The sequence below is a fragment of the Neovison vison genome, chromosome X, assembly GCF_020171115.1.
Source record: "Neovison vison isolate M4711 chromosome X, ASM_NN_V1, whole genome shotgun sequence".
Lineage (NCBI taxonomy): Eukaryota > Metazoa > Chordata > Mammalia > Carnivora > Mustelidae > Neogale > Neogale vison.
Genome location: NC_058105.1, coordinates 127,300,607 through 127,444,785, shown reverse-complemented (window position 1 = coordinate 127,444,785; position 144,179 = coordinate 127,300,607). Strand labels below are relative to the sequence as shown.

The 144,179-nt window shown below is 51.9% G+C and overlaps 1 protein-coding gene across 1 annotated transcript; it reads right to left on the bottom strand.

Moving 5' to 3' along the window:
* Positions 1-53,113: 53,113 nt before the first annotated feature.
* LOC122897573 (pseudouridine 5'-phosphatase) lies at positions 53,114-133,914 on the bottom strand. Its single transcript, XM_044235841.1, has 4 exons — positions 133,820-133,914; positions 99,417-99,635; positions 75,841-76,070; positions 53,114-55,381 (listed from the first exon to the last, which is right to left on the bottom strand). Exons 1-4 carry the CDS (start codon positions 133,887-133,889, stop codon positions 55,205-55,207), a joined length of 696 nt encoding a protein of 231 aa, XP_044091776.1. The 5' UTR covers positions 133,890-133,914; the 3' UTR covers positions 53,114-55,204.
* Between the last annotated feature and the right edge of the window lie 10,265 nt (positions 133,915-144,179).

The following is a 144,179-nucleotide window of genomic DNA, read 5'->3' as shown; positions in this document are numbered from 1 at the left end:
ATTTCAATAATTTTTTAAATTTCCTTTCAGCTTAACAGTATTCATTGTTTTTGCACCACACCCAGTGCTCCATGCAATAAGTGCCCTCCCTAATACCACATAATTTTAACTAATCTTAATTGTATCATTCCCCCACTCCTCAAAGCTATGGTTAAAAAACTGTCAAAATTTTCCTCACATGAAGATACTATCCTTCAGGTCTACTACATCTCTCGTATTTATCCGTCCAGTGAAATGATTTTAGTCAGGCATGATTTGTTCATAATGAGTCCACCCTGACTCATAGTGACCTCCACTTTCTAATTAAGTGTTCACCAACCAGCCTTTAAAATAATCCATTTCTAAATTACCCTCAGGAATAACATTAAGCTCCTGTTCTCTCAGAGCTAAACTGCTTTCTTGGTGATCTCGAGTGAGTTCTAATCACCAAACCCAGGGTCCTCTTCTCAGCTTGATCTCTTCATGGCATTTGACATTGTCAAACAACCCATCTTTCTTGCTCACACACATGTGCAATTCATCCTCTTGGTCTTTAAAAAATCAGAACATTTGCTCACTTTCGGTTCTCTGGACAGAAATCTCTGCTGTCTTATAAATGACTTCACAACATTGCCAATGATCATTAGTCTAGACAACTCCTAAGCTCTTTCACGGATTTGAAAAGGAGCTTATCAAGCTAGAAAATCTTTCTTCCACGACTGGTTTCCCCTTCTAACCTCTTCATGGTCTTGGGATTTTAATGTTCTTCTAAACAATTACCCATTCACAAGTTATTCCTTGCATGACAGAGCAGAGGAAGGAAAATAAAAGTCCAAGAGAATTCTGTCTTGCCATGAAAGAACTAGTCAATGGTTTTTATAATTACTCTGGTGATGGAACACCTAGAATTTAAAGTTCTTTCTGTGGAACCCCTTCGTATTGTGAGAGACCATAATTACTGGTAGTTCTTTTCATCTTCTGGCCAATTTCACCAGCCAGAATCATCCCATTTCGGGGTTTTCTGCTAATAAGTGCTTGCTTGATTTTGTTTGTTTTGAGGAGACTAGTAGCCAAAAATCAGAGAACAGAGAGGATGTGAAGCGATTATGAAAAAGAATTACAGAAACTAGGATAAAAGAAAAATGAAAAAGAATTACGGGAGGAAACCTTTAAAGTTAAGAGTATTTTGTTATTGTAGTTAATTGTGGTGAGTTGTGGAAAGAGCACAGCCATTACATAATTTTAGAAGCAAGGATCCAAGGAAAATTGGGTATTGCACAGGTGAGTACCAAGCTTGTCGTCAGGAAGCTGTGAGGGTTCCCCCCAAATGTCCATTACTTGAGTCCAAGCAGTTACCTGAGCAGAGATCAATGTCACCTATATTGTTCTCCTTTTGGGAATGAGTGGCCTTGCTGAGGGAAGAAATCAGTGAGAAACTGATATTTGTTTCTCCTTACCAATGATTAGTAAAACCCTTAAACAACAAAAAAATATGTATCCTTCTCTCCAGGACTATCATAAATCGGCAAACAGAACTGACTGTTTAAACTGCAGTGTGGCTTTAGGGAAAAGACAGTGAGAGGAACATCAGCAGATGGAAAGCGCAGTGGCAGCCATCAAGAATTAATGAGAGGGGCACCTGGGTGGCTGAGGTCAGACTCTTGATCTCAGCTCAGGTCTTGATCTTGGGGTCATGAGTTTGAGCCCTGCACTGGGCTCCACGCTGCGTGTGTAGCCTACTTTAAAAAAAAAAGAGAGATAAAATTTTAACTACCTGAGCCCTGTGAGAGAAAGATTTAGAGGATAATTTTCAGTCAATCCAGAGAAGCACCTGTGAAGGCTGTGCATGTTTTGTGTCACTAACTGACCCTACAGAACACAAAGAGAGATCTTCTCTCTATGTTCTAGTTATAGTGTGAACTCAAAAGCTCCTGTGATATTTCAGTTTTAGATGCCTTACCTCATTCTGTACAAGACTTCTTCTTCTTCTTCTTCTTCTTCTTTTTTTGAAAGTAAACTCTATACCCAACATGGGGCTGGAAATCATGACCCCAAGATCAAGAGTCCCATGCTTTACAAAGCCAGCCAGGTGTCCCTGGGCTTAAGACTTTTTAATATTTTTCTTACAAATTTCTGCAAAGACTTTATAGTGCTTCATTGGTTCTGTGCCCAACCTCTCATATTTGGCCCATGTTCTTGTAATTTCTGAGTTCACGTAGAGGGCTTCCTTGGGACCATCACAATTTCTGTTAAAACGTCAGCCTTCTTGTACCCATTAGGATTATTTGCCATTGCACTGTCCTGCTTTTCTTTTTGAGAATTGCCTGTCCATCCTCTGTTCTTGCGCCACATGTAAATGGAAGACTTCTTTTTGATGATCATCTTAAACATTTTTTTTTAAGAAAGCCACACCTCTCTCTGAGAACTTTCCATGATACTCTTACAAGCCCAAGGAAGGGTTTTAGATTCCTTCCTGGTTATGGGACCCTCCTTGCCATTTCTTGTCACATCTTCCCTTCCATATTTCAATTTTTTCCTGTTGCCTTTTCTCCTTCTGTCTATGAGGGTAGCAATTACATGAGCCTTTGACACTCTATGCCTGTTTTTGTTGTCCCCAAGCGTGGTTCTTCACATCATCAAAGATGAAATTTAACGTTTTCCTTCTCTTTGTTGTTTTCCATTGCTGTGGTCAGCAAAACAGAGAGATCTATGACTAACATTGTCAGTGAGAAAATTTGTTATTTCTAAAATTGGGAACTATGAAACCGATATAATGCGCTAATTATCTCCACTGTAATTGCCACACAATTACATATGGGTCCTTTATACATTTTTAATATTTTACGTTTTGGTCTCTATTTCATGCAAGACTGCCAATTCCAGGAGTATCGACTCATCTAGCACATGTTGGTTGGTTGTTGAGTCAAACTGGCCCAATTAGAGAAATGATCTTCTGTTCTGCTCATTTCATACAAAGATATAATTATTGTCCTTGAGGGCAGAGGGAGCAATACAAATTTGATCACTTTTATTTGCATGTATAAGACTGAGAATTTTCCAATGGTTGACATCAGGCAATGTGGCTGTTAAATCCATGTATCCAATCTACTTCAAACTAACTATGAATGTAAAAAAAAAAGGGGGGGTACATATGTCATAATCAAGTAGCTTTCCCACGTTCTTGGAAGGACTCTGGATTTCCTTTGTTTCAATTCTTCTAGAACAATTTCTTCGCTGTCCTCTTCCGTATGTTCACAAACTTGGAGATAGCTATTTGGCAAAGAACAGACTTAAGCCTGGTTATATCTTGGTGCTGATTGGCACCTTGGCATTCTTTTATGTCTTCTTGTGGACCAATAATTCCAGGGAATGTTAGAATGGGAAGTACTCTTAGAATCTAACTGTAACACCCTTACTCTCTAGATTGAGGAACTGAGGCCAGGATGCTGAGAGATATGCACGAGTTCTCAGAGGTAGGTGTAATTTTCCCAAGAGCAAGTCTCATGTTCTTTCCACTGCTTTCATTTTCAACTTGAACACCAGGCGAGCACACAAGTACACACGACATGATAAACCAATTATGTCCTGAGAAACATATAGCATCGTGTTCAAGCTCAACAACTTGGCAGCTACTCAAACTTCCATTTTTACCTCCCAGGAAGAAGAAAATATAATGTATGTCATTAGCATAGATGAGACATTTAGGTTAAATCCAATGCATGGAGAGTTCCTCAGTGATGTTCCTCGGTGAGGAACATCTTTTTGTTTTCACATCGATGTCCTTCCATTATGTTTATTTACTACAGTCTCAAATTCCTCTCTTCCCAGAAGATGGTATCAACAGAATATTTTTGTCACACGCTTTTTCCATTTCAAATGATTTTTTTTTTAAACGTATCAAATACGTGGTGAAAATAATGGGTCATGGCAACTCATCTAAGTAATGGATACGATACTTGCCTGCAACACAGGCAAGAAGAAATTCTTAAAGACAGACCAAAACTTGAGTTTAAGTGTTGGGTTTTGTGTGGTCAATTAGATAGTTAAAGGCCAAAATGTAACCGGCACCATGTGTGGGAGTCAGAGAGAAGAAGACTTTCCTCGGGGAGAAGAGTATACTGCCAAGCTGTGAGCTAAAGAAACATCATCTCAAAAAAGTGAAGAACGTGAAATTTTAGGCAATGCCACAAATGCGAGGCTGACAGCTATGGCCACAAAGCAGAATAGGGAAAAGCCAAATGCGGGAAATGGAGGCTTGATCCGACATGGATAAGGAACCATCAGCACAGCCATGGGAAGTCAAGGCTTTCCCTCTGATGTCTCCCTAAACCAGAATTTACTAACGAGCAAAGATTTCTACTTTTGTGTCTACTCTTATATTCTATATCGTTGGCGCTCAAGAACCTGAGACACGCTATTTCTCCCACGTGACTGTCCGTCCTTTTCTGGAGGGATACCAATTCTGATTTTTCCAACCTCACGACTTCAGTAGGATGGGCTTTCCTTGCAATCCCTTGCCCCAGAGGCTGTGGCATTTCCAACAAGGTGGCTCTCCCTTGGCCTCCTCCTTGCTATCCCCTTAGCCACTGAGAAGAGGACCCCCCGCCCCCAGCACCCCTCTGGAACTTGGAAAGCTGACCTCTTGTTCTGATGCAGATGTGAGAGACGGTTAACAGAAGATTGGGGTGGGGGCAGAGTCAAACAAAAAAGAGTGCACTTCGCATAGGCCAGATACATTGGCAATTGTAACTTAACCTTCTACTGATGCCTCTTTTCTGTTCTTTGGTGGGACACTTGCAGAGGTTGGTCCCAATAAGTAATTTTTTGCTTAACCAGAGACTGAGCTGGGCACCACATGCTCAGAAAAGACATGGTCCTCATTCTCAAAGTGCCCCCAGAGCACTGGGATAGATGGGCCAATAGAAAGATGTGTTCAACATAGGGAAACCAGAGAGAATGCACCGAGAGCCTGGAGGAGAGTGTTGGGTTCAGTCTGGGGCTGGACAGTGGCTCCTGAAGAAGTGACTCCTTGAAGGGTTCAGGACGTAGATCTCTGCCTATGCCTTTCTCAGGAGGAGGAAAGCACACACCACGTGTGTCTATGTGTGAGTTTAGGGTGTACGTTGGGAGGAGAGCTCCCTTTCATTGCGACTTAGCAAATTTTAAGGTGCAGGGTTGGATAAGGCAGGACGTGTCGTTGAAAAGATGACCAGAGACGAACACATCAAAGCCCTCCTTTGCCGGCCTGCCCTGAATCCCGGAGGAAACTGGAGACTTGACAGGGATTTCTGCGACTCTGCGTGAAACCACCACCGAAGGCTGTATGCTTGTCTTCATTGCCTGAACAATCTCTATTTAATTGATGACTTTTATTTTTCTCCCCCTGCATTGTATCTTTATTTATTTAATTATTTATTTTATATAAAAATGCCACTGGGGTGCCTGGGTAGCTCAGTCAGTTAAGCATCCAACTCTTGATGTCAGCTCAGGTTGTGATCTCGGGTCGTGGGATTGAGCCCCGTGTCAGGCTCTGCGCTGAGCATGGAGCCTGCTTAAGATGTTCTCTCTCCCCTCTCCCTTTCTTCCCCCCCCCAACCTGCTTGCACACGCTCTCTCGCTAAGGAAAAAAGAATGAAATAAAATAAAAATGCCACTGAGAAACGACATACACTTGGCTCAGAGACCAGAACTTTGGCTCTGCTGGTTTTCATTAGGTGACGTTGGGGAAATGACACCCAAGGGCGTTGCTTTTCCAATCCGTGGAGTGGAGACAAGAACAGCTAGCCTTATCACGTATTTCTATTCCCAAGTGAATGATCAACTGATGTTCCAGACCAGGGCTCAGCAGGCTTTTGCTGTAAGGGGTCAGATACCAAATATATTCAGGTTGGGGGGGCCACACGGTCACCATTTCAGCTAATCAATTCTGTAGCTATAGCAGGAACACACCAGCGCATATGGAATGGACACAACAGTGCACCAGTGGAACTTTCTTTACAGATACACACGGCACACGACATTTGGCCGGCAAGGGGCACAGTGTGCTGCGCCCCATCTAGGACATTTCCCGTGGGTCGTGATACCCGATTTATGTCATTAAGTGCTTTCTCTTCCTTTCTGTCACATACATAACTTGTCAACCCGACAGCAACCCCGAAGCAGGTGTTAACCGTCCTCCTTTTGTCAAGGAGAGCGCAGGGATGTTGAGAAATGCACTTGATCAACACTAGTTAGAAAATGAGACCCGGCATCTTTTATTTCCATCACCTGTAGCTAGTCTCCTTATGGCGGTCTCCTTCCTAATTTGATGGTTAATACTCCTTGATGATGCCAATGTTCTTTAGGAAGGCAGGCGTCCCTTCTTCTTGTGGCTGTGATATTTCCAGTCTACTCTCCTTCCTCTGCTGCCTCTAAGCATGCCGGATTTTGCATTTTTCTTTGCAGACTCTCTCAATGCATTGCCTCCTGGGCCTTCTCTCTTCTGTTCTGTCTGAATCCATCACATTTTACCCGTAAGACAGTCACACGCTTTAAGCTCTTTGTTGGTAATTTCCAGTTTTCTCAGTTTCCCACATACATCCTGACTGCCCCAGAGCAGGCTTCCCAGCCTTTCATATCATTCTGGTTGGAGATGAGATGGGGGGGGGCGGCTTTGCATTGGAGGAGAAGGCTGTGTGCAAACTTTTCTGATTCACAGGGGCTCAACAAGCCATCGCTGCCTCGGGTCTGAGACGGGAAATGAAATTCTGCTTTCGGGACATTCAGATTCAGAAGAAAGTATGATGTGAAACCAATTTATTTTCTTCTGACACCTCTAAATCTATATTTCGTATTTGCTAGTCTTTATCACCCGCTAGGGCTGGCGGCTGTCCAGGATGCACGTTTCCTTGGAAGCCCAAGAGGGAACTCTAAATTCAGAGCCAAGTGTAACCGCAGAAATAGCAAAAAAGTGCAAGGAAAGGTCAGACCAGAGCCCTTGGCAACTCCCTGACTTTTAGACTTCGTGGTCAAGTTATGCCTTTAAAATGCTTTCAAGGGCGTCCCTTCTTTGGGGCACAATTTATTAGATCTTACAGAGGTACAGGGCCAAGGCTGTCTATCCTGTAGGGACTCAAGCGGCCATTGGGAACCCCTAAGGGTTTTTGATGTCATGGATCTGGGGTTGGTGGGAGTGGGTACGGGGCATCTGGGCTTCCCAAGGCGGAAAGCAGCAGGTGCACTCTGGAGTCAAGACCCCAGTGCAAATGGGCAGAAAGGCCGAGGCCAGCTTGTCGAGGGGGGCTGCCTCGTGGCTTTAGGAAGGTGGGAACTCCGAGTGTCTTTATGGGGCAAGAGGCTGCCTCCGGACCGGCCATCCTAGGGAAAACTTGCTGAAGGCTTTTGAACAACCTAACGGCACTCTGTAGTAATAGAACTTGGAAAATACCGAGTGCAGTCATTTTTAAGAACTCTGGCCCTTTTATGGCCAGAAGTGATGGTACAGAGATGACAGAATGGCCAGAAAGGCACTGATTTCTTGAGTCGGTGGATTCAGCGGGCTTGTTGTTATTAAAGCACCCAACTTTTGTTCAAGATTACGCCTGCAAAGCAGAGCCCCTGGGTGAGCACATTCTGTGAAACCCAATTAGTGTTCAGAGAGAATTCTTATCCCCGAGGCGGGATCCTCCTGTGGGTTTAGAGCACCGTTCTCTTGGTCCAACCCTGAGTTTCCCGGGGCCAGAAATCATTTGGATGTGTTTTAAGCCCATGGTGATACAATTTAATTAATGTAGCAGGAGGGCAGTGGGTACCTCTGGGCATGTCATTAGTTGACTGTGATTCAAAAAATCTTTTAAGATTTACTTATTTATAGGAATTCAGAGAATGTTCGGTAGGCCCTGTACTAAAATTTAACCCCACTCGTACTCCTTCAACACCCTTCCCATTAGATTTCCTGCGTGGCACGCTCACGGCCCGTATATTTTTTTCCTTTCCTTTTTTTTTTTTTTTTAAATGAACAGCTTTGTTGAGATGTAATTCACACAGCACACAATTTAATGGCTTTTCGTGTATTCACCGAGTTGTACAAGCATCACCACAATTTCAGAACGTTTCCATCATCGCCCAAAGGAAGCGTGCATCCGGTGGCCATCACCCCCCAAGCCCCAGTCCGTCCACACCTGCAGCCCTAGAAAGCCATGGATGTAATTTTTCTCTCTGTGCACCTGTCCCCTATGGACATTTGAAATAAATACAGGTATGCGGTCTGGGTTCCTCGGTGACTGGCTTCGTGTCCTCAGTAGGTCGTTTTCAAAGTTCATCCACGTTATAGCAAGTGTCCGTATTTCCTTTCTTTTTAGGGCTGAATAACGTTCCGTTCTATGGACAGACCGTGGTCGGCTTATCCCTTCATGGACTGACAGACAGCCAGATGGTTTCTTTGGGGTTAGTTTCTTTTGGGTACGTGGCTCATTTCTCTTCGGCGTACAGTTGGGAGTGGGGACTGCTGATGCGTGTGGTGGGCCACCATGCCGCCCCTTGTCTGTGTCCCCCCAGGGCAGTGGACAGTGCCCCAGGATGGCCCGGACTTCAGTCTGCATCAGGTACTCCTCCTGGCACACTCCACAAATCCTTGGGGGACGAATAAATGAATGGAAAAATGTAGCCTGAAGACTTGGGTCTTACTCTTGGCTTTTTTCCCCCTTTCATTAACTCTATGATTGACAAAAAGGCCAAAATGTTTCTCTACCACGGTCTTCGCGTCTATAAAATGTTGGGCTGGCACAGATGCTTCCTAAGACTCAAGGAAATAAAATACGTGAAGGGATGGGTTTTTCAGGTCGTTTTTCCTTAGAATACAGGGAACAATGAACTGTCTACAGAGTAGAGGTTGGTATTCACGAGTTAATGGAGAGGCTGTATAATGATTTCTCACTCTCTGAACAGGAGGTATTTTCAGGGAAGTGTGTCTATTTTTCTATAGGAACAATTGCACTCAAAATGCTCTTTCTGCTGGTCATGTAGGCATATGGGAATAACCACAGTAACGAGCAGATACGAGCAGGTCAGCCATGATAATAAGTGCATAAAGTTTCATTACACACATGCCCATTTTGTTATTTTATTTTGTTAATTTTGAAAGAGAGAGAGAGAGAGAGAGAGAATCTCAAGCAGGCTCCATGCCCAGGGCTGAGCCTGAACGGAGCTCGGTCTCACAACCCTGAGATCATGACCTGAGCTGACAGCAAGACTTGGGACACGTAAGTACCTCACATGCCAGTTTTAAAAACGAGGTTGTTGTTGTTGTTGTTTTCTTAAATAGAGTGTAGGGAAATAATAGCAATGATGACCATGTACTAGCGATCCCTGAGCTCAACCGTTCTCAATGGCTGGCCTATTTCGCTTCACCCGCACCTCTCTGCATCCTTCCCTCCCTCACTTGGGTGATGCTGAAGCAATTCCCACCCATCTTTCACTCTATCCACCAATATCTGAGCAACACGTGGGATTCGGGTGAAGGTTAGAATTGAGTTTAGGTGCAACCTCAACTTTAATCCCATTCAACCAAAGCCGTGGGAGGTTATTTCATTTTTTGAGTATGATGAGTGTCTCCCGAGTGTTTAAAGAGGGTATGTGGAGACCCAACTGTAGGTAGGATACGTGTTCAACATTTTGGCACTAGATCCTGCCCATAGCTGGTAAAATTGTTAAGAAAGGCCAGGGAATGGATTAAAAAACAAAATTTGGGCAGACTGTTAATAGTAGGTAGTAGAGAGAGCAGGGTGGAATTCAGGAGTGGTTACATCAAGGCGATGGAGCTGCTGGCAACCTTTTGTAGTCTGAGGTGGTGAGTGAAGCTGGCTGATATGCTGTTTTTCCTCATTCCCTAATCATCTGTTATATGACCTTTTGCAAGCATTCGATATTTAATATAAAAAAAATGTAAAGGGAGGGGCATCTGGGTGGCTCCATGGGTTAAAGCCTCTGCCTTCGGCTCAAGTCGTGATCTCAGGGTCCTGGGATCGAGCCCCGCATCGGGCTCTCTGCTCAGCGGGGAGCCTGCTTCCCTCTCTTTCTCTGCCTGCCTCTACCTACTTGTGATCTCTGTCTGTCAAATAAATAAATAAAATCTTTTTAAAAAAATTTAAAAAAAAACCTAGAAGGCAACATTAAGTGGCTCTTTATTTAACCAAGAAATTCTCTTATTTTTATTTTTCCTATTTTCACGTCCCCTGATCTGAAATCGTTTTTATGCTTTTAGCAGTCCAGGTCCCCCGATGGTTTCAGGATTCTGAAAAGCAAAGGAAGGATTTTTTTTTTTTCCTCTACATGCTATTCTTTTGTATTCCTCTGCCCCAGGCAACAGGTACGGGTCTGTAGGGTTTTTTGAAAGGGGGAGAAGGGAGGTAGGCAGGGATGAGAGGATTTACCGGGAGGCTGAGACTTCGGGAAGATTTCAGACCTATCCACACTGTTAACAGTGATTATGTGCAGATGGTCCAGGTTTGGGTGGTTTTCTGTCTTGCATGAGGTCCTTGCTCTTCTAATGAGTGAGTGACTGGAGTAATGGAAAATAAATCAATAGACATTATTTTCTTTGCATGTGTTTGAGATTCTGCAGACTACAGGAAACTCAGGTCCCCATCTGTGTCTCAGGCCGGTGCGCCGTGCCCTGAAGACGCCCTCAAAACAGTGGTTGGGGTCTACGGGACGAGCCCATGTTCTGTCCTGCACTTTCACCCATTCAAGAGTGGAAAACCAGACTGAGGGTCCGTAATCCTGCTCTGCGCCTGTGCTGTGGGGCACGGCCTCTTAACGACCATTCCAAGAGCAAAGAAGACCGAACGATCGTTTCTTGTGTTTTCCCTGCGTACGTGGTTATCGTCTTTGTTCAGTGTTAAGTCATAAGGAACCAGGCCTTGTTTGTGGATGCGTATGTGCCCCACAAAGCTTGGGATGCAGACATAATGGGGGGGGGTTGTCCCCGTTTCCTGATGAAGAAAATGTGAAGAGACCGCAAAATACGTGATGGGGTTTATTACTAGATGGTCTGCTATTTTAACTCTATCTGAATATGTACATATTATATATGTATGCATGGGTGTGTATATAGAGATCTCAGATTTCTAGAGGCTCCTTGAAAGCATAGTTCCTCACAATTATTTATGCACCCTGGGGGAGTTCGCCCACAGGGAAGCCGTTGTGTTGCTGCAAATGGTTTTTTGAATCCTGTGCTGTCTCTCCTTGTCGCTTAGGAAAGGCTCCATGGCAGGCTGCAGGTTTCTGACTCTGCTTGTCTGAGGGCCACCTGCTTGCGTGGCCGCTACAGTCTCTGTGTTCTCCACTCTGTTTGGGAAGACGCACCTGCTGGGTCCTCCTGGAGCTCCTGCCTGTTTTTATCTGTGTTCCGCAAAGCACAGGTCTCCTGGGAAGCTTCTGCCAACCCTGTATCAGCATCCTATGCTGCTGCGACAAATTCCCACAGACACGGGCACAGAGCAAGGTGCAGCCCCCTGGGCGTACCCCCACCATGAATCCCGTCACAGCATGCGGTGACTGTTGGCTGATCTTGCCGGCCGTCTGGGCTGGGAACTCGTAGAAGGTAAGGATGGGGTGCCATGTTTGCACAAGGAGGAATGAATGAGTGGATGCATGGTGTTCGTATTCTTGGGCTGATTCTTGCATTTTTCTGCGGGTTGCAATGGGACTCGACTAACTTTTTAGGATGGGGACAGCGAATCAAAAATTGTATTTGCAAGCAGACGTTTGGCGTCGTTACAGTCAAGATTCCTGGCTTCCTTTCTCCATATAACGTGTTATGACTTTTTGCGCTCCTTCAGTCAGACTAGCTAGAAATTGGTTCCCAGGGAGCTGAGTGAGGGCATTCACAGCTAAGGAGAGTCTCTGGACGGATTTGCCACAAGCATCCTGGCTGACCCCTGCTGTCCTGCTAATTATGAAGGACGCCTTTCACTCTTGTCCTGATTCTGATGATCAAGTAGAGTCACTCTATACATAGTAATATTTCAACATCGAGAACATCCACTTTCGGCAGCGGGGCAAAGGCAAGGCATCTCATCCAATTGCGTATCTGAAATGACCTTCACACACGTGTAATACCTTGAGCTGAGAACAAGCACTGTGATTCCAGAGAAATAGATGAAGAAGAAGAAAATTGCCTCCAATTTTAAGAGACAGGTGTACAAGTCGGCCTGGAATACCGGTATTTCCACTGAGGTCTTTTGTGTTGAAGGACAGAGTTTCTCATACGACCCCCCACTCTTGTTGGGTAAAGACGGTCATGAAGGAACTCTGTTTCACGGACATTGGTAGCAGGACTCTTTCATGTCCCCGAGAAGTCTAGAGGATGTTCGCCTTGGACAGGGTCTAATTGCACCAGCAACCAAGGTGCAGAAGGGCTGAGCTAAAGGCAAAGTCACCACGGGCTCCAAGAGAGAGGCCAGCCTGGAGGACAGAGAGGCGTGGCGTTCCCAAAGAGACCGTGTCTGCACACGAGCCGGATCAGCAACTCACACCTGGCCTGGAAGCCAGGACGACACAACACAAAGCTAGGGAATGAACGGAAAGAAACGGAATGGAACGACGGCGTTTGGAGAGGAGCCTGGGTATGGCGGGCGTGTGCGCACGGATCCTCCTTCGACCCACTGGAAGACGAGGAAGTAAGGCTTAAAGCGTCAGGAGACAGCAGGAGGGCAATGCGGGAGATTCATGGTCCTCTCCTGGAAGAAAGGAGCCAATCTGCTTTAAAAAAAAATCATAGCGCGGTGGGGAAAAAAAGTAGGAGAAAAGGAGATTGTTCGATCATCCTGAAAACCACTTCTTCCAATAGCAGAACAGTACCACAGTAAATATTTACTCTGAGCCGACGGATCGAGTTCGACCCGGGGAAGCATGACGGAGAACACTGCTTTTGACGTCAGGACAATTGATAAACCATTATTAATTGTTTATTAGTAATAACCAATATGAAATTCTTTGCCCATCCCTAACATTTCACTCGTTGTTCACCACTGCCTATAAACCTTGGACGACGTAGCATCACAGAAAGACCCCAAGTAAACATTTATCGTTTATTTCCTTTAATAGACCATAGATTCGTACCTGTCCTCCTGACAGAGCCATTACTGCACATTCAACAGAGACCTAATACTGTTGGAAAGGCGGTGATTTTATATTTGGGTGATATGCAGATCGGAATTATTGCTAGAAATGGTATTTAAAGATTAGGGCACGGAAGGAGTATTAAGAGGTCATTAAGTTCCTTCTGCAGAAAGGAACTTATCTCGATTCATTCAAAGAGCTCCATGCCACTCTGAGGTCCTTCTGCAAAATTTAAATTGCCCCACGGAACACCGAACGCGTGGCCAAACGCTGAAGGAATGCAAAATCGCTTAAGCGCTGCAGACAATTCCAGTATCTTCCCTGAAGTTCTGGTAAAAAAGAGAAAAAAAAACAAAAAAGGCAGAAGAGCTGTCGGCAGAGGAACTGTCAAAGGACTCAGCGTGCTTATTCTGGATGTCCCTGTGCGAGCTGCAAAGTGGGGAACGTCGAGACGGTCATCCCCGTGAACTTGTACAGTCTTGCTGGGGCGGCAGGGGGGAGTCGGGGATGACCCGCCCGGAAACCAGCGCTCCGTCATCCTACCCAAGGTCTCGCATCGCGTGATCAAAAGCTGAGGATCGTGTGGGGGCCACTGAGAGGAAGCAATGTTCAATTCCACGGTTTGCAAAAAAAAAAAAAAAAAAAAAAAAAAAAGGGAGTTTTCACAGGGACGGCAAACATCTGAACGAGACCTTTCGGCGTTGGTAGGATTTTTCAAGGAAAAGCACCAAAGGAAGCAAGTGGGTCAGAACGGGTAGAGGCACAGAAGGGAGGCCATCTTCTTTTCTTTTTTAATTGTAGTAAAAGAGCAGACGTATTAACGGCGTTCACAGGGTGCTGCAACCCTCTCCACCGTCCATTTCCAGAACTCTTATCATCCTACAAAACTAAAACCCGTACCCATGAAACAACAGCTCCCTGTTCCCCTGTGCCAACTGCTGAAACCTCCCTTCTGCTGAGACTGAAAGGCTTCTACGGTGTGTGTACGTCTCCTTTTCCCGATCCGTTCAGCCACTGACGGGACCCTTGGGTTGCATCTCTCTTTGGGTTCTCGGGAAATAACTCTGCTATGAACAGGACCATGGGACGTTCTCTCTGAAGCTGTGCTTTCAATTCTTTGGGGGGCAAAGCCAGAACTAGAATTGCTGTATCATATGGTAGTTCTGTCTCCACCATTTGAGGAATGCCCGGATTATTTTCCATGGCCGATGCAGCACTGGACATTCCCTCCAACAGTGCACAAGGGTTCGTTTCTCCCCATCCTCTTGAAAACTCATTACTTTCTGGTTGTGTTGGTTTGTTGTTTCATCTGATTTTCGTAACAGCTGGTGTGACACGGTATGGCCCTGGTGGTTCTGATTTGCGTTTCCGTAAAAGACACGGAGCCCGTTTTCATGGGCTTCCTACCCATCTGTACATTTTCTGCACATAGACATCTATTCAAGGACTTTGCCTGTTTGTTTGTTTGTTTGTTTTTCTTAATTGAATCATTCCCTTTTTTTGTTGTCAAGTTAAGCAATCTTGGAATACTAGTGATGCTTCTGGAAGGCTGGGTCATTGACCTCACAAAGCCATATCAGGCATTAGATCTGAGAATGGGAGTCGAATTCTGACCATGGGTCGGGGGGTGGGGTCTGGATGCCTTGTCCCAGAGGCAGGGTGGGTTTCATCCGAAGCCAGGGAGGGTCTGAAGGTAACGGTATGTCCTAAGGGCTCGCTGACTCGGGAACTTGTGTCTCATATGCCCGTGAGAAGGCGCTACAGGTGTGGGACACGGGAGCAGGCTGTGAGGAGAGGGGAAGCCTTCAACTGCGGCAAAGTGTTGGTGACCATGCCACAGGTCACCGTGAAGGAACAGGTCGGCAGAAAAGTAGAGAAAGCATCAAGACAGAAGACTCCAGAACCCAAGACTCAGATCCTAGCTCTGTTCCGTAACAGCGTGCCGCAGTTTCCCCACAGTCTCCCTCGGTTTCTGGGTTAAATGAGCCAGTGCCTAGAAAATGCAACAGGGCAGACGCACACGACTCAGCTGGCTCAGCATTTATGACTCAAGCCAGGCGCTGGGGTCAACACCCAGGGCTGGGAAGGGCCACACCGACTCGGTCACCTTTTCCGTCCTTCCTTATCTTTGCCATAATGAGGCATCTCTGGAGATCCTGGATTGCTGCCCCCACCTCCAGGACAGGCAGCAGATGCAGCCACGGGAGTCGGCAAGCGGTGGCTGTAACGACATTGTGCCCCCCGCTTCCCTCGCAGGCAAATCTCTTGGCACGGAAGCAGACACGGAGGTCCCACGTCGGATGCCAGCTCTGCGGCTGACTTTGACACAGGCTTCAGGATTAGTCCGTTAATCTCCCTCCTGGATCCGGTGAAGGTCATTACGGAGCTATGCCACGTAAAAGGATTTGGGGAGATTTTTCACATTAATTAATGATGATCTTTGAAGCCCTGAGAAGACCATCCAAATGCCAAAGCGTAATACGGACCAAGAGCTGTATGGCATACGACGGAGTTTCGATGCTAACCCAGGAGAGAAGGAAGAATACAATCACGCTGTTTTGAATATAACGCAGAGGGAGTTAGCACGTCTAGACCAGGTACATCCTGTCTTATCTGATGCCGGATGAGATATTATTTAGTGCAGGTACCACTCACACACTCCACCATTCTTGTAAGACTGGAAACCCTCGGGATTCGGCGGTCCCTCGCCTCTGATCATTACCAGGAGGCTACCTGAGAGGCACAGAACATCCGTTGTCTACACCTCAGGCTGCTGGCATGCAAAGCAACTGTCAGGCTCCGATTTTTCACTGGAGGTAGAAAAATGCTTAGTTCACTGCTTTATGTCTTAGGCCATTCTTGAAAATTCTGTGCTCAAGGTAAGTAAAGGGGACATAAACATAAGCATCATTGAGGTGTGGTCCTGTCTTCACCATAAGGCATGCTTTGAAATGACAAAATAAACCCATGCCTCGAAATGAATTTTAAAAATGAGGTCTGAGGCAAAGCCTCGCCTTCAAAGCTTTTTGGCCCAAAAATGCGGCCTTGCGGTCAGGAAACCGTGAGGGTAATGCGTAGGGCTGTAAGTATGAACCATTAAGAAGGAATACAAGTATTTGAAATTTGTTGGGGGGTTTGCAAGGTAGATCAACACCAGTCAGGTCAAGAAAAAAAAAATCATGATTTAGGTATTTACAATTTTTAAAAAAATTTTGGGACCATGAAGTTGTTGAGAGGTAGAAGAAGAAATAGGTTTTGAAAACAAGGATACAGATTTTTATAAAACCTTATCTGCTCTAATAAAGAAAACTAGGAGCCTGTATCACCTGTGAAATAAATTCAGAAATACTCAAAGCCAAGGATAACATTTAGACTATTCCACCCATACCTGACACCGGCGGAAATGAAAATATTATATTTTGGAAACATGGGGCGTCCAGTGTCTGCGGAGTTGGCAGGGGAAGGGCTTTTGTTAGTGGGAGGGCATCTGACATTCTTGCTACGACTCAGAAGGATACAGAGTCATGATCCTAAGTCACGTGGGACGAGAGATGATTCTGAGAATTTGAGGAAAGCAGGGAGGGAGCGTAATCCAGGATGGGAAGGTACTTAGGAGGCGGAAGGAATGTTTTTTATCGTCTCTGTAAACCACCAAAGCAAAGTGAGTTTGAAGAAAACGTGCCAGGTAAAGGGAAGTCCAGTATGGACAGTATTATTTTCAGTGTGTAGAACGGACCCGTTAATTCTGTGGCCATACAGACAGATGGAAGGACTGTCCCCGGGAGACAAAAAAAAAAAAAAAAAAAAAAAAAGATGAATTATTCTAGCAAGTGACTGTGTGATAAAGAACTAACGTGAGCATACCCTTGTGGTTGGGAATGTTGGTGGTCTGGTGACATTACCCACTTTGGAGGGGATTTACACAAGAGCAAGACCCGTCGGTTTTCACGTTGATTTGGGGTGGGTAAGTATCCAAGGTTGTTTTCCTTTTAAGAAAAGAAGACATTCTAGATGTGTAGAACTCAAGCGAGAAGAAATTTGACCCCTGCATGTCCCAAGGTCCAATTTTAACATGGCTTCATAGGGAGGCTCAAGTATTTGGGATAACAAAAACAGTCGTATTGACTTTTGTCCTTCCTGTCCCCACCCAACCCTTGAGTCCACAAGCACAGGGGAGGTAAAAGGGAATTAGGAATTGTTTCCAGCCACCTGTCCCCTGGGACCATCACTGAAGGCAATTTGGTGAGGAACCATTGGCATTTTCAGAACAGTCAAGACGCCCATACAGGTATGTACGAATCATACATACAAGACTGGGAGAAGACGTGTCCACCTCTGGTTCAGGTGGCAGCCTTCCCATGTCCAGGACAATCATCCCACCCAAATCTCCCATCCCCAAAGACCCAACATTCCCCATATCTTCAACCACTCTTCCCAGGAGTTGATCGCCAAGACTCTCCACCATCTTGTGTGCATGCCACACCGTGGATGCTGCTACCAAGCCACCGACCTCCAGGGTACCCCAAGGTTTGAGTTCAAGGGCCCCGTCATTATGTCCACTCAAATGAAACCTCTTCAATGTGACCCGCTGCTCTATCAACAATGTGTAGAGCCTCATACCCTCTGAGGAAAAAAATTGCTGTTATCTCATGCAATTTGACGTGGACGGCCGTGCGTCTTCATCCGTAAGCTGATAGAAACTAAAAGCAGAGAGTTTGTAGGAGTATCTCAAACCTAGAAACCCTACACTGAAAACCACCTTCCTTCCTTAATGCTATGGAGGCTGGATCCCATAAATCAAGACTCTGACCTAATGCTCTGTGGTGGGACCTGGCCATGAAGGGTGTTCTGAGTTTCTGCATGGTGGAGGGGTATACAGGCCAACAGGAAGCCTGCCATTGTCCAACCATGTGACCACACTCTTCTCTGACACCCTTTCATGGTCACAGGATGACGGACTGCCAGCCAACCGTCTGTTCCATTCAATAAAGCAAGCTCCAGTCCAAGAGGGTGAGTGCCTTTGTGACCGAGGATCCAGAATCCACAAAGGCAGAGCCAAACATTAGCAACTGAACCATTATCCGTGCTTCCAAGCCTGTCTTGGAAGACATCATTAGAAACGTCTCACTAGGTTGATAAAGCCCTTTGGGTTTGGTCGTTAACATGGTTATTAATGAACAAGGATGTACGGGCACCGAGAGCATTTCTCCGTCTTGTTTGCAAGAAGCCCACTGGAGACCACGCCAAGTGTACGTAGACGGTGGGGAGAGCCTCACAGTAGTGGGACATACTGCCTGGTTTTCTTCCCAAATCTAGACTTCCCTCCAGTTTCACTGTGTGTGGAATGACAGAATCTTCTCTTGATGAAAGGATCAGTGAGGGAGTCAACGGGCTGGTTTTGGGAGTTTGTTTTGGGGATTCACAGTGTTGATGGTGGGAGGTCCCTTCTGAGAAAGAGCTTTTTGACCGTTGCGTCTAGCACGGGGAATACTCAAAAGGTATTATATTGTGACTCTGTGATTACCTTTGGGTGGAAAGTGCCTAGCAACTTTGTTGTCTGGCTCCCTCCCTCTCCCCGCTACCCACCCCCGGGCTCTGTCTGTTCCTTCTGTCCTTCCCCTGTCCCTTCCTCTCTTCTTCCTTCCTTCCTTCCTTTAACTGTCACAACGGAGAGCTCAGTATCTCACCATTCTGTCCTCCTGGAAAGAATGCTCTCACTCACGGACATCTTTGCCCTCCCTCCGTCAGCACGGGACTTTCTGTCATATCAAGACTTGGGAATGCGTGCAGGAGGAGATCTGTGGGGAGCACAGGGCCAGTCCCCCTAACTGTCCTGCTGTATTTGCTCACTGACTTTCCCCCTCATTGTCTGGGGCTTCCTTCCTCAGAGCAGGCTCTCTCTAATCCTGTCTCAAGTGGTGTTTGGGATCCTCCAAGGGCTCAGAAACCCAAGGCTTGAAAGGAAAGGGCGTAGGGACCTACCTTCTGGGAATGATACCTCCAGGAGAGACCCGACGGCTATGGTCGGCCACGCGAATCCGCGGCTTATCGGGACGCGAACGCTGGGACTAGAATACAGGCGTTTTCATTCCGGTAATTTGGGGTTTGCAAAGGAAGATTGAAATAATCAAGCGTGCTCTCTACCAACTGGAGAAGAGAAGTGTATGTGTGTGATTTACGCAATAAAGTCCCCTATCAAAGCATTTATTTATTTCACAACGTTGTACGGCACGACACAGTCTGGAGTCTAAATTGAGCGATTCTCCTCTAATTCTTCTCTGTCCCTCTGGGCAAAACCACTTAAACCTTTTATCTTGGTTTCCTTTGTGGGAAAACTGGATAATAGACACCCCTTGGCCGTTTCAGAGTAATGTTTTGATGCCAGCCGTTATGTGATTATATGAGAAAAAAGCTTTGCGCTCCCGGCAGTTCGGGGCTCCATAAATATTATTAGCGAGCTCTGGAGATTTTATCTTTGGAAACTGACAAGCATTTCTCTTCTAAAACCTCGTATCTGTAGCCTCCGGACACGTGTTCCTGATAGCTCTGTCGGTACAGAGACCCACTCTGCGCCACGAGAACCGCCTGGGCTGTTGGCGCAGACGGGTTTCCGCGCGCCACGGGACAGATATGCCTCCTTGTGGAAAGGGAGCCAGACGGGCTGCTGAGCCCCGCGGGAGGCCCTCGGCGGTGGGAAGGAGTTGGAAAGCAAGGAGAGCCTCCTTGGGAGGTGACCATCCACCTGGAGAGGCAGACCGAGGGCTGAGCATGTGTGCAAAGTTGTTGCAGCAAAGGGTCCTTGTGGAAGGAGACAGATGGCAGCCGCTCAGCCCTGAGCACACGAGGGAGCTTTCTTGCGATTTCTTGCACGTGGCCGTCCAGCAACACGGGGAAAGGTCATGTGTGCAGACAGAAATGCCTCCTAGAGTAGGAAATGACAAGAAAGCCGACAGAGGAGGAGAGAGAGAGAGAGAGGCATCCTTGCTGCCGTGTGAACAGCGTCCACTCTTAATTTCTCTCCTCATTTTTGTAAATCGGGACTGAATTCTCAAGAAGGCATCAATTAGATGATTCAGGCCAGGAGGTCCTTAAAGATGAAAAGAAAAGCCGAATTCATAAGACACATTCTTGATTCGTTTTCAAGGTGTTTGCGGGCACGGGGAAGGAAAAGTGCGGCAAGAAAGGATCGGAGGCCGTGATCTCCAACCCTTGCTCCGCCTGAGAACTGGCTTAGTGAGGTACACGGGTGCGCCCTCAGAAGTCCCGCAGAGTGATGGCAGAGATTAGGGGTGATTCTCCAATCTGTAGAATGGACTGATTATTATTATTATTATTATTTTAAATCTACTTCTGGGGCGCCTGGGTGGCTCCGTCGTTAAGCCTCTGCCTTCGGCTCAGGTCATGATCTCAGGGTCCTGGGATCGAGCCCCACATTGGGCTCTTTGCTCAAGGGAAGCCTGCTTCTCACTCTCCCTCTCCCCCTGCTTGTGTTCCCTTTCTCACTCTCTCTCTCTCTAATGAACAAATGAATACATGAACAAAAAACTCTAAAAAAGAAAACATTCTACTCCTGGAGGGGCACCTGAGTAGCTCAGTCTGTTGGGCATCTGTGTTCCACTCAGGTCATGATCCCGGGGTCCTGGGATGGAGCCTTGCATCGGGCTCTCTGTTTGGTGCTTTTCAGTTGGGGGGTGGGTCTGCTTCTCCCTCTACCCCTCTGTTCACTCATGCACTCTCTCAAATAAACAAAAAATAAAAAAATCTTAAAATTTTTTAAAAAAGGAAAAAATTATAATTCTAGTCTCGGCCTATGGGATCTAGTCCATCCAATATAAATTTCAAGAGACTCGGACAAGAACCAGGAACAAAATCAGAGGAAAATAATTAGGGTAACAAGCCTGTGTTGGTTTTATCACAAGGTGGTAATTTGGTTATAGTGAAGTGGGGATTTTTTTTTCCCCCATGGGAATGACTCGTTTCCTGAGTTTTGTGACGCGTTGCCAGGAAGCTAAGCGGCTTAGAACGCCGGGCTGGCTGTGGTCTCTTCCAGGATATTTAAGCTCTAATCCAGACCCACAACTAGCCATTTCATGAATGTCTGGCCACAACATGAACCTTTGGAAACTGGAAAGCGGGACTGATTCCATTCAAATCTGCTGGGTGTTATGCAAACCATCTCATTTGGTAATGATGGGTTTGTATTACGATCTTTGGTGGGGAGCAGACTCCCAGAGTCTTCGAATTTAGAAGGATTTTTAAATTCATCCAATGCTACCTCTCAACCATTATAATTGCCTCTGAAAGGTGCAGCTCCTATTTAAAGTTAAGGGATTTTTTTTTCCCTAAATTTTCCGTAACTCTGGGTGTACCCAAAACTTATGTTCGATGCTAGAAATACAAAATGAAGACATCTGCCCTTAAAAATGTGACAAGCTAGTATGGAAAACAGCCCAAATACAGACATCTTACCTAGAACGCTCTAGAAATGGCACGGAGCACACAGGAGAAGCATTTAAAGCAACATGGAGGAAATCACCCCGATCTGGAGGACCAGGAGGGTGAGAAGACGTCCAGGAAAGGGCAGTCAACATTCAACAAATTGTAACATTCCAGAGATAACTCATATCAATTTTTAAATGTGTTTTCTAATTGCATTAGACTCTGCCTCCATATAGCCTTTATCACCTGCTCTCAGTTCTATCCCCTGGGTCGGCCCAGGATACATCTAACGCACGTCTTCCCTTCCTTTCCTCCCCTCAGAAGGGGAAAATTCAGTGAAGCGTTCCATATTAGGAATTAGAATCCACATCAAGCTTATGGCTCTGCCGTAATGAATGTCAAGGGACATTCTGCAACCCAGAATCTAGAACGTCCTGCCTTGAGGATACCCAACATATCTGCCCAGCCTGCCGCCAGTCGGCGTTCTCACTCGTAAGCCTGTCATAGACCTTTGGGGGGGAGGTGGGGACAGGAAAAGAGACGGGATTCCAAGGACACACAGGCGGCCAGCAGGCCACGAGAAGATGCTCCGTGTCACTGCCCATCAGGGAAACGCAAATCAAAACCATAAGGAGATATCAACTCACACCTCTTGGAACAGCCATCGTCCAAACCAAGACCTAAATGTTGGAGAGGATGTGGAGACAAAGGAACCCTCTTGCACGGTTGGTGGGAAGGCAGACTGATGCGGCCGCTCTGGGAAACCACAAGGGGATTTCTCCGAAAGTTAAAGAACTATCGTCTGACCCAGAAGTTCCACTCCTGGGTACATTCCTGCAGGAAATGAAAACAGGCTATTGGAGAGAGCGGTGGCATCTGATGTCCATTGTAGCATTATTCACAGTCGTCAACATAGGGAAATGACCTAAATGCGTACACCTGAATGGATAAAGACGTGATATCCACAAAAACATGCGTGGCTATTACTCAGCCACAAGAACGAAGGAAATCCCGCCTTTTGGGACAACGTGGGTGGACCTAAGGGCATTAGGCTAAACAAAATAAGTCAGAGAGAAGAAGACAAATCCTGTAAGAACTCAGTCCTCCGTGGAATCTAAAAAAAAGCCAAACTCGCAGAAAAAAGAGCATAGAACGGGGGTTGCCAGGGGCTGGGCGGGCGGGAGGGGGAGATGGGGAGATGTTGGGCAAAGGGTACAAACTTTCAACGATAAGAGGAACGGATCCAGGGGCGTCACGTACAGTATGGTGACTCTGGCTAACAACACTGCGGTGTTCGTGAATGTTCTAGGAGAGCAGATCTTAAATACTCGCGTCACACGCACGCACAAGGTAGTGATTGTGAGTGGATGACGGGGTCACCGTTTGGTAATACATAGCAAATCATCACCTCGTACACCTTTAATTCACCTCTTAGCGAACGATGATTGTGTCTCCATAAAAGATAAACAGAACAGCACAACTTCCAAGTTCTCCTCTCCCTTTGTCCCTCCCCCATTTCAGTAATCAGATCGATGTGGAATGGATTCTAACACAGGAGTTTCCCAAAGCCCACAGTCAGTGTGGTATGTCAGACACTGGTTCCAGAGCCTTCTCCATGCCCTGATCCCACACTGGATCCCACACCTGGTCCGCTAACCCACTGCTCCTGGTACAAGGTATCCGTGAGTGGGGATGGAATGGTTTTTGGGGGTCTTCCCAACACCTGACGCGTGCAGCTCTGGTTCCCAGTGCTCCTCTCTCTCTCAACGGACAAATCCCCTCCTTGGTAAGCTAACTTCTGAGTTGGTGGGATGGACACCCGTGTTCTTGAGTGCAAGTCACGTGGCTTTGCTTTCCTGCCCTAAAGCTTCCGTCATCTCCCACTTGGAAGACGGCAGTATCAGATGTTTTCATTTTCTACCATTTGGGATGCACTGTTGTTTTTTGATGATCCAGGAGAGCACTGTACCTGGGCTGCAGAGTAGCAGAACCCACCAAGCCCTTGAGGTGCATTACAGAGCCCTGTCCACTCAGCTTCAGGAAGGACCAAGGGACAATCAGTAACCCAAGGTGCCTGCTCTGAAGGCTATTTCAAGAACAATGTTGGTGCATTATACAACCCACTGCTCAGACTCCCTGGGATATTCTGGCCACACCCTCTTCTCAGGCCTGCACACCCCAGTGCAGTGGGGACAACGGGGCTGGTCAGACTGCCTGGCAGGTCTGTGCTGACCGCCATTAAAACGGGCGCCTGGGAGGCTCCGTCAGGTAAGGGTCTGGGCTTTGGTTCAGGTCATGATCCTGGGGTCCTGGGATTGAGCCCCACGTGGGACTCCATGCTTAGTGGAGAGCCTGCTTCTCCCTCTCCCTCTGCTTGTCCCCTCCATGCTTTCTTTTTCTTTCTCTCTTAAATACATAAATAAAATCTTTCAAAACAAAAAGGTGCCTTTGTTGATGGGACCATAGGATGTAAAAACAGGCTTCATTTTACCGACATGCAAATGCACGAAGAGCAAGGCTTTATTTTGTCTTGGCAGCTGAGAGTTCTTGCTGTTCTTCCTAAAATTTGATGCTCTGTTTTCCTAAAATTTGATGCTCTGTTTGATCCCAGCCCTGTCTTGCACACACCAAGGCCCGATGAACCGTCAGGGTATGAACCCACCCAGTTTTTCCCTCAAAGAAAAAGTCCCGGGAGTCAATGTGCAACATTCACGTCTACCTTCTGACCATCACTTTGCACATGTCGATCATGATCGACAAGAAGAACTGTATCATGGTGCTTTTGGTCATAATCCCAAATGTGTCAGGAAGAGGTCACATTTGGTGGATCCAGCCTAAAGCTCTTCTTAGGTATTATGAGTCAAAGATAATGTTGAGACAGAGAACAGATGCATTTCTGATATCTGAGGACTTCAGAGTAGACCAAACACTGCAGAATAACAGAAGAAAACGAACAAAACCGCATCATTCACAGACTAGGCTGCGTGTCTCTGTTTCCATCCTGGCGATGGGGTCGATTAACGGCAGAGAGCACAACACGAGTGTGGTCATTTCCCGCCTTGAGATGGTATTTATTGGAAAGAGACAAAGACATAGCACCTGGGTGGCCCAGTTGGTTAAGCGTCCAACTCCATTTCGGGTTACGGTCGGGATCTCGGGGCGGTGAGGCAGAGCCCTGCTTCGGGGTCCATGCTTGGCCTCAGGTCTGCCTGTCCCTCTCCCACTCATCCATTGCTCCCCAGGCAAAGAAATAAACGCTCTCCCTCTCAGAGAAATAAATAAACAAGTAAAGTGTTTTTTAAAAGAGACAAAAAAGAAGGTTAAGGCTAACGTACAAGAGAGCACCTCTCTTGTCCCTCTCGCCCTTTAGAAGAAGGATGACGGGTCCATCTGGTCAGTCTCCTGGGGGAGGGCTGTTACGCTCACCAGGATAAGGACGTAAGATGTAATATGAAAAGCTCTTTAGGGGCGCCTGGGTGGCTCAGTGGGTTAAGCCGCTGCCTTCGGCTCAGGTCATGATCTCAGGGTCCTGGGATCGAGTCCCGCATCGGGCTCTCTGCTCAGCAGGGAGCCTGCTTCCTCCTCTCTCTCTCTCTCTGCCTGCCTCTCTGCCTACTTGTGATCTCTCTCTGTCTAATAAATAAATAAAATCTTTAAAAAAAATTGGTATTTTTTTGGGTATATTTGGGTATACCCAAAAGTGGGTTGGCAAGAGGAGAGACAGACACAGAGAAAGAGAGAGAGGGACGGACAGAGGGAGAGAGACCATTATGGTTTGGGAAAGAGGTACATGGGTTTGACCTCATTTGATCATTTGATGTGCTGGAGAGATACCCAAGAGACATTTTGGAGGAACATGACCTTCACCAGTTATGATGCGTGCCCACTTGATACACTCTGGAGAGGAAGAAAACAATTTCTGAGACTTCTCTGGGCATCACAGATGGTCTCCATTGCCACGGGATGCCTAGCGGAGGTGGAAAAGAAGCTTGCCCAGCTTTACACCAGAGTGGCCTGATGGCTCGTCTGCCTTTTCACACCACGTGCCCATGAGCTGATGCCCAGAGAGTCTGCATTCAGCAAAAGGCTTTGGGTGTTCTCCCCGGAGATGCACCGACTTGTGAGTCCTAACGCTCTGACCTCCCCTTCTCCCTTGTCTCCCACTTGAGACTCTCCCCATTGTCATGGATCCTGGAAGGGGAAGAATGTCTCCTACAGCTTCAGCCTCAAGGTAGTGGCCTGCAAGGCCCGTTTAAATGTTAACAGCGACCGTCGGACGTATACACAGGTAGCACTATCTTTAGGAAGACCTACGGTGCCGTCTTTGTTCTCCCTCCCACGTCCCATCCTAGACTGGTGTATGTCACCAGGAACCGTTGCTTCACCACAGCGATGTTAAGGCCACGCTCTGAGGAAGGGTAAAGAGGAGACGTGCTGTTGCTCCTCTGGGCTCTTCCACTGATGAAAACGTGTTGTATCACCTTCGCCTGTCCCCAGATGCTAGCCAATGCAGCCACGCCAGTGGGTAACCCCAAGTGCCTAAAACCCAGCCCAGGGCTGCAGAGCTCTGGTCCCACCAGCTAGGACCCACCAGTGCAAAGTGGCCCAGGGCCATTCGGAGCAGGAGCCTGATGGGTTTTGGGAAACCACACACCATCCTACATGATGTATCTGGTGAGGTGGCCAACCCGGGCCTTCCTGGCTCCTCTCCTGACCTTCCACACATCGAGAAAATTCTCGAGTACACGGGGGTGCCCGATGAGGGTCTGAGGGCCTCCTGCTTCTGCCGCTGCCAGTAGTATGTCTCTTCTAGGTGCAAATGGTATTCTGCACCGGTAAGTGCTCTTGTGTTATCAAAGTAATACCCTGTCCTATATTTCAATGGCAGCTGTATGGAAATGTGAGTTTTGCTGTTACTGGTGCAAAGTCATGAGGCAGAACAGTGAGCGCGATGGGCCTCCTGCACTGGCATCTTACTGTTTAGAAAACTAGAAGTATAACTAGGTAGAAGGGTTTGTGTTACGGACTAGAAACCACCAAGGATGGGGCGCCTGGGTGGCCGTGTCGGTTAAACATCTGCATTCGGCTCAGGTCATGATGCTAGGGTCCAGGGAAGGAGCCCCATGTCAGGCTCCCTCCTCACTGGGGAGCCTGCTTCTCCCTCTCCCGCTGCTGTTTCCCCCATTTGTGGTCTCCAGTTCTCCGTGTGTGTGTGTCCAATAAGTAAATCTGAAAAGAGAAAAGGGAAAAAAAGAAAAGGGGGAAGGGAAGGGAAAGGAACAAAAGGGAAGGGAAGAAAAGAAAAGGAAAGGAATCCTCAAGGACCAACGACAAATTTAGTGCTTCCCCTCCATCGCCAAATATCTTTAAGCCCCTGTACTTCCTTATTTCTTATCATACTCCCATCCCACTGACTTAACAGTGCCAGGAAAGGTGTATTCTGTGTCATGAACCATTGGTGAACCCTTTGTGCCGGGAACACCTAGGGTAAACATGGGTTGCAAATTTGTTTAAGATTATACACACCCAATCTCTCATGGGTGGGGCTCTCAGCTACGTGTTTAACAATGTCTTTGTGATTTATTATTATGGACATCGGTTTTCTGCTCAGATAGCCAGAAATCTAGCTATAGAGGAAGACATGCATACCAGTGTTGAGGGCGTAAGTAGTAACAGCTGGGTAGGGTTTCAGAGACATTCACCACCATGCTACATGCACAAAAATGCCTGTAATGCTTCCTTTTTGATCCTTGCAAAGTCCTGAAAGGCAGTGAATAATAGGCTGTGCCCTCATTTTCTGGGCACTATAATGTGGCTGATCCTATGCAAACGTAATTGCAGAATTAAGGATTGCAGGATTCTCTGGGTTTTGTCATGCACCTGTAAAATCAGGTTCTCCCCTGCGTTTCCAGCATCCTTGGGTCTATCCTCATCACTCAAAATCCACGTCATCCACATCATGAACAAATTAAACTGGGGGCACAGTCTCATCAACTTTGGTATGGTATGTTCTTCTACCTTCCTTCTGTTGGTCCTGTGATAAAGAAGTTCCCCCTACTGCGTTATGAATGTTGGCTGAATTACATCTAGAAGGTAGAGACTTTAAGACATCTCAAAGTCTACAGATGTTTTATCCATACCCAGGGAAGTCCTGAGTGCAAAGGGGACACACGGTACGATTATTTTACAAGTCTCCCTGACGTTTCTGAGACACTGGAGATGTCGGCTGTCTGATTTCTCCCTCTTTTAAGCGAGGGTATCCAGTGGGCACTGTTTCTGGGGAATTAACAGGAGCAATGGAAGAACTTCCACTTCCACCTGAGAAACAATAACAAGCACTGGATGAACTGTCCCACCTAAAACCTCCAGAAAAACAAACAAAGGATATAAAACAGGGACTTTCCTGACCCTGGGTATCAGATACGGATGGATAGCGACTCCTGAGGGACAGAAACAAACGAGATGTGTGCTATGACCACTGAAGCTCACTGCCTTGATCTTGGAAGGGTTTCCAGTATGCAGAGCAGAGAGGGAAACTGAGGCAAGGGGCTTGAGCAAATCTCTGGGTGGAAGACAGGGACCTGAAAGTCCAGGGAGACCAAGGTGGTCACAGTCCATGCAGAGAGGAGGGAGCTGTATGAAAAGGGAGCACCCCAGAAATTTTCAGAGGGTCCCCTTGAGGATTCAGCAGTTCTGATCCATGCATACACGGTAGAACAGTACATGAAGCCAAGGGAAGAATCACCAGAAATGATTAAAGGAAGAGTTTGGTGCTCACTCACAGATGGGAAGACCGCCTGTTTCCACCAGCCACAAAAAGACTCACAATTCGTAAGGCATTGCATGCAGAAAGGTCCTACTTAGCCGCGGGGAATCATTAAACCGACACTGAGCCTTGGTCTGGAGCTTCCTACCAAACCTAAACGCAAGACCCTAAACTTGCAAATTGTTTCTACGGGACTTAATGGGAAATGATAGAACTCAAGAATATTTACAGGACGATAAAAATATCTAGTAGTATCTAAAAGGTTAAAATGATAATGTCTAGCATCCAATCATGAATTTCTAGGCATGTAAAGATGAAGGGAAAATGACACATGATTTAAAAAACAATAATTTGAAACTGACAATGACCAAAGTGTTTTGTTATTATGTTTTCACAAATGGGTCTTTGGTCCATTTTGAGTTAATACTAGCATGCATTTGTTCTATATGTGTTGTTTGCAGGCAAGGATCAAAGCTCATTTTTTAAAAAATTATGTCATGTTAGTCACCATACAGTACGTCATTAATTTTTGATGTAGTGCTCCATGATTCACTGTTTGTGTACAACACCCAGTGCTCCAAGCAATCCGTGCCCTCCTTAATACCCATCACCAGGTTCACCCATAACCTCTAACATTCCTTCCCTCCATTTTTTAATAGGGATATGTATTTTTTAATAGGGATATTTTTCAATAGAGATTTTTAATAGGGATATTTTAATAGGGATATCTATTTTTTAATAGGGATATTTTTTAAATAGGGTGTCATCTGTTGAAAAGGCTATTTTTTCCTCTGAATTGGTTTTGTATCTTTGCCAAAAGCAGTTGTCCATATATATATGTGAAAGCAGTTGTGCATATATATGTGGGTCTTTTCTGTTCTGTTCTACTCATCTTTCTTAACACCAGTATGACCTTCGCTTGACTATTACAACTTTTTAATACATCTTGAAGCCTGGTAGTGTCACTTTTCCAATGTTGTTTTTTTTGTTTTTCCAAGTGGTTTGGCTATTCTGGGTCTTTTCAATTTCCCTATGAGTTTAGGATCAGCTGGATAGGTTTTAGGAAAAATAAGCCAAAATTCTTTGGTTCTTAATAATTTTGACTGGGATTGTGTTGAATCTATAGAACCATTGGGGAGGATTGGCATTCTAACAATATCGAGTCTTCTAACTTAAGAACAACATAATCTCTTTATTTATTTAGTTCTTTTATTTCTCTCAAGAATGTTTTATGGTTTCAGTGTATAGCTTTTATGCATCTTTTCTCTGAGTATTTCATATTTTTGATGCTACTGTAAAATGGATTGATTTTTAATTTAAATTTTTACTTGTTCATTACTAATATATGTAGTTGATTTTTTTACATGGAGACCTCTGCTAATGTCATTTAACAGTTCTAGTAACTATTTGCATATTCCATTGGGGTTTTGCTCATGTCTCTATGCATAGAGACAGTTTTACTTCTTCCTTTATGACTAGATGCCTTTTATTTCTTTTTATTTTTTATTGCACTGGTTCAAATCTATAGCATGACACTGAATAGAAGAGGTAAAAAAGAAGACGCTCCTATTTTGTCCCAAAACTTAAGGGAGAAGTGTTCAGTTCTGCCATTTATCGTGATGTTAACTTTAGGTTTTTTCGAAGATGCCCTTTATCAGACTAAGAAAGTTCCTTTCAATTTCTAGTTTGCTGCAGGGTTTTAATCTGTACTGCATGTAGGGTTTTAAAAAAATTCAAATTCATTTCTACATCTACTAAGAAGGTCTATTTTTTTTTTTGGTCGTTTGATAATATTGTGGATTATACTGATTGCTTTCCCAATGTTTCCAAACAAGCAGGCTACAATATTATATTGTACAATATTATATTGTAGCCTGCTTCTGCGACATAAACTAGCATGCTCCGGCTGTGTGTGAATTATTAAACAATGACAACATTCTGTTCTGTTCTACTGTGACTCCTGTGATTGCATTATAGTCCCTCAGTACTGGGTAGCGCTGAAATCTAAGCCGTGCCCTCAGAAGCAGTTGACTAGAATGGAGTGAATTTGCCCACGTAAAACGGGTTCCTTCCATGCCTGTGTGATTGCAGTTGGTACGCTGGGGTGTTACTCACTAGGATGACTTCTTCAGATCCTGCTCCAAAGAGGAAGGCACTGGTCAGTGCTCGACTATTATAACTGTCCCTCTTGGTGGTTTTTTTTTCCCCCCTTATCAGCCATAAGTAGCCCATGGGAGATTGTCCTCATCTTTGGGGTGTACTCGGGATTCACTTACACACTGGTCCATGCACTCTGCTAGCTGCTAGGTTTCCCTTCATCTGCTCTATACATTAATGCCATTCACTGGAATTTCCTTTTTCCAAAATTCCATTTACAGCTGAAGTCTTTTCTAAGCAAGGCTTCTCTCTGCATTTTTCATGTACTGTTCAGTGACTGTAAAGGTATGCCAAGGTTCTGCCAGACTCTGAGTTTAATGTATGAAATTCAGAGGTATGAAAAGTGATTGTGGGAGCCAGCCAAGGGGTACCATCCCAGGAATGGAGTGACAACTCCCTGGACACATCACTTTATCCATCTGGGTCTGACTCTCCTGATCCTTAACTCCATGGTGAAAGGATGTCCTGTGGTTGGGATAAACCCTGAGCTTTTGGAGGTCTTCCAACCTTAAAATGTCCTCTTCTAAGAAAGAACTGATTCCTTAAACCCCAGGGGACACAAGCTTGTCAATGCAGCCTTCCCCTTATTTAAAAAGGTAATTTGTGCTAATTCTTCAGTGCACAGCACTTACGCCAATTCATCATAGAAAGACCATTAGGCATCAAGTGATAAATATACTATGTCAACTTCCAGAATTGATTTAGCATTTTTGACCATAAAAGCTTTAGATTTTTTAGGTAAGCCAATAGATGCTTTGGCTTAATTGTTTTACATCATCAGATATCAGTGTACATGATTGGGGGGGTGCATAGCATTTAGTCGAATGTGCAAGGCAGAGTAGACCAGGCACAACTCACTGAGCAATGTTTCTGGGACGTTCTAAACTAGTATGTGTCAGTGTCCCCCTTAAGCCTTTAGGGTCTTAGAGAACAGACTGGGTTTTTTTTTTTGTTTTTTTTTTTTTGTTTTTTTTTTTGGTACTGAATTGGGGATCTATACTACATAATCTCCCTGGACCGTAAGTCTGTATTTTTTCTGTCCAGCTAGACCTTCCAATGGCCCCAGCCTGCCCAGGCCATACTAGCCCCTGCATCGATCATGACAGCACAAGGAAAGGGAAACATCCGTAGGCTCAGTGTCTTCTATTTACAGGAAAAGGTGGTAAGTCCTATTGGAAAGTGGAGCCATGATCTGGGACTCAGAGAGTCACAGCATGCCTTCCCTGAGCTGCCAGGGTCCTGGAGTGACAAACAGAGGGCAGAAATACGACCATCTCTAACCCTTTGTTTCACTGGCACATCATTCATTGGTCATTCAGTTCTTTCCCACAAAGCCTGGCCCCAAACCCTTGTAATACAGGGTGTCAGAAACCAGCTCCATCATGACATTTTGGGACTTGGACACAGTACAGATACACGCTCCTTAGTCTCGCCCACGGTCCTGAGATTCTGTATGGAACCCATCCCTTCCATGATATCTCAGTGTTTCTTCATTGTGGATGATGGAGTCCTCCACGCTCTCTTTGGAGAATGTCTGGAGACACTTTTGGTCTCCACACCTGGGGATGAGCACAACCGGCTTGTTGGTAGTGGGTAGAGACCCAGGATATTGCCCAACATCCTGGGCATGCACAAGACATGCACAAGACAGCCCCCTACCCCCACCATGCAACAAAGAATGATCTTGTCCAAGTGTCACTAATGCCCAGGTTGGGAACTCCTCGTGTGCCTGACCTGGGAACCTGAGATTCTCTCTCCTCTAGGATTGAGCTGCGATCTAGAACTCTACTTACACAATGGAGATTTTGATACCTAAAACTTTCCAGCCTTTCCTTAGAAAACCTGATTAACTTGCCAGTGTCTACCAGCTGGATACTGACTTTGTGTTTTCATTGGTTTTCTGGAAACCCCTTCCTGCATTCCCTCAGGTATCCACATTGCCCCAACCATGCATCAGAGTGACATACTGTGTTTAGCTTGCAAAGATTCTCATGCCAGAACCGTCCCTGCAGACTCACTTCAGCTCATCCTCCCATGCCAGCCCTCCACCCGCATTCTTGGTTCCCAGCAGGTCTCCTTGCTTCAATGGGACGCAACTGCGGCCATGAGCCAACAACTAATAATGCCCATTTCAAAAGTTCTCTCAAATGCTGTGTCCCATCGATTGAGTAGACCACAGCTGTAGAAACAACCATATATGCAGGTGTCGGCGTCTAATATTGTTGCCGATTTGTCTGAGTCTACCTATCCTAAGAGAACTTTTTCACACCTCCTTTGCAAAGTGGGAGGACTATATACATCTTTCGAAGGAGGAGGATCTATAGCTCACTCTTTATCCAAGGTGAAATCCATAAACGTGTGTTACTGAGGAATGACACCTCAACAGGCACAAGAAGATTCAAATTATTGGCAATGTACTATACATGATTTTTTTTTTAAGTTGGATTTTTTACCCTCTTGTCAAATTGCTCTGACTAGTCACAACAACGAGAGGTTTCAAACTACTCAGGAGCAAGACAATGAATTCGGGACAGAGGACACCGGAATAGCTAGTCTGTGCAGAGATGCGAGGAGAAAGGTACGGGTCCGGACAGGAGGTCAGGGAGAATGGTAGTACAGAAATTCAGTTTTCTGGAGGAAACTGGCAGCAAGGGAGTTAACAGTGCTTATCTCTGTGGTCCCAGGACCGAATGGCAGTCAGCTTTTCTCATCCACCACATGGAATGGGCAAGAACAGACCCTTCAACTTACATGTTGGCCATGGATGAAACAACTCCATAAGTATCTGTAAGAGGCTGCTCAAGCTGTCGTAACAAAGTATCCCATGCTGGGGGGGGGGGTGCTTCAACAACAGAGATTTATTTGTCATAGTCCTGGAGGCTGGAAGTCCAAGATCCAGGTGTGGGCAGGGTTCACTTCTCCTGGGGCCTCTTTCCTCGGAGTGTAGATGCTGTGCTCTCCCCATGTCCTCATGGGGTCATCCCTCTGGATGTGTGCCTGAATCCTAATCTTCTCTTCTTATAGGGATTGGATTAGAGCCCACACTAATGAACTGACTTGACCACAGTCACCAGTTTAAAGACCCTGTCTCCAAATACAGTCCCATTCTGACATCTTAGGGCATAGAACTTCAACATACGAACTTTGTAGGGGAACACAATTTGGCCCATTTCAACATATTTTTAGCAGCAGTTCCATAATGTTGTTTTGTGGTAAGGGGACACCTGAATAACGATGAATGGAAAAGACACGATATAAAGTAATGGGAAGCTCCCAGGATAGTGGGTGCCTCCCAGGCACAAAATAATAGGGTGGGGAACAGAATCTATTAGTGCCTGTGAATATATGGCAGCTAGAGCTCAGATCTCAACCTTCTTCTGCCCATTACTAAGGAGAGGAGTTACCCAAAATACATGAAGCTGTCAACCACCCTTCCATCTGTCTTCTCCTCACTCTTAGAAAACTAGCAATGTGACCCCACTGAGATATTCCCTACCCCACGGCGAGCATGAAACATGGTGCTGCCCATGCAAGGCTTGTGAGTAAGGATGGGAGCCAACAAAGGTCAGGTTTGTGGGAGTGGGACGAGAAGAGGGAGATTGGATGGGAGCATGGGCTACGGGGGTGGTAGGGAGAAGCATGCGGGCATTCAGCGGAGGCTGAACACATGCAATTTTTACACAGCAGAAAGTATGTCCAGTTCTTTTTTGTTTGAAGTTTGGGTCTAGACAAACCATGTTGGAATTTCCCAGGGAAGCTTGTTCTTTTCTCTATCAATGTTAGAGAGAGAACAAAGAGCTTTTTATCAAGTTGTTACTGTTAATTGAGTATGTTTGCGTCAGGTGGGGAGTTACCAGCCTCCCAAATGGCAAGCAACAAAACGTCTTACACTACGTTAAATGAAGTAATTGTTCTTCTAAATGAGCTGGGTGGCTCAGTCAGTGAAGCATCTGCCTTCAGCTCGGGTCATGATCTCAGGGTCCTGGGATCGAGCCCTGCATCGGGCTCTCTGCTCAGCAGAGTCTCCTTCTCCCTCTCCCTGCCTCCTGCTCGTGCTCTCTCTCACTCTCTCTCCCTCAAAGAAATAAAATCTTTAAAAAAGATTTTAATAAAATGAGATGGAAAGGGCCAAAGTCTGCATGTGTTCAAGCTGGTGTGCTGCAATGGCTTCCAGATACCAGAACTGGGATGGCTGTGCACTTACATGGAACCTTTATACCTCTTGTGGGGGTGCTGAGAAGTTGGCATTATGTGAGTAAGAGATGGGGGACTAGGATAAGAAGCCATGGGTTGTGAGCTGGGAGCAGGGTGGAAACCGCACGGATTCTTTCCAACGTAGCATATGGGAAGAGAGGAGGAGCTGATCTGACTTGTGGAGGTGGAGGCTTCAGAGGAGCACGGACAAATGTTGGAACTCACGTCTCTCATTTGTCCTGTGACTCCTGAACTCTTTCCTCTGTTCCCATTAGTCTCCGTGTTGCTTCCTGGGGTCACAGTAGGGTAAGTTCCTACAGCTGAGTGTCTCCTAAATGCCCTGCAGGGAAGTACAGACCAGCTGTGGTTAGCAGCACCAGAGGAGGGGGGCATCTGGCCATCTTTGGGTTCTGATCTGTACCACTACTGCTATAACCTCACCAGCTGCACTTGGCACCATTCACGAAGGGTATGGTGGTCAAGCCAATGCAATCACGTACGTACACATCTCATGTTCCATACACCGCTCTGAACAGGCAATATGGCACTGGGCTGCCTACTGAGGACAAGGACTAGAGTGACCATGACATCAGTCTGCTGCGCATCCTTGTAGGGGAGAGCAGGCCTAGTCAATATCCACCGTCCCATCTCCCCTTCCTGCCTCTGATCAGAACCCCGGTTTGTTCAAACCGTCCTCAGTCCCACAAGTAGCCCTTGAGACTCAACAGTGACTGCACACATCTTGAACTCCTGACGAAGAATCTAGTGACTGAAGGCTAATCTGTGCATGTCCCTGGACCCACAGCTGTACACCTGACACAGAGGGCCATGTGTCTTCACGTGACTCCATCAGACTGATGAAAAGACCTGAAGTTTCCCTTTTCTCCTCCTGGAGGGAATAAGGAAACAGTGTGTTCTACGGCTGCCTCAGCCATCCTAACCTTTAGGGGAACCCAAAAATGTGAGGGCACCGGGGGAAAAGGAAAATCCTGCATCCCTTTGGACAGTACCGAGCTACTAAGCAACCAAGCAGGAAGCCAGCCCCACTTCTGATCTCTCTCTTCCGCCCATAGTACATGTGAGCAGTGTTTTACCCACGTAGAGTCAAGTACCATGTTACGTGAAATTGAACCTTCCCCACCCATAAGGAGTGGTGTTATCACGCCACTTAGCAGCATGAAAATGCTTTCCAGATTCACCTGTGTCACATTTTTTTGCATGAGAAGTTTGAATTTCTACTTGGAGATTTTTCAGTAGTACCCTAAAGAGATCATCGTCATGCAACGGTTTCTAGAAAATGTATTCGGAAGAGAAAAGAATGTCATTTCTAGCCCAGACTATGTAGACATACATTTCTTAGAGATCTGGGACCAATTACCGTTGTACAGTCAGGTGGCTATTTCCACTAGTTTCCCTTTATGCAAATAAACAAATGTAGATACACCTACACACTCCTATGCAAAACTGTAAAAATTATAGTCCTGGTCCATGATCTCCATGCCCTTATTTTTGATCTTCAAAATCAAGTTTCTGGATGCAGGGCTCCAGAACAGCTCAAACAAAAGGAAACAGCTCGTGTCCAATGGGCTGACACTCTGCAGCTTATGAAACCTGCAATGTCCAGCTGGGTTTTTCTTTCTTCCTCCCTCCCTCCCTCCCTCCCTCCCTCCCTCCCTCTCTCCCTCCCTCTCTCCCTCCCTTCCTTCCTTCTTTCCTTCCTTTCTTTCTTTCCAGCACCAGCTGTAATTCTCTTGCCATCAGAGAGGGCATTTTAATTTCATTATGAAATACTGTTTCCTGATTAGGGAGCGGTTAGATATCAAAATTTAATGATTTCTTGATGGATTTGATTAGGCAATGTCTATGGGCACAAGTATTTTCAACTCAAGGAAGGTAGTATTTTTGTTCCTTGTGCATTTGATAGTTTCAATTAAGGGATGCAAACCTCCTGAAGATCATGTAAACTCACAATTGAAAGCCATTCAGATAAATGTCCCAATTAAATACATTGAAAATAAAAGAGTGAATATTAATGCACATAAAATATAGTGTATGAAACCTTTCAATACACCACCATCATGTTTTGATTGCCATCAAAAAATCTTTGGCATATATAGTTTCCCTCTTCTTCAAATAAAAACTTATGCATACCTGACCTACTGTTTGTAATAAAAAATGAAAAAAAAAAAGTGGTAAGTTCCTTTCAGGCAAGGGGTGTATGAGCACATAACTCTTGCACAAGTGCATGAAAAATACATTTGAACATACAGACAATGCATGTTTCCATGAATGAATTGACATTCATCGATATTGCTTAAAATCAAGTGCTTTAGTGTTCAATGTCAGGAAGACTCAAGTGACCCCAATTTAAGGTAACATACAATTCCTGATTGTTATCAGTCTTTAACCCTAATGTTTATTTTGTTCTTAAAATCCTCAAAACCTTAAAAGCATACTGCTAAGTGAAAGAAGACCATCTGAAAAGGCTACAAGCTGTACATCCCAACTCTATGACATTTTGAAAAAGGCAAAACTATCAAGACAGTAAAAAACAAAACTCAACAACCAACCAACCAAGAACTACGCTTACCAGGCGTTACGTTGGAGGGCTGGATGAAGAGACAGAACACTGGACACTGGGTTTTTAGGACAGTGGAACTATTCTATCTGATACTACAATAGTAGACACATTCACTATCCATTTGTCAAAAGTCATCAAAGGTACAACACCAACAGTGAGCCCTAATAAAGGCTATGGCCTTGGTTACTAATAACATGAAAATACTGCCACATCATAGGCACCAAAGGAACACAAGATGTTAATATGAGGGGAAACTGTGAGGGCAGACATATATGAGGCTATCAGTACTTTCAGCAGTTTTTCTATAAACCTGAAACTTGTAAAAATGTTATAAAGTCTATTAGTACTACATAATCCTAAAGGAAACAATCCGACAGTAAGATATAACAATTGTAAAGATCTATGTGCCCACCATGGGAGCACCCAAACACATAAAGCAGCTATTAACAAACATAAAGGAAGAAATCGATAGTAATATAATAATAGGAGGGGACTTTACCGCCCCACTGACATCAATGAATAGATCATCCAAGCAGAAAATGAACAAGGAAAGAATGGTTTTGAATGACACACTGGATCAGATGGACATAACAGACATATTCAGAACATTCCATCCCAAAACTGTGCAAGTGTACATGGAACAGTCTCTGAAACAGATCACATAATAAGGCATAAAGCAAGTCTCAAAAAATTCAAAAAGGTCGACGTCTTATCCTGTATCTTTTTGAAACAAACCTAGGAAACCAAAAGTCAACCCCAAGAAAAATCTGTAAAGAACGCAAGTACATGGGAGATAAATAACATGTTACTAAACAATGAATCAGTCAGCCAAGTGATAAAAGAGGAAATAAAAAATACACATATATGGGCGCCTGGGTGGCTCAGTGGGTTAAGCCGCTGCCTTCGGCTCAGGTCATGATCTCAGGATCCTGGGATCGAGTCCTGCATCGGGCTCTCTGCTCAGCAGGGAGCCTGCTTCCTCCTCTCTCTCTCTGCCTGCCTCTCTGCCTACTTGTGATCTCTCTCTGTCAAATAAATAAATAAAATCTTTAAAAAAAATACACATATATAAATGAAAATGAAAAAGCAATGGTCCAAAATCTTTGGGGTGCAGCAAAAGCTATTCTAAGAGGAAAGATTATAGCAATACAGGTCGACCACAAGAAGCAAAACAAAAACAAAAAAACCCCAACTCCCCCCAAAACTCAACTAAACCATCGAACAACCTGACCTGACACTCAAAGGACCTAGAAAAAGGAGAATAAACAAAACCCCAAAACATTAGAAGGAAGGAGATAATAAAGATTAGAGCAGAAGTAAATGAAATAGAAACGAGAAAAGCAACAGAACAGAGAAATGAAACCAGGAACCAGTTCTTTGAAAAATATGCAAGACTGATAAGGCTTCCATTGGACTCACTGTAAGAGATGGAGAGAGGGAAGGAAAGTGGGAGAGACAGAGAGAGGGAGGGGGAAAGAGGGAGAACTCAAACAAAATCAGAAATGAAAGAGGAGAAAAAACAACCAAGACCACAAAAACACAAAGGATTATAAAAGCATATTATGAAAAACAATATGCCAACAAATTGGACTGCCTAGAAGAAATTCCTAAAAACATATAACTTCCTAAAGCTGAATCAAGAAGAAACAAAGTTGGAACAGACTGATTATCAGCAATAAGATTGAATCAGTCGTCAAAAAATTCCAACAAAAATAAGCCCAGGATCAATTGGCTTCACAAGTGAATTCTACCAACTATTAAAGAGGAGTTAATACTTATTCTTCTCAAACTATTCCAAAAAATAAAAGAAGATGAAAGACTTCTGTATTTAGTCTATGACGCCAACATTACTCTAATACCAAAACCAGATAAAGACACTACAGAAAAAAGAGAACTACCGGCCAGTATCTTGGACGAATGTAGATGCAAAAATCATGAACAAAATATAAACAAACCGAACCTAACAATACATTAAAAAAATCATTCACCACGATCAAGTGGGATTTATTCCCAGGATGCAAGTGTGATTCAGCACGCATGAACTAATCAATGTGATTCACCACATCAAGAAGAGAAACGATAAAAATCATCTGACCATTCCATAGATGCAGAAAAAGCATTTCACAAAATACAACCTGCATTCGTGATAAAAACCCTCAAAAAACCAAGTTTAGAGGGAATGTGCCTCAACAGAATAAATGCCATAGACGAAAAACCCACAGCTAATATCCTTGTCAATGGAGAAAAACTGAGAGCTTTTCCCCCAAGATCAGGAGTAAGACACGGAGGTCCACTCTCACTATTGTTATTTGACATAGTACTGGACGTCATGGCCACAGCAATTAGATAACAAAAAGAAATAAAAGGCATCCAAGTTGGTAAGGAAGTAGTCAAACTTTCTTGCAGATGACATGATACTAATATAGAGACTCCACCAAAAAAAAAAAAAAGACTACTAGAACTGAGAAATGAATTCAGTGAAGTCACAGGATACAAAATCAATATACAGAAATCTGCAGCACTATGGGACGCCTGGGTGGCACCATCGGTTCAGCGTCTAACTCTTGATTTCGGCTCAGGTCATGATCTCAGGGTCATGAGACCAAGCCCTGCAGTGGCCTCCACGCTCAGTAGGGACTCTGCTTGAGACTCTCTCTCTCTCTCTCTCTCCTTCTGGCCCTCCCCTCATTCTCTCTCTCTCTCAAAAAAAAAAAAATTTAAAAAGAAAGAAAAGAAATCTGTGGCATTTCCATCCACTAATAATAAAGTAGCACAAAGGGAAATAAAAACTATAAAACACTACTGAAAGAAATTGAAGACATCACAAGCAAATGGAAAGATATTCCATACTCATGATCGGAAGGACACATTGAGCTAAAATGTCCATAGTACCCAAAGTGATCTACAGAGTTAGTGCAATCTGTCTCAACATACCACCAGAATTTTTCATAGACCAGAAGAAATAATTCTAAAATTTGTATGGAACCCCAAAAAACCCTGAATAGCAACAATGGTTTGGAAAACAACAAAACTGGACGCATCACAATCCCAGATTTCAAGATCTACTGCAAAGCTATTGTGATCCAAACAGTATGGTAGTAGAACAAAAACAGACATATAGATCAATAGAACAAAATAGCCCAGAAATAAATGCATGATTATGTAGTCAGTTAATCCATGATCAAGGAGGGAAAAATACACAATGGGAAAAAGACAGTCTCTGTCTTACTTTGAGGTTATATTTATGGTATCATTGGGGAAAGTGGACAAGCTACATGCAAAGGAATGAAACTGGACCGCTTTCTGATACCATGCTCAAAAATAAACTCAAAATAAAAAGTTTCTGCACAGCAAAGGAAACAGTCGACAAAATTAAAGAAATGCTTACTGAATGGGAGAAGATATCGGCAAATGGCATATCCAACAGAGGGTTAGTATGCAACATACATAAAGAATTTATACAACTGAAAAGTAAAAAACCAACAAATGATCCAATTAGAAATGAGCAGAAAAAGAAAAAGAATGGGCAGAAATCACAAACAGATATTTATGCAAAGAAGATACACAGCTGGTCAACAGGTACATGAGAAGATGGTCAACAGCATTAATCACCCAGGAAAATGCAAATCAAAACCACAACAAGGTGTCATCTCACATCTGTCAGAATGGCTAAAATCAAACACCCGAGAGACAACAAGTGTTGGCGAGGATGTGGAGCAAAAGGAACAGTCATGCACTGGTGGTGGGGATGCAGACTGGTGCAGCCGCTGTGGAAAACAGTATGGAGGTTCCTCAAAAAATTAAAAATAGAATGACCCTATGTTCCAGCAATTCCATTATTGGGTGTTTACCCCAAGAATACAAAAACAGTAGTTTGAGAAGATATATGGACCCTGATGTTTACTGTAGCAGTATTTGCTACAGCCAAGATATGGAAGCAACCCAAGATTCCATCAATAGATGAATGAATAAAGGTGTGTGTGTGTGTGTGTGTGTGTGTGTGTGTGTATCAGGATATTACTCAGCGATAGAAAAGAATGATATCTTCCCATATACAACAAAATGGATTGCACGTTTATCATACAAAGTGAAATAAATCAGAGAAAGACTAATACCACGATTTTGCTCATATGAGGCATTTAACGAAACAAAGGGACAAGGAAAAAAAAGAGAGAAATGAGAAACACAGTCTCAACTGTAGAGAACACACTGATGGTCACCAGCGGGCAGGTGGGTGGGGGACGGGGGGAATACGTGAAGGGGATTTAGAGCACACGGGTCATGATGAGCCCTGAGGGATGTAGAGAATCACGGATTCACTATATTGTATACCTGAAACTAATAGGACACTGTATGTCTACTGTTTTTTTAATTTAAAAATACAAAGACCATTGATTTTTGAACAAATTCCTCAGCTCTTTATGATGGGTCTTCAGTGGCAACAAACTAATGCTCAGAAACGCTTCTCCCCATTTACAGATGACGTTTTGGTCACGACGCCATAGACATCCCAGGGCTTCTCCAAGAGACCTTAACGCCACTTGACCAGAACTTTTAACGTAGGTTCAGGAAGCAGGATAGCACTTGGAGTTAACATCATTGGGTTTCCAGAATCTTCTATGCAAACTAATCTTTGTAATAATTGGATTTTACCCATTAGCAGCTGAAAACCCTCCACAGGTTCTTCCTTGTCTACCAAGGAAGGTCCAAACTCTTCGGGGCAGAAGGAATACGGTGCTGTTCACTGTATTCAAATGAAACCTACTGAAGCTTTTCTACACAATGGATATTTGGTCGAGAATGGATAACATGCGTCACTATTCTTATTTTGAGGTGATTCGCATAGTCTCCAAAAACCGGTTTTACGGTGTCCTAGGTCCTTATGCAATTATTTCCAAAAAGTGAATAAGCATGGTATATATTTGGTTTGAACTACTGGATTTTCTTTTAAACAATTTTGGAAGAATAGGGGTGCCTGGGTGGCTCAGTCGATTCAGCGCGTGACCCTTGATTTTGGCTCAGGTCATGATCTCAGGGTCGGGACATGGAGTCCCCCATCAGGCTTCACACTGGGCATGGAGCCTGCTTCAGATTCTCTCTCTCTCCCTTACGACCTTCTGTCCCTCTACCTCCTCACCCATGTGCCTGAGCTAGCAACTCTCTCTTAAAAAAAAAAATTAAGATTAAAAAAATAAATCAAAAGACTGTTAGTCTCCCTTTAGTTTTGGGGGTTACCTATATCCACTGAAATATGCTTATATATATATTTTTGTTTGATGCAAGTTTTAAAACAAAGTCTGGATGGAAAAATGAGAAAAACCAGCATCTCACTTTGCGTACATCTTGTTCTCGCTTCCAAATCATACCTGCTGGTATGATTTCTTTTTTAATTATTTTAAATAAAAATATGATTATTTGATTAGTTGATGATGATTATTTGAAAGTTGGTACATGATTCTCTTCATCTAGGCATGGCTGCTGGGATCCTTTCCCTCCCCGTGACCATCATTTGCACAGGCTTTTGGTCGTTCCACACTCGAATGCAACTTTCACGTTTGCGGGGAAATGTCTCCCATGGCTGCTCTTGGCTGGGGAGGATTTGACCTCTCTCCCTGCCTGTTGTCTTCAGAAACACACCTTCCCTGAACTGGTGTGCGTTGGCGCACCGTGGGACCCTTTAAAACTTACGGACGGTTTTATGAGGTGGTTGGACCTCGTCTTCTCCCTTTGGGGATTTTTCGTACATCGTTCCACTGTCTTCTATAACCTCATGTCTGACACATGACACACTAAGAATTCCTAGATTTTCTCCCCGGATTTCCACTGAATTCTTTCCAAAACGTAAAATACCATTAATTTACAGGAATGTCTGTTCATTCATCTATATAACCAGAGACTTGCGTTTCACTGTGCAATTTTATTTTTTTATGGCAGATTCAAATTTCCATGTATTCCAGAAAATTTTACCTTGAATCCTATATTTGAATTCTTTTCCTGTTTTACTCATGCTTCATATTGGCAGGGGACCAGTTTTACTCATGTTCCATCTGTTCTATCTTTCTGTCTCTGTGTCTGTGTCTTTCTCTCTCTCTGTCTTGGTTCTACTCACTTTTCATTGTCTTTTTTTTTAAAGATTTTATTTATGTATCTGACACAGAGAGAAATCATATGTAGGCAGAGAAGCAGGCAGAGAGAGGGAAGGAAGCAAGTTCCCTACTTAGGGGACAGTCGGATGTGGGGCTCCATCCCAGGACCCTGAGATCATGACCTGAGCCAAAGGTGGACATTAAACTGACAGAGCCCTCCAGGCACTCAGCATCGTTTTAATGGCTTCTGGTTGGCTACCACATTTTAAAGAAGTTTTGTTTCTCATGTTGGAAGGAGGGAATGTCCGTATGGATGACCTCGTCCATATTGGTACCTGGGGGAATGCACAGAAGGAGCAGTATGATGGGCAGCTTGGGTTCCAGGCTGTGTCTTGGGGTTTTTTTTAACTGGAGATGCCCAGTCTTCTCCAGCCTGACAGCACCTTATCTGGGGTCACCATGAGTGTCTGAGTATGAATGTTGCTCTGATGACTTTATCTTCATTACAGTTGAGTAGAGTACAGATTAGGCTATGTGACACCTCCTGATTTCTGGTTCCGTTGCTAAACCCGAACCCACAGTCTGCTCTGGGCAAAGAATGCCTCCTGTTGTTTCGTTTGTTTTCTTAATAACTACCCCTACTTCCTGTCCTAGGCCATGACGGAAACATGAGGGAAGAAGGCTTCCCAAAGCAGCCCATGGATGGTGACCTGGGTCCTGTATCCCAAGAATCACAGCTTTTCCTTTCAATGGATGCCAAGCACTTTGGATAACTCTGAGTCAGGCAGAAAAAGACATCTTGTCTCGGTGTCCTCTGTCATTGTCAACCAATTTCTCACACACCTGGCCATCCTTCTGGGCCGGCTGTGATCCAGGGCTCTAGGGGACCTCTAGTTTCATCAAAGGTAATGTTGGAGTTTGGTCGTTTCTCCGTCTCGGGGCTGTCTTGGGTTGGGTTCATAGAAGACACAAGACAGACATGTATGTAAATGACCATTCGGAATTGGAATAGACGTTCCTTTCTGGCAATCGGCCTTCTTTTTCTTGTCCCCCATGAATTCCATACCAGGGAGAGAAGACTTGAAGAAAACAGGGAACAACATAATTGCAAATCATCACAGATAGAGGGCATTGGGGCACTCTGAGAGCAATGATGAGCTTTTTGAGGCTACTGTGGACCGTCTAGAAAATATCATTACGGAGGATGAAGAGCTGTAGGAACAACTCTGAAAGAGAATTTTAACTCTACCAGACGTAATGTTTCTCTTTAATTCCAACCAATTCGATGGTCTATAGAGATCGCCACGTTTGATTTTTTTTTTTTTTCCTAAGCTATTTGGATCCAAACGTACCTAAGGATACATTTTTCTCCCTCTCGTTTTTAACCTTAATTTCTATTTTCTCCGTTGCCTTCTGATTTTGCCCAGAGAGTGTATTTTCTCTGTTGGAGCTCAGTGCGCTGTTGTGCAAAAAGTCTGTTGGCCCAGATGAGCACAGTAGATATTTATATGAAATAGCAGGGAAGGCTCCATCTGGGGTGATGTTGGCAATACAGGAAAAAGCATTCTAATTTGTTATATAAATCTCCCTGAGAGCCCCCAAGAGCGCACACGTAGGGGCTTCTCCTCATTTTCACGGTGATTAGGACCACCTTTTCCACAGAGTTCAAATGAGGTAATGTGTGATTTCGGAAAGAGGATTCAACAAAGATAAGAGTTTTGAGGTCTCTGGCCTGTACCGGCTGACGTATAGCCACAAAACAGAAGGTGTAAAAGGAGGAGGTTTCTTCCCACGACCAGTGCCCCGTGCCTACGGAAAATAATCGAAACTGAGCAACAGACCCGAGGTGATTCTCAAACTTCATCCCATCATTGTTGGGTGGAAATTAACATTATGTCGTAATTTCACATAATGCGACTTTGGGCGGAAAAAAATCATATGCTTAAAGGAGGAAGATATCCCGTGTTTAACTCAGAGGTGCATACCCCATTGGGATGAATAGTTTTCTTTCCTCTGTTTATTCCTGTTTTCTAATGCAGGCAGGTTTTCTGTTCTGTTTTGTTCTGTTTTTAAAGATGGCCAATTTGAGTTCGCCATTACCAAGGTTTATTGGAGAATGAATCTGATATTTATGAACTTACTCTGAAACAGGACTTTCTTAAAATACACTTCATGAGGGGCGCCTGGGTGGCTCAGTGGCTTAAAGCCTCTGCCTTCGGCTCAGGTCATGATCTCAGGGTCCTGGGATCAAGCCTCGCATCAGGCTCTATGCTTGGCAGGGAGCCTGCCTCCCCCTCTCTCTCTGCCTGCCTCTCTGCCTACTTGTGATCTCTATAAAATAAATAAATAAAATCTTTAAAATAAAATAAGCTTCATGATGTCAGATTGGAAATGACTTCCCAGTAAAACTCCAAACACATTATCTTTATGAAGCTGCTGTGGGTAAGTGTATACCTTGGGGGTATAATATTGGCATTCTTGGGAAATTCTGACTCTGGTAAGTGGAGAAAATAGCACAGGATGGTGCTTCTTGTTTGACATTTTCTCCAAGCCACCATGACTGGGAAGACCAAGCATTCCAATCCTAAATGCTATATGGGGATTTCTTTCTGTCCATGCAGTGCCTCTGAAATTCACAGGCAGGGACAGGGTTGGAGGCCAGCAAGAACATCACACAGACATCTCCTATCTTCATATTTTGTCCAAATGAGTTTGCACACTCAGCATGGAGGCGATCTCATGGCAATGACTGCCCGCTCTCTGTGTAACAACCTTACCCGTTTGCACGGGTCTGCAGAATCAGCCCTATCTCTCCTTTCCAGGAACACTGGGCCAGTGTGGAAACACCCCCCTCTCTAGAGCCCCAGTTCTGGGCCTCTGGGCCACCCCAGAGCGTGGAGCCTGCTGTAAGACACGGTTCAGGACACAACATCCCAACCCAGTCTATGCCCACCATTGAGTCCATGGCTTGGACAGAAATAGAAACCGTGCCCTGGGACCCAAGCCCACAAAAAGGCTCTCTCATGTCTCGGAACCTGGTCTTGCTGTGTCAGTGCTGCCCACGATGGGAGCTTTGCTGAGTTTTCAAAGGAGAGAGCAAGCTCTGAGCTTTCCAGGAAAAGCGAGTGCTTGAACAAACAGCAGCAGGCATGCACGGCTAGACTACACAGACCATTACGAGGCGCCTCTGATGTTCAGGAAAGGCCCCGGGCAGCTCGGATGAACGTTTCCTAACGACGCGCCCCTACGTGCCCCCTTACCTCCTGCACCCAACGATGAAATCAGAGGAGCTAGCGCTAGCGAGATGGTGGGTGCCCCGCCTGTGTCCCTCCCCTACCTTGTGGCATCCCTCTTGTCCGCTTTCCCAGCCGGACTTCTGTTCCCCTCAACCTCTCCAGCACCCTGGGAAGTGCCCACTCAAACCGACTTCTCTGCTTCCAAGCTTCCTACTCCAAAGTCCTTCACTCTCCCCCCAACTGCACCAACATCTGAAGCTCTGTGGTGAGCCGTTCTCAGCCAAGAATGAGGAGGAAGCAATCTGATGAAGGAGGTTAGAGGGGACCCACTTTCTTAGGCGTATTTGCATTTCCACAAGGGGGCTGGACGCTGTCGGCACGGCATCTTGCGTGGAGTGCTGAGCCCTGGAGAGCGGGAACGAGCTCCTGCCCGTGCTAGAAGTGAGAATGGGGAGGTGGGAAGTATTTGAGGGGGCTTCGGTTGGGCGAGTGTGCGGCTGCTTCCTCGGCGGAGCTGGGAACACACATCGCTTCTGCTGAGCGCCGTCTCAAGAGCTCGGGAGCGGGGCCGTGGGACAGAAGTGTCGTTGGTGGGCTGTGTTGGATCTGTGGGATTAAATGGATTTGAGGAGAAAATGCCACCGTGACTCATGGAGCGTTCTCTCCTCTGTGCCTCGTCTCTGCCAGGCTAGACTCTCAGCCTCCTCTCTCCTTCCCTGTGTCCTGGAGGGCTCATGTCTTCAAAGAGGAATGGAAGGTGTGTGCATCTCGGATGGGTCCTCATTCCCTTTAGGATAAAGCTAAGGTTCCTTCACAAGAATCTGCACTATTGGGAGCTGAGAAGCTCTGCCCCTTTCTGCTTTCATACTTGCATTCCTGACCGAACTCCCCCAAATGTAGAGCATTCCCGCCTGGATTCCCCGTGCCCTGTACGGACAGCCCCATTTCTTCGCTCCCTGTAGTCTCCGTTGGTGGTCTCTGCTTCACGTCACTCTCCTGCATTCTGCTCCTGACTCCCACCAGTCCCGCGGGCTGATCACCCCGAGGACAGATAACCAAACCGCACGTCTGTCCTCCGCCCCGGGCTTTCCCGGTCTTTTAGCAACAATGGAAAGTTGACCTCCCCTTTGATGAAAGGCTCCTTAGGCTTCTCCTAGGAGTCACCCCACCAATGCCCTCCCATCTGTTTTCACGGGGCACCTTCTACTGATTACGGCCGAGGCTCTCCAAAAGGTACGCAGATGCCTCCACGCTGGGTATCGCCGTAGCTTGCCAAGTTTCAGAACCGCAATGACAACAGGAAGATGATAGGAAGCACACACTGAGTTGAGCTCCTTCTTCCCACGACCTGTCCGTTCTTCTCGGCAACATCACGCACAGCTAAACCTGCAAAGGACATTTAAAAGTGCACATGGATTGTATGTGAAAATCGACCGAGTCTGTTGATGCACTGGGCCCCCTCTGACCGCCCCGTGGAGGAGATCTTCATCGATCCTCTGTCCAAATGACATGACTGCTTAGAAATACAGGAAGACGCTTTTATACAAGCTGATTAGAACAGTCTGTGGGTGTTGGTGAACAGGGCCAACAACATTGGAATCTGTGGGACTTCATCAAAGAGGCAACTTTAACCAAGACCTTCTCTGATGGCTGCTGGACTTCCCTCCTTTGGCGGTTACAAAAAATGACGCTATGAACTCTCGTGTACCAAGTTTCCGTGTGGGCACACATTGTCCTTTCTCTGAGGCAGACACCTAGGAGTGGATCGCGGGGTTGTATGGACGATTCTCTGTTAGAAGCTGTCCAGGTGCTCAGTGCCGCCACTGGTACGGGGCCCCCTCCTTGACGCGGCAAGCCCCCGAATGAAATTAGGGACCCGCTGCTGTTTTCAGATCCTGCTCTCAGTCTGCAGTGTGAGAGACAATTTACGGTCTCCTGGGTGAGGCTCCTTACTGCGTCTCCTACAGCGGAGGACACGTTGGTCGGGGCACATCCATCTCGCTTACAGATGGGAACCAAAACAGGGGAACTGGAGGCACTTTTTCTCTCCCCTCAAACTCGTGGGATACGTGTTGAGCTGTTCCTTCAAGGACGTTCTGGCTGGAGAAAGGCAGGTGAGTGTCCTCGTGAACACGAAGGACTAGACAGCACGCAGGTCAGGAGACACCGTCACCATGATCTGCCTGTCTCGGGGGCCATCCCAGGGACCCTGGGAACAATGCAGGCAATAGGCCCGAGGCTGACTTCCATCATCCTGATGGGGAGTTCTCCCTGGACGTGGGGAGGTGTGGTGGTGATGGTGCGATGGGCCATTTGCCCACAGCGGTTTGGAGGAAAGAAATCAGGGTAGAGAAGTAAAACTGGTGTTGGAAATAGTCTGGGAGGGGAGGGATGGGTGCAAAGCCCCGGTCTTCACCCTTGAGAGGCCTTAACGACACCCTCCCTAGGAATCACCGCACGCCATTCCTGAGGAACTGGGAGTGTGGGGAAGGGACGAGTTTCAGAGACCACCCGTGTGGCTGGAAACACCTGCCAACTCTGTTGACTCAGTTCCGGTCTCGAAGGGGTGAACGTGCTTCATCCGTAGGACCATGCATCGGTAAGGACATCGGCAGAGAGTAAACAGCTCGTCACACGCGGGCCCGAGAAGAACTTGCAGAGAGAGGGCCCTTGAGAAGGACATTTCGCAGGGTTCTCCGGAGGTAGGTTGGGATTACCAAAGACCACAGTAATGAGGGAGCTGTCTCCTGCGTGGACAGCGGTGGCGTCCCAAGACCTTTAATATTCTCCCAATGAGAAAGCACCTCAAGCTTGTTGAAAGAAAAGGATTTTTCTTGGTAAAAATGGCGAGTGCAGCTAAGGCAGGCAGGGGCTCTGTGCGGCCCGAGTGTGAGGAGATGGCTATTTAAATGTAGGATCCACTGCTCCCCGGCAGCACCCCTGGGGGCCAAGTCTACACCAGGAAGGTGACCACAAGACTTCAAACATTCTTTTGTGACTCTAACTACCAAGTGGTTTTCTTTAGATGTCACAGAGGGGAAGCTGGGCGCAGACCCAGCCCCCTCACGGAGCACACCGGAACAGAAAGAGCAACCCGGAAGGCAAGGACGTACGTGCATCCGTAAAAAGTGCCAGCTCACATGAGCCCTCTCCACAACTGCTAGACGACCTGGTTTATGCAGACATTGAGTGTTTTGCAATTTCCAAGTGATCTGCATATGTGAATAGTTTATCTTAATTAAACTGTTTTCCATGGGTTTTTCCATCTTTCAGCAACTGTCTGGCTCTCTGCCTTTCTTCTCAAGGTAAGCACTTTTGTATGGGGTCCCAGAGGGTCTTTGGTGTGCCGTCAGAGAAGACGCAGGGCATGTACCCACAGAGCAGAGGCGAAGGAAGGAAGGAAGGGTTCCCTCCAGGGACACGGGCTCTGCTGCTGCTCTGTCCAAGGCATCTGTAGATCCCTGGCTCTTGGCTGTCTTGGTTCTCTGGAATCCTGACAGCTGGTCCATTTGACTCTGGGTGGCTGACTTCTCCTGGCTGCTCTCACCGTGCCTGGCCTCCGGGCTACATTAGAATCCCAATCCTGTTTAGGTGTGTGTGTTCTGATTCCAAGTCATCCCTAAGGCCCAGCTGGCACTGGTTCCTCACCTATCCTGCCAGCTCTCTCAAGCTGTGTTGTGGTCCCTGAGCCCACTCCCTGGTGGCACAACCCAGGCTTGGGCATGACTCACGAACGACAGGCACTGCCAAGACTTCGCCCTCTGTCTTTGGTTACATGGAAGGGATCCCAAGAGGCGAGCCTGGGTGATGACGGAGAAGTTTTGTGATATTTCAGGCAAGCCACAGAGTCAGGGTGATGTACGGCGTTCGCACAAGATCAAAACAAAGCAAGCCATTGCTCGGAAGGCCGAAGACCATGAACAAAATCTTGGCAGCAGCGGAACAAAGGAGACAGATGGCTTTTCAGACGTAGGTAATTTAGTCAAAACGATGTCAGATAACAGAAACTATCTTTGAAGGGGAAGAGGAAATTACAATTACAAACCACAATTCAATATCCAGTGAAGACACCCTTAAAAAGTCACAAGACAGACGTGTTTAGACCAATAACTGGGATAACGTGTCATCATCAAATAAACCCATGTAAACACTCGACATGGCTATTCGTTGACTGGGATTTCTAGAACAATGATACAAGTTTACTTAGAAGTTGGATTTCCTTCTTTGTGTCTGACTTTTACATGGAATATGCTTTTCACCACCAACTATGGAACTGACATGACTTTCAGAAAAGTAACGATTGTCTAGTTAAATATCTACCCATAACTTAGTAAGACTTTGAGTAACAAATGCATACCCTCTCTTTCTTAGAGTGGATTTTGAAAATATGCCATTTCCAGTGACTTTGTGAAACATATGAATTCCCCATCTCTTTGACAAGGATTTTTGCAACTTGATGTTGTGAAGAAACTGGAAAACATTAGGATATTTAAATAGTTCTTTAAGATTTTTATGCCCTAGAGAAATATATCATTGACATTGTGGTAAATAAGTGCCAGTAGTTTAATGTAAAATACACATTTCATATGCGATGCTGGAGAGACACATGTAGAATTCAGCAGTCATGGGTTTTGGTCCACGAAAAGCAATGCTTTCATGCAATGTCTTAATACTAATGGGATAGTCTGACAGTCTCCAGAACAAGTTTGTGTCAGGCACCTGCTGTTCTGTGCAGAACCGGGAAAAGTACCTATTAAGTCCTTCGGAAACCACGTGGGTCAAAAGATGCAGAGAAAACGTTGGTTGATTCAAGGGTCAGTCAAACCAGGTGAGGCCACACAATGATCTGGGTGCGAGCCTCCCTTTTCTACCTCCCCCCTTCTGCAGACGTGTTAATACCCTCAGATAGGGTCTTACTTGGTTCTGCATTAACAGAGGAGTTTTTCTGATGAAACGGTACAACCAGTAAACATTATCCTGTGGCTAATGGAGGACATAAAAGTGCTAATGGATGTGCACAAGATACTATGAAAGAGAGTCAGAGGGAACCAGAATCGTTCTAGGTGTCCTGACGATCTGGTTTTCAGGTCCTCTGTAAACCAGGTATCTCCAAACCACGGAAACTACGGGAGAGTAACACATGCCCTGTAACCATGACTGCCAAGTGCCATTCGTGAAACCATCCCTTCTGTGTGCAGGGCTCTCAGCCCACGTGGGACGTCAGTCCATTCTTCAAACCAACACCCCAGAGCGGGCATGACCTGCATTTCACAGGTCGGGAATCTGAGGTCGACATGAAGCAAGACGAGGCCACACAATATTTTAGTGGTACAGCTGGGATCTGAACCCAACTCTGTGTGATCTGAAATCCTTTGTTTTGCCGGGGAGAGACTTGGGTCAGAAGGCCGCCATGTGAGGCCAAAGGGGTTGGGATTGTATCCTGTGGAATAGGAGCAGGCACACGGCATAAAACAGAGGAGTTAATGCATGTATCTGTTATGATAAAACTGGGTTATGATGTAAAAATTTGTTTTCAAAAATCAGTAACACCAGCCAGAGCATGGCCAACTTAAGAGTCTGATCAATATAATCAAAGGAACAGGAACCTCAGTAGCTAATCACGGACCACTGTTTGCAGGACAGTGAGGATCCGTATGTCTTGACAAGGCAAGTCTCCTCGGGATAAAGCAGGGGTCTTCCAGACCTCCCCTCTCCCTGTTAGCTCACTGAACTCCAACAGAGGGAGCATCGGGTGGAAAAACCCTCATACGGAGTCATTGGTACGTTCTTAAAATTGTGCATGTTTCCCTGATGAGGAATTAAGAAGAGACTGACTGTACCACATCTCAGGGTCTGTTGTCAATACCAAACGCTTCCAGAGGAAGTGGAGGAGATGGGCACACGCTAGCTGCCCGCTAGGGCAACACCGAGCATCCGCCACTCATCCCCGCATGTCCCCGAGAAAGCACACTGTTAATGCAGGGACAAAGTAGAGCGACTCTCCAAACTGCCTTGGCGGGAGTCATTGTGGTCTAAATTGGCATTCTTATTTTTCCTCTGTGAAATGGATGGGCTGCTAGCGGGAGGTCATCACAAAGAGGCACTGGGGCAATGACGCTCATGTAGAAGAATAAGAAAGACCACATGTATCTTGGCTAACCGCCAGTACTTTCCTTTGTTCAAAAAAGTAAGCGTTTCACCTCAGTTGTAACAACAAGAGAACAACGTTCTTGAGATCAAATTTACCCGACGGGGAAGCGTGCACCAATCTACAGCTACGTGTCTGTGAGAAGCATGGGAGCGCTTTCTGTTCTTAATGCAAAACGGCTTAAAGATAAGAAAACAGACATATTTTGGAAGAAGGGGATATCAAATCCAACCAGTGCTCATTTCACAAAGATCTTTTGTTTGCTGCACACGAAGACACTCATGTTTCCCTTACGGTATTTTACGGTGTGAGTGCTGTTTGGCTTGAAAAAAAAAAAAAAAAAACAGGTCACACAGTCACACTTAGGTTGTACATTTGTTGAAAGATAATTTTCTTAAGAAGAAGGTAAAATCAAACGCCCACACGTAACGTGAACTGATGTCAAGGATTTTATTCAACTCAAATAACTGGTGAGGGACCCGGTAAGATGTTACAGCAGGTCTGAGGGGGAAATGAGAACAGATGCATACTCTGACAATCAATAATGCCGAAATGAATTTGCTGAACAGATATAAAACTGATCAACTGCCAGAGGAACCATCAGCAGAGAACCAACACTGGGCACACCTGGATCCATTACCATGACTTTGCTACCACTCCTAGTTGGAAATTAGCTCCATTGACAATGACACATCAGCTGGCAGGTGCTCCCAGGGACAGCTTTTCCCATATTCTAATGCCTTTCTCCACGTTCCCACCACAAAAGGTCGAGTAAATCTAGTAAAAAAAGGGGTTCACTGCCAAAGTGTAACATTGTTGGGTAAACGATCCCAGAGATGTGCTAATAAGGCTCTTGGTCACACTAGGTATGTATTCTGAATTCAAATTACATTTGGGTCAAAGGCTATGTTAGACAACCGTCTGTTTTTCGAGGAGGGGGATGGTTTTTTGTGAGATAGAAACCGTATCCTCAAATGTGCACATGCACCTAGGTGAAGGTAAGATACAGCCCACAGTAATCTTCCTACTGAAAATAAAGTACCGACGGCACAGTGCAAAATGGACCTCTAAGTGGAGGTCCACCGAGAGGTTCAGAGGGCACGGCCTCTGAGCAGAGGTCCACCGAGAGGTTCTAGGGGTACGGCCTCTGAGCGGAGGTCCACCGAGAGGTTCTAGGGGCACAGCCTCTGAGCAGAGGTCCACCGAGAGGTTCTAGGGGTACGGCCTCTGAGCGGAGGTCCACCAAGAGGTTCTAGGGGCACGGCCTCTGAGCGGAGGTCCACTGAGAGGTTCTGAGTGCACAGACTCTGAGCGGGGGTCCACCGAGAGGTTCTAGGGGCACAGCCTCTGAGCGGAGGTCCACCGAGAGGTTCTAGGGGCACAGCCTCTGAGCGGAGGTCCACCGAGAGGTTCTGGGGCACGGCCTCTGAGCGGAGGTCCACCAGAGGTTCTGAGCACACAGCCTCTGAGGAGGTCCACCAAGAGGTTCTGGGGCACGGCCTCTGAGCGGAGGTCCACCGAGAGGTTCTGAGTGCACAGCCTCTGAGCGGAGGTCCACCGAGAGGTTCTGGGGCACGGCCTCTGAGCGGAGGTCCACCAAGAGGTTCTAGGGGCACGGCCTCTGAGCGGAGGTCCACCGAGAGGTTCTAGGGGCACGGCCTCTGAGCGGAGGTCCACCGAGAGGTTCTGAGGGCACCGCCTCTGAGCGGAGGTCCACCGAGAGGTTCTAGGGGCACAGCCTCTGAGCGGAGGTCCACCGAGAGGTTCTGAGGGCACCACCTCTGAGCGGAGGTCCACCGAGAAGTCTTGAGGGCACAGAAGATGGTCAATTTTGCTAATAAGGAGAAGGACTTCTCCGTGTCCGTTCCTGACACGGCGTTTCCACTCAGATCACAAATGAAATGCAGCGATGAGCTCCCTTCGGTCAGCCGCTATGGCACATTAAGACCCGCACTTTAAAAAGCGACGTTGTAAAGGAAGGATATAAATGTAACGTATATGTACCTACGTCCATATGCACACACCCGTATGTGTAAGCATACACATGTATCTTACGTTTTCCAGCCAGGGTTTAGAAAAACCGAAAATGAAAATAAAGAAACACAGAGAGGATTTAGTTTGGTCTTGGAAAAGGATGTATTTTACACAAACGTGCCTTCGTGTAAGTACGTGTACATACGCAGGCACACGTACACACACATGCACGAGCACGGTCACGCAAGCGTGTGTCCTGGCCGTAGCGGACTCTTCCATGACCAGTGCGAGGCCACGACACCGTACGGTCACCGCCCAGGGTGTATGATTATGGAAATGAGCGTTTCGGTCCCTGTCCTGGGCCGTGTCTGCTGGGCTGTGTCTCAGCTGGGACGTGGCTTGTCAGTGCGGGTCCACCATGCCGAGGCCACGGGGGATAGAAGGTCGAGTTCACGGGCTGGAAGGACCGGTCACGTGGCGATCTCCTGGGTGCCGGGGTTCAGCCGAGGGGGCGCCGTGCGGCCGGGAGGCAGGGCGGGCCGCTCACGCGTAGGGCGGCAAACCGAACAGCTCGGGCTGGAAGTCCTGCAGGGAATCCAGCACCAGGGTGGCCTTGGACGTCAGGTGTCGCTGCAGGTTCCGATCCGGAACCATGACCACCTGCATGCCAGCTGCAAGGGCCGCGTCCACGCCGTTGGGAGCGTCTTCAAACACGAGGCACTGTGGGGTAGGAAGAGAGACAAGGTTGAGACGGCCTTTCCCCGAACCAGGCAGCTAGACTAGGTTCTCACGGTTTCTATGACGGACGTGCTCACCGGCGCTGCCGCAGTGTCCACGGACACAGAGACGACGGCGGACACACGGTCCCGCAGGCTTCCCACCGGCCCGACGATACGGGGGACAGCGTTCCGTCCTGCCGACAGGGCGCTCGCCCCTCGTGCTGTAGCTGGGTGGCAAGACGGGATGGTACGTTTGTGTCCTCTTGGAATCGTACAAATCTGTGCCACCAATAAGGGGACACTCAGAGCACAAGGGTCAAGTGTGTGTGTGGGGGGGCACGTGATTTGAACATGAAGTCACTGCAGACCTCAGACGGTTTGGGAACCGCAGCGTGGAAAGGCAGTGGTTAAGGTGTCGGAGCGAAAGCCTGGCCTGTGTGTGCACAAGGCGACGACCTCCAGCACCAAGACCAGCGCCCAGGAGCGGAATCTCCTTCGGCTGAGCACGCAAACCCACCCCAGTAAAGCCCCGACACTGCCACCCCGTCAGACACGCATATCTACAAGCGGGTTTCTGGGCACGGTGGTTATCAGGAAGCTCTGAAATGCACCACCCCGGGAAGAATGCCCCGAGACTCTCCAGCCGAGAGAGCCCAAGTCCGTGCCTGGGGAGAGGAGCCCGTGTCCTATGTCACTGCATCCAGGGCAGACAGGCACCCAGCAAGTCCCCTCCGTGTCTACAGACAGCCTCACTGATTCGGTCAGTGAAGGTTCTTCTCTGTAGGGACTCGACACGCGTAAAGCTGGGAGAAGCTCCCCCGTCGATCCCGTACTGTTCACTGGGATCCCCAGCTGCCAGGAGATGCCCAGGTCACACCTTTCCACCTTCCTGAGCCCCGTTCCCCTCCGTCACAAGAACTCTGCCATGGGTGGGCAGCGGCACCCACTGACCCAGCGAGGCGCACGAACGCCACTCGGGGTGCGGTGCGGCACGGCAAGTTCTGCCTGCCCTGGGGCCTGCAGGTCCTGGCAAACACGTACATGTTCACACGCACTCACACGTGCACACATCAGACTCGCACACAGAAGACGCCGGTACTCTGGCACACGTGAGCACACACACACACACACATTCACAGACGCACATACACACCGGCACTCAGGTACACGTGTAACACAAACACACACACCGGGACAAAAGTGCACACTCACAAACATTGATGGACGTTCAAACAGAGACAGAGCGAGGTTCTTTCACGGTGGAGAGGTCGGGAGCAGTACACGGACCCTTTCCTTTTCTCTTACCCCCTCTCCCTCTGCCTGGGCTAGGAGACGTGAACCGCCTCCCCTGTGAGGCCGAGGTGAGGGCCGGACGCACAGGCAGGGACAGCTCAGGGCCAGCAGCGGGCTGTGCTCACAATGGAGGCCGCTCTGCCCGGGGAGTGGGCCTCTGAGCTCTGAAAACAAGGCAGATTCGGAGAAACGGTGCGCTCTGTCCCTCTGCCTCCGTTCTGAGAACTCAGGAAGGCGCGCGGGCTCTTTTCCAAGCTGTGGGCGTCCACCCGGAGTCAATGGTGTCCATGGAGTGGGACTGAGTCTCCTCAGAACCGGCACCTTCGCTCTTCATCTGGCACTTGCAGGTGCGTCTTTACACAGAGTCAGCACCGCACTCTCCGCGTCCTCCACTGCCGCAGGTGGGACCACGAGGGGCACTTACACGTCCCGGGGCTCCGGGGAATGGACGGACGCCCCACGTTCCACGAGGGTCTGGCGCTTTGTGCCAGCACCGGCGAAAGGTCAGCGGGAAGAGAGGAGGAGGGTTTGTCCGTCCGTCCGTCGGGGCAACGGTGCTCGGCGGAGGTCATGAAAAGCAGCTTTTGTTTTCCTTGTGCGGCCCCTGCCAAGGGCCATGGGAAGGAGACGCGGAGCCTCAGAGACCCGCACAGACGCCGAAAGGAGGGCCCGGAACTCGGCGGAGGGTGTGCGCAGCGGAGCGCTCCTTCCGGACGCGCCGACCGCACACCAGCATGGGCCGCAAGGGACAGAGAGGGACGCGCAGGACCCTGCGAGCATTTACGGCCACGGCGCACAGCACCCGGCAACCCTCTCCGGAGGTCAGCCGTCCCCTCACGTGCGCTCATCGAGCCGGTTTGTTTCCCATTTGCAATGCGTCCGCACCAGTGGCCGACGGCACCGCGCACACGCGCCCTGGGACGGACCCGTCGGGGCTGTGATGCGCACGCGAGCGCGCGGGGCCTCCGAGGCACAAGGAGGCGCGGAAAGGCGGGGCGCGCGGCGGAGGTGGCGGAACAGACCACGCCACGGACAGGCCGCCTGCAACGCTGTCCCTGTGCACAAGCGCCGCAGCCCTGCCACACCAGAGCGCGCGGGGCAAAGCCGGGGACCCGGGCTGCGGTGTGGCGTCCTGCAGCGGCGCGACGCTGTGGCTGGGACGGCGCCGAGCACCCGCGGCCCGGGACGCGGACGCAGCCCCACGAAGAGTCATAGCATAGCGCATCTCCCTACAGAAACCCAACAGCCAAGGAACGAACCGGGCCAGAGCCGGCTTTGTGCATCGCAGTCCACTTGGCTCCCGCGCACACGGCAGGAAGAAGGGGATCTAGTCAAAGACCCAAACGTCTCCGTGGGGCTTCTGCCCGCCGCGCCGGCTCACGGACAGGGAGTCTCACCCCGCTGAGCTCCGCGTCCTTCTGTGAAGGACTCTGTGTTCCCCGAGCTCTGACCTGGCCCTTCCCACCCTGCGCTGACGCATGACACCGGGGCATAAACCCCTCCACAGACACCTGCAAAATGTGAGTTATTTACATACACTTGGCTCTTTGCAGGAAGGAGGACGGGGGCAGCAGACACCTCTGTCCGTCCCTGACCCCGCATCCCGGCCCTCTGCCATGAGATTCACGTGAGCACCTATGTGGACGCGTGTGGGGCGTGCTGTGATTAACGTGTGATTTTTGGTAGCGTGCCACAGGCGGTGGGCTCTCCAGGACACGCTCCCACGACCTTGAGGAAGCTGCTGGGCAGGGGAGCACCGTCCTTTGGCCCATGTGCACAGGACAGGGATGGCCTCTGGTCATGAGGTGGGGGGCTGGAGCGTCCTGGGGCGTCCTGGCTAATGGTGAGCATCTGCTGACCTCCTGCTGGTTCAGTGGAGACGCCGGAGCCGTCCTGGCCCAGGACACAGTGAGACCAAGGGGCTGCGGGGCTGGAGCCCAGCGGGTGACCCGGCCCTGTCCGTGTTACAGGGAAGGGCTCTGGCCACAGGAAGTTCGGGAGGAAACGAGCGTTCACACGGGCACACAGGCGGCAGACATTAAGACCGGAGCCCAGGTCTGCACGATGTCATGTTCTTGTCACGGTGCATGCTGACGGTCAAAGTTAATCCGAATTCCGTCTCTACAGCTGGAGACGGGCTTAATTCCGGGGTAGCCTGAGGGGCTGGATTCACAAGGACCGACGCCTGCAAGCATCCGGGAGGTGAAGCGTTTCAGGGGCTGCCGGCCCAGACGTACCGAAAGCACTCGTCTGCACACGTGTGCGCGGAGCGGAGCCCGGCCCGCGGCGTCCGTGCGCGCCTCCTCACCGCCTGGTCCGCAGCAGCAGCCGGGGCCTCCCCGGGTCCTCGCGCTTGAGTCCTTGAAAGACAGGCACCGCCTCACGACGACGCGCCATCCTGGGACGCACCGGTCCGGCGTGAGACGCTCTTGTGTGACCTCGGTGGGATGCACGGAAATGCGTGGGATTCCGCAACTACTTCAGCAAAGGGCAGTGTGACGGTGGAGGCGTGGGACAGGAAGCAAAGGTCGTCCCAACCTTTCTGACCCGGTGGGCGCGGGGGCCACGGTCTCGGTGGAAGGCAGCTTGGTTTTGTGACAGGTTCGGCAGAGAAGGAGCCTGTGTGGCCAGACGCCCTGCCGTGACGGCGATGAGCCACGGGGAGAGCGGGCAGGGCCGCGGCAGCCCTCGGCTCCTGTAAGGTAAGCTCAGGAGCCACGAGGGACCGGAGCAGGGCTAGGAGACTCTGATGCGGAGGGAGGGACGGCCACCCAGCGGTGTCCTGTCCATCTTCCCCCTCTGCTGTGACGCCAGGGTCATGCTTCCTGCTCGGCCCCCCACCCTGTGCCTTTGGGTCACGAGGGAGTCCGTGTCCCCACTGTGCCCTCTGGTCATGTGTCCTCACCAGCTCCGGTCGGCAGAGCGAGGACAGGCTGGCAGGGGCCCCAGAGGGAGGGGACCGACTGGACGAGGGCCCGTCTTCAACTCTGGCCCCGTGTTCCCACGGGACAGAAGGGACCAGACTGACCAGAGGGTTCACGCGGTGTCGAATCCTGTGTTTCCAGCAGTCACCACGGTGCCTTTTAAGGAACCGGCACACGTTTCACACGTGACTACATGGTCTCGAGGGAACAGACGGCTTCTCCCTTGTTGGTGGAGCAAAGTCGGAGAGGAACTCACTTCAGGTTCACTCCCCAAATGCCCCGAAGCAGATCAGGGGTTGCCCGTGTGCCCACGTGAAACACGCCCGCGGGCGTGCCCGTCACGGCTCAGCAGGGATGGACAGACTAACCCCTGGAAGCAGAGCTGACGAAGCCACGGTTTCTAAGGGAAAACTGTGCATCGGTTTTTGCAGATGTTATGCCCTGCGTTCATTTCGTCATACCCGGTTCGGGTCTTACACTGTGAGGCATCAAATCCCGAAGGAGGCCGTCAGCTTCGTTTCTGAGGGGTTCTCCGTCGGCAGGGCTCCTAGCGAAGGTTGGTTGTACTCATCTCCATGTTCTGGACAGACGGCGCATTCGGGTAAGTTCCACGGTACTGTGAGCACGCGTCTGGATACCCTTCGTCAGGGCTCCAGTGAAATAATAAACCTTTAAGTAAGATTAAAATGCCAGAAGCTCGCGTGTATTTTACTATTAATTAGTACTTTTGTTTATACTGTTTGTCCATCTACCTATGCATCCATCCATCCGTCACCTGTGTATCCGTCCGTCCCTCTCTCCCTCCCTGTGCTAACTATCATCTATCTGCTGACTGACCTACCTCCCTCCTGACTGTGCACCCATCCCCCTACCTGCAGTTGGAGATCCCAGCTCCGAGCTGTGCTGTGGTCCCCTACGGAACCGTGTCTGACTTCGACACACTCGACATGTGCTTTGGTAATGTGACAAGTAGCTTGCACGTCGCACAGCTACTGTCTTCCTGAGTTCCTTCTGGTCTGGAAATCAAAGAACAAAACGGGCAGTGACATAAAGATATTCACAACCAAATCCTCTGGAGTGCCACGCCACATACATGAACGAACGGCCCCACTCAATGGATCCCTATTCCTTTCGGGAAAAGCCTTTGAAGGAGTGTAGGATTTAACAACCTGGTGGTCGTGGGCACGTGTGGAAGGCTTCCTGGGAAATCCTGCCTCATTTTATTCACGAAAACTACATTGTGGGGCTCTGAGTGCATTTTAAGGCATTTCCATGCCAATCAGCTGCTGAGCAAGGGACCTGCACAGAGCTCAGAAACCTTTGTCCAATGTCCTTTTAATAATATACATTCTGTGTCCACCAAATTGGTCAGGAGCCACGGAGAAGCCCGACAAAGCTCTCAAAGGCACTGGGGATTTGAAAGATTCATAAAACACGTCTTGGCAGTTTCCGGACAGTCAACACAACCCTTCTGTTCCTCTTCCAACTTTACGCACGCACGTAAATGTGCAAAATCAAACCGGCCTTCGCCAGCGTTCCGCTCGACACTCCTGGTACACAGGTGTGACCCGAGGTCCCTGTCGGCTGGTGTGTTAGGAGCTCAGCTACGACATCGACCCCCCCCCCCGCCCCGGAGATTATCCGTGAACGTAATTACTACACCTGCACGTGCCATGCACAGGCGGAACTGAGCTCCCCCCAAATCCACGCTGAACACCCACTCCCGCGGTGTGACTGTGTTTGCAGACAGGTGTTTAGGGGGATTTTCAGGTTCAATGGGCCCTGGCGCGGGGGGGTGGGGGGAGGCAGTCAGACAGGCCTGGAGTCCTCACAGGAGAGGCCGAGCGACACTGCTCTGCTCCGCACTCCCACGGCCTGAGGAAGAGCCACGGCAGGACAAAGGCACGTGAGGACGCAAACCAACCGCACGGGCACCCTGACGTTGGGCTCCCCGCGTCCTGCGGAACGGCGAGAGCATACGCGTCCGTCGTCCAGGCCGCCCGGTGTGCGGGGTCTACACCACATGCAGAGCATTAACTTGTATGTAACGGTCGACGACCACCTTCTTGGCAGAAGAACTGCCTTGAGACGGGTCAGGGTAAAGGGAATAAGGGTTTCCTCCGTGGCCCAGCTCCCCACGTCCCCAGAGGAGCGAAGGCACAGCCAGGCGGGGCTGTCTCTGGGAGGGCCGGCTGCAGAGGCTCAGGCACACGGAATGGTCACGGGCGAGCAGAGTGTCTTTGCTGCCCTGAGGACGGACGTTTTCTGAGCTGTCTCCAAAGCTCCCGTGCAGGAAAGGTTGGCAAGGCCAGAGAACGTGGTCTGCGCACAGGGAGAGCCGCCGTAGGCCACTGGGCGTCGAGGGCCTTCCCCTCTCCGTCCCCAAGCTAGGGGAGGTGCGCGTGTCCCGGCCCCCAATGCAGCAGCTTCAGGTGTCTGGGTCCCGGCCCGTTGCGGCCGACTCAGCCACCTGCTTCCCGGCCAGGGGAGCTCCGTGAACGGACCTGCACGGCGGTGTTCCGGGGAGGCTCCTGCCCTCAAACTCCCGAGATGCCCTCACGGAAGGGGAGCCCGTTGTCACGCCGCGCCCTAGCAGACCCAGCATTTCCAGAAAGGAGGGTGTGCGGGTTGTCAGGGGAACGTGTGACTGTCTCGTCTTGTCTCCCGAGCCCCGTGCTGACGTTGGATTCTAAGCTGTCCACTAGCATGCCGTCATGGGCAGGGTTTCTGGAATGCTCTGCGATGCACCCGTCCAGGGAGACTGTCTCCAGAAAGCAGATTCCGTGGGCTCCAGGGTGGACGGTGGGTCTGTGATGGACAAGGAGCACAGCCATGACCCTGGAGATCCGCTTGTGCTTCAGTCTACTGAGTCGGCGTTGCTTACGGAGCTCCCCCAAGGTAGAAGCTTGTTTTCAGAGGAAGGCGCTGAACGTCCCCTAGACATTTTAGGGAGAAGTACTGGGGGGGAAGTTTTCCACGACATACGCCGTGCCGTGGCAGAAGTCCTGTTGACACAGATACATTCATCTTGTTTCCGTAGACGTCCTCCACTTTCCTTCCAAAATCCGTTAAGGGACTCACAATCAAGAGAACAGACAACACCAACTTTCCCTCTCCATGTCTACAGGGCTGCAAGGCTGTGGTTCTGTTTGCATCGCATTAGCCATGAAAGTGAGTAAAAAGGTAAAGAACCCTGGGACCCCTGCCCTTCCCTCCCCTGCCTGGTCAGCTGTGGGCTCTGCAGAGTGTCCGGGACGCCTGCCCTTCCCTCCCTGCCTGGTCAGCTGTGGGCTCTGCAGAGTGTCCGGGACCCCTGCCCTTCCCTCCCCCGCCTGGTCAGCTGTGGGCTCTGCAGAGTGTCCGGGACCCCTGCCCTTCCCTCCCCTGCCTGGTCAGCTGTGGGCTCTGCAGAGTGTCCGGGACCCCTGCCCTTCCCTCCCCTGCCTGGTCAGCTGTGGGCTCTGCAGAGTGTCCGGGACCCCTGCCCTTCCCTCCCCCGCCTGGTCAGCTGTGGGCTCTGCAGAGTGTCCAGGAGAAAATGTGCCAAGGGGACAGAAGGTCAGGTCACCAGGAGGGTGTCCCGCCCACCATCCCCTTCCTTTAGACAAGGGGAAGGCAAACGTCACCTCTTGGGATGCAGACGGGCATCTCTCTTCCCGTCTGGACTCAACGGTTCAGAAGACGTGCTGGCACAAGGAGCGTGCGAGCAGGACGAGAATGGTGTCCTGGACCCTGGCAGCGGGGGATGGGAAGGGGGCACTGCCGGGCAGAGCCAGGCAATGCTGTGGGGACGGCGCCCGAGCCCTGAAGCCGGGTGGGGAACCGTGCGGAAGGTGTCGTGGGTCCCAACGGGCTTGGAGCTTCTGTCAGGAGCATTAAGGACAGGCCTCGCGTTTCCAAGGCTGTTCTTGGGGTTTGCAAATGGAAAGAGCGTTGTAATTGGTTGCTAAGATTCTGAGTGGAACCCAGTCCTGTCCAGAGTCCTATGCGTGATCTCAGAACCGCATTCCGGTCTTCTTTTCTGGGACGGCAGCCAGCTGACGCCGTACCATCCGCCGGCTTTCCCGCTCTGCCCGGGGAGCACGGAGGAGGAGGACGCTTGGACCGCCCATGGGTTTATGCCGGAGAGTTCAATGTCTTCACTGTGCAGCGCACTCTCTCCCTTTAGAAACGGAGCAGCAGTGAGGAGCTCTGACCCACGCGCAGACACGGCGTCCCCATCGGGTGTGGCACCAGCCTCCTCCCGACCCGGGCACCCCAGGACCGGGGGGGAGTCGCTGCGGGTCAGCAACAGGATCCTGAAGAATGAGAAGCCGAACCCCTGGATGACGGTGGAGAACCAGCGGAGGAGGGTCCCCGGACGGAAGCCCCGGGCGGGGTGGCCGGGAGCAGCTTGACTCCTGCAGCAAATGTCATGCAAACACACCGTGACCGTCTTCTGTGCATTCTGGAAGTGCGGGAAACTGAAACGGGGAGCAAGCACGGAAGTGGGCAGCACGGGCCCCCAAGATGTCCACGCCTCACTGACCAGAACCTGGGACGGCGGTCCCTCACGTGGTGAAGGGGCTTTGTGGGTGGCATTCAGGTCACGGACCTCCAGGCAGGGCGGGTGTCCCAGACAGAAGGCGGGGTGGGGGGGTGGGGGGAGGGGTTCTCATCGGATCAGGTGCTCCCAGAAAAGCTGCACACGTGCTCTGGCTGGACTGGCGAGGACGCTGCAGAGGCAGAGACTTCGAGGGGAGGAAGGGTTCGAAGCAGCTTCCTCCTAAGTTCTGGGAGACAGGACCAGAGGAGGCCTGCAGGACCGGAGGGCACAGCCCCAGGGACAGCCAGCCGGGAAGGCGGACCATGCTCCTACCCCGCAAGGAACTCGATTCTGGCCACTCACGACCTGATGGCCTGCGACACGGGCTCTTCCGCAGCCTCTGGAGAGCAGCCCGGCCGGCCCGGTAGGTCTTGACGCCACACCCCAGTCCGGCGAAGGGACACTGGTAGGCCACACCCCGAATCCTGACCCTACAGCAGCGGTCAGGCCTGCCTGGGAGGGACTCGTCCAGGGCGAGCCTCCGAGTGCACAGGTAACACGCATCCAAGATACTTACTTACGGATTTTATAAATCACGGTGGAAAAAGATAAAAACAACCAACACAGCCTCTGGCTGCGCTCCGAGGTCTGTAGCCAATAAGACAGACCCCTTCGTCCTCCCTACAGTAGGAAGAAGAACGTGTGCTGATTCACTGATGGCTGAGAACGGCGACGTCGGCAACAAATTCCCGTCCCAGTGGCCAACCTGCCTCCCTCGTGCAAGATCCACACCCCAACACCTCATGCGTTCATCCGGGCGACAAACCTGTGCGTAGGAGACAACGAGAGTTTCCACTTTAAAATCCTGTTGACAGGATGAGGCGTGGGATGGGGCTTTTCAGAATTCGGACAGTGTTCAAGACAGATGCATCCGAGGCCCCCAGCACCCCCAGAGATTTGGAACCTCTCGCAAACACTTGGGACAAAGCTGCGGCCAAGTGTGGGCCGAAGCGGGTGTCCACAGGTCCCCGTCGGCCTGGGGTGGAGCTTCCAGGGCACAGATTTGGGGCACACATGAACACTCCCCAACCCCCTGAGGTGACCTCCGTGCTGCAGCTTCAACACACAAAGCAATGCGGATGTGTCCCGCTTTGGAGAGGCCTTTGCAAAAGAACCAGAGAACCACTCCAGATTTGTTAAATGCCGTCCTTGGAAATCGCCGGACGTATGCACCGAGTATTGACTTAGCCCAGATGGTGACGACACCCGTGCTTCCCGACCGTGGCCCCCATTCTGTCATCCCCACGGAGCGTCGGCAGACACAGCCCGCACAAAAGGCTGCGTGCCTGGCTCGCTCGCAACGCAGGGGAGCCAGCGAAGACGCAGTGCGGGAGGAAGCAGTGAGGGATGGGGCGACCCGGCCGAGGGGTCTGCGCACCGTGAGGTGGACGGGAGGCGGGGAGAGTCACACGGAGCACTCTACCCCACCGGCTTTACAAACCCCGGGACGGCAGAAGCACGGACTGACGGAGAAACCCACGGGGGCCCTGGCGGGCTGTCCCCGCTCTGCCACTGTGGCAAGACTGCTCCTGCCGGGGAGGAGTTACTGGCGTGCACAGCCGCTTAGTGAACATCCGAATTCCTAGCTACAGGTCCTCCGTCTCAATGTCTGACGCCCGTCCCACGTCCCCTGGGAGCGTGCTGGCTTGACCCAGAGAGCTCCTACCGTGCGTGCCGTTGCGACGGCCCGACGAGCCCATGTTCTCGGCAACGGCTGGACGCGGTTGTCACCAGCCCGGGCCCAAGTGCTCGCAGAGCGGAGAAACCGCACGGCCCTTGTGCCGCGGCAAGCACAGTACGAGCCTCACTTGGGAAGGCGCCTCTCCAGTGGTCACAAACGTCGCCGCTGGCCTCCTGTTTCAGCACTTTACGTCACGTGTGACGTACGCGTCTGTGTGAAGTACGTGCGTAGCACGTGTGTGTGTGAAGCTCTAGCACGGGCGGGAGAAACAGGCGTCCCGTGGTGAACGGCTTCACCGGGCCTTGCCGCGAGTCACCCTGAACAGAGCTGAGCAGTTGCCCGCGCCGTCGTCTTCGCTCAAGGGCACTGCCAGCAGGGGAGGGTGCTGCCGCCGGAGGTCTGCAGAGATGGCAGGGGCGCTGCGGAGGTCCCCAGCATGGAGCAGGTCTCTGGGCAGGATGGCAGGACCGAATCCACAGGGCAAGGGAGCCACTTGGGCAGGAAGGGAGGACCTGGAGGAGAGCAGCAGGTCCCAGGCGAGGCCGCGACGGGCTGGACGCAGATGCACCAGAAGGCAGGACGGACCAGGCAAAGATGGGGGCAGACGGGACCACCGCGCCTGGGGTGGGTGGAGGTGTGAGATGAGGCCAGCGTAGGAGAAGCAGAGACAAGCTCGTTCCAGCGAGGAGGGAGGCCGAGGGAGCTCTGCAAACAAAGGGCGCTGAGTCGGGCCTGCGAGAGGCTGAGCACAGGAGACAGCACAGAAGGGACAAAGGGCTGCTGGAAACGGAAAAGAGGACATTTCGGGGTCAGGGAGTCCAGAACACACTCCAGTGGCTCGAGGATGACACTGCACAGAGGACAATGGAGAATCAAGAGCTGCAGAAAGAGGGTTTTTGTGATTCCTCCTTGTCTTCCACAAGGCACAGGCTCCTGAAGAATTCAACTGCCGGAAGGGCTCTCCCTGGGAGTTTTCCAGCGGGAGAAAGTGGAGTCTTAGCTGCTGCACAGAGGCCAGCAGCGGGCAGTACCTGCGTTACGAAGTCACCTAAACATTACGGCATTGTCGTCAACCTACCACGTCTCCCACCTGCTCTAAGAGCCCATTTAGTTTTCCTGACAGTCCCTGGTCCTCCTGACGGGTTCCTCGGTCTTTCTCCAGCCTCTATTAAGATGGTATATAGGCCCCATATGCCAACGGCCTCCGTGAATCACATTTTTTCTGTGAACTGCCACATCCATAAGTAAATAAAAATATGTCTTGTCTCTTACTCAGACCTTTTGTTGGTTTAATTTACAGGCACCCGATACGGCACCTAAGAGAGAGTATAGGACACGTTTTTCCTCCCTGATGGGAATTTGGAAAAGCCAGCAATCTCGTTCGTGGAAACTGCAAGGAAATCAAGCATAACAGGTAGGTTCCGTAATAGAAGACACAAAAGGGTAGTAACGGAAGATAATATTCACGATAGTTGACTTTTTTTTTTTTTTAATGCAATAAGGGAGGTAAGCCACGTTGCAGGAGACATTAAGTAATCCTGAAACCGCTGTGTTTTGCTCAGTGATTATGAGAGACAGGAGGACAAAGTGTCCATGAGGCCTGGCCAGCAATGCGGACTCTGCTGGGTCCCTTAGGGCCCTGGGGAAGGCAGACCACGAGGGCACCGTGACACCCCTCACCCGCAGAAGCTGCTGCAGCACCGCTGTGCCCGGACCAGGGTGCTGGCAGTGGGAGGCTACCTCAGCAACGTGCACTCACGCAAAAGCCCAAGGGCACCGCACAGCTCCCCTGGCCACCGACCTAACCCCAAATCTGACCCAGCAATGCACGTGCTGGCTTCCCATCGTTCTGGGAGGTAAAGACGTTCTTCCCAGAGAGCCAAAGATGGCAGGAGCCCACTGACAGCCAAGAGATCAGGGACAACATATTAACTGCCCTTTTCCTACCCTGGAAAGTCAGCTCAGGAGATTCTTTTTGTCACTGACAGGATGGTCTCAGGTCAGCCAGGGGGACGTTATGCAATTAGAACTCACCAACCATGATGTGTTTCTTTTTTTTTTTAACTCTTTAGGTATAGAAATGCTTAATGTGCAGAACTTTCTTGAAAAGAAAGCAAAGTACCGAGGAATAAAACACAAAGCACCCTGGAACTCAGTTCTTAACATTAGCACGAAAACCCAAATATGCAGAGTAATTGCGGCGACGCTTCTTGGAACGGAGGTGGGGATCTACTGCTACTACGTGTCAACCCAAGCAATCCCGAGTCCGCAGCCATCATCCTTTCCATTTTGCACAGACGCGTGCACAGCCGGGGGCCAGGAACTAGAACGGAAGCTCACAGCGCCCGAGGACCTGGGGGTGACGCCCGGCTTGTGTCCCTCGACCCGCCTCGCGGTGTGGGGCCGGCCGCTCCGTCTGTAAGGCTGCAGGAGCGCGTGTGCTGCGGGAACCCGAGCTCGGGTGACCCCGCCCCTCGGGGCCTCGACCGTCCGCGCGGCTCCCACCCGCTGCGTGCCCTGTGACGGGCTGGGGGGACTTTCTGAGATGGGACCACTTTGGCTTCTCTTTAGCACAAAAGGAGGACACGTGCATAGTTCAGAAATAATCATTTCCGTGAGCACATGGTTCATGCCCGCTCTGGGGGCACTTCTCCTGGTAGAATGGTAAGTAGCATGTTAACGTAATCTCTGCCTCTGACACCGCTCGTTGGTCCCTCCTTCCTAGCAGTGCCACGGCACCTAATTAATTGGACGACACCCACAGCATAATGAATGCCCGCCGGCGACGGTGAATCTCTCCAGCGACTTAGGAATCGTGGCAAATGCCCTTGAACGTGGCAGGCACGGTGCTGCCTCAAACAGAAAGCATTGGGACGTGGTCGAAGAACCTTTGCCTATTCCAACAACCCTCTGTGCAAGTGCTTCGCGTACGAGGCAGGAGAAAGAACCCGAGTACAAAGTTAAGGCTGTGCCCACAAGAAGGGGCCTGTCCAAACCTCCCTGCAGTGTTAGCTCGCGCAGGTCACCCGACGAGAAAGCCCCAAAGCCTGGACCCTCTTTGCCTAAGAAATACGACCAGAAAGGTTGCACTTCTGCGAGACAAACACACACGCGTCAATAAACACAGATTAGCAACAAGGGTGATGCCTAGCACAGTTTAGGAGCTAAATTACCGTGAAGATATGCAAGTGCTCGTTTCCCTCCGACAAGTCTGAAACAAATACTGTCGGGAGACGAACACGGGGACACGGCGGTACGGAGCCCTGTGTTCACACAGCCGCGGCGTCCTCGCTCGCCACGGTATCGCCGCGAACGTTTTCCTGCGAGGCGAGCAGGAGAGCGAGCGTGCACTTTCCCTAGAAACCCTGCTTCCTCACCCACGGTCAAACGTGGAAGTGCCACGTTTCCACGGACACCCTGCCTTGCGAAGGAGGGACAGGGATCGCGGGAAGACACGGAGCTCCTTTACCCCGCTCACGGCCTCCGCCGCACCGGCGGCTCCGCGGACGGCCAGTGTCCTAGGGAGCTCTCATCAGCTCCGCAGACCCCACTGAAAGCAGGGGCCGCAGTCTCTGAACGGCTCTGCGAACCCGTCTGTCCAGCACACGTGGCAGCTGCACGACACTTGTGAATCAACAGCAACGTGTGCCCGACAAGACAAGGGGCTCTTCTCGCGGGGGGACTTGGTCCTCTGAAGGTAGAGAGCCCACCAGGAAGCGAGGTTCTTGGGGAAAAGAAGACACGGCCGTGGAATTTGTGGGATGCCAAGCACGCAGGTGTCGCGATGCCCCGAGACATGGAGCCGACACAGGCTGCGCCCCGGGTCTGTCTGGCCAGCCCTGAAGGGGCCCCTCTTTCTGTCCATGGCTTCAGGACCCAGCCACGGTGGGCTCGCCCCCATCCAGAACCACTGAACTGGACTCGGTAGTGAGATCCGAACCCGCCCGCGTCCATGTATTGTACGTATCTTACCGTGGCTGGGTCCACAGTGAGTGAGCCCTGACTCACTCATAATTACTGCCATCGCAGGTCAAGCTAGTCAGCGGACCTGGAGCCAAACAAAACAGAACACGACACACACGCAACGGATCGACGAAATGTGCCCCAGCCCCCCAGCTTCAGTGCAAGCAGGCTGTGAGTCCTTCTTGTCAACTGAGTGGCACCCGGGATTCGTGTCAGAAAAGGGCCTGCCTCCATCTCGGGCTCTCTGGGGAGCGAGAAAAGAATGACCATGAAGTGTTCTTCCCTGAAGTGACGAAGTAAGGAACTCACCAACTCCAGCCCAACGTCCCGCAAACCAGGAGCCAACAGAAACACGGTCACCTGAGCAGTGATCTCCCTGCCGCCAGCACACAAACAAGAGAAACCAGCCTCTCCATCAGTCCCCGCGTCCTCCTGGAATCAGCAGGGGCGCACAGTCAAACCTCCGCCCGCTCCCTCTTCACACTGTCTCCCATGTTCTGGAATCTGCAGGGGTGTACAGTCAGCCCTCCACCCACCCCCTCTGCACACCGTCTCCCATGTTCTGGAATCTACAGGCGCACAGTCAGACCTCAGCCCGCCCCCTCCCCACACCATCTCCCATGTTCTGGAATCTAGAGGTGCACAGTCAGACCTCAGCCCCCCCCCCCACTGTCTCCCTGTGTTCTGGAATCTGCAGGCGCACAGTTAGATCTCAGCCCGCCCCCTCCCCACACCATCTCCCATGTTCTGGAATCTAGAGGCGCACAGTCAGACCTCAGCCCCCCCTCCACACTGTCTCCCTATGTTCTGGAATCTACAGGCACACAGTCAGACCTCAGCCCGCCCCCCCACACCGTCTCCCGTGTTCTGGAATCTACAGGTGCACAGTCAGACCTCAGCCCGCCCCCTTCCAACACCGTCTCCCTGTGTTCTGGAATCTACAGGCGCACAGTCAGACCTCAGCCCGCTCCCTCTCCACACCGTTTCCCTGTGTTCTGGAATCCGCAGGGGCGCACAGTCAGACCTCAGCCCACCCCCTCCCCACACCGTCTCCCTGTGTTCTGGAATCTGCAGGTGCACAGTCAGACCTCAGCCCGCCCCCTCCCCACACCATCTCCCATGTTCTGGAATCTAGAGGCGCACAGTCAGACCTCAGCCCCCCCTCCACACTGTCTCCCTATGTTCTGGAATCTACAGGCACACAGTCAGACCTCAACCCGCCCCCTTCCCACACCGTCTCCCTGTGTTCTGGAATCTACAGGCGCACAGTCAGACCTCAGCCCGCCCCCTCCCCACACCGTCTCCCTGTGTTCTGGAATCTACAGGCGCACAGTCAGACCTCAGCCCCCCCCACTGTCTCCCTATGTTCTGGAATCTACAGGCACACAGTCAGACCTCAGCCCGCCCACCCACACCGTCTCCCGTGTTCTGGAATCTACAGGCGCACAGTCAGACCTCAACCCGCCCCCTTACCACACCATCTCCCTGTGTTCTGGAATCTACAGGCACACAGTCAGACCTCAGCCCGCCCCCTTCCCACACCGTCTCCCTGTGTTCTGGAATCTACAGGCGCACAGTCAGACCTCAACCCGCCCCCTCCTCACACCATCTCCCTGTGTTCTGGAATCTGTAGGCGCACAGTCAGACCTCAACCTGCCCTCTCCCCACACCATCTCCCATGTTCTGGAATCTAAAGGCGCACAGTCAGACCTCAGCCCGCCCCCTCCCCACACCATCTCCCTGTTCTGGAATCTATAGGCGCACAGTCAGACCTCAGCCCACCCCCTCCCCACACCGTCTCCCTGTGTTCTGGAATCTGCAGGCGCACAGTTAGATCTCAGCCCGCCCCCTCCCCACACCATCTCCCATGTTCTGGAATCTAGAGGCGCACAGTCAGACCTCAGCCCCCCCTCCACACTGTCTCCCTATGTTCTGGAATCTACAGGCACATAGTCAGACCTCAGCCCGCCCCCTCCCCACACCGTCTCCCTGTGTTCTGGAATCTGTAGGCGCACAGTCAGACCTCAGCTCACCCCCTCCCCACACCATCTCCCGTGTTCTGGAATCTACAGGCACACAGTCAGACCTCAGCCCGCCCCCCCTCACACCGTCTCCCGTGTTCTGGAATCTACAGGCACACAGTCAGACCTCAGCCCGCCCCCTCCCCACACCATCTCCCATGTTCTGGAATCTAGAGGCGCACAGTCAGACCTCAGCCCCCCCTCCACACTGTCTCCCTATGTTCTGGAATCTACAGGCACATAGTCAGACCTCAGCCCGCCCCCTCCCCACACCGTCTCCCTGTGTTCTGGAATCTGTAGGCGCACAGTCAGACCTCAGCTCACCCCCTCCCCACACCATCTCCCGTGTTCTGGAATCTACAGGCACACAGTCAGACCTCAGCCCGCCCCCCCTCACACCATCTCCCGTGTTCTGGAATCTACAGGCACACAGTCAGACCTCAGCCCGCCCGCCCACACCGTCTCCCGTGTTCTGGAATCTATAGGCGCACAGTCAGACCTCAGCCCGCTCCCTCTCCACACCGTTTCCCTGTGTTCTGGAATCCGCAGGGGCGCACAGTCAGACCTCAGCCCACCCCCTCCCCACACTGACTCCCTGTGTTCTGGAATCTGCAGGCGCACAGTTAGATCTCAGCCCGCCCCCTCCCCACACCATCTCCCGTGTTCTGGAATCTACAGGCACACAGTCAGACCTCAGCCCGCCCCCTTCCCACACCGTCTCCCTGTGTTCTGGAATCTACAGGCGCACAGTCAGACCTCAGCCCGCCCCCTCCCCACACCGTCTCCCTGTGTTCTGGAATCTACAGGCGCACAGTCAGACCTCAGCCCCCCCCACTGTCTCCCTATGTTCTGGAATCTACAGGCACACAGTCAGACCTCAGCCCGCCCACCCACACCGTCTCCCGTGTTCTGGAATCTACAGGCGCACAGTCAGACCTCAACCCGCCCCCTTACCACACCATCTCCCTGTGTTCTGGAATCTACAGGCACACAGTCAGACCTCAGCCCGCCCCCTTCCCACACCGTCTCCCTGTGTTCTGGAATCTACAGGCGCACAGTCAGACCTCAACCCGCCCCCTCCTCACACCATCTCCCTGTGTTCTGGAATCTGTAGGCGCACAGTCAGACCTCAACCTGCCCTCTCCCCACACCATCTCCCATGTTCTGGAATCTAAAGGCGCACAGTCAGACCTCAGCCCGCCCCCTCCCCACACCATCTCCCTGTTCTGGAATCTATAGGCGCACAGTCAGACCTCAGCCCACCCCCTCCCCACACCGTCTCCCTGTGTTCTGGAATCTGCAGGCGCACAGTTAGATCTCAGCCCGCCCCCTCCCCACACCATCTCCCATGTTCTGGAATCTAGAGGCGCACAGTCAGACCTCAGCCCCCCCTCCACACTGTCTCCCTATGTTCTGGAATCTACAGGCACATAGTCAGACCTCAGCCCGCCCCCTCCCCACACCGTCTCCCTGTGTTCTGGAATCTGTAGGCGCACAGTCAGACCTCAGCTCACCCCCTCCCCACACCATCTCCCGTGTTCTGGAATCTACAGGCACACAGTCAGACCTCAGCCCGCCCCCCCTCACACCGTCTCCCGTGTTCTGGAATCTACAGGCACACAGTCAGACCTCAGCCCGCCCCCTCCCCACACCATCTCCCATGTTCTGGAATCTAGAGGCGCACAGTCAGACCTCAGCCCCCCCTCCACACTGTCTCCCTATGTTCTGGAATCTACAGGCACATAGTCAGACCTCAGCCCGCCCCCTCCCCACACCGTCTCCCTGTGTTCTGGAATCTGTAGGCGCACAGTCAGACCTCAGCTCACCCCCTCCCCACACCATCTCCCGTGTTCTGGAATCTACAGGCACACAGTCAGACCTCAGCCCGCCCCCCCTCACACCATCTCCCGTGTTCTGGAATCTACAGGCACACAGTCAGACCTCAGCCCGCCCGCCCACACCGTCTCCCGTGTTCTGGAATCTATAGGCGCACAGTCAGACCTCAGCCCGCTCCCTCTCCACACCGTTTCCCTGTGTTCTGGAATCCGCAGGGGCGCACAGTCAGACCTCAGCCCACCCCCTCCCCACACTGACTCCCTGTGTTCTGGAATCTGCAGGCGCACAGTTAGATCTCAGCCCGCCCCCTCCCCACACCATCTCCCGTGTTCTGGAATCTACAGGCACACAGTCAGACCTCAGCCCGCCCCCCCTCACACCGTCTCCCGTGTTCTGGAATCTACAGGCACACAGTCAGACCTCAGCCCGCCCGCCCACACCGTCTCCCGTGTTCTGGAATCTATAGGCGCACAGTCAGACCTCAGCCCGCTCCCTCTCCACACCGTTTCCCTGTGTTCTGGAATCCGCAGGGGCGCACAGTCAGACCTCAGCCCACCCCCTCCCCACACTGACTCCCTGTGTTCTGGAATCTGCAGGCGCACAGTTAGATCTCAGCCCGCCCCCTCCCCACACCATCTCCCATGTTCTGGAATCTAGAGGCGCACAGTCAGACCTCAGCCCCCCCTCCACACTGTCTCCCTATGTTCTGGAATCTACAGGCACATAGTCAGACCTCAGCCCGCCCCCTCCCCACACCATCTCCCTGTGTTCTGGAATCTGTAGGCGCACAGTCAGACCTCAGCTCACCCCCTCCCCACACCATCTCCCGTGTTCTGGAATCTACAGGCACACAGTCAGACCTCAGCCCGCCCGCCCACACCGTCTCCCGTGTTCTGGAATCTATAGGCGCACAGTCAGACCTCAGCCCGCTCCCTCTCCACACCGTTTCCCTGTGTTTTGGAATCTGAATGCGCACAGTCAGACCTCAGCCCGCCCCCTCCCCACACCGTCTCCCTGTGTTTTGGAATCTGAAGGCGCACAGTCAGACCTCAACCCGCCCTCTCCCCACACCGTCTCCCATGTTCTGGAATCTACAGGCGCACAGTCAGACCTCAGCCCACCCGCCCACACTGTCTCCCGTGTTCTGGAATCTACAGGCGCACAGTCAGACCTCAGCCCGCCCCCTCCCCACACCATCTCCCTGTTCTGGAATCTATAGGCGCACAGTCAGACCTCAACCCGCCCTCTCCCCACACCGTCTCCCCTGTTCTGGAATTTAAAGGCGCACAGTCAGACCTCAGCCCGCCCCCTCCCCACACCATCTCCCCTGTTCTGGAATCTGCAGGGGCGCACAGTCAGACCTCAGCCCACCCCCCTCCCCACACCGACTCCCTGTGTTCTGGAATCTGCAGGCGCACAGTCAGACCTCAGCCCGCCACCCCCCCCCCACCGTCTCCCATGTTCTGGAATCTGCAGGGCACACAAGGAGGCTCAGCTCCCCGCGCCAACAGGAACAGTGCAGGGAGGAGAATCTGAGGCAGAGCTGCACCCACACTGTCCAGCGGCTGGACACGTGCTTCCCGGTGGCTGACACCCCTGCCCCATCCCACTGTGCACCTGCATGATGCAGTACTGTGCACAGACAGGCGAGAGGGCCCTGGACCACCAACCCCACCCGTCCCCTCGGCCTGCAGACAAACAGAAGCCTGGAGAGGTCACCACAAAGCCCAAGGTCACTGTGAGCAGACACCCTGCAGGAACAACCCCTCCGGGACAAGCACCTGTGGGGGCGGGGCGGGGGCTGCTGTGAGCACTGATGAGTCCCCTCGCTGTCCCAACCAGCACGCTCCTTGAAGGCTGCTCCTGGCCAGTCCGGGTGCAGTCCTGCCCCATGCAGAGCCCCTTCCCTCCAGCACGTCCACCGGGCCGTCCCACACGAGCTGTCTAACGTCCCGTCCGCGCATCCCGGATCACTGGCCCGCTGACCCCTCCTGCCAAGCTGATGGGATCTGATGGTGTCCTGTCCGTGGGCCGCCCCCTCTCCCTGGCCCCCTCTCATGGTGGCTCTCCCCCAGCGGACACAAGGCGCTCCAGTCGTGGACAAACCCTGCTCGGGGGGATGCACCAGGCCACGTTTCTCCTCACTGGGGGCCTTACCTTCTCCACGGGAGGCGGAGGAGAAAATCTCTTCGCACAGGCTAGGAAGATGTCGGGGTCCGGTTTCCCACTCTTCACTTCGGGGTCATCACCCAAAACGATGTGGTCGAACAGGCTGAAGAACTCCCTGTGTCGGCTGGTCTTCATCTCAAAGGACGCGCAGCCGGAGCTGGTGGCCACGGCCACGGGCACGCCATGCTCTCGCAGGTGGTGGATCAGCTTCTCCACGCCTGGGGAGGAGAAGGGAGAGCCTTCTTCAGCGAGGTGGAGGAGGGCAGGACCATACCCTCCCCCCCCTCCGCCCCCGGGGACGTGGTACCAGCTCTGGGACCTTGAGTCTTTGCTGCCCGTTCTGAGGGACGATCTGATAGGACACGGACTATCTGAACGGGGTTCAGGGCGCTGCAACACACCTATTCAAACCAAACCTCAGAAAGCCATTCGGGGCTTCGCTATAGCATCTCCCAAAGTAACCGAAGGCGATTTTACTGGAAAGCAACACCGCCTTGTTTGTGGGTCCTGTTTTGTTGCAAGGTGGAAAGCAGGCCAAGTGAGCCCAGGGAGGCACCTCTGCACCTGGTGGATCAGGTTTGGTTTGGTTTTGTTTCCTGAAGCAACGAGTTAGCAGTGATTATGCTGCTGGTATTTTCGGGGAACACTCGTGTGCTACTGAAGGCATTTCAGTCATTCGTCACCCAGCTGGGGAGAGGGAACCCTGGAAGGGCTCCTTCCGGAGGCCCAGGACGACAGCTGTAGGGCTACCCCATAAGGCCACGGAGGAGGAAACACCGCGGAGCCACAACAGGAGGGCACGACAGGGCAGGATCCTTGCCACACTCTCAGCAACGGCGAGCCTCCCGTGCGGGGACGCGGGGCCGAATACCATTGGAGAGAGGGCTGGTTATCAGACCCATGTCCCACACAGCAGTACTGGCCACCTGGAAACCTTTGCTGAGTGTGCCGGGAGCGTCTACACCCACACAGGGCACTAATGACCTGAGACCGTCTCTTGAACAGTCGTGTAATCATCACTGCTGGAGGAACTGCACCAGGCCATGTCCCTACATCCTTAATTGCTACAGAAAACACGGGCACACCCATTTCTTGCTCTCACGCCTACAGCAAACACTGTGAGTGCCTGACCTTTAAGAGAAATGCTCCTGCCACGGTCAAAGGAAGGTGTGGCTCTTAAGTCGGCACCAGGACGACATTAAAACTTCTTTAGAAAGAAAGCGAAACCTAGCACTGTGCCGGATGTGAAACTCGCCGTGTCTGATGTCCCGTCGAGCCTCCACGCCACCGCAGGGCAGACGGATACACTGTAGGGCCAGGAGGAAACACCCATCAACAGAAATGAACACAGACAGGGCCGAGATGAAGGAATTAGCGGGTCAGGACCTTCTGGAAGCTTTATAGACACTACTAATACGAGCGTGTTAGAGACTATCAGAATGGAAAAAAAAAAGTGATATCCTATTACATACTATCGACAGAAAACTGAAATTTAATATTCGGGCACGTTAAAAATAAATGGATGTTTATGTCTATAAATAAAACCCATGTATTTTGTAACTACTATCAAAAGCAGGGTGAGCTATATGACTAGCAAAAAATCATGCTTTAAAACAAGGAATGATGGAGCGCTTGGGTGGCTACGTCTGTTAAGCATCTGCCTTCAGCTCAGGTCATGATCCCAGGGTCCTGGGACTGAGCCCTGCATTGGGCTCCCTGCTCAGCGGGAAGCCTGCTTCTCCCTCTGCCATCACCCCTCTGCCTGTGTCCCCTGTCTTACTGTCTGTCTGTCAAATAAAAATAAATAAAGTCTTAAAAAAAAAGAACAAGACATGACAAGTCTCAGAGATAACCAAGTACCCTTCATAATGGCACGTGGGTCAACGGATCAGCAAGACGTCATTCTCAATGTGTATGCATCTGATAACACAGCTGCAAAACACGGAAAGCAAAAACTAATGCACTGACTGGAGAAAAAGACCGAAGTTTCATACTCCCGTCAGTAACGGGCAAAACAAGTGGACAGAAAGGAGGACACAGCAGACTTCAAAAACACTACCCGGCAACGTAACTGAATTGACGTTTATGTACTACGTCACCCAAAACAGCTGAATGCAAACGATTTTCGAGGGCACCTAGAACGTTCAACAAGATAGAATGTGAGTCCATATGCTGTAAAAAATTCTAAAATGTTTTACAATAATTGAAATCATTCAAAATATGTGTCCTGACCATGAAAGAATTAAAACAGTTATTGGTAACTGAAAGGTAGGTGGGAAAAAATATTTGGACATTAAGCAACACATTTCTTTGTAAGACATGAGTCAAAGATGGCGTGACAAAGGGAAATTAGATAATCTGGGGTAGAGAACAAAAAGCGAACATCTCAACATTTGTGGGAAGTGGATAAAACATTGTGTAGAGGAAAACTGATGGCAGTAAAGGCTTATACTCCGAAGAAGATGATGTAAAATCAGCAATCTAAGTTGTCCCATTAAAAAAACTAGAAGAGGGGGACCTGGGTGGCTCAGTGGGTTAAACCTCTGCCTTCGGCTCAGGTCACGGTCTCAGGGTCCTGGGATCGAGCTCCGCATCGGGCTCTCTGCTCAATGGGGAGTCGGCTTCCCTCCTTCTCTTTGCCTGCCTCTTTGCCTACTTGTGATCTCTCTCTGTGTCAAATAAATAAAAAAGTAACTCATATTTTTTAAAGATTAAAAAAAAAAAGGAAAAGACAATGGAAGGAAGATCCAAATTTAACAGTGCTAGTAATCAAACAGAGGACATTACTACAGATCCTTAAATCCATCAAAAGGATTGAAAAATATGAGACAAACCATGAGAGACTGTGGACTCTGAGAAACAAACTGAGGGTTTTGGAGGGGAGGGGGTAAGGGGATGGGAGGGCCTGGTGGTGGGTATTAAGGAGGGCATGGATCGCATGGAGCCCTGGGTGGGGTGCGTACACAGTGGATCTTGGAACCCTGAGAAAAATCAAATTAAATTTAAAAAAATGGGATCATGAGAAAATGGAAGCCAATACCTTTAACAGCTTAGAGAAAATGGACAGATTCTTTGAAAGATAGAAAGGTCCCTCAAAAAGACCGTAAGAGTTCCACAGTCCTAGACCTCCGAGACAATGTGCAGTTAACAAACCTTTCTCCCGTCCAGGATCGGATGGCCTCAGTGGTGAACTGAGAACGACCATTTGAGAAACAACACCAATTCTGAGCAGGCTTTCCAGAAAATAGGAGTGAAGGCGTTCTAACTCCTCCTTGATACCGATGTTTCTCTGCTACCAGAGCTGAACAGAAGCCAGGGGAGAAAACTGCAAATTCCTGCATCTCGTACACTAACCCCCTCGCACGTAAGAACACTCCAACCCGTGCCAGTCTGGTGCAGAACCCAGTCAGCTTCCATGTCCTCGGAATGCACGGCGGGAAGGAGGAAGATGCCAAAACACTCCATTTGTTTGCAGCGACCACTGGTGAAAACCATGGATTCCATCTATGGGCCACATTTCAGTTAAAAACCTTTAGTTCCCTAGTGGGTGGCGGGAAAGAACGCCTAGGACAGAAAAACAGCCAATGGCAGAACTGTGTCTGGATACAGGCATGCCAGGTGAGGACTGTGAACCTTAAAAATAAAACCGCCAGGTGCTCACGCAGCAAACATGGTAGGGTTCGGGACACACGGAGCAGCGCAAGCCAGGACAGGAGGGTTACAGCAACACGGCGGGCAGGTCCCACACAGAGAAAAGAAGGACATTATTTCACAGAGGAGGAGGAGGACGGGGGAGCGGTTGTTCCGAACGCAAATGTGCTGGAGAAACTCAGGAGTCCAGTATGATGATGGCTTCTCATTGGCTGGATCCTAGGGGAGGCAGGTTTCTAACGGAAAGTGCCGAGGACATCTTCCCCTATTGGGGCCTGTCCCCGATGACTGTTTCTTGTGCAGGATTCTTCTGTTCAGGCTGCAACGGACCATTCTCTCTGTGACGGATAGTGAGTGGGACGGCTTCGCTTTATTTTTTTTTTTTTAAGATTATTTATTTTAAAGATTTTTTTTTAAGATTGTATTTATTTATTTGACAGAGATCACAGGTAGGCAGAGAAGCAGACAGAGAGACAGGGGGAAGCATGCTCCCTGCGGAGCAGCGAGCCCGATGCGGGGCTCGATCCCAGGACCCTGAGATCATAACCTGAGCTGAAGGCAGAGGCTTAACCCACTTAGCCACCCAGGAGTCCCCACAATGATATAAATTTAAAACAAGTTTCAAGTTACTACATTACAAGAGGACAAACCAAGATAAAACAAAACAAAACAAAATAAAACAACAACAAAAAAACAACAAAGCATGAACCCTGGGCTCTCTCTAAAACACAAGGGAAAAGAAAGTTTTGCTGAAAATGTTCTTTTATGCTATTTATTAAAAAAAAAAAATACAACTTCTATCATGGGAGGTAATCCCGTCCACACTGCTAGCTCTGTGTTTTGTTCTGCATGTCACGTAATGGAAGAGGCGTACACAGACCCAAGGTCTCAGCAACAAGCCTACGTGGGAGGGGGTAGGTTCGACGTCTGTATCAATACGGGAATGAAGCACAGGGGAGGTTCTGCTGGACTGTTTTCCAACGAGCCCCAGCATCTGGAGCGTCCCGACCGTGGCGGAGACCAGGGTGAACAGGAAACCCGGGCGAAGGATGTGACCGCAGTCCTGTGCGGGGACATCGGGCAAACGTGCACCGAATCTTCACGCTCAGGATTATCGTCCACCCAACAGCCGTGACCGGGTTTGCTCGCGGAGCTGCTGCCTGCGGATGCCAGGACACGGTCCCGCACGTAAGACCACCTCGGTGATCTACTCCCGGACAGGCAGGACGGTAAGCCCCAGACAGATGCTGGCCACTGTCAGGACAACTTTTGCATTTTTAAACGACTGGACATCAGCCTTCTCTTCTGTAGTCACTGCCCCCGAGCCGTAAAAGACTAAAACCCTAAGTGCAGTTCTGCCCTGCAGAGAAGCTGGTTAATTAAGTGTATAAATGAAACCCGGCTAAGAGCTTCCGGCCCTTGGTGTGCTGAAGTCGTTGAAGGGAAGGGCAGGAAGACAGCTACTGCTACAGTCAGCTCTCGGGCGATTCATCTACAGGGGAAGAAACACGAAATGTGGAGAATCAGCGGTCTTAATGGGAAGAATGCTGTCCTCTTCCTCCTAAAGACCTAAGATTGATGAGAGGGAACACGGACGCTGCCACTAACACGGACCTGGAGAAGGAAAACTGTGGAAAAGATCGAGAGCTGACAGGTGTTTTGAGAATGGAGGTATTTCTTGGGAATTCGTGCACTGAGTGGAGAGATCCGTGCACATCCTACTAGCTCGGGCATCGTGTTCAGAACCTCATCCTAAACACAGACCTACGGCGGTGAGGAGGTACGATCAGGGGGAGATGAAAGTCATAGAGACATGTGCACACCAGGAGGAACGGGGGAGTGGGCGCGGAGTCTGGAATTCTGTAGAGTTAGACCCAGGAAGGCCGTGTTGTGAGCTGTGAATGCCCCCAGCTCCCTATAACCAGACACGGATGCTGTCCTGGGACCACAAACACTGTGCAGGACTCGGCCCAGCCCAGACCTTCTACACATGCATCCTGGGGACAAGGTTTGGCCCTCTTGACCCGGTCCCAGCCACGAGTAAGGGGCTGGGGCAGACCGCCTCTCCTGGAAGGTGGCTTTCACAGTCACGGGGAGGGCAAGCAGGCTAACACTCGGATATAAGAGATTCAGCCTGGTGGGCTGACTGGTGGCCCTCAACAACCATTCGGGGGAAGCCCCCTGAGATCATTAGTGTAATGATCTTATTGGGAAAGAGACATGATTAAGCACCTGGAGAAACAGATCATCCTGGATTTAGGGTGGGCTTAAATGCAGCGGCTCGCGCCCAACCCCCAGACCGGGTGGCTTTGGGATTCAGCTATGAATTTTGTGGGGAGCACAAACATTCAGATCATGGCAACTGTGTCCCCCTAGGAGGAGAGACAAAGAGATGGCCCTGTGCGGACAGATGCAAAAGACGGAGAGTTGTAGCCACAGGTCAGTGACGGCCTCGGGCCCTGAGAAGCTGGGACGGACGAGACGGACCCTCCCCTGAGTTTCAGGACGGGTGCATGGCCCTGCCAAGGTCTCCAGAACCGTAAGAACGTAAATCTCTGCTGTCCTAAGGCACCACGTTTGAAGTCACTCATTACAGCAGCTGCAGGAAGTTAATACACGGCCTTCGGGTGGCAGAACTCCTGCAGGAGACCAGAAACGACGCCTAGACTCAGACCAGAGAGTGAAATTCATGACCGTAAGGGAAGCGGTGCACCGGCGACAATCTGACAATTGTTGGCAGTCGAGGAAGGACAAAGCTGGGGACGGGAAACGGCAAAGGAACAAACAGCCTCACAGATGTTCTCTCCACTGGAGGAGCACGAGGCGCCAGGAGTCCCTAGCTCCCGACTCCAAGACCCAGAGAGCGGGCAGGGGGCAGTCCGTCCCTTGGGGTCAACAGCGGGGAGGCGTGGAGGGTCCCGGGAGGTGGCGGAGCCGTGGTTCTCAGCAGGGGTATGTTGGCACCTGTCCTCACTCCGAGGACACACACGGCCGTGCCTGCACTTTGAGGGGACGGATTTCTTGTCGGGGTCTGGACGCGGAAGGCCCAGGGGCGGTGAGTGCAGAGTCCCGGGACAGCAACGGACTCCACGTGTGCACTCTAATTCCTTCTGCCCTAGGCGCGGGGACGGGGACGCAGACGACGGCACGTTCTACCCTTGTGCCGGGATGCAGGATTTGAAGGGCAAGCCCTTGTTCCGTGACGGCAACGCAGGTGAAGGGCTCCCCTTCCAGAACCGATGCTTCACTATGAACACGGCCCAGGAGCATGGACCTTTCCACCCGCCTCCTACCACATCCAAGGGCCCGCGACAGTGATTTCCTGACCTACCGTTTCCTTTGAGGCCCTGGTTCTCAAGCAAGAGAGGGGTATGTGCCCCCAGCCCTGCTGGGGCACGTTCGGCAATGTCTGGAGATTTCTGGTTTGGGTTGTCACAACGGGGGACGGGACCGGTCCAGACACGTGGTGGGAAGCGAGCAAGGAGGCTGGTCAGTGTCCATCCTACGGCGGACAGGACGCCCCCCACAGAATGACGCATGTGGCCCCCAGTGTCAGTACTGCTGAGGCTGAGAAGCCCTGTCTTGGCAATTCCTGCTTCGAAGAGGAAGCTGGGCTGCTCCTGTGTGTCCAGCATCAGAGCACGCCTGGCGGTACGAGAAGGAAGCAGAGCGGTGCTGTCCGTGCTCCTCTGGTCCACAGTCCCCAGCCTGGAGAGGGGTCTGCGTGCCAGCAAATCCCACTGTGATAATCACAGTGTTTTATATCTGCCCCCCCCTTTCCTGTAACCAGCCACCGTCTGAGGTCACAGAGACCTGGCCTGAGCTCCCGTTTCCCAGGTCCGGCGCTGCTTTCGGTTTCTTCCACGGCAGACAGAACGCCGGATCATTTATAAAATGGGATGGGGTGGGCTGTCCTCTTCACATGGTCCCAGGCAAGAGACTGTCACTAGTGTGGACTGGATCCCCCTGAAATTCCCCACGTCGGAGCCCTGAGCCCCGGTGGGGTGGTGCTGGATGGGGAGACTTTGGGAGGTGAGTGGGGTCCTGTGAGGCCATGAGGAGGAGCCCCCGAATGAGATCGGTGCCCTTATCAGAAGAGGCAGGCACAGCTCAGCACAGGCTAACCGTGCCGGCACCCGGATCTCACACCTCCAGCCTCCAAGACGGTGAGAGATGCGTGTCTGTGACGGATGCCATCGGTCCGCAGGACATCAGCCCGGCGGCTCAGACACAAAGGTGAAAACGTTATGCCCCGGCTGCACCCCCAGTCCTGGAAGATGCTGGATACAGTTAATGTCCTTCCTCTATTAACCTCGGCAGAGGAGGGAGCTGCCCTCCCTTCGGGGGCTCAGATGCACATCCTCAGGGGACCCAAAGCAGCAGGCTTCTCACACGCACCATTTACAACCTTCTCACCCCACAGTGAAGCCCACGAGGCAACCAGGTCTGCAGAGAGGACCCCCATCAGGATTCTGGGGCATACAGAGTATACGCCCCAAATTCACGTCTACCCACAGCCTCATAATATGACCCTATTTGGAAACAGGATCTTTGCAAGTATAACTGGTTAAGAATCTGGAGACAAAGTCACGTTGGGTGGACAGGGGGAGCGCCAGGTCCAGCAGCTGGTGTCCGGAGAAGCAGAGGACGCAGAGATGTGGGGAGGAAGCCACGTGAAGACAGAGGTAGAGATGGGAGGGACGTGGCCACAAGCCCAGGGACGCCCAGTGTCCCAGCACTAGGAAGGGGCAGGAAGGACCGTTCCCTAGTGCTGGCTTGGGCACTGGTGGGAGCCTTCCTAAGCGAAAGCTATTGTCGGCTGCAGGGCTCTCCTTGGTGGGCCTCGCTATGTCGGAGTTTGTATCTTTGTCACAGGGTGACTCGCATCTCCGGAGAACAGTGGTCTGGGGTCTTCCTGGTTATTGAGGGGAAGGGGCCACGGGGAACAGATGTTCCCTTCATTCCCAGTGGTCTCTGCACCCGTGCTCGCTTCGGCAGCACATATACCAGTGGTCTCTGCACCCTCCAGGAGACGTCCTATTTGCCGTACGAAGCCTCTGTGGCTCGGCGTCTGAACAGAATCCTGTGTTCTGCTGGGGAGGGGGAGGGTGGCATCTGGGATCCTGAAAACGGGGCAGAGGACCCCGGGGCCCAGCTCCCTGGCATCCAGGATTTCTACCTGCCCTACAGGGCTACTTGCCCTGTTTCGTCCTGCCTTCTGGGAAACACGCACCCAGCCTACCACCCGTTTTTAAATGGAAACAGTCAAAGAGGAGTGTATTGTGACCCACGAAAATGATCTGAGATTCCAATGCCAGTGTCCACACAGAAAGCTTTGTGGGAGCACGGCCACCCCCATTCACATCTGTGTGGACTGGGGCTGCTTTCACCTCCAAAGGTAGAGCAGTCAGTGGTCGAGACAACTCTCATGCGTGGTCTATAAAGCCAAAAAAGCAGAAAAACTTTGCCAACCACTGCTACGTAGCAAACAGACCTCGCATGTGCACCAGAGGAAAAAAATCAGGAAGGATGGACAAAAAGAGGGCCGTTGCGTCGGGAAGGAAGCCAGCCGGGCCCTGGGATCTAAGCCTTCCACGTCTCAGGGACGCTCAGGAGAAGCGTCCCAGTTCACAGGGGCTCTCCCAGAGGCCTGACCAGGGAATTCCCATTTTAGAAAATGATTGCACAACCCCAATGCCTTTTTCCAGCCCACGTTTAACTACACCTTTTCAGTGCAACTAAGAAGGGGCAGAATTTTTACATCTGCAAAGTTATTTTCTTCATCGTATGAAATTTAGTCTGTAGACATCGCTGCTGGGCAACAATCGTGTGTATAAAAATGCAATCACTCTGCAGCCTGTTGAAATCTCCTCCTTAAACTGCCGTTGAATGCGCGTAGACAAAGACAATCAGTCAAGTAAGAACCGTACGACCCAGAGACCATCTGGGTTGGTTGCACATCATTTTCTGAAATGTGGGACATTCAGAAAAGGGCCATTTCGGGCAAGTTAGGTAGTAAAGTGACGCTTTGATGACATGCACTGTTCTGCATTTGGACTGTCGACTCACAAAGGCACTGGGTTTCCAGACAAGGAGATCGTCTGTTCCAGGAGGATCTGGAGACATCCTGGAGGTCCTGTTCTCTGCCCTGAGTGCCAGTCCCAAGCTCTACCCACCTTGGCACACGGTCGTCTCTTCCATCCAAGGGACACACGTTGCCCTTCCTAACTTCTGACGTCACCTGGAAAACTCAGAATCGGCGGTCTCTGCTTCCCAAACCGAGTCAAGACCACTGTTTTGTGTCCCTTAAAGGGGGAGACAACGGGAGAGCAAGTCTGGTCCTCGCTTTGCTTCTTCCGCCCAAAAGAAATGGCCCTGAGTGGTTGTCAAGCGCCTTGGGAGACTCCAGTAAACGCTGGAGGGTCAGGAGCCCAGTCCTTACACGGCCAGCCACGGGGATCCTTCCAGAGACCCCGACAGGTGTGGCTGGCTGTCGGGGGCCACCGGACCTCGCAAAGGAACGCGGGTCAGGCTGCTCTCTCTGGCGCACCTCATCACCTGACTGGAGAACCTTGGGTCTCCTAGGTTTGCAGGGATTCCAGAAAGACAGAGACACTCTTTTAAGAAAAGCATATTGAATTTTGATGTTTTCTTCCATCTGTCTTGTTAGTAAGTGAAGAGACTGGCCAACTACCCTTCACTCTTCCACGACGTGGGGGGCGTACTGAGCCTCACACAGTTCCAAACGCACGCAGGGGGCGTCTGGGGGGCTCAGTCGGTGAAGCCTCTGCCTGCGGCTCAGGTCACGATTCCGGGGTCCTGGGATCGAGTCCTGAGTCAGACTCCCTGCTCAGTGCGGAGCCTGCTTCTCCCTCTGCCTTTATCCCTCCCCCACCCCCCGACTTGTTCCCTTTCTCTCAAATAAAAGCTTTAGGGGAACAAAAAAAAAAAACCACGTATAACTCTGGACTCCTCCCAAAATGAACTCCAAAGAGCCTGCTGACAACAAAGTCATACTGTGTTCTTACATTACAGTAAGCTGGAGACAAGAAAAGTGAGTAAGAAAATCATAAACGATACAGTTAAAGTACTATACTGTATTTGCAGGGGAAAAAAAAAAAATCCACATTTAAGTGGACCCGTGCAGGTCAAGGCTCAAACGTATTTCAAAACATTGACAATTGTGGAGAAAAATTTCATTCTGTGCCTTTGTTTATTTGATTGAAAGCTGCTTAAAGTCTTAATTTTATTTACTATGAACCAGTCTTAAGGTTGCTGCTTTTAAGGACTTGTCGCTACAAAATCAATGTACAGCACAGCTATTTAAATAGTCTTTTGTTTATAGCCCAAGAGAAAAATATCCCAGGAAGCGCTGATGGCTCACTTTGTGAGTCTTTGTGAGTCTCTATTATAGCTCTGAATAATGAGATAAAACTCTGTAAGTTCCCTTACACGAGGAAGCGCTAGGAACATTATAAAATGATGCTTAAAGTGAGGCGTCTGGTCCCCTTCAAAGCCGGCGAACCCCGCGTTCTCCATCACACTCGTGAGCTCACGGCCGGCGAGTGCACAGGCCCAGAGCTCACTGTTGCCTCGGCTTCTCCAAAGCCGTGCTCTGCCCTCACGGAGCCCGGTGCTGCCGACGTCACGGAAGGAGCGTTGAGCTGCAAAGGACACAGACAGACGTCCAGGACACGCTTGGGTTTCCAACGTCTGCACACGGATGTGGTAACGGAAAAGACAGGTGGGCACCTTCCAGACAGCTCCCATCAGCAGCGGATTCCTTCTGCCTGCCTCGTGCATCCAAAAATGCGACCAAAACAATGGCAGACCCTATCCTGGTGACCCCCGGATAATGCAAAAGTGACTCGCCCGATTTGCAGGGAGCATGGTATTAAAACAGGATCGTTTCCATCCTCGACTGTTCCTCCTTGCTGGCTCTTTGCATGGATTTCAACTGTGTGGCCCAAGTTTCCGTCGTGATGACTGGGTTGATGCCCTTTTCTGTGAATCATTTCAAATATAAAATTCCTGGGGTGCCTGGGTGGCTCCGTGGGTTAAAGTCTCTGCCTTCGGGTCAGGTCATGATTTTGGGGTCCTGGGATCGAACCCCAGATTGGGCTCTGCTCAGCTCCCTTTTCCCCTCTCTGCTTGCCTCTGCCTACTTGTGATATCTCTCTGTCAAATAAATACATAAATAAAATCTTCCAATACAAAATTCTTGCCGTTTGAGTCTGTGCTGCGTGGAATGTCGCAGGAGGAGAGGAGGCATCGAGGGCTCCTGTGGGTTCCGGTGTCTGGCGCGCTGGGCAGACGCGGAGAAAGGCACCAGGGCTGGAAAGCGATGCAGGAACCCCACGCTGAGGGCTGTCTGCTTTCTAGTGGGAAGTCGGCCACGACGGGCCTGGTGCCGTGGTCGAGAGTTCACGAGACCCCGCTCCCGACAGCGGGACTATTCGGCACCACGTGGCTGCTTCGGGGGACACGAAGGAAGGGTTTCCGGCCGAGCACACTGTGTAATCCGGCCTGGGGCTGAGGAGGCGTGCGCCCCGTCAGTGATGGGAACATGCTCTGCAGTGCACCGTCACAACGCCTTTCCACCTCGCCTGCCCGGGAGTTTCAGCAAAATACAACTACGTCTTCCTCGCAGGACTTCTGACATTTTAGAAAACAAACGTAATTTTTCTTTTTTGTGCTAAAGTACATGCGACATACAATTAACCGTATTTTTTTTTTTTTAAGATTTAATTTATTTGTCAGAGAGAGAGAGCAGAAGCAGGGGGATAGATAGACAGAAGGGGAGGCAGACCCCTGGCTGAACAGAGAGCCTGATGCAGGACTCGATTCCTGGACCCTGAGATCAAGATCTGAGCCAAGGGCAGATGCCCAACAGACAGAGCCACCCAGGCGCCCCTAAAATTGACTGTGTTGAAGTGGACAGTGCAGTGGCCTTAAGTACATTCTCATCTTGTTCAAGACACCGTTAGCTAGTTCCCAGAACGTCGCATTTCCAAACCGAAAGGCTGCCCCTGGTAAAGGCTAAGGCCGCATTCCCCCTGCCCAGGCGGTGGCGTCCACACTCCTCCCTTCTGTCTCTGTGATAGGACGGCTGTCCCTGCCCCCGGGGCCAGAAGCCCTCCGCGTCTGCCCTTTTCGGCCCGGCTCAGTGCCCTCGAGGCTCGTCTGTGCCGCAGCAGGTGTCAGAACTCGTTTCCAAGGCTGAAGAGCACCCCTTGTTCGCATCCGCAACACGTGCTTCTCCATTCACCCACCAACGGACCTTGGGCTGCTCCCACCTTTGCTGTAACCAACCCTTGCTCTCCATTTCTTTAAACAAGAAATGTCATTTTTTTTATTTCTTGAGCAACCGGCATGGAGCCCCCGTGGAAGTATTGTGCCCGTGGTGAGCTGGATCCGTGAGACAAGGCGGAAAACTAGTAACATGTATCCGCTCGTGGTCTCTGCATACAATGTATCCCCGTGCGTGCGCTGGCATGGGGCTGTGCAGGAGCGGGCACAGCAGGCAGCCATCCGGAGCCGCCGCACATCGGCACGACACGTCGCTCCGCACGTCCAGCAGGTGCTACCCAGTGCGCACTCTGCAGCCGTGAGCAGAGCACCTGCTCGCAACACACCCAGAGCCTGTCCGTGGGCCTCGAAGCTCCTCTCCCAGGCCGTAGGCGGCCCAGCCGGTCCCAGTCTCTTAGCTCTGTCCATGAGAACCGTTCCTTTTCTCCCGTGTCGAGTAGACAAGTCTTTGAGGCAAGGATTTCTTGTATCCTCGTATCCTTCCGAGTACTTAAAAGTCTGTGGGAAAACCACCACACGTTTTACAACAGAAACTGCATTTCTTTTTTTGTTTTAAGATGTTATTTCTTTAGAGACAGAGCAAGAGCGAGCGCACACAAGCAGGGCGAGAGCCAGGCGGAGGGAGAAGCAGGCTCTCCGCGGAGCAGGGAACCTGACACGGAACTCGATCCCAGGACCCTGGGGTCAGGACCTGAGCTGAAGGCAGATGCTTCACCGACGGAGCCCCCCCCCACCCACAGGTGTCGCGGAAATGGTAATTCTCTGAGAAAAACATTTACGACCACAGGCATGTAATGTCTAGGATCCTAGAGAGTAAAGACATTTATCTCATTTTCCTTAGTCTAGAATGTCTCCATTATTCGTTAGTAACTAACCGTGAAAGCAGTTAGCAGCCTTTCAACATGGAAATTTTAAACCCAGAAAGAGATCAGGTCCGTACACAGCATCAAAGAAGGTGGCGTATTTAAGGAAAGGGGGAGAAGAAGTTCCGAGGTTTGCCATTCCATCTGACCAGCAAGTAATCCCTTTCTACGGCTCCTTCCCACACCCTGCAACGACCATTTTCCTGGGTATGTGCCTGACGTCCTTTCTTTTCATTTTTTTTTTTTAGATTTTATTTATTTATTTGACAGAGAGAGATCACATGTAAGCAGAGAGGCAGGCAGAGAGAGAGAGAGAAGCAGGCTCCCTGCTGAGCAGACAGCCCGATGCGGGGCTCCATCCCAGGACCCTGGGATCATGACCTGAGCCGAAGACGGCGACTTAACCCATTGAGCCACCCAGGCGCCCCCTAAGGTCCTTTCTAGAAGAGAAAAGCAGGGCGGGGGTCAGCTAGACGGATTATCACGGCTGTTGGCAGATGATTTCTCTCGTCACCTGTCACGTGTGTCCTTTAATTGTGCAAGGTCAGTGAACACAGTGAGCGTCATTACAAGGAGCAGGCTCCGGTCTAAGCCTGGAAGGCTTCTCCAGGGCGGCAGAATCAGCCTGGGGTCCAGGGCTGCCGCTGAGAAAGGCCAAGTCCCTGAGCAGCTGGGACTTGTCGGCATGCGTTCTGCATGGACTTGGCAAGGACCAAGCCACGTGGACAGCAGCCCACGACAGGCTGTCACGTTTCCACGTTACTGCAGGTCGCCGACCTCCTCCACGTGAGGCCGCTGCCACGTTGTGGGAGCAGCTGCGTGCCGCAGCCAGAGCTCCACATTCTGGACTTTGTGCCGGGCCCTAAGGCCACCCTCCGCGGCCTCGGGGCAAGGAGCTGAAGTCCTGCAGGGCCCGAGGCCACCCTGGTGCACGACACACTCAGTGTGCTCTGGGGTTTCCCAGGCTCTGTGTTACTGAGACAGGCAGACCCCGGAACAGGCACGGGACTGGCTCATGTCTTCTTCCAACTGCACTCAGCCCGGGAAGCCCTGCTCCCCAGCACCTCGTGAGCAAGGGGCGGCCTGCAGATCTTGGGATCGCCAAGGACGCTCACCTAGCCTCCCGGGAAGAGCACAGTCCTCACTGCCTTCATATCTCTCTCGGTGTAAAGGCTGTGTCGGATGATCAGTTTAAAGAATTCAAAAAGCTTTCATGCAAGGCGCCTCGGTGGCTCAGTGGGTTAAAGCTTCTGCCTTTGGCTCAGGTCATAATCTCGGGGTCCTGGGATCGAGTCCCATGTTGGGCTCTCTGCTCAGCAGGGTGCCTGCTTCCCCCTTTCTCTCTGCTTCTCTGCGTACTTGTGATCTCTGTGAAATTAATACATAACATCTTAAAAAAAAAAAAGTTTTCACGCCATGAATCCTGTCCGTAGTTTCTACATATGTGCATGAATGGTTCTACTCTTTCACGGAGCGTGTGAGTGCATGTGTATGTGTGTGTCCACAGAAACACAGAGGCCGAGTGAGGGGTCTGGAAGGACACCCCCTCACAGGTGATGAAGGAGTAAGGAACGGTTACATCCACGGAGGAAGAGTTACGGGGTTTCCAAAGTCCCCCCTTTTGTATTACGTGAAGCAGGCGTCATTTCTGTAATTACAGAAACGTTCCAAGAAGGGACATTGTGGTAGAGAAGGGACGTTGTGGTAGTGACTTGTTACCATGAAGGGACAGTTTCCAGACTTAGGACTGTCCTTTCCTGCCACGGCGATAAACCTCACGTGTGAGCAACCTTCCTGAGACTCGCCGACCGTCCTCATACACTGCCGTGGACTGCTCTAAGACTCTTCCCCGGGCAGCCGTACACCCTCCAGCCTTCAAGTACCCGCTGGTCGTTCAGTTCCAGCCTCGATTCTCAGGCGAGCATTAACTGGTGCCGGGACACGGGGCCAGTGGTCCACTGAGGCCGTCAGACTCCCCCTGAGCTGAAGTCCTAATACCCCGGCCCCCCTCTAGCCCACCTTGCCCCCCACCTCCTCACCAGGTGCCATAAACCCACAGGAACAGCCCCCGCCCCAGCAGGCTTTCATTCTGGCACAACTCTTCTTCCAAATCCCACCGGTTCCCCAGTCTTCAACTCGGGAAACAGAGGAGCTCCGGACCCAGGACCTTCCCGAACGGAGCTGAGAGCCCGGCCCATGTCCTCCTCAAGCACACCAGCGACGAGAGGCCGGCTTCCAGGGGTCACAGAAGCAAGTCCCTTGCTGCCTGAAATAAGTCCACACCCTCCCCTTTGCACCTGGAATTGCCATGCCCTCCCTGCTCACCTGCCCATCCCCTACGCGTTGTCCTCAGTTTACCCCATGTCTAGCACCTGTGAAAAAGCTGCCACTGCGCCAGGAATTCAATTTCTGTTTGGCAGGAACTATGCTCCTGCGGGGTTTCACTCGCGTGGCTACACACGTCCCCTCTACGGACTACACACCCCACGGGGAAGGTCCCCCGGAGCACCGCTTCGGCACTAGACGCACGGAAGGGCTGAGGGAGTAAAGACAAATGTGACGGGACGATGCCCAGGGACCAAAAGCCTTCCTGCCCACCTGCATGGTGGCGAGTGTGGGCACAAGAGGAGGGAGGCTGTCGCCAGCCCTGCTGATGGCCTCCAGGGGCTGAGGCTGTAAGAAACACAAACAAGGAAGCCGGGAGGAAAAGAACAGGCGCACGCCTTGCGTCGCATGGAAGCCCACAGGATGAGACGGGCTGGCACACACACGGACCCCGGGAGCCACGGGACGAGGGCCCCCACGGTGCTGAGTCAGGCGGCTACAGGAATGGGCGCTGTCTGTCCATGAGGCTGAGCAGAGACAGAGAAGAGATGACGCACTTCTCAGCCCTGGTGAGGGCTGGATGCGACCTGGGAAAGGATCCATAGACACTCCACCGTGTACCTGCACTTTCCTGGGGAGACCTGAGCCAGGACCCGAGCTCCAGGAACACTCGGAAGAGCTCAGTGGACAGTGGGGACTGATCCGCCACACACATCCTGACCTCAGAGGCCAGGACACCTGCCAGCTCCCTTCCCTCAGTCGCCCCTCCCTGCAGAGAAGGCCTGGGCGCCACACCGTTGGCTGTCCAGGGGACCAAGGTTCCCCTCGGGGTGATCTCGTCAAGCACAAGGAGGCAGGGGACCCAGAGATGCCCATGTGTGAGGACCTGGCCTTGTCACACTCCTCTGAACTTGGCCAGAGCCCATACCTGAGGCTTTCACTTGGGAAATCCTACAGCCAGTGGAAAAACAGAACAGGGAAGCCTTCCGGACGATTCTGTACCATGAAAGGTACCTCCTTCTTGTTACCGGCTTTCTAGGCCAAATTACCACACTGACTAAATTATGCAAAAATACATTACTATACCGATCTCGAAGAATCCATGGACGAAGGAAGTGGTCGGAAACGGAATGTAGGTAACCCACACCTCTCACATGGGGAATACTACTGAGAAGGTTTTCCTGTGTGCCAAGTCAAGCATGCATCTCAGCATGTAAAACTACATCTGTTAAAGCCCCAGAAAACAGACAGTAGACGAACCAGGTTCAGATAGTTTTCTACATTGTTGCCACAGTTTAAAAGAGCTCTGTTTCCATAAAACAAACCCTTCACTAACAGGTGGTTCCCCGTGGCCTATGAAGTAGCGTACAAAATGCCTACAGCGTGCACTGCTCCGAAGTATTTCCTGCTGGGGACGTCCATGGCCCACTCCTCCGGAAGGGACCCTTTCTACACCATTTATCGATGCAGTCCTACTGACCTGAGAAGGAACCTTGACAGTTCCCCCTTTGTCTTTAAGCCCAGTGGTTTTCACCAGGCAGGCACAGATACTCCCCTGCATCATAATAGGGGGCTGTTGCCTGTGGTGATGCGCCCAGGGAAGGACACACCCCGCACCATACTGGGGGGGGAGGGGTCCTGTCCCTGGTGATGGGCCAGCGAAGGACGCACCCCTGCATCGTAATCAGATGCTGCTACCCCTGGTGATGGGCCCAAAGAAGGATGCACCCCTGCATCATACTTAGGGGCTGGCCCCCTGGTGATGGCCCCGGGGAAGGACACAGCCCTACATCACCAGTGGGGGCTGCTTTCCCTGGCAAACTGCCATCCATTCCTCCAATTTAACTTGCTAAATACCTGCGTGGGCCTCAGCTCTCACCTTGAAAGCAGGAAGTAATGAATGCCCGTGAATGAATAATACAGCCTCCCGACAGGCAGCCTTCTCATCTAATAAACCCAAGGTGACTTCCAGGACCACAAACACCCCAGCAGCCAGTACCTTCAGAAAGAGAAGGGATGAAAGTCGTCAGGGGTTACGGGATCATCCCCAGTTTAATAATGGGAACGAAGCAGGGAGTGAAGCCAATGAACACCCAGATCTAGAAAGAGGACGGTGGCCACTCTTTCCGAATACTGTTCCTGCACCAGGGCTCTTGGAGGTCACCTTTGCGGTGGATTTCAGGTTCGGCTCAGGCACTGAGACGACAGGTGGGGTGCGGAATGGGCGGAATGGGAGGGAGACAGGCCAAAGCATGTGTTTCAGGGTAGAAAGCTTTCCCCTACTTTCTGCAGGGCTCATCAGAATCGAGAAAGGTATCTTGTGCTTCCTATTGTAATTGTACCAGCCTCACCAACGGCAGGAGAGGTACAAGCGATCGAGAGAGAAATCAGCTAGGGGACTTCTGCAGGGCTCAACTCTTCCAAGGACTAGCCCCTGCCTCACTTTCAAGGCAGAAATGTCTGGATTTGGGGATCTTCTGTGATTATCTCTGAGTGCAGAGGATACCTAAGTCATTGTGAAAGTCACACGGGAACACCGCGATTCAATTCGCCACGGAGAGGTCAGGACATAGACGTCTTAGTGTTGTAGGCCATGCTAGCTGCAAGTTGGGGCTTGCATTTTCTGGGTCCCGCCGTGAAGAACAACTCAAGGATTTCTTAGAATACAGGACAAAAATGCAAGAAGGAAAAGCACTTCAGAGGCCTGGGTAGATAAGAAAGCAAAAAGGCACTTGCATACCTAATACATGATGGGTGCTCTGGTGTTCAACAATCAAAGATAATCCAGGTCAAATGTTAACTGTTTGGACAAATCCTTGGCTAGATTAACTAAGAAAAAAACAAGAGAAGGCTCAAATAACTAAAATCAGAGATGAAAAAGAGGGGACATTAAAACCAGTGCCACAGGAATTTAAAAAAAAAAAAGATTTAGGAGAACAGTATAAAAAAGTGAATGCCACGAAATTAGATAATCAAGAAATGGATAAACTGCTAGGAACATACGCCTCTGTATCAGGATCGAATTAAGACACAGAGAGCCTGACTGCATATGAAAGAGTAAGGACATGTGTTCAGCCATCAGAAACCTCCCAACAAAGAAAAAGGCATTACCCATGACACGTACCACACAACCGAAGAGGAACGAACACCAACACTGCGCAGACTCTTCCAAAAACTTGAAGGGGAAGGTATGTTTGCTCATTCTGTGAGGCCAACATTACCCTCCTATGAAAAGCAGACAAAAACACTACAAGGAACCTGAGAATATTGAATACTGAATATTGAATATTGAACTGAATATTGCATATTGCGTATTGCATACTGAATACTGCATATTTAATATTGAATATTGGGGCAGAAACACTCGATCGAACACTAGCATTCTGATCTCAGCCGCACCAGGACTACACACCGTCACCAAAGGGGAGCTATTCCTGGAATGCACAGATGGTTCGCGACACACAAAAACCCACGTGATGCCCGTTAACAAAATGAAGGACGAAAACGACATCCCCTGACATGGAAAAAGCAGCAGACAAAACGCATCACCTTCTCATCACACTTAACACTGAAGCTGGGAAAAAGAAAAGCAGGGACAATAAACTGCATCGACATAACAAAGTCCGCCCGTGAAGAGCCCGCAGCTCACACCACATTCACACCATCCTTAACAGAAGAAGGTGGAAAGTGCTTCTTCGTAGATCAGGAACAGTTGTATGCGTCGTACTGGAAGAGCTAGCCAGAGCAATCAGGCACGAACGACAAGTAAGAGGCATCCGAGGTGTCAATGAAATGTGTCGTGATTCCCGCTCGCACATGACCATGACCTTACACCTAAGAAACCCTGAAGGTTCCAAACACACCCAGACTGTGAGAACTGAAAAACAAATTCAGCAACATTTCAGGACACAAAAATCAGCACGCAAACATCGGTTGCGTTTCTGTATAGTGACCGCGAACAATCTGAGAAGAAAGTTAAAACAATTCTGTTTATAATACATCAAAAATAAACACAGAAGACGGTAAAGGCCTTGCACACGGAAGCTACAAATCACGGCTGAGAGTCATTTAAAAACATGATACAAATAAACGGAAAACATCCCCACGTTCGTGAACGGGAAAGTCTGACACCGTTAGAATGTCCACGCTCCCCAAAGCGATAGATACGCAGATTCAAAGCTATCCCTACCAAAATCCCGGGTTTTTTTTTTGTTTGTTTGTTTGTTTGTTTTGCATAAATTCAGAAATTCATCCTAAAATGTATGCAGACCCTCAAGGGACTCTGAACAGCCATAAACATAGCAGCAAGGACTACTAGAAGTCGGACGTCTGAAACTCCCTGAAGGTACATTCCAGAGCTGCAGGGGTCCAAGCAACGCGGTGCTGGTACGAAAACGAACAGAACAGAACGGAAAGCCCGACGTGAACCTTCCCATGCGCGGTGGAAGGATCTTCCACAAAGACGCCGAGACCACTCCAATGGAAAGGACGGCCTCTTCCGCAAAGTCCCACCCAAGCGGGACTGCGGGGTATCCACATGCCAACAAATGATGTTCAGCCCTTAGAGGACACACAAAGATGAACCAGAAGTTAACGAAACACCTAAAACTATCCCATTCCTAGAAGAAAATGGGGGAGAGCTTTACGAAAATGGACTTTGTGATGATGTGTTGGACCCGACAGCAGAAGCACAGGCGAGGAGAGCAAACATAGACAAATGGGACCGCGTCCAGCCTAAAAAATTCTGCACATCCAGGGTCACCATCAAGAGGGTGAAAACGTAACCCATGAAAAAGGAAGAAAAAAAAATCTGCACACCATGTATCTGATAACGGGTCTATCCAGAACTTCACAACAGCCTGCTTACAACTTAACAACAACCAAAAATTAACCCTATTTTTTATTTTTTTTTTTTAAAGATTTTTTATTTATTTATTTGAGAGAGAGAGACAGTGAGAGAGAGCATGAGCGAGGAGAAGGTCAGAGAGCGAAGCAGACTCCCCATGGAGCTGGGAGCCTGATGTGGGACTCGATCCGGGGACTCCAGGATCACGCCCTGAGCTGAAGGCAGTCGTCCAACCAACTGCGCCACCCAGGCGTCCCAACCCTATTTTTTAAAAATGGGCAAAGGACTTAAAAAGATATTTCTCCAAAGAAAATAGAGAAACAGCCAAAAGGAAGTGGACTGATGCTCCACATCATGTATCATTTGAGAAACGCACATCAAATGACAATGCAGGGCACCTGGGTGGCTCAGTGGGTTAAAGCCCCTGCCTTCGGCTCAGGTCATGATCTCAGGGTCCTGGGATCGAGTCCCGCATTGGACTCTCTGCTCAGTGGGGAGCCTGCTTCCCCCCCTTTCTCTATGTCTCCCTCTCTGCCTGCTTGTGATCTATGTCAAATAAATAAAATCTTTAAAAAAAAAAAAAAAAGAATGAGTTGTCACTTCACACACTTTAGAATGGGCCGTAAGGACACCAAAGACCCACAGAAAATCTTTAAGTGTTGGTGAAAACGCAGAGAAACTGGAACACTTGTGGACGGGGAGAGAGAAGAGCAGACGGTGCCGCCAGCGTGGAAAACATTACGTTGGCTGCTCACGAGACTGAGCACAGAACCACCACGTACAGCAAGAAGCCCCCTTCGGGGCACAGAAGCACGGAAGCCGAATGCGTGGTCTCAGGACCGGGTCTGCATTCCCACGCTCACAGGAGCCCAGATGAGGAAACGGCTCCAGTGAGTTTCCGCAGACGAAGGGACAAGCAGTGTGCCTAGCGGGACAACGGGCAGTAAAGGGAGAGCATCGTGTCTCGTGCTGCAGCGTGAGAAAGCCTTGAGGACAGGACGCCACGTTCCAAAAGGCCGCCGGGAAAGGACAAACCCTGGAGGACCCCACCCCACCCCATGTGAGGTTTCTGGAACAGTGCAGTACACACGGACAGGATGTGGACTCGTGCTGCCAGAGGGAGCCTGAACGGAGAGTCAGTGCTTGATGGGGACAGACTCTCTGTTTTGTTTTACAAGACGAACACGTTTCAGAGATGGAAGGTGGGCACCGTCACCCTCGCAATGGCTAACTGGACACATCAAGGTGTATGAGACATTAAGTTTTACTGCGTCTGCTTTTAACCGTGGTTTAAAAAATGAGCTGTACGGGTCAAGGTCCCAGGGTCCTGGGATAGAGCCCTGCGCCAGGTCGGGCTCCCTGCTCAGGGGGAGGTCTGCGTCTCCTTCTGCCTCTGACCTTCCCCTGTCAGTCTCTCTCGGATGCATAAATTTAAGAACAAAATCTTCAGAAAGGAGCTGCGTGGATGTGTTTGCATCAGGAAGGGTGATGAGGCCATGAGCGTGTGCAAAGGGCACAGGACGGGAGCCGAGGCGTGCGGCGTGCAGCACAGAGCCTGTACCCACGGACACGCGGCTAGGCCTGGCTTCCAGCACAGCCCACAAAATTTGTGTGTCACGGGCACTGGCGTTCGCCGGGCCTTTCCAGGAAATTCTCCACTTCCAGCCCTATCCAATGTGCACTCTGGGATGCATGGATAAGTATTTCTAAAAAACACACACGTTTCAAAATCGACTCGGGATCACTTTAACAGAACTGTAAATCCCCAAATCACTGCTGTAACTGCAGATTTTTTTTTTTCCTCTCTCTTTCTCCTCGCTTTAGGAATTCCAAGATGGAGAATTCACCTGTCTTCCTGAAGATTCTTAAAACCGCACTCCGTTTCCAAGCATCTTTCGGCCCTGCCATCTAGAAAACCCCGGACCTTCTCACTTCTACAATGAAAGAGCAGACCATTCAGTTCTGAACGATCTTGAGTGAACAAGCGCCACAAAACGATGAAAAGTCCTCTCTGCTTTCAAAGGAAAATAAGGTAAGGGAGGGGTGAAGGGCTCACAGACAGGTTGCAAATGAATGGTGCCCTAACGGTACAAAAAAATAAAACAAAAAAGAAAAATGAAAAACGAAAAAAATTAAGCTTCTTTGGGGAGACGCAGGGACGGGCTCATCACGCATGGGCTGAAGTTTCCACAGTCGCTGAGATAAATCTGTCCCTGATTCTGAACAGGAAGAGGCAAAGCCACGTATTAGATCTTAAAGCACTCCCCCCCATGGATACGTTGTTCAGATACTACCGGAACAAGCAGGGTTCAAATGATTTTGGATCTCGGGATGCAGTGGAAGGAATACGTATTATGCTGAAAAGCCCAGACGGAATCACAGCAGAGGGTCAGCCCGACTGTCTCTGGGGTGCCTGGGAGCCTCCCACAAGACGAGATTTTGCGGGGACGGGATCGAGACCAAAGACGACACAAAGCCAGCGCGTTCACGGGCGCTGGCCCTCTGCCGTGCTTTTGAAGGACGCCGCGGAAGCTCCCGAGTGGGATCCCGTCGGCGGGAGGGCACGGTACCTGGCATCAGACCCGCGGTGGGGAACACGTCCTTCAGCTTCACCTGGCTTTCTTCCACCAGCTCCTCTTTGGACATGGGGAGCTGCAGGACGTCTATGACGATCTGCGCTGCCTCTAGCGCCTTTTTCCCCATGACCAGGGACTTGATCTCCCAGCTGTATTTCTTTCCGTAGCGGTCACATATTTCCTGGAACACCACTGAATAGAGCCGCTCGGTATCTGCAGGGAGAGAGATACGGCGATGGTGAGGGAGCGTGCTGTGTGAAGGCGGACCCCTGGCCCATTTTCCCGGGAAGCAGGCTTTGCTTCCAACTCGGTGTGTCTGGACCAGGCGTGCTGAAGGCCATCCCGTGAGGCCATCAGCTACAACTGAAGCGGCTGCGAGCAGGCAGCACCCGGGGTTGGGCGGGCCACCGTGCGCTGGCGGGGACACCTCCCTGCCTCCCGGCAGTGAGCACAGCGGGCGTGTGGGTGAGGCCGTGGGACCCGGGAGCCTCCGTCGTGGGAACGGGGCACGTCTGTCCAGCCTCGCGTTGCTGTGCCGCGCGCTCCCCGAACTTCCCTCACAGCCCTTCTCACGCCCGCGGTGTGCTGCGGGCGGGGGCTCTCCCACACCAAGACGTGCGGAGCACCAGCCAGGTACCCGACGATCCAGCTCACGTCCGACACAGGTCCCACGGCCGAAGGGCTGCCCCAAACTGTAACGAGATGTCAGTGCACACCACTCCGAGGGGCTGCGACCGAAAACGTGAGCAGAACCAGCGCCGGTGAGCCTGGGGAGGAAAAGGAGCCCTCGTGCACGGGGGCGGGGAATGCCAACGGGGGCAGACGCTCTGCGCAACAGCACAAACTTCAGGACAGAGTGACGACACGGTCCAGCTACTTCTGGTATTTACCTGCAGGAAACAGCGACGCTGACTCAAACACACACATGTTATAGGCACCGGGCTCCCCGGTGGCTCAGTCGGGGAAGCATCTGCCTTTGGCTCAGGTCGTGATCCCAGAGTCCAGGATTGAGCTCCGCATCGGGCTCCTTGGTCAGCGGGGAGTCTGCTTCTCCCTCTCCCTCTCCTGCTCCGCCTGCTTGTGCTCTCTCTCTCTCTAATAAATAAAAATCTTAGGGAAAAAAAGGGCCTGTGCACCCCATGTTCACGGAGCATTATGTACAACAGCCAAGATATGGAAGCATCCCCCGTGTTCATGCATAGACGGACGGATAAGGACGGAGCACAGAAGAAAGCACTGCTTAGAAGAAAGGAAATCTGGCCCTTTTGGACAACATGGACAGAGCTCCACGGTGATCTGCAAAGTCAGAGAGACAAAGGAGGTTGTATGGTTTTGTTCCCTTGCGAAATCTCAAGGATGGAACCAAGAGGGTAAACAGAGTCTTCAACACGGAGAACGCAGCAGTGGGCACCGGAGGGGACGGGGGAGTGCGGGATGGGTGGGGTAGGCAAAGGGGACCTGGGGGGTCACAGTGCACGGACGAAGTAAGTGACAGGGATGGGGGACACAGTCCATACTTGGTGACAGGTCTGCGTGCGGCACACAGGCTGACTGGGCTGACTATGGACACGGTTTTGTAATGCACAGAAATGCACGATCCCGACGACATAAGCCGGAAAGTTAACCGGGTAGTGTGTATCGGTCATACTGGGAACAGCCGGCGCTCAGCCCCCCAGGACTGCCCCAAGCCCCCGGCAATGCCACCTTCAAGCTCCGGCCGTCCCCTGTGACACAGGTGGGAGATCCCAGGACCCCGTCTTGGGCGCCGCGGCGGTGCTGGAGAGGCTCCCAGCGGTCAGGAAATGCTGACTCACTGTCCCCTGGTGTATCACGCAGGGTACGTGCGACGATGCAGGGGCGCGTGCGCAGGGAAGACGGGCCGAGGGCGAGCGGCACGGGCAAAGACGCGGTGCGCCTTCTTCCCGGCACCTGCACGCCCATGTCTGCCAGCAGGGAAGCTCTCGGGACGCCCGTACTCTTGGGGTTTCCATGAAGGCTTCGCCACGGACGCATGAGGCATGACCCACCCCTCCTGCAGCCCTGCACGCCTGTCCGCAGGACACGGAAAATGGAAAGGGCCAAGGTTCCCAACACACCTTGCTCGGCCGTTGCAGGAGCCCACCGGGGAGGGCCTCTGCACCACTGAAGACGGGCCCGTTGCTCCCGAAGTACGAGGGCTTCAGGAGCTCGGTTTCGGGAACCAGGGTCCGACGACAAACATTACAGCAAGGACGTGCCCAGGGATGCTATTATCCCTTGGGACCTTTGGCGGGTTCAGGGAGCTCTGTGCCAGCAACAGGGAGCCCAGGCGAACACATGTATGGTTTCTATGATTTCACAGGGCTGGATCGTGTCCCCAAAAAAGGCCAGTCTGGGAACTGGATCCCAGCTGGAGACTTTCGAGACAGTAAAGCTTCAGACACACCTCAGGGCGCATCCCGGGGTCTTTTCGGGTTAACAAGCGTCCCAGGGCACGCCCTGTAGTAATTGGCAGCATCACGGCTCCCACGCAGCTCAGGACATCAGATGCGCCACCGTATTTACCTCTGTTTACGCTGACTGTCCCTACATTTAACACATAAGCGGCGTTATCAGTGACGCGAGCCACGACCAGCGCCGTGAGCCGGGACAGGTCCTCGAGTAGTTAGTACAGAAAGAAGGTTCACAGCAGGGACGCTCGCACGGCAACCCCCAGGAGCGACGGTACTCCCAGGCAAGGACCGAACACCGGGACATTCGCAGGGCGTACATCCGCGTCTCAGGGAAGGCTCGTGCGCCCTCGCTGTGGCTGTGACGGGCTTCCCTGCGTCCACCCTGGACCCCGGCAGAAAGGTCCGTTCACTGAGAATCCACGTGGGAGGGAAGGTGCCCGAGGAGCGACCGATGTCTCCGCAGAGCAAGCGTCTCCAGACCAGGGAAGCCGCAGGGGGTGAGTGTGTGCTGGTGACCCCGAGCCCTGGAACCCAGAAAGGCTCTGTCAGGAGGGGTCTCGCTGACCTCGCTGTTGGCTGTGGCAGCCACAGACACTCGGGGAGGCCTGGGGGTGACGGACGGGGTCACCACGCAGAGTCCAGGTTCCGACAAGTTCAGGACACAGACCGCCCTGCTGGCATTTCCGCAGGAAGGCCGATGCGGGGCAGGAAGCAACGGAACGGTGCCCCTTCTCGACTGCATGTGGAGAGGAGACCACCGCTGCTGCGCGGGCGTGCACACAGGCGTGCGTGCTCTCTGGGACGGCCTGAAGTTGGCACGCTGTGACCCGTGCCCGGCCGCTGTCACCCGCAAACCTCCGCTCCTTCCCGACGCCCTGTCCGGCGGCCGCCCGGCACACGGGGCAGCAACCCCGGGCCCGTGGATGGCAGGAGGCGTGGGGCTGTGCCCGTGAGCCACGGCTGCGGCGGTGTCACCGATGTGTCCCTGTGCATCTCCCGCACGGGGGTGTCCAGGGATGCCTCCACGGGACAGCACACCTGCCACGTGTCTGCTGCTGGCTTGACGGATGTCACTGTTCACAAGTCCCTGTCCCTGGGCTCGCTGCACCTGCTAGGGGATCTCTGGTTCTTCCGGGTCGCACTGGGGCTCGGCAGGCACTCTGGACGCCTGTCCCGGGGGCTCTCAGGGTCAGCACCAGCGGCTCCGTGGGAGCCCACTCTTCTTTCAATGTTCAGGGTGGGCTGCCTCCCCTCTGGCCCCCACACCTGCTACCCATAGTGGCTGACCCTGTTCTTCCTGCCATCGTCCCCTGAATGCGTTCTGCCAGGACCTCGCTGCGGCCTCGGTCCCCTGGACCACCCCGGACCCGCCGCCCCGTGGTGGGATGCCGAACACACAGGTCTCAGCCGCCCCCACCCCAGGCATTCGGGACGGCTCACACGTCACCTCTGCACGGGGGAAAGCCTGTTTGGGTCTGGTTTGGTTTACCTGGCACAGAACATGGTGAGGCTTCAGGAAAAGTCTCCTGGGGTCGTCTGCAGACCAAGCCACAGCTGGGGCAGCCGCCGGAGTGACTGGAGTTTTTCGGAACGCACGGTGCCCCCTCCACGTACTGTTTCTGAAGAAGGCAGACAACGGAAGGGCAGCTGGCTTGTCCCCGTCATCAACAGCAGAAAGGCCTTCCCCAGCCTTCTGGGGCCAACGGGCTCCGGGGACAAACACTCCTTTTCGGTGCGCCCCCGTGAGGGGGTCGGAGGAGTGGGAAAGAGAAGGACAGACACGCAGTGATGCTGGGCCTTTTGACCTTCTTCCCTCGCACATCCTCCTCTAGGACTTGAGACAGGTCCGCGGCAGAAGGAAACTCCAGGCACCGAATGACAAAGAAACGACTGTGGGGCCTTAAAAGCAAAGTCTAGCATGCAGGGAGAGGCAGCCGAGGCCCGGCGGAAGACGGACATAGCCATCGGGGACTCCTGCTAACGCCAGCAGACAACAGAGAAGAAAGGGTGCGACAGAAATACTGATCCCCAAGACAGAAACACGGTGATGGCCTTTAAATGCTTTAAACAGAGGCGCCTGGATGGCTCAGCCAGTTAAAGCCTCTGCCTTCAGCTCAGGTCATGATCTCAGGGTCCTGGGATCGAGCCCCGCATCGGGCTCTCTGCTCCGCGGGGAGCCTGCTTCCGCCTCTCTCTCTGCCTGCCTCTCTGCCTACTTGTGATCTCTCTCTGTCAAATAAATGAATAAATAAAATCTTAAAAACTAGAACTACATGAAATGCTTTAAACAGTGTTTATTTAAAGCTCCGTGTCACAGCTTTTAATTTAACAGACACTGGACGGTGGGATTATCAATGTGCAGGGACTGTGCAGACGGCGTTTCTTCAGAATGTCGATCACGCTCCCCCCAGACCCTCGGTGCGTAAGCGAGGATGTGAACGGGTCATTCCACTCCTTGGATCCAAGGATGTGTGTGCCAACACGTGACGGCACCCTCACACACTCAAGGGACCACGGTTGGAGAGGAATCCGTTCCAAAGACCTACTTTTCATCGGGGGTACAGGGTCCCCCCGTTCAGAAGCGAGGGAGCGAGTCCCAAGCTCTGCAACTCGGGTCTGCGTTACTGTTCAGCAGAACATCATCGCAGCATGTTACAGCGACGAAACTGCCGCCGTCCTCAGGTGTGTTCGGAGAACGTTCCTCGCAAAAGCCAGCCTCCCTCTGGGCCGTAAGAGGGAGACCGTGCAGCACCGGGGGGCCGCCGCAGGTGCGCTGATCACATAAGCGGGCACAGGAGGGCGCCCAACGGGAGACGGGACCCTGGCAAGCTGGGCAAGGTGGCCGCAAGCCAGGTGTGGCCGTGGGCGGCACGCTGCCCTCCTGGGTGGGGAAATGAGACACTGAGGTTTAAAGTCCCTGAACCAATGCCAAAGGGTAACCCAGTCCTATACCTGGACAACGGCTGCCTATGCACGGTGACCTTGACGGCCTGCGCTGCGGTCTCCGAGGCGGAGGTTCTAGAAAGTTACCATCTTCTTCTCATTGCGAACGGACCGACATGCTGGCCGAGCCCATCCCTGCCTCCCGGAGCCAGCCTGCGTCTCACCCCGTGAGGACAGGAGCGGGGAGGCTGTTTCCCCACGTCTCCCTTGCAGGAAGCTGGAGCGTACAAGCAGGTGCCTAATTCCGCTGTAAAAACAAGCAGTCCCACGGCTTCACAGCCAGAGTCCTTCATCCGCGTGTCGCTGACAAGCACGTGTGACAAGGCCTGATTTCTCGAGGCGCCTGGGTGGCTCGGTCGGCTCAGCGTCTGCCTTCCGCTCAAGTCATGACCCCGAGACCCACATCTGGCCCCCTGCTTAGCGGGAAGCCTGCTTCTCCGTCTCCTTCTGCCTGCTGCTCCCCCTGCCTGTGCCCTCTATCTCAAGAAAAGAAGAGAAATTGAGAGAAAAGACCCGATTTCTCTGCTCATCCGCATTTTGCTCCCAGAGGAGACCTGAATGCAATGAGGTCTGGGGAGAAAGTGTGGACATCAGTAACATGAAAGCTGAACGGTCAACTCCCAGCTCGACCACTGCTTAGCGGACAGTCCTGGTTAAGGTTCTTAAGCTTCATAACTTGGAGTTTCTGCCCTGGGAGCACGGGTGCCAAGCTGCTCTTGGTCTGTAAGGCCGACTGTGACCACACAGTCTGACGCCCGCTGCCCGGGTCCGTGACCCTGCCCTGCAGCTGAGAACTCACCGAAATCTGCCAGCAGGTGCTCATCCCCCCAGCTGGGCCCTGGGTTACGGGTCTGCAGAATGGGGACAGTAATGGGGCCACGACACACCTTCTGAGTGGCCGTGTCCTCGATGTAGCCTAGACCTGGGCCGAGCTCTGAGCACAGCGTCTGGCCACGGGAAACTCCAGCATCATCGTGGGGAACCCGGGCTGTGGGGACGCCTGCCTTGCACCTGAGGTGCAGAAAGCTTGTAACCATTGAGCCTCCCTGAGTTCGGAGACCACAAGACCTGCTTTCTTGCCGCACAGCAGTGCTCCAAAAAGGGCAAAGACCTGTTCTGACAAGTCACTGGCCCTCCTGAGACCGTTTCCTTAAAAAAAACGAAACACCAATCTGCTACGTCGTGGCAATGTCTTCACGTTGGGGGCACATGGAACGAGCTTCATGAACGCATGGTATCTAACGGTCCGGCCTGGTACATGACCGGGATCTCTCATCTCCGGTTCCTCAACCCATTAAGTCCTGCAAACAGACACATCTTCATTTAGCAGCAAAATCGGACCTGGGCTGGCAGGAGGAGGGTTTCCTGTTCCCCGAGTGTGATTCCTGATGAGGTCCTCTGTAGGTATAGCTAAGGGTTTCGCCTGGGCCCTGCCCCAGACCCTGCCCCACCGAGAGTCCACGCATTGCGCAGAAAACGCATTATAACACATTTTAAAGCCGATAACGGGAAAATCTAAACACAACTGGCTCCTTGCAAAGCACGACCAAGGAATGGAATGCTTCCGTCCGGAATGATATTCTCTCCAAAAGAGTCGTGCTTTTATTTTTCCCAATGACAGAAGGGGGGGTGGGGGGACCAAAAGCCGGGATTTGGTGGGACAGACAGGTTAGGTCACGGAAGAGACATTTTCACACGGAAGAACGCATGTTCAGAGAAAATCGAAAGGTCGCAACAGGGCAGATGCGAAGACGGGGCTGAATGAGGGCTTTCTCTCACTCACAAGCGTAGCAGGGTTTTCAAACGGGGTTGAACACTGCCTCTTTTTTACCGTTTGATCAACGTGGGGGTGTCTTTTTCTAAGCTGTTTTAAGAGCACGTCATAGGTGACGGTTAACTGCTGAACAGATAGGTCTTTTTTTTTCTTTTTTCTTTTTTTTAAGATTTTATTTATTTTTCAGACAGGGAGAGCAGGAGCAAGGGCAGAAGAAGAGGGAGACGCAGGCTCCCCGCTGACTAAGGGTCCCCAGACTGCAGAGATCATGACCCAAGCCAGAGGCAGACGCCTGTCAGACCGAGCCCCGCAGATGTCCCTGAACTGACGTTTATTTACTGACCAGGGGTACAGTATTTTCAGGGAACAGAGTCAGCTCCCCAAAGATACTGTTCTACTAGTTTCCGATCCTCTGCACTGATTCCCAAAGTGTCCTCCCCAGGGAAGCAGCATCAGGAATGCGCATTCCTGGTCCCACCCCAGATATGCAGACTCGGAATCTGGGGTGGGGCCCTGCCCTGTGCCTTTTATCAAGCACCCCCAGGGCTGTGGTTGTGTGCTCAAGCTGAAAAACAGTTAGCTAACAGAACGGGCTTACTGAAGCCCCGAGCTTTGTCAAGTCAGCGGTTTTAAAAAGGGATCCACGCTAAGAAGAGCTTCTTTTCAGTAATGACATACACAGAACTGAGTAGAAAGTAAGGGGGATAAAAACACCTATGACATTCATCCCCATGTTGACATTTGCTTCCTTCTTTGGCCCCCAAAAGGAGATCTACGTTAATATATTTTTCTCGGAAGATCAAGTCTTTAAAGTAAGAAATGCGGAATGTGCCCCATTCTTCCTGAAGTTAACACCAGCAAACGGCTTCAATTCCTGGAGCTGTCGGTTCGGGGCAATGACGTGGGTGCCCCTGGGGAGGAGAAGAGCCGGCTAGGGTTCTGTTCTACACGGCACGGTTACCCACGGCAAGGGCGCGCGGCCTTTGGAGCAGCACCTAACTTGCCACACTTTCAAGAATAGGGGACAGACAGCTTCCTGGGTCCGTATCGAAAGAATGAGTTCAACGGCTCCTTTTTCTCTTCATGGGAAATCAAGAGGACACGGTGCGGCTCTGGGACCAGCGAACCCAACGTCGGAGCTGGTCACTGGCAGCCAGTGAGGACAGCTACTCAAGCTCTCCCAGGCGCCATCTGCACACTCTAGGCGGGGATTGGACTCCCCCCGCGAACGCCCTCGCAGCCGTAGGAAAGACATCAACGCAAACCGGGAGTCCTTTTCCAAAACTGGACTGCGGGGCTGGTCACACAGCTCTGTGAACCCCGGAGCTCTGAAGGTCCTGGGCCTGGCACGCCGGTGACTCCCGGGAGACAGCAGCAGGGCCGTGGAACGCTCTCCGTCTGATATCTCCACGGCCTGGGGCTGTTCTTTACTTCTTAAGGCAGCCAAGCTTGCTTAATAATCTTTAGAACCCTAAAGGCAAAAGCTGTTTTGTAAGGTCACCAGCAGCAACCGGAGCTAAGTGCTGCTCCTGCCGCTCCCGGCACACAGCCCGCAGCCCAGATCCTCTCGGCGGAGCCGTCATCTGGCTCCCAGAGACGCAGGCCGGCCTCCCTCTGTCAATCGGCCTGTCTGGCCGCTGTGACACGCCAAGGCCAAGGCAACGCATGTCCGCGAACGGACAGGAGGAGCATGTCTGTGAGGAGCGGCGCTCAGCCCGGGAGAGGTAGGAAGGCGCTACAGGACAGCTGCAAAGGGCAGAGGGAGCATGAAAATGCTCTGGTAGGGGCTTAGCAAGGGAAGAAGTGAAGGCACTGCCCGAGTTTCCAGTCCTCAATGACGAGAGCAAGTGTGGAAGTCTGCGAGGGGCCCTCGGAGGAGCCTGCAGGAGCTCTGATTCCGAGCGCAGCGGAAGGAGCCCCGTGGAGGGAAGGCTGTGCTGACCTGACCGCGGCTACAGGAGCGGCCTGGGGGAGCAGGAGGGGTGTGTCTGGAAGCGGGGCCTGCTATGGGACGCTCTGCGGGGCACACCCGAGGGTACGGGGTGTTCCTGCACGGAAAGCCGGCAGTCACAGAGGACTGAGCAGGCGGTGAGGCGTGCCTGCTGCGGAGGTTCTGCTCCGGCGTCCGGGGGTAGGTGTGGGGTCCAGGTCAAGGCCCTGCGGTCACCTGTGTCCCAGGCATGGTTCGCACAAGGAGGCCCTCGTGTGTAGGGCAGCAGCCTATAATCCCAGAGGGCAGGGGTCTCCATCTCACCACAGAACGTCACCTGCTGAGCCGTGAAGGGGCACAGATTGTGTTGCTCCCCATGTCTGCCTGGCCACCCAGCGGTCCCTGAGCAAACCTTGATCATATCCCCAGGCCAGCGGTGGGATCCCAGGTGCCGCCTGGTGTCATTCACTCCCCCACCCCGGTACGCCTCCCTCTTCACCCAGGAACCCATTTGCCCGCATCGTCTCAGCCCTGCCATGCTCTCAGCCACTCAGGAGGGAGGAGCCCCCATGCCATCCGCACACCAAAAAGTCCCTGCATGGGGATGAGGAGCTGTTTAGGAGGAGGCCGTGCCGCAGCCAGGAGTCACGGCCGGGGTTTAAAGAGTCTGTGCACCGCTGTGGGCACGGACACAGCCGCGTCTGCGTCGGGCCGTCTGCGCGTGCCCCAGGCCCGCCGGCGAACCCCGTCTGCCTGTTTTCCCTCATCCTGCTAAGGATCACGAGGATTCTGTCCTAAGACGGCTGGTTTGTGGGAATCGCTTCAGAGCCATTGCGGAGTGAAGCTGCGTCCAAACGAAAACCAGAGGTAACTATGTCACAGGGACTTCCCAGGCAACAACCAACTACCAAAAAGCTTTCCAAGAATCTGGTGTGGGGGAAAGCCACAAGCAGAAACCGTGCTGGTACAGGATTCCAGCCCATCTTTACCCAGATTTCCTTCCATTAAAAAGCAGCAGGCACTAGGAGCCACTACAAGAAATTAAGCTTCGTGGATTATTTCCTTGTAATGCCTGCCCATTTCGCTTAATTATTAGGGATCCAAAGACCTCACGGCTCTCCCGTGCTAAACATGTATCTTTTATGGTTAGGATACTGAGAAAAAGAGAGGAAAAACCTACGATGGTATAAACTAGAACCCAATCCAACCTAAAATTGATTCCCCCCCAACAAGACTCATAAAGTTCAGACCAAGTTTGAAACGACACAGCACAGAGGTCCCTGTGGAAGAAATATTTGTAAATCAGTAGCACCGTGTGTTGTGGAAGCATCTAGCATCACGGAGCAGAAGCCTGGATGAGCAAGCTTAACCACCAGCCATCAATCCTGGGGACGCAGCCTCGGCACATGCCTGAGAGACGATCCGTTCGGGTATTTCTTGGCTACCTATTGTGTGACAGGCCCTGAGAACCACCTGATAATTGAGTCCGAAATGGGTGCTGCTACAAGTGCCATAAATCTGCCATGTCGGAACCAAACGGCTCCCTCATGTTTGTCGGGAAAAGTAAACAAAGGAGCAAACACCTACAAAGGTCTGACACACTTTGCAGAAAGAATGATTGACAAAACGTCGATACATCAATGCGAGGATTTCTCAAGACCTACGGAAATGTCGCCACCGTCGGCGAACCCCGACCTGCAGGTGGCCCAGAAAGGTCCCGGTGGACGTGCACGCAGGAGTCCGGCACGGAGGGAGGGTGCGTTGGGACACGCACCTCCTCGCAGCACGGGCAGGAGAAATAAGACGGCGGGTGCATGTGAGGAAGGGAAGGACCGTCATGGGTTCCCCAGCAAACACAGCACGTTCGTACCTGCTGGGGCACTCGGGGGCTTTCTCCCACAGCCACCGACTGTCCGCGATGAGCTTCCGACACACGGACGAGAGAGACACACGCGTGGACTCTGTGCCAGCTGCGTCACCTTTCAAGGGAGCCTGCGCGGAACAGGTACTGCTTCCTCGTGTGCGGGGATGTAAACAACGGAAATGCACAATTAACAAGCAGGGAATTATGAACCATGGTAATATCTGCTTCCGACGGGAAGCTTGCGTGCTCTCGCAGGCTCACAGAGAAGTATGTACGTACTGATGTTCCCACTCCCATGGTGCTATCCGTTTTGAACTGTAAAGGAGTAATAGTAAAGGCGATGGCTCAAAAGAAGGAGCAGTAATAATAGTAACGCGAGTCACCCTTTGTCAAGTAAAACCGGTGGTTGGCATGTGACCTGCCTCTCGGGCATTATCAGTTACTCCACTCAGGAGGTATCGGTATTGGTCTAAGGACTTTTTTTTTTTCTGGTAATCCGTACCCAACTTTTAAAACTCATGAGAAAAGAAAAAAGATTAATTTATTTTAGAGAGAGTGCGAACAGATGGAGAGGCAAAGGGAGAGGCGGGGGCTTCCTGCTGGGCATGTAACCCGAAGTGGGGCTCAGTTTCATGACCCGAGACCACAAGCGGAGCCGAAACCAAGAGTTGGACCCTTCACCCCCTGAGCCACCCAGGCGCCCTTGCCAGTCACCTAGAAACATGAGCTGCTTCCAAAAATGTGGCTGCATCACACATACATGTACAGAAACATAACTGTGCAATGGTTCTTGGGATCACAGATGTAAATATAAAACCCAAACTCCAAAACTTGTGGAAGAGGGGCACCTGGGTGGCTCAGTGGGTTAAGCCGCTGCCTTCGGCTCAGGTCATGATCCTGGGGTCCTGGGATCGAGTCCTGCATCGGGCTCTCTGCTCAGTGGGGAGTCTGCGTCCTCCTCTCTCTCTGCCTGCCTCTCTGCCTGCTTGTGATCTCTGTCAAGTAAATAAATAAAATCTTTTTAAAAAAATTTGTAGAAGAAAACACAGCATCTTGGGAATCTCGGGTTATATGACGTTTTCATACACAGACCACAAAAAGCAGGAGTCGTAGGAGAACACACGTAAAAAAAATTAAAAGACACCAGTAAGAAAACAAAAGGCAAGCCACAGGTAGAATAAAAATCCTTACAACACACACACACACTCACACACACACTTTCACGCACATCACTTGCATCTAGAATATACTAAGAACCTAATGTTACAACTCAAGGATGAGACAAAAACAAGCTGCCATTGGCAGAAAAACAGTCCCACCAACGTCTATAACCGAATCCCCAGAACCTCAGACTGTCCTACCTTACAAGGCAAAAGGGAAGGTGCACGAGATCAGGTTAAGTGTGTGGAGATGGGGGGTGGTCCTCAATTATGCAGCAGGTACAACGTCCTCATCAAGGGTCTTTACAGACGAAGGCAGGTGGGTCAGAGTCAGAGGAGGGCTGGGCACAGAAGCAGGGGCTGGGAGGGAGGGAGGACCACAAGGCAAGGAATGCGGGCGGCCTCTCGGAGCCGGAAAAGCAAGAAGACAGAGGCTCCTCCAGACGGTCCAGAAGGAACTCAGCCCTGCCAGCACCTTCATTCTAACCCAACAAGACCGATGTCCCTCTGGCCTCCAGAACGGTACGGTAATAAATCTGCTGTGTTCCGCCACGAGCCATGAAGCCATCTGTGATCATTTGTGATAGCTCCGATAAGAAGCTAATACACAACTCAGCAGAAGAACCACGGGGGTAAACGGCCCGGCGGCCTCTCAAACACTGACCAAACAAGCATCAGCAGTAAAAAGGAGAAAACAAGCTATTGGAACACGCTGTAACACACATAAGTGTCAGTCAATTATGTGCAAGGAAAGGTATCAGGGAAGTTCTCAGAAGTGCCAACTCATCTACAGCGGGAGGAGCAGATCGGCAGCTACCTTGGCATGGGCTGAAGAGACAGAGGGCTGCGGAGGCCCATGGAGCATGAGGAGTTGTGGGAATGTTTTCGCCTTGAGTGTACAAGTGGAATCACGCTAAAATGATCCCACTGTGCACGTTAACCTTCCCTGGAAGGCTAGCGCAATTCCACTTTCCTGGGACGTGACCTTCCTTCATAAAAGGTCGTTTCTGGGCAAGAAGACATTCACTGACTGCATCCAAACGTATGGTTAGGTTCTCGAAACATGGGCAGTTTTACAGGAAACTGAGCCCTCCAGGACTACAGACAACCGAAAGCAAAAACCACCCAACACGTCAAACCCTGCCCTTCCTGTGGGTTTCAGAGCAGCCACCAGGGTATGGCCACCATAGGACGGGACGGATGAATTAAGATCTCCCTCGAGTCCAACAGACATCGAGAGCAAAATTCTGTTGAGTCATACTTAAAACTACAAATTCTAAGTAAATCTGTGACTCAGTCTATATGGATGAAAACAATAGTCCAAAGAGTCCAAAGAGTCAAGAAAATCAAGGAATTTTGTTTACACTTTGCCTACTAGAGATTTTCCGAATTTACCAATTGGATATCATCGCCGTTTTCAGTACAACGTCAAAATGGGTATATGGAGCACAGCGTGGTCCCGCTGTTGTCGAATACTGTCCCGGGGGCCCGCCCACGACAATCAGGACGAGATCGTGGGGACCAACACCAGCTTCCATGAACACGGTCCTCGGTCCACCAAAAAAGACACCTGTCTTTTAGAAACCATGACATTTGTTCCCAAGGACAAAAGACTTAGCAGTGTTGCCGGGATTTCGGGGGTAATATGATGGAATTTCCCTAGGGAAATTCCAGGTGTCCCAGGACCCCTGTCAGATCAGGTGTGCCCAGCGAGCCACGGGACGCAGGCAAGCAGCTTTCCACCTACTACCATGATCACACAGAGCACGTCTCATGGGACCCACTGGATGAATGACCCCATCCCCTTTCCTAAGAAAGGGTAAGAAACAGACAAGTAAGATGATCCATCCCGAGCATGTGGGCCTCCCTCCTCCAGTGCCTTCTGCTTCCCGAGCACCTAGCGTGCTGCTCTGCTCCCCCTCCTGCCCCTAGAGAGGCCGTCACGCGGTGGGGAAGGCGAGCTGTTGGCATCGGCCGGCTGTGGAAGCAGCCAACGGTGGGGGAGAGGGGAAGGCTGCAGGCAGAGAGGCAAAGAGCAGACAGGGCGGCATTTCCCGAGCTCAGCGAAACCGCGCTGTGAGAGACAAGCCTCTTCTAAAATAGGGGTAAATTCCGGGAAATCACTGTGGGATTGGGTGGTGATAACGCAGCGTTTTTCCGGTTAAAAACCTCCCAAACTCAGCTCAGACGCACGTCACCAGGGGCAGACTGCGTCCCGATGTTTAATGATACGTGACGGATCCCCACATGCTGAGGCCGCTGGAGAATCAAGAAAATGAAACGCATGAGCGGACGGATCAAATATATAAAAACGAGACACGGAGACTGAGTTTCAGCGACGCCGCCCGGGCGCGTGGGCTGTCTGGCCCGGAAGCGCACAGCCACGTCCACGCCACCCGCCGTCCCTTCAACACGCGGCCCCCGGACGCAGCCTCAGCTCCGGGCATGGGCGTCCCGCTGGCCTTCTCCGGGCGGCCCAGCAGCATCCGCTTTCCTTGGGAGCTCGAGGGGAAAGGCAGACTCTCGTATGGACCCGCACCTACCGAGTCAGAGAGCCCGGGGCCCTGGGGGCCCTAACAAGCCCTCCGGAAGCATCTGACACCTGCGCAAGGCAGAGAACCGCGGGGCTACGTGTCATCAGAGTTCACGGCCATGACACGACACAGAATCCTCAGTACGGGAGGGGCGGTGACCGGTGGCAATTTGCCCAGGCTGAGTGGCACTGGAATCTGTGACCGTCACCTGTGGTATGCTCAGGAGCACGCCGCAGCCAGCTCTCAGACGGGCACCCTGATGCTGACACGGCACACGGACCGTGCGGGAGGCACAGAAAGGGTCACGTGCCTATCTGCCTTCCTCTCTCACACGTGCTGTGCCAACAGCAGATGTGTGCCGGCACCCGGATTCTCCCATGGGCTGGAAACGTTTGTCTCCTTAAGCCCACACGTCCTCCCTGGGCAAACCCAGGCTCCAGGTCTCACGTTGGCCCTGTTTCATTTTCTACTGTTGGAAAGACTAATCTGGAAGTTGGGAGCAGCGACACTTTGCTGCGGTGCCCCCTGACTCCGGCGTTACTCAGCTGAGGAACGAAGGGACAGTGTGGCCAGAGTGTGGTAGCGAGTGAGCAGTCACCCACAGTGAGTTCTCCCCCGAGATTGCTCTTAAGCCCAGAGCAGCGCTCCCCAGACGGGGGCGTGGAGGGTTCCATGAGCTTGCAGAGTCCTACAGGGACACCGATCTCTGCTCCCCCTACAGGGAGCCTGCTCTCCTTCATCTGCCGCATGTCACGCGCACATCGGAGGCTGGCGGGGACCCTCAGCCCCTGCGGCCGGTGGGAGAAACGCCCGCAGCGGCGCTGAGCAGGACCGGACGGCACCCGTGACTGAGAAGCTCAGAGGAAGAGCGGTTCCGTCCTCCCCCGTCGTCGCTTGGGAAACAGAAGACCAAGTGTCAGAGTCGCAAGCCACCAAGAACGCATCTGTCCGTGTTGGTGACGCAACCATGAGGTGGGCGTTGGGAGTGTCAGGTGCCGGACGCCCGTGGAGGTGGAGACGGGCAACGCTGGTTCCGGACGGCGGCTGCCCCCGCGCAGGCTCTGTCAACACCGCTCTGGCATCTGGAGACGAGGGCACGCTTGCCCAGGGACGTGAGCGCATCCTGCCGTGACGCGCGGGCGGGGAGGGCAGCGGTAAGGGGCAGGGGCCCACGTCATCACCGGCCGCGCCGTCCGCGGTCTTTCTCAGCAGGGATGTTGCGGGGTCACGCAGCTCGGGCCAGGGCACGCACCACGGAAGATGCGGAAAGTCGGCCCAAGGAGGGGGAGGAGGGACCACGGGGCCCCGAGACACGAATTCACATGCCGGCTTGGCCACTTCCCAGCAGCGTCACCTTGCCTGAGGGAAAACAAACGGAGAACCCAGTTTTCCCGAACGCTGCGGGAGGGAGCAGGCTCCCCGTCCCCTAACGTAGTCGGAAGACGAAACACCTCGGCAGAAACTGTGCGGAACAGAGCACATGCTCCACGCACGGTCGTTACCGTGAGGTGAGACTGGAAATAAAGCCAGGCGCCTTCCCTGACGGGCTCCGAGAGGAGGCACGTAATAATTCACGTCGGCGCCGAATGACGAAAGCACACGTGAAGTGCGTGGAGAGGGGTGTCCTCACAGGGGACCCTCGCCGGGTCGCGGCTTTAGAAGGCCACGTGCCATGTGTCCCGAGCTCTGGTCCTGAGTCCCACACCTCCCCCGGCACGAGGCACAGACCACCGGACAGGAGCACGTACCCCCGGAGCTCGCAGAGTCTCCCACACCATCCCCACCAAAGGCCGCTTGTGCTTCTCTTTTGCATTGAATTCCAGGGAAGGTGAGCTGGCCGGGATGACCGCACAGAAGAGCGAGGCCCCGTGGCTCCTGGGGGCGGCCTCGTGCTCTGTGCATGGGAAGGTGAGGCTCCCCACGGGGGAGACGGATGTGTGGTAGGGGCTGGGGCCTGTGGGGGCTGCAGGCCACACCGGAACCGTGGAGCCTGTCCCACAGGGAGGCCGTCCTCTCTGGCGTGCCGTGTCACGGGTCCCCTCCACAGGCAGGGGACGGCACCCCGGGGAAAAGAGCCTGGGCGTGCAGTCAGACACACAACGGAGCTACGCCATCTTCGGGCTAAGTCCAAAGGAGAGCAAACCGTTTAAGTTGTATAAAGCATGTTTACAACCAGCTGATACCCACGATGAGGGAAAGAGGCCAGAAGGAGGGGAGTACCGTCGACACACGCTCTGTATGGGCAAACCGTTCCCTCTGGTTGGAAAAGCATACTTTTAGCCGACCGCACGTGGAAACAAAGGGTTTTCACATAACTTTCCTTGTAGGGCCAGACACTGAGAGCCGCCCCATCTCCTGCCTTTCTCACATGCAGTTTTCAAGGCAGACTCTCAGACGGGACAGACACTGAGGACAGCTTGCTGTCCTGTTCCCTGGAAGGAGGCTGCCGCTGTCCTGTGGGATGTGCCTCTGCTTCTGCACGGGGGTTCCACCAGGGGACTGACGGGCTGCAGCTCCCGCCAGGAGCCAGTGGCCATCCCTGAGCACCACCACAGGGAGTCAGGGAAAGGGACCCGGGGCTGTCGCTCTGGTCTCCCCCAGATGACTTGGAAAGGCTGCCCACATGGCACCAATGGCACTGGGATCCCACCTAGCAAATGAACGCAGACGGAGGACGTGTCAGAGAGGACAGGCTCTGCATGGTGTGTAATACCCCCTGACACTCAGACACTTTCTCCTACGAGGCTTCTGCCCAGATCGGACTGACTGTGCTGCTAGAGCCTTGTTACTACTACGCCCACACATGCCCATCGGCATCGTTTGTGGGATCGGAAGACAGCGGAGCACACCAGGAGAACTTCTCACTGGAGGGTGCCACAGAACCCAAGAATGACCTGTATCTACTTTTTGTTTCGGAAAGTACCGTCATCCACGGTGTGTAAAGACTGAAACGTGCCATACTTTTTATATGCGAGTGTTTGTTTCTCAGTTTATTATCCAATGACCAGCTCAAAAATCCCTCTGGCGGGCTTTGTAAATTATGTTTCGTCCGGATGCTGGAACAGTGTTTTTATACCTTAGAGCAATGGTTCGTGAACGGGGAGGAAGGGGGGTGATTTTGCCCACAGGGGGACCAAAAAAAAAAAAAAATGTGTTCTTGTTTGTCAATCATTTTTTTCTTATGTGATGTAAAAGACAACTGCATTAAGCAACAGTTACACATCTCTAGGAGCACACAACATAGAGATGTAACGCTAACGATGCTAACAGCACAAAGGATGGTGCGCACCGAAGCCGTAGCACAGCAAGGCTTTGGTATACTTTTTAAATTATGTTGGCATTAATGCAGACCAGATGATCATGCCACTAACGGTAATCTCCAGAGCAACCATGAAGAAAATAACTAAAGGGAGGAAAAAGAACTACACAACAACCAAACACACACATAATAAAAGAAACGGCACGAGAATTGAAATGGTTCACTAGAAGATGTCTCGTTAGCATGCAAGGAGGCAGTCACGGAGAAATAAAGGAAAAACAACGAAATAAGGCACAGGGAAAACAACATCCCATACCAAAATCGTATTTTATAAAGAACGACGTTTTATGTAAATGGCTAAAATCCCTAATAAAAGGCAAAGACTGCCAGAACGGACTTTAAGAAAGAACAACAACAACAGCCAACTTACAGGGCGTCTGTAAGATATACTTTGGATTGAAAGGTGCAGAAGGATTGTAGGATGGAGAAGATATCCAATGTAAACAGCAACCAGAAGAGGAGCCGACACAAGACAGACCCAAGACAAGTATCTTTGCTAAAAACAACACAAAGAAATGCAACAGAAATCTTCTACAGAAATGTCATTCTGCATTCCGAAGACGCAGCAATTACAAACATGCATGAGCTCAGCAACACAGCCCCAGTGACACAAAACAGAAACTGACCCAAAAGCTGGAGAAACTGATCATTCAACGATGTAGTTGGAGATTTGCATCTCAGGCTTCTGATAGGGGACAGGACTCGATAAAATGTAGCGAGCAGCAGGAGAGCAGACTTGATACAGTAACTACTTAAAGACCACCAACCAGCTGCACTTGGCAGGATTAAATGTAGCAAGCAGACTTGATACAGTAACTATTTAAACACCACCAGCCAGCTGCACTTGGCAGACGTCCATGGAACGCTCCCTGCGACACTAACGCCACACACCTTCTCCAGGAAAATGCACTGTGACGTAGGGGGAGGAAAAGGCGGTATGCGCGGCCAAGACCCCATAAACCTACAAAGGCTTGAATTCACACCACGGAGTTCCCTAATGAACAATGGAAGGAAATTAGAAGTCAATAATGGGGAAAAAATGGGGGAATTCATAAATATGTGGAAAGGAAACAACACATCTGTGTACTGAAAGGTCGGGAATGTCAGAGATGCTGAGGGATGAGCGGAAAGGAACACACGACACCGCAAACCTATGGGGTGACAGGAAAGCAGCACGTGGAGGGAAGTGACTGGCCACAAACGCCGACGCTAATGAAGAACGGTCAGAGACACAGCGTGCGGATGATGTGCAGAACAGGAAGGGGCTGCGAGCCAAGGAAAGGTCAGCCTGCGAGTGAATGGACAAGGCAAGGGAACCGATCGCCCCCCAGACCTCCAAAAACGAATGTGGCCCTGTGGAGACCTTGATGTCAGCCTGGGGAGACCGACTCGGGATTTCCAACCTGAGACCATCCCAGTACATTTACACTGTGTTAAACCACTTGGTTCGCGACAAGGGGTAACTCCTGCAACAGGAAACCAACACTGTAGGAAACTTTCTCGGCCATCTATTTTTTTTTTTTTTTCCTAACTGGACTTCTGTACAGTGGCCTTTTTTTTTTTTTTTTTTAAGATTTATTTATTTGAGAAAGAAAGAGAGCACATCAGCAGGGAGAGGGAGAGCTATTTCAAGCAGATTCCAAGGGCCAGCTGAGCGCAGAGCCTGACGTGGGCTTGACCTCACCAACCTGAGCTCCTGACCTGAGGGGAAATGAAGAGTCGGGGATGCTCAGCTGACTGAGGCTCCCAGGCACCTTGAGCACATCGAATGACTGCAATGACTCTTGAGCACATCAAAAACACGGCCTGCCAACAAACCTTTCTTAAATTTCATTCGCACAGGCTTTCCCAACCAAAAGTCAATGGCAGCAAAGACAGTTCACAGCAGTCCCTGCTTCGGCTTCCCTGAGGCTGTCCACTGGCTGTTCCAGAGCACCGTGGCCTCTGTGTGCCTTACCCTACATCACCACACATGTATAAACCTTATTCATCACCGGGTTCCTTTTTCCCATCTCCCACTGACGCACCCTGACATTGCATTGAGCGGGTGTCAATAATTCAAGTTCTTCTTGAATTTTAGGAGACAAAGGTATGACGGTGGCGTTCCAAATGCACGTGCGTTTCTCCTACTCGAGACGGATCAACTCTGTGAAGAAGAACTTCCCAGTCCCCCAGGCTTACGGCTTCACGGTGAATCCACAGGGAATGTATAAGTTCTTATGGGTTTTGAATAAATGACAAGCAGCAGCTGCCCTCCACAACCTGCAAAGTGTGAAGACGCTCTTCCCCCAACCCCAGGAGCCGCTTCCATTACGTAGCTCGCAGTGGCCTCTCCTGCCACTCTGGTTTCTGCCGTGACTATTGTACGACGGACTCCCCTTCAGAGGCGCGCTGGACGAGGACACCGGAGGGAGCATTCCTACGGAGACGATGCCAGAAACGGTCTGCACGGAGGGTGAGCTCCAGCACTGGGGTATCAAGTGATCGCGCTGAGATGAAATCAGGGCTGAACAGCTCCTCCTCTGAAGACACAAAGGGCCGCCCGCCAGAGGCACACTCCTTTGGCTGCTCAGGTGTCCTTCCTGTCCCTTCTTCTCACATGGGGGTGGGGGTGGGGGAATCAGAAAACTCCGTTATGGACAGATGACAAAGGAGGACGGGACAAACGTCCGCGGGACTCCCGTGGGTGCGGGCCTCACCGAGCAGCCCTGAGCGTGCACCGTCCACAGCCCTGGCACAGTCGGCCGACCAAGTCTCCAAAAGGGCGGTCCAGACTGCTGGATCCTCTCACGTATCACCCAGTCTACGCTCCGGGGCGCACTGCTAGGCCTGTCACCACAAAGGAACACAGACTGGGCGGCTTCAACAGCGCACATGCCTCCCTCCCTGTCCTGGAGGATGGGAGTCGGAGACACAGGCGGGGCCTAGATGGGCTCCTCTTGAAGCCGAGGAGACGCCACGTTCTCCCTGCGTCCTCACGGGTCCGTCCCTCTGTGCCTGTCTGTGCCCTCCTCTCCTCTTCTTACAAGGACAGCAGTGCTATGCGGCCAGGGCCCATCCCAGTAACCTCATTTTACCTTCATCACCTCTTTAAAACCCCGCTCCCAAACACAGCCCCACTCGGAGGTCCTGGGGGGAGGGTTTTAACATGTGCATTTTGGAATTCCATCCCCCAATTCCATCCACAGCACAGCATTATAGATCTTCACGTCTTTGGTATTTCCTTCTGCCAAAAGAAAAGGCAACCAACCACTTAAAATTACCCTTGTAGATCTTGTTTTTTGGGGGATGGGACTACTAGAATAATCAAGAATGAAGAACCAAGATCCTTTTTAGAAGAAGACGCCTCACACATTAGAAACCGCTTTATAGATCTCAGATTCTACTGAACTCTGCTCGGGATTTCTGCCAAGATCCAAAGAGCAGTGATGTGTGGGTCCCTCCTTCTATGCAGAGTACACGGCCGGTAAAAAGTACTGACGTCCAAGCGTTTGTGACCAAAGGGGACAAGCTATGCACCCTGATCTCCAGCTGGAAAGTGGCCACCTGTCTGTGAAGCCATACAGGCTCCTTGGACGAAGAGTGAAGCCTGGCTGCTGCTGTTTTTCTGACGCCCGTCAGCGTAGGCCGCGTAAGCTGCTCCTCTAACTCAAAGTCCGTGAAAGATACCAGCGCTCCCTCAGAGGTCATTTCACAGCCCTCCTTACGACCTGCTTAAACTTGGGAAGTATAATGAGAATGCAGAAGTGTCCCCGAGTTCAAAGACTATTGCACTTAGGCGGAAAGACATTTACATATGCGGTAAAAAGGATGCAAAACCTGATCCTCTGTGTGGGAATGGAAAGTACGTGGTAGAGGACCAGTCTTCCCCAGTGGACGGGGAGGTTATTCAACGCCCCCGGTACTCAGTGACAGCTGGAAGAAGGAAACCCACCGAATAAATTCCTGCGTGCTATCTAATGCTTTATGACTCAAGTCTTCCACGTCCTCTGGCCTGTGGGGGCAACCGTGCTGTAAAGAGACATCGAAATGCACACTCGGCTTACTGATCCTCACTCACCGTTTAAGGTGACATTATCGGAATGCGACAGAACAGTCCACTTCACACTCATTGTTTTTACAAACTTCACTTATCAGGCCAAAGTGATCACTGGGTCTTCCAAGAGGTTCCAGATAGAAGAAATTGTAAACAGAACTGGGCCCTGTGACGGCCTCTTTGTGGTGACGGCTCGAGTCCACTACATTCATACACAGCACGAGCAGATACTAAATGCTGAAGTAACAGGTACATTTTGAAGCCCTAACGTTAATAGCCATACAGAGGCCCTCCGTCCCTCGGCAAGTTAGGGACATGGGACGGCGTGTGTCTGCGGCTACAGAAGAGCAGAGACTGAGAGAGGATGGGCATCCAACGGGACTGTGGGCAGAGAGTTGCTGGCCCAAGGCAGACCCGTGCTCCTGGCGCTACAAGCTGATACCGGAAGGGACCTTCCCATATTCAGCCAGAGATGGGCGGGGAGCTTTGGAAATACGACAGCCCCGGGTACCAGCAGGGTTTTCTCCATGTGAATCTGGGCACGCAGTTCGCTCTTAGAACATTTCTATCTGGGGACACGGGGTCCCATCTGCCAAGTACCACACAGTCAACTTCTGGAAGGCCCTCATTTACAGGCCAGTGTCGGTGCACACATGTGACGCGTGGAGGAAACCCAGACAGCTCTCGGATGACAGCGCGAGCCCCACAGTGACTGTGCCGGGAAGCATCGAGATTCTGCGCGTTACATAACACGTCCCAGGCTCACGCCCCCTTCACGTCTGTTCTGTCACTGGCAACCGGGTATTAAGTTTAATTGCGCTTCGACGCAGGTGGGCTGGGAGCTTCCCCAGGTGCACGACACGGTGAACAGGGTTCTTACGTGGGAAGGCAGAGGGACAGTCCTCGGCCTCCGGCGGCTGCGGCAACCGGTGGTTTCATGTAATTAGAGAAGGCAAGGATATACGAGACAGGTGCCGGGATGCAATTACGTCCCGTCCAACATCTCATTAACAACACTTTACAGCCCGCGAAGATCACAGGGCACACACCCGGCGATATCCCGGGTCCTGCGCTCGTTTCTACCTCATACGGGCCGCGCTGTGCTGGGGGAGAAGGACGTGGCCGCACACACCATAGCTGCTCGTCCGCACACCCCATATATCTGCATACAAAGCAGCTGGGCACACCAACAGGTACGTCATGCCCGGGCCTCCTCCACCGATAAACGTGCCACGTCTGGGCGCTGTGCTACGTGCTCAGGCCCAAAGGGTCCGCAGAACTGACCTCGATCCAAACCTCCATGGAGCACGGTCTAGCCGCCAGGGTCCTGCTCCCGGATCTGCCTGCCAGCCTCCGGAGTCAGGCTGAGCCCATCTGTGCCTTCCGAGCACGGTAAGCATTCCACCGGCCCCAAGTGTCCTCAGGGAGACACAAACTACTCGCAAGTGCCTTCGCCAGCAAAGCCGGCCTCTCTGGGAAGTAACACTTACATATTTTACCCGAAAACAGCAGGCACACCCTTTCCTCCTGACTCCCAAATCCATGTCTTTTCCTCTCTTTCCATGCAACACTGAAGAAAGCCAATCAAGACACACAGCAGAACAAGATGGGGTCGGGGCGGGGGAGGGGAGTCCATACAGCTGAATTTCCAGAGATCTCCTTCCCAGACCCACGATGCAGGTCTGGCGGTGTCTGCACTGCAAGCGGGAAGGGGGACGTGAAGATGTCAACTCGTACTGCCGTCCAGGAACCACCACCATACACAGACGGGCCTCGGCGGGGGCCACGTGTTTTGGTGTTCTCGGCAGGGCGTCAGCCCCAAGGGTCTTCTCTGTGTCACATGGGAAACCACAGCAGCTTCCCTTCATGACGTCCCCGTCAAAGCTGCCAGACTTCCAAGCGACTGAAACCCAGGACGCGCACGTGCCCACAGCACACCCGTTCACTGGTGGTGTGTATTACGGCTTTCCCCAGTGTGTGCTTCAGGACGAACCCCTGCGATCCAGCCAAGGCGGAAGGGATTGCTGGCCACCTCCATCTCTCTGGGCTCCCGTAAACCCCAGCATGACCTAAAGAGCCTTGGAATCGAGCCTCTCCCCTTCCTTCCACGCCGGCCCTCTGTGTTCTGGCAGCAGAGTGCGTGGTGTGTCTCAGACGCTGTGTCTGTGCCCTGCCCTCCGGTAGCCTGTGCACGGGACCCCATTCGGACAAAGGACCTTTGCAGATGTGATCAGGTCAAGAGTCTCAAGATGATGCCATCCTAATATTTGCCGGGTGGGTCCCAAATCCAGTGACGGGGTCCTTGTAAGAGACATAAGAGGAGGCACAGACGCAGAGGAGAAGCCACGTAAAGACCGGGGCACAGGTGGGAGGGAGGTGCCACAAACCCAGGAGTGCCCAGAGCCTCCAGAATCTGGAAGAGGCAGCAACGACCCTCCCCCGGAACCCTAGGACGGAGCATGGCCCTGTCCACACCTAGATTTCATACTTGTGACCTCTACGGCTGGGAGAGGGTCACGAAAGCCAGCAGCCTGTGGTACCCTGTTACAGCAAGCCCCAGATACTACCACGGTGCTGGTGTCACGCACCTGGCGACAGCTCAAGCCTCTGAGCCCGTCTCCCTGAGCAGAAGCCTTGGTCACGCACATCATCAAACCCCCCTGGCCACACAGCACCTTGTGCCCCGGGCCTGGGAGACTCCCCAACTTCCTTCCTCCTCCTCCTGACTCCTTGGGCTCGGCTGGATAGCTCGGTGCGGGATGTATGTTGTCTGGGAGGCACCCTGGGCTGCCGGCCCACTTCCTCTTCCCTCCGCAGGAAACTGGGTCAGCTCAGCAGACAAATGACAACGCAGCAGGATGGAGAAAGTCTGCAGAGCCCACGGCGGTCCTGACTGTGTCCCCGGAAGTGTGTGGGACGACCCATTCCTGCTGTCAGAACCCAGCACTTGGGGGGCCAGTGAGCAAAGCCTGTGGACGCACAGACTGAATGTACGCCCTGACCGCCTCGATCTCCCTGGGAGTCCTTGTGGACCTGCCCTATCCCGCTCTCCTTGAACTGGTTCTGAAGCTAAAACTCTACCCCAAAGCAACCCTCCAGGGCAGAAATCACCATCTGTCTTGAGCCGCCTGAAACCCTCTGCCGGGCCAGGGATGGCTGGGTCCCGGTCTCCTTCGAACCACCCAGTGGGCGACTTCAAAGGCCTTTATCAGGCTGCGGGATCAGGCAAGGTGAGCATGACTGGTTTAACCAGATGGCTGCTGAGATAGGGTTGGAGCCTTGAGGAAGGGACCAGCTCGCAGGGCCCGGCAGAGCCAGCATGACTTCCCTGTTTGTGCGAGGAGCACAGGCCCAGGCAGCCCGAAAAGGCAGCCCACAGCATGGGGCTGCACGCATACCACGGGGACAGCTGATTTTTCTCTGCACCGATGCAGAAAAAAGGGACCTGGTTAGGGGCACATTCCTCAGACAAAGAGATGGAGGTAGGTTCTAGGGGAAAACGGCGTGAGGGCTACAGTCTTCATCCAAACGCTCCTGGGTGCCGGGATCCTACAGGGTCACCCTTGGGAGCGGCAGGGATCCAGCCCCCGCCACTGCTGTTTGGGTGGGGTGGGAGTGGGGGCACAGACCCGCCCTCGAAAAGACCCAGTGTGGTGAAGTGTTGCCTCCCTGCGCGCTTGTGAGAGGAGGCACGAGGCTGTCCGTGTCGCTGTCACTGCCCGAGCTCCAGGGGGCTCCGCTCCCTCCTCTGCAGCACGGGCCTGCGTCCACCATGCAGGGCTTAGTGAGATATGCCCAAGAGTGCTCCTGGGAGCGCGGGGCACACGGGAAAGGCTCTCGACGGGCACAGGCTTGGTGAGGAAGCCACGGAGAGCCTGGAGACTGCAGAGCTCTGGGGGTGGGGCAGAAGGCGCGGAAGAGAGGATGGGCCGGGAGCTCCCAGTCTCTGCGTGTGGCCCACGGCAAGGCAGGAGAAGAGCAGATCGGGCCGGGAATTCCAGGCTCCACAGGACATACAGCGTGTGTCCAGGCAGGGTTACGCGGTGGTGACCGGGAAGCACGGATCAATGCAAGAGAGAGGGGAAGCCAGACCAGAGGCTCGGACAGTCCTGAAAGCCAGAGGGGTTGCTGGAGCCGGTTCACAAGTGATGTGCAAGACACAGACGGGGTCCACGCCGGTCGCGGAACGGAAGAGGAAGAGGACGGACTGAGGAAGGGAAGAGAGGAGCGTCCGTGAAGCCACAGGAGAGAATCCCAAGGACGGAGTGGGGAAGAGGCAGGGGAGGCAGAAAGTTCTGGAACTGTAAGGGAAGGGCGGATGTGGCAACACACCAGTGTGCTCCTTTTCTGGGCAGAGCTTCCGCGAGCCGTGCTGCGGGAGTCAGCTCTCGGGGGGTGCGGCGGTGAGGGAGCGGGAGCAGGAGGGCGGCCGGCTTTCCAAGAAGCTTGGCAAGACGTGGAAACGGGGGAATGCACTCTGGCCAGACCCCCAGGCTGAAGCAGCATCTGTTGATGTGCAAAAGGTGGACGTGAAGGGCGTGAAGACCATGTTGATATGCCACCCAAGGCCCTCAGCGCACGGTCACTACGGTTCCGCAAAAGAGACTGCACCACGCCCAGCTTCTTCATCCCACTAGTGTGGATTAGACCGAGGGAAATAACACCCTGCTGAGGGTTCGGGCTTCTGTGCCTGAAGAACGTCCCACCGTTGCGTCTGGGCACCGGGACACGGGACGTTTGCAACCCCTTGCTTGTTCTGCTGGGGCTGGGAAGAGAGTGGGGTCCCGATTTTGAGGGTGTACTCCTAACATAGCCTCGTCAGCACTGTGCTAAGCTGCGGTAAGTTCGCAGGAATCGGCTGGCACGGATTCCTCTTTCTGGTCCCCTTCACGCCGATGCCTCTACCTGGACCGGGTTCCCGGTCCTTCGTTCCGCAAGGGAAGAAATGCTTGCCTTCCCCTCAGGATGGACCGCGGCTGCTGCTCCTTACCTCTAACGCTTGTATGCGTCAGCAAAGAGCATGCTAAGTCCGCGGGTTGACAATCTCCCCATCGTTTCACTCAAGCGCAGTCTCACGTCAAGATTCCTGAGACCGTGGGAGTCAGGCCGTGGGAGAGGAGACAAAGCCACGTCCAGAGCTGCCGAAGTCGGCTGACAGGCCCGTGAGAATCGGTCACCAGCGTGCAGGGAGTCGGCAGACAGGTGCCACAGGGACACAGTCCCCAGGTCTAACCAGAGCACCGCGGGAATGCAGACGGTGGTAGGGGGCTACTTTCTGAACAACTTCAGGCAGCCTTTTTTCCTTTTGTGCGTGTGTGCTTGTCAGCTTCTGTGTGACACTACCACACTGACAGACTGCTGCGTCACAGGCGTGCTGTGCCAATCCCCGGGGCCGGCTCCCGCGGCCCTGACAACAAGACACGGAGGGCCCGAACGGCAAGGGGACTTCGTCTTCTCCTAATGTTTCCCACTGTCCCACGACATCCGGGCGCGCCGCCTCAAGTGTCCAGGGAGCTGAGTGTCCTGGAGCTCTTCCTTCCAACATCGATGTTATTCAACGATGTCTTTTCATGTTCTTGTCTTTTTAAGCAGAACCTACTGACTACGAACAGTTCAGTCCCATTTGGTTTTGTTTTTTGGCGCTTCGTGCTAAAGGCTTAATTGTTCTGTTCTGTCATGGTAAGTTTCAACCACGTGGAAACGTTCCCCAAAAACTTGCGGGACTGCCCAGGAAACACCCATGCAACCGAGGCATCTGTGCAACCAAACCCGCCAACCTGCAGAAGACTGTGGCACTTCATTCCTAACTCCGCATGCTTCTCCAAAACTTAGGGACACTCACAGCCAACAGAAGTTAAAAAAAAAAGAAAAAAAAAGAAAAGAAAAAAAAATGAAGTTAACCTTTCCAAACGTCTACAAACTGTAGACAATTGTATTTGCTTTCTACGCATCTCTGCTTTCCAAGGAGGCTGATGCCAGAGGTCTGAACGCCCCTGGACGGCCTCCCCCACAACCACGGGGAGAAACCACGGCCGGCAATCAGAATGAGATGGGAGCAAAGGCGCTGTGGCCCCCCGTGGGCTGCAGACGAACGCGCACGGACAAACAGACCCCGGGTTCCCACAAACACCTTCTCTTCAGCGTGAGTGGTACCAGTGAGGCTCCACTTTCCCCAAAGCCACACCCACCCTGTCTATGTGCCCAATGGTTCAGGCCTTCAGGACACACAGTCACCATGGCCACTGCCAATACCTGGTCTGTCAGGCTACACGCTTCTCCCCAAAATGTCCCACACGCCACCGTGCAGGACGACAGTGGGTTCCACAATGCTGCTGAGGACCAGACTCGTCAGCAGGCTGGGACTAGGGGACAGAACGGACCACATGCCCACTGTGTCCCCAAGAAGGCAACAGCTGTGCATGAAGCATCATTTACGGCTTACAGGGCACAGGGGGAGAGAGAAACAAGTAAAGAGACACCGGGTGGAAGCAAGCAGCGAAATCCCAAATCCCGAACAACTGGACACATCCCACAACATCACCGGCCTGGACTTTTCCAGAGGTTGCCACTGAGGGGTGGAAACAAAGGGGATGCGATTTGGGAATGGGAGATGTTTTCTGATTTCAACCAGGGTAAAGGGACAAAGGTTCCCTGAGGATCCCGTTGGGAAATCACTAGAGCACTTCCAGCTGCACCAAGAGGCAACCCTTGTCTCCACGTTCCAACTATCATTAGTGAGAATCCTCTTTTTTTTTTTTTTTTTTTTGGTTAAACTCAAACACTGTGCTTGATAAAGATACCATGTCTCTGCTTCAGTAAACATGGTCCTTGCTCAGTCGTTTCTTCTGCTGGTCGGGAATGCCCAGTTTCGTTCCCTGCCCCTTTGGGTACTGGACAAACATCTCTAGGGGCTTCCTGGTCACAGCACGGCTCTGTCCCTATCATGCCATTGCCGTGTTCACTGGCAAGTTGCGCACAGATTCCACTCACCGTGGCTTATGTCCCGTCTGGACTCTGAGACGAAAAGAAGAGACTGGTTTTGAAAACCGCGCAGCACCTGGCCAGCACACCGCTTCTGGACAGACAAGGATGAGTGAGGCTCGGGAGCTGTGCCGTCCAGCACGGGGACCTGCAGCCACAGGAGGCTACTGACATGGAAAGCACGACCACATAAACAGGACAATTCCGCTTCTCCGTTGCACTAGTCACATTTGACAGACGCAGGGGGCCCGTGCGGTTCCTGTCCGCAGCGCAGACAGAGAGAACGTTCCCACACAGCAGGCAGTCCTGCGGGATGGACGGTGCTGGGCTGGAGGGCAGAGAGGTCAAGAGTTCTCATCAAGGACACCCCACTTCCCTTACTCATGCAGGGTGCAGAGAGTGGGGATTTCAGGACACTTAGCTGTTGGCTGTAGACATCACAGGGAAGGACGGGAGGGAGCCAGATGGTAAAGGAAGGCGCCTGCCAAAGACTCCGTAGGCACGCTAAGGTGTGCTGCAATGGCAGGCCACCTCGGCAAACCCAACGGCGACAAACCTTCTGGTGCAAAAATGATGTGCGTCACAATTATTACATTTTCCGGAAAATGCTGCATCCATGCCCTGCATGGAGATCTGCACATTACAGCCGAGACTGCCCCCACCCACTTTAACTACAGTTAAGTGAAGGTTTTCAGAGATGAAACGTTTGTTCTAATTATTAGTCACTGGTGCACTCACACACTTGCCAGTAGGAAATTTATTTCCAAATGTAATCCACAGTGGCACGATACTCTATTTTCCAGCCAGGGGCTGCGTCTGAGTCACGTTCCAAATACCTCACCCCAAGGTGCGACGGCGTCATCGGGGCATCTGTGTAATGAGTGCTTTTGGTGCACGTTTCTTGGGGGCACTACTTCCCTGGCTCTTTTACAAGGCATGAAATCTGCACCTACCCCTGGACAATGACAGAGTGTAATGTAAACCACAGTCGTTAAACCAACAAAAAAAAAAGAACCAGAGTCAAAGGCACGTCATCACAAGGGCAACACAGACCAAGGAGCCCCCTCCTGAACTGCCTTTCCAGAAGAAAGGAGGGAGAAGTAAAAGCTGGATCCTGAGAAACCAAGAAGGGGGCTTCCCATGATGGTAGCATCTGTGACTCGGAGGTGCCCCACAGAGCACGCCGAGGGGAGGGGGGACGTAGGGGAAAGCAAGCACGGGGCATCGCGCACCTGCAGGGACAGGGCTCTGGCGAAGAGCTCAGTCAGCGCCCTGCCAGCTGGACCACACTCTCCTGTCTGAGCTCCAGTCTGCAGCGGGGATGTGTCAAGGGCTCTCGAAAGGGGAGCAGCTGCGGTGCCCATTCGCCAAGTGAGCACTGACTGTGAGAAGGAATGCACAGGGCCACAGGTCACGTCTGCCGGAGACAGTCCCCAAAGGCGACAGGGTTTAGTAGCTTCAGTGCATACGTGGCTGGCATCCCTATTCCCGACAAGGGTCCTGCAACACACCCAGAGTCTCTCTCTTCTTCTGGGAGGGTCCTTGTCGGGGGGGCGGGGAGGGGGCGGTGAGCCCACCAGCATCTTCCTCCAAACAGAGAAAGTCGGACTCAGGGCTCGCTTTCCTGTGGGCTCTGCTCTGCCGCCAGGCCTCTGACTGGCCTCCACATTTCAGCAGACTTCTTTGCAAGGAACTTAATTAACTTCCACCTAGCAAGCTGAACAAAAACCCCGGCACCCGCGGCTGGCTCCCAGGAGGGCAGGGCAGGAAGAATGCAAACGGCAGCCCCTGGACTCCAGCGTCAGACGCCAGGGCACACGACAAAGAGTGTTTCCAAAGTGCCCTGCAGCTGCTGGGATCTAGGCAAGCCCTCAGGGCGGATGAGAACCACAGACAGACGCCCCTCAACACTCCTTTCTCTGCTCTACCTTCCTGAGCAGCAGCCAGGACCCTGGGCGTGTGTGGACAGGATACACGAGAAGAACCAACGCACACACTTTAAAGCCCCTTTAAAAAGTCTCATACACGTCACATGGGGGTCAGACGACAAGGCGCTCTGGCGCCTGTGAAAATTAGTTTGGAGCATGGGCTGACCTCACGGAAGGAAATTCTCTTTTTGTCATCAGCCTCACGGATGCTCCAGGGTAGAAAGACATTAGCCCAGGCACGGTGAACAGAACCACCAGAGGGACAGGGGTTCTGGCCACACACAAAGCACGACGGTGACGCGGTCCAGTCAAGCAGTGACTTTCGGGACTCAGTGACAGCCACAAAGGCCCTGTACCACACACACACACACCCCGCGCCCCCCCCCCCCCGCCCCGGGTCTTGCGGTCTGTCCAGGAACCCAGAGAAACAGGCACCGCCAGTTTCGGGTACCGTGACTTGGCAGGCTGGGAGCTAAGGCAGCACAAAGATGTCCAGCACAGGTCACCTCCTCTGCCATGCAAAGGAGCAGCCACACGCCAGCCGTTTGCATCCTGGAACCCGTGTGCATTTGGGGAGACGTGGTAAATTATAATCAACAGTGCGAATCTCCTTCTCATGCCCCACACAGATCTCTTACTATTTTCTGATCTTTAAGAATTCAAACACGACCTTATTTTTCTTTGCTAACTTTTATGGATGTTACATAATCCCTGTCTGGGACACCCAAAAAATATATTTCACGTGCACTGTGTTTTACATATTCCAACATTCTGAATACTGTTAACCTCCCCCTCTGCCTGGGCCCGGTATCAAGATTAGACATTATGGGCTGCTCCCTGAAGCCCTCGGTGGGACCGTCCAACACCAGAGGCATTCGGCCAGCGTGACTAAGGAACAGGTGAAAGGTGGCCAGCTTGACTGAGATGAGCTTCTACGTGTAAAATGCACATTTCAGAGAGTAGGTCTCAAAAACACAGGTAACAGATCTGGGGAATTTTGACACTGATGGGTCGAGAAACAAGATTTTGGATATGTTCAGAGAGGAAAAAAATAGACCGTTCAAGTTGGTTTCATCTGTACGTTTCTGCTTCTTCAGCGCCGCCGTGCAACGTTTTCTGCCGTCCTATTTCTCACAGACAGCACTGCTCCGCACAGCAGACTTCTTGTCCTTTACAGAGAAAGGGCCCACCCCGTGGGCTCCTAATTTCAGTTATTTACGAACTAGATAATCTTCCTATCCAGAAGCCAAGAGACTGTTTGAACACCTGTCATCTTCTTTCGAAATCTTGTTCCAGTTCATAAACAATCTCAGCCCCCTTTCCTCTTTTTCTAAATGGCCCCTGAGAACCCAAATTATTACCTGAATCACAGCCGGTTGTTACCTTGCGTCAATAAAAAACACATTTCCTATTTCAAATGTACTGGGAAGTGCCCTAGCACTGTCAACATTTCTACAAAAATTTCCATTTACTTCCTCATTGTCCCCTGATTAAACAAGTTTCTCCAGAATAGAATCATTCCCCGTGAAACCAAGTGTTTTCCATTTCATTTCCCCGAGAACAGCAGTCCTGTGGACTACCGTGGCAAAGGGAACTTCCAGGGGAAACACAATGACTGTTCTAGAAAGCAGGCTTTCCGCAAAAGGACTCCTTACGAATCACGGCCAGGTGTTACGCAAACAGCAGATACCTGGGGAGAAGTCAGGCACTGAGGAACTCGAGCAGGGGGCACTGGATGGACCCAGCAAGGTAAGGCAGTAGTAGGTTTTAGACACCAGTGTTTTACACAAGATGCTTTGCGAAAGAGCAGAGTAAAAGAATTCCTGAAAAAGTTTCTTCCAAGTCTCACGACCTCAAACCACAGACTTAAAGCAGAGAGGCGGGGGCAAAGGGCAGAAAACACTGAGAAAAATCTTTCCAAATGACACTCATTCTTGGTTCTCGGACCGGCTCAAAGGACTGGCTAACAGTGCCAGGGGCTAGTGGATCCCCCTGGCTCGTCGCTGGCCCTGCAGGCACCAGGGTCCCAGACGCGGCACTGATGGCTTCAGGGACCAGCTGTGCTTGCATCTGGAGACAGAAGCAAGTGTGCAGCTCATTTAGAATTTTAATCAATTTAATTTCGGTGACGCATCTCGGTGGCATGAATGTTCACGAGACGCCCACCACAGGTTCTCTGGACCTTCCATCAGAGGCTAAGAAACTTGACAATTTAAATGTTTGACCACGTGGGCAGGAAAATTCATAGCTATTTACTAGGGATATGGGTCCTAGAAGGTTTCTGCAATGGAGTCGTTTTAGAGGTCGTAGCTGCACACCCTGTTCTCTGCAATTAGTGACCTCAACGGGGATTTTTCTTTCTTTTTTTTTTCCTTCTTTAGGAATTTATCGGTTTCTGTCTATGGGTTCATAAAACAAAGTGACTGCTTTTCGTGTGCCTTAAAACAAACAACAACAAAAAAAATCAGTGTTATTACCAGGGAATCACATAGCGATATGATGGGCAGGGGGACAGGGTGACCATGACCACGAGGATGAGCACAGCACGTATATTTACAATCAGACCGACGTGGACTCGCCCCTTCTCTGCTAGGTGACCTTGGGCAAGTCACTTAACCCCTCTGAGCTGCGCAGTTTATTTCCATGGGCGGCTGCATCCCGTTTCCCCTGCTCTGCAGGGTCTTAGGGCAAGACGAACGTCCGGAGCAGGTCCGGAGCTTGCATGAAGGGCGGGGGGCCTTTCTGGAGGCCCAGCAGGGCTTCGGAGGCTGTGAGGTCAGAACCCTATGACCTGCTGGTGTCGTGGGCGGGGACGCCGAGGCTGTGGTTGTGCCCTGCCGCATGCACCGAGCGGCGTCCTGTCCGTGTGGTCCGTGCGGTGACCAAGGGCCCCGACCCCGCGCTCTCAAAGGGGCCGTCGGAGAGCCCGCAGGAGGCCAGGCCGGCGCAGCGGGACCTCTGGGACCTGCCAGCAGCGGGGCCGGCGGGGGCCCAGAAGCTCCTCGGGCCCGCCACGCCCCTCCCCGGCGGACCCTGAGCTGCAGGTCACCGCGGGCAGCCGCCGCCCCGAGCACGGCTCCTCCGGCTGCGCGCGGACCTGCGAGGTCGCGGGGCCCCGCGCAGCCCCCGCCGCACCCCTCCGCGCGCACCAGCACCCCCCGCGCCCTCCGCGACCGCCCCGGGGCAGGCCGGGGCGACCCCCGACGGGCGCGCCCGCGGGGCAACGGAGGCCCCGCCCCCGCCCCCGCCCCCGGCCGCCCGCACGCACGGGGGTCCCCAGCACCGCCCCCGCGCACACCGCCCCCCGCCACGCACTCCGTCCCCACGCGCGGCGCGGCCGCCGGAAGTAGCGCCCCGGGCGGCGCCGACGCCGGAGCCCCGCGCGCGGCCGGCCTGACGTGGCCCCCGGCGCCCACCGAGGGTCCCGCGCGCGGCCCCGCCGCCGCCCCTCAGAGCCCCCGGGCGGCCCGCGCGGGGAACGGACGCAGCTACGCACCCAGGAGGAGGCCGTCCATGTCGAAGAGCAGGTGGGTGACGGGACGCGGCGGGGCCACGGGCGCCGCCATTGTGCCGCCGTCACAGCCGGGCGGGGGCGGGGGCGGAGGGAGCGGCGCGCGCTCGGCGGGCCGCGCACGCGCGCTCCGGGGCTGCGCGCCGGTGACCCCCCCCATCGAGGCGCTCTGCGCACGCGCTTCGCGAGCCTCCGCGCCCTGAGACGTTCTCGTGCACGCGCGCTTGCAACCTCCCTTTGGCTCCCGAGTCGCACTGCGCACGCGCGCCTCGGTCTGTCTGTGGAAGCTCCTCTAGAGCGAGCTGTGAGCCGCTGTCGTGCACGCGCGCTTGCGACCCACCTTCGGGTCCGCAGACGAACTGCGCACGCGCGCTTCGACCAGGCTGAGGAAGCTCATCTAGTGCGCGCCCTGAACCGCGCACGCGCACGCGCGCTCCGCTCTGCCTGTCGCGTCCCGCGCGCGCGGGCGACTTTTGGATGTTCCGCTCAGCCCGCGCCGCGGGGTCGGGACGCACCACGAAGGGGCACAAGTTTGCCCCGCGGGCACCCGCGACACACGGGGCCGCGCAGAGCCTAGTTCCCGGCCTGCGGGCAGTGCAGGACCTGAGTTTGGAAAGGGCGTTAGGAAGGAGGGCGAGCCTAGAAGGGCCGGTGCATGGGGCTGTTTGGGGGTTAGGGGCCTGGAAAGGTGCTCAGGATGGCATCAGCGCCAGCCGCCCGGTCAGCGGGAGCCTAGGTGGCCCGGATATGCAGTCAGGAGCGGCTGTCCCGGGACTCTCGCCGGTTTCCTTTTCAGTTTCGCGCGCCCGCCGCCCCGCGGGTCCAGACGCATGCGCAGGGCCGAGCGGGTCTGAGGCTCTGCAGCCGCGCGCCTGCTCGTCCCGGGCCGTCCGGGGCTGCCGCGTTCTCCCTAAGCGCCCCTTGCCCCGGTAGATCGGGCAGGAGGGGGCCCGAACCGAATTATTAACGTGCCCTGCCGTCTCATCTGCCTTCCTCGCTCTCAGTTGTTCCTTGTTGGGTTTTTTTTTGGGGGGGGTCCCCTTTTCCACTCTTGCTGAATGCAAGCTGTCAAGGTTTTTTTCTTCTTTTGGGACACTCCCCCCCCAAAACGCCTCTGTGACCCTGTTTTTGTTTACTGTCGGTTGATGTCGCGTGTGCATGTTTATGCATCACCTCTTTAAAGAAGCAGATGCCAGAAAGTTCCAGACTCCTTACAACGTGAGGGTCCCAGGGTGCTGGGACGCTGGAGGGAACTGCCCTGGGGACAGCTTGGACTCAGCCAGCGGAACGTCTGTGCCTCAGTTTCCTCGCGTGTTAAGTGTGGGCGTCAGAGGGGACAACGCAGGTCAAGCTCTGAGTATCAGGCATTAGTACATCCGTGGTCCGTGCGTGTCTTTCCAGAGCTTTTGCTAGAAGAGAGTCTAAGCGTGATTTCTTTTGGGGGGAGGGACGCTGGACCTCACTCAGAGAAGGCAGTTCCTCACCGGAGTAGGGAGGCGACTGTGACCCCAGTGTGCTAGACCTGCAGCAGACTGGGAGGCTCGAACCGCCTGTGTGTTCTGGAACAGGTCTGGAAAAGCCAGAAATTGGAGAACAAGGTGCCAGCAGCAGGGTGAATGCCTCCCGAGGGCTGTGAGCATTGGATTGTGTCCAGACCTCTCTCCGTGCCTGGTGCACGACCTTCTTATCTCTTTCTAGCATCTGCTGTCTCTGTGGTTCTATTTCTCCATCCCAGTTTCTCCTCTCTGTGATGACCCCAGTTATCCCAAACCCGCCTACTCTAATGACCGCCTTTTAATCTGATTCCCTGGCTGAAGACTTTGTCTTCCAATAGTCACCCCAGCTCCCTCCCTGCTGGGACTCCCAAGTTTTTGTTTCTTTGTTTTGATGCCTGAAGTTATCTGTCCTGTGCTCATGCCTTGGGTCTGTAGAATTCTCCTTCCCAGATTTTCTGTGTCTCTAGAAACCCTTGGGGGAATGCATGTTTTTCTCTCCCATTGTAATATCACAGCTCTGTTGATTCCTTAGATAAGAGGAAAGAAAGCCTCCAGGGCCAGAAGTAAGCATTCAGAGCTGGGGGTGGGGGGTAACCTGGAAGCTGTCTCTGGTGGGTCCCTAAGTCAGACAGGGGTAGTTGACTCCTTAGAAGGAGTTTCAGGATTTCTACAGATTTGCTGCAAAAATAAGTCATCTCGTAAATGCAGATGGCGAAGGTTACACAACCGGAGAGTACAGACATCTGGAGTGTCTTCCTTGCCCTGTTCCAGCCATTGTGGCTCTGGGCATGGCTCTTGCCAGAGAATCTAGCTTGTTCACTTAGAGGAACACAGGTACCAGCTAGGAATTTTCCCTCCAGTTCCTGGACGTGGCAAAAACCTCACTGGAATTGCGAAAGAGATCCACTGGGCAGTTTTGTGGACTTGTGCTTTCCACAGAGGTGAAAACATGCTCCAGATCATTTTTTTAAAGTCTTGTTTTCTATCGTCTTATTTATTTGCCAGAGAGACAGAGACAGCGTGCACACAAGCAGGCAGAGAGGCAGGCAGAGGCAGAGAAAGAAGCAGGCTCCCCGCTGAGCAAGGATTCTGATGCGGGACTGGACCCCAGGACCCTGAGATCATGACCTGAGCTGAAGGCAGAGGCTTAACCCACTGAGCCACCCAGGCATCCCTGATGTCTATACTCTTGAGAAACACCTCTTGTGAATAATGGGAGATGCCTCTTAAAAAAAAAACAAAAACAAAAAACAGAAGCAAACCAAACTGTGAGAACCATCATGCTTTTCTATGTCATAATCTAGATTAGGAAAAAAAAAAAATGAAAATGTTCTCACAGTGAAAGTGGTTTTTGTGCAAGTAACTAGAGGCACTTTAACTTGTTAATCCTTCTAACAGTCTGAGTATCTGTGGAGAGGGAGGATGGATTTCCTTGCACGGATTACCATTTACTTTTGCAAAACTGTGTTTTCCCCGTGGGATGATGGCTCACTTTTCCCGACAACTTTATTTTTTTTTTAAAGGTTTTATTTATTTGGCAGGGAGAGAAAAGGTGTACGTACAAGCAGGGGGAGCAGGAGAGGGAGAAGCAGGCTCTCCGCTGAGCAGGGAGGCTGATGCGGGGCTCAGTTGCATGACCCTTGAACCATGACCTGAGCCAAAGGGGGTTGCTTAACTGGCCGAGCCTCCCAGTTGTCCATCTTGATGTCTTTCAGTAAACTGTGGTACAGTGGTATCAGAAATTCCTTCAGAATGGATTGTGCACATTTGAAAAGAAGGATCCATTCCCACACAATGAATAAACTCCAACGTGCCATTCATCATCTGACGAAAGGATGTGCATGCCCTAGCCATTCTTTATCTGGTTGGGTTGGTTCTTCCGTCCCTGTGTTTGCTTTCTGTGTTGTTTCTGGAAGGCTGCTTGTTGCCCAAGCCATCTTTGGGAGCACACCCAGCTCTGCGGTTCAGCCTGAGCAGCCCTCATTTCCTTCCCACGCTCCGACCTGGTGCCCGGGAGCACGAGGCTGATGTACGGTGCTCTTCCTGCAGGCTGCCCGTGTGGCCCCCTGCAGCAGCTGGTGGGCAGGCTGGGTCTCTAAGGGATGTGGGATGTGTGCAGGCAAGCCCCGAGGGACACTCGAGGTCACTTGTGGCAGAAGTAGTTAGGCTTTGTGGGTCGTTTGGAGAGCCTACTGGGCTCTGCCAACACCAAGGGCTGCTTGCTTGCATGGGTCAACATTCCTCTAGCAGGAGATCCTGCAGGGGGGGCGGCTTCAGACATAATGCTGGCGAGGCAAAGGGTGTGCTTTAAGAATGCGTATCTTTTCGGGACGCCTGGGTGGCTCAGTTGGTTGGACGACTGCCTTCGGCTCAGGGCGTGATCCTGGAGTCCCGGGATCGAGTCCCACATCAGGCTCCCAGCTCCATGGGGAGTCTGCTTCGCTCTCTGACCTTCTCCTCGCTCATGCTCTCTTTCACTGTCTCTCTCTCTCAAATAAATAAATAAAATCTTTAAAAAAAAAAAAAAGAATGCGTATCTTTTCATATGTGCATGTGCGTACATGTGTATAGATACATTGTTACATCTCACTTGCATACATGTATATAGATACATCGTTACATCTCATACCGGGGCTTTAGATTCATATTCTTTACGGACGTGCAGGTAGATGTCAAGTAAAAAGATGGTGGCTCATTGCCAACCCGAAAACGACGGGGGTTCAGAGATCCTATAGGCTGGTGAGCACTGGAAGGTGCCTGGAGAGTGTTGCCTGAAAGCATCACGCTTTTTCCCTGTCCCTCGCCCTCTGCATCTGTTTCACGTGGACGTTGCTCTCTATCCTTTGTCATGTCCAGTGAACAGGACATCAGCTCTTTCTCTGAGCTCGGCGAGACACTCCAGCAAAGTAACGGAACCCTAGAGGGGGTGGTGGGAACCTCCGATCTGTAGTAGCTTGGTTGGGAGCACAGGTGACGATCTGAACTTGCGGTTGGCATCTGGTAGTGGGAGGAGCTGACTTGTAGACTGAGCCTGGCACCTGGGGCTCTGACACAGCTTCAGGTACAAGGGTCAGGACTGACTTGAATTGCAGGACACTCGGGCTGGTGTAGGAACGTGGCTTCGTGCTGTGGGAAAATCCACACCTACGAAGTGTCACAGTCATGCTCCCAAATGCCTTACCTCCACGTCCCATCCCACGGGGGATGAGGGCTCTGCCCTGTGAGTTTTCGCAGGGAGAGGGGCATTCAGTCCATTTTAGCGGGTTACTTTGTCTTTCGCCATTGAGTTATTTTCAGGTTCCATAACACACACCGTTAGTTCCTTGTCCCCTGTGTGCCGTGACCAGGTCATCCTAGCATGCCTGGGAAAGGAACCAGTGTCACTCTGAAAGCCTTCCATCCCCGGGAACCCTTCAGCCACAGGCTCAAGAGGACACTCGGCCGGCCTTCCCTTGGCTGTGCCCAAGTGTGAGGCACAGGAGGGTTATGGGTTAGGACTGAGCCCACAGTCTCAGCAAGGTAGGGAAGTGGTGACAGGATTCATCTGTGCTGGACTTTAAAGCAAGGGGAGGGTGTGGTTGGGGACTGCTGAGTGACATACATGTCACTGTCAGTGATCATGCAGACATTCCTCTGTGGACGGGAAGGGCAGGTTATGCTACAGACCTCCATACCTCAGTGTCCACGTGGGTCGGCCTTGCTTCCAACGTGGGCATACGTTGATGATGATGCCTCACAGCGGAACAGCATACCGTTCACGGAGACCGCAGATGACGCCACGGGCCTCGGCATGTGGGTCGAGATAGAAAAAGTAGGTGCAGAAATTACCCACCCGCACACCCCTAGTCCAGGCTCTTCCCTCCACACTGTTCGTCATTTGGGCAAGAACACGGACATGGACTGAATTTGTTTCCCGAAATTCATGTATTGGAAGCCCCAACCCCCAGAACCTGAGAACGTGGCTATGTTTGGAGATGGGGTCTTTAAAGAGGTAATAAAATGAATAATGAGGAATGGGCCCTGACCCAATCCAATGGGTGTCTTTGTAAAAAGACATTAGGACACAGACTCACACAGGGGACAACCGCATGACGACACAGGGGAAGAGATGGTCTCTGTATGCTCAAGACAGAGGAGGCCTTAGGAGAAACCATTTCTGCGCACACCTGGATCTTGAACTTTTGGCCTGTGGTAATTTGTTTTGGTGGCCGTAGCAGACTAACACAATAATGCTGTGTGGTGGGGGCCATCCGGGGCAATGGGGGATGTTGAACAGTATCCCTAGTCTCTACCTGGTAGAGGCCAGTAGCACCTTCTATGATGGGAATATGTATGTATGTGTCTACCTCGCCATCCACCCTTCCATCCATCCATCCATCCATTCACATATCCGTGCATACATCCACCTGTCCAACCAACTATCCATCCAAACACCCATCTGTCCATCAGTGTACCCGCCCACCCGTCCATCCATCCATCCATCTGTCCACCCATCCATCTATCCATCCATCCGTCCATCCACCCATCCGTCTATCCATCATCCATCTACACATCTATCCATCCATCCATCCATCCGTCCACCCATCCATCCGTCTGTCCGTCTGTTTATCCATCATCCATCCATCCATCCATCTACACATCTATCCATCCATCCACCGTCCACCCATCCATCCATCCGTCCATCCATCCATCCATCTGTCCACCCATCCATCCATCCATCCATCCGTCCATCCACCCATCCGTCTATCCATCATCCATCTACACATCTATCCATCCATCCATCCATCCATCCGTCCATCCATCCATCCATCTACACATCTATCCATCCATCCATCTGTCCATTTGTCCGTCCGTCCATCCATCCATCCATCCACCCATCCATCCGTCTACCCATCCATCCATCCATCCATACATCCGTCCGTCCATCCATCCATCCATCCATACATACATACATCTGTCTGTACACACATCCAACCATCCATCCACCTCCCCACCCACCCACCCATGCACACATGCACCCATACGTCCACCACTGCTCGGGACAGTGTGGCCTTCCATGCTTGTAGAACAGTGTCCTTCCCCCTAATATTCTCCTGAGATACCCCAGGTGAGCGAGACCACTGTAACTTGCTGAGGCCATGCAGCTCCACGGAGAACTGGAGTCTGTTTCTCTAGTTGCAGGTGTGCTGTGCCCACGTTGCAGGACCTGCCTGTCCCCGTCTCTGCCTTCACGTCTGGACCTACGGGTCCCAGGTGGCATGCATGCATGCTGAGAGGGCAGTAGGGACCCACGCTCTCTGTAACTGAGTACAGGTGGACTGGGTCTGCTCCAGCCCTGGGTGCTTTTGAGGCCTTGACCCCGCCCTCCACCCTAAGGAGATGGTGTCTGCACTGTGTTCAGGCTCATGGTGGGTCTGCAAGTGGGACTTCCCCTGAGGACATGGGGCATCTGATCAGACCCTGAAGTTATCACTAACTGTGATTCACGTTGCTTTCGTTTTTTCCCGCCTGTAGCTGGTCTGGAAGGAGCTTAGTAGCTCTTTGTTTGGGAGGCCTTGGAAGTATTCCCCACTCTCCCCTCATTTCCCCACAAGGTCAGACAGCCCTGGAAAGGAAGCTGGATGTACACAAACAGCCGAACTTGCTGCTCACGGCGTTTTCCCTCTAGGACTGGTAGATGTTTTGTGGAGAGGGTCATTATTCTTGATCTTTCCTATCAGAGTACCATCTCGAGGACCGTGAGAGACAGCACAAGTCCACGGGGCAGCATCATGGGAGCTCTTGCCAGACGCACAGAACGTCAGACCCCATGCGGACCCACCGAAGCAGCCAGGTGCCCAGGTGGCCTGGGGCTGTGTTCCCTGCCTGCGCTGTGTTAGGTACTCATTCCGTTGGGATATGAGGGCATATGAAAACCTCTACTGGTGATTCTTGTCATATAAAAGGGTGGAAAACAAGTTCGGCCTTACCCGTATATATTGTGTGCATGGACACGGGTGGGTGATCTCCACGGGGCGTGGTCACACGTCCTGATCTGCTTCCCCCATAACTTGGGGGAGATACACAGGGGTGGGGATGGCGTCCGGGCCCTCGACTGTTTCCTTTGATTTCAGGTGAATGCAAACGTACGTTTTAGGGTTAAGTGTATTCACAAGTTGTTTTATTTTTAAACCAACCCTCGCGAGATGCCTAAAGAGCTGAAAGAATCGTCCACGATAAAAGCACGATCAGATTCAAGTGAACGACCCAGAAAGGTTACTTCCGGCTTGAGCTTTATAGCATTCCCCGGTGAGGAAGAACGCATGTCGTGTTGGCATCTGAGTAGATCGAGGCCATCTGTGATTCCGTCTATGGAGGAGGAACGCTTGAAAACTGGGGGGATTGAGGTGCGCCGTCTAGAGTTGTCTCTCTCCCCTTCGGATCCTTTGGTGACTGGATGTGACCACAGATGCCTGATGGAGGGCCCTGAGGTTCATGGTGCCCCCACTGGAAGGAGCGTTGTTTATCACCAGGATATGTGGCACCCAGCGAGGTCTCCTGCCCTGCGTGTCTCCATCCCAGCCTCCCTCTCATTTTCATTCCTTCCCTCTTGATATTTGAGGTCTGGCTAAACCCTCTGGCAGAATGCCCTCCTTCTGGGACCTGTTGGGTGTCGCTGTGTCTGTGGCACACATGCCTGGGGATGTCGGCGGCTTGCTTCCTTCCGGCTCGTTCCCCGTTCACAGGAGTGGTGGCACCCGGGGCCCCATGTCCTGAATCTCCTCCCCGTGGGCACAGTCGGAGCCCAGCCTCAGCCCACGGAGCACACACCTTGCCCAGCGCTGCTCTGATGAAACCGCAGGTTTGTGGGAAAGGCTACGATGCCACGTGGCCGTTTAGGCACGACGCAGGGAGCCCCGCTCAGTTCTTGGAACTGTGGATGCAGGACCCGTGTCGGGCGTCCGCAGGAAAGAGTGATTTGGTGTTTGTGGTTAAAGTTGGCTTTCCGTTGCATCAGGACTCCAGTAAAAGCCGCCAGCGCTCCAATGCGTAGGACACGCTCCCTGCTTTATCAACCGTGTCAACAACCTCGCTGGGGAGGCGGTGTAATTATTCTTACGTATAAATGAGCTAATGGAGCTTGAGAGAGGTTAACTGCCTCGCCTCGGGCCACACACCTCACAAGGAGCAAGGCGGAGTGAAGCCCAATTTGGTCTTGATTCCTCGAAAGGAACCGACAAGCAGCACTGTCTGTTTTTATATTTTTCTATATACTTTGTAATTTTTTTTCAATGATTTTATTTATTTATTAAAGAGAGAGAAAGCACGAGCAGGGGGAGTGGGAGAGGGAGAAGCAGGATCCCTGCTGAGCAGTCGAAACCAGAAGTCTAATATGTAACTAGTGTTAGATCACTAGTTAGATCAGATACCTTTATTTGTACAAAAAAAAATAGAAAAAATATTGTGGAGACCACCAGCAAAAATTAAACAAGAATGGGGCGCCTGGGTGGCTCAGTGGGTTTAAGCCTCTGCCTTCAGCTCAGGTCATGATCCCAGGGTCCTAGGATCGAGCCCCACATCAGGTTCTCTGCTCAGCAGCGGATCTGCTTCCCTTCCTCTCTCTCTGCCTGCCTCTCTGCCTACTTGTGATGTCTGTCTGTCAAATAAATAATAACATATTTTTAAAAATTTTTTTAAAGAAACTTGAGAACATGTATATAAAATTTATCTTCCATAAACACACACTTATGTCATATATTCTGTGTAAATGATGTGTGCATCTGTGGTTTTCAAAGACCCGTGAGCAGGTGTCACTACTCATTTCGGCAGTGATTTCCGTGTACACGTGTACGCGTGCATCATGTGTGTAAATAGATGTGTTGGTGCCCTTAAGAGCCCTCAGAGGGAAGTTTTCTCTGTATATTGTGTGTGGGTGTGTATATGTGTAATTACACAGATCCGAGAATTGTGTAATAGTTTACGCGAATGGGTGGGTCAAAGATGTATCATAAATGTGTCTGGTTCTTCTGTGGACAGACGTCCATGGGATATGTCCGTCGGCGGCCACTGTATGTAACGCACAAGGGGTAACATCCGAGAAGCGTGTATTTCCGGTCCGTTTTCCGGTGCCCTTTCAACTACTGGCCGGGAGTCTGAGATGCAGTCAGTTCCTGTGAGACCTTCCTCCCGGGGTGGACCACAGGGCCATGTAGGGGAAGGGGATACACCCGGAGTTTGTTATGGGTTTAATGATACAGCTTCACACCCCAGAATGCATTGTATCAAAAAGCGGGGCGTCGTTTGCGCACAGTGCTTGTGAGCCGTGAGCCGTATCGAAAACCATACTTGACCGAAAGCCCCTGCCCCGAAACCGCTCGGAAATGTCCATCTGCCGTCTTTGTTCGGTGCCTATCCGTGGTAACGTACTAATTGCATGGGGGTGGTGCTTTCCCCACGTGGGTTTCTTTGCTGCCCAAGAAGATTCATTGTGATCTCCAGGGACGGTCTCGATGCAAGAGATGGTTGAGCATTTCTAGGGTTTATGAGCGGGGTGGGAGGTTTGCTGGAGAAGAGCCAGGCTCCTCCTGGATGTACAGAGAGGTACACGGCAGCTGGAGTGCTGGGTCACTGTAGATCATGGAGTCCGGCCCCACGCCCTCTCCTCCCCACACGGCTAAGGCTAGAACCCTTCTGTGAGCGCCATGTGGCTGGTCCAGTTGCCTGATTTGCATTGAGATGTTTCTTCCTTGATTCAAGGCCCTAATGACCAAGCCCGGTTCTTCACGTTCGGTCTTGGAGAATGAGTCTTTGCTTGCTGATCCCTGAATGACTGCCTCGCACCCTCGTTCTGTGGGAGTCGAGGATTTTCC

Excerpts from the sequence above, each read along its gene's own strand:
- LOC122897573 (XM_044235841.1), bottom strand. The coding sequence starts at position 133,889 with ATGGCGGCGCCCGTGGCCCCGCCGCGTCCCGTCACCCACCTGCTCTTC. Across the intron at positions 76,071-99,416 it reads CACCGCGGGTCTGATGCCAG|GCGTGGAGAAGCTGATCCAC; the intron begins GTACCGTGCCCT and ends TCTCCTCCCCAG. Across the intron at positions 55,382-75,840 it reads CTCCGCCTCCCGTGGAGAAG|TGCCTCGTGTTTGAAGACGC; the intron begins GTAAGGCCCCCA and ends CCTACCCCACAG.